Raw genomic sequence first — 143881 nt, 5'->3', positions numbered from 1 at the left:
CAGGCAGAGAGCACAGGCAATATGTCAGGAACATCATATAAACTTCTCAAAAAAATTAAAGGAACACTTTAAAAACACATCAGATCTCAATGTGAAAAAGAATCATTCTGGATATATATACTGATATGGATTGGGTAATGTGTTAGGAATGAACGGATGCTACATCGTTTGATGCAAATGAAAATTATCAGCCTACAAAGATGCCCTAAAAAATCAAAGTGATGTGGCAGTTCAGCAGTTTGTATGAACTTACATGTTTGTATGCATCCTTGACAATGATGCATGCTCCTAATGATACGACAGAGGGTGTCTTGGGAATCTCCTGCCAGATCTGGACCAGGGCATCACTGAGCTTCTTTACATGCTGAGGTGCAACCTGGTGGCATCAGATGGATTAAAACATAATGTCCCAGAGGTGTTCTGCTGGATTTAGATCAGGCAACCATGGAGGCCAGTCAACAGTATCAATGACTTCATTCTACAGGAACTACTTATATAGACTCATCACACAAGGCAGAGAATAGGGCCAAAGATTTCATCTCAACACCTAATGGCAGTCAGGGCATCATTGCCTAGCTTGTAGAAGTCTGTGTGTCCATCCAAGGATATGCCTCTCCAGACCATCACTGACCCACAACCAAACTGGTTGTGAAGAACAATGTTACAGGGAGCATAACGTTCTTCACAGCTTCTCCAGACCCTTTAACATTAGTTACATGTGCTCAGAGTGAACTTGTTTATGTGTGAAAAGCACATAAACAAGTCCTCAGGCCACCCTCATGAAATCTGTTTCTGATTGTTTGGTCAGAGACTTTCCCACCAGTGGGCTGCGGGAGGTCATTTTGTTGGCTGTTCCTCCTTATAGAGAGGAGCAGATACTGACTCTGCTGATGGGTAATAACCTTCAGCTCTCCTAGAGTAACTATCTCCTGGAATCTCCTCCATGCTCTTGAGACTGTGGTGGGAGACAGTAAATCTTGGGGGAGAGTGGAGACACCTAGGAAACTAGACACAGCTGAACTCAATCAGATAACGAGACATGGAAAACTAAAACTAAAACGTGGCATAAGAGACAAATAAAACAGGAAGTAACATGACACAGAAATGAAGCCTTAACAACCAGATACAATGAGTCATTAAGTGATTAACTAAAGCAATGAAGCTAAACCAAGTGATTCTAACTCTAACAAGAACTGAAGACTAAACGCAGTGACAATAAACCCGATACAACATGAAGGTACAGATACCAAGGAATGAAAAAACCCTGTAATACTAATCAACAGGAAATAACTAGAAATTAACACAAGAAATAATAAGCAGAAGTCAAAACAAAGGAAAACTAAAACCTGATTGAGACTATGAGGCTGACACTTACAGAAGTAAAGAAAACCTGAAGTATAAGAGCTCCAAGCAACAAAAACAAGAAAACCATAATCAAACAGAATTTTTAATACTTAACCAGAAAGTCTCAACAAACCCAAACCGTGGGTTCAAAACCACAGGACAATGAAACAGCCATCATAAGGGAAAAGGTGGCATAGAGCCTGGACAGGCTTGTCAGTTGCAAGGCTGAACGACAGAGACAAACACTCACAGCCAATTAAACCAACATGCAAACTGAAGCTTTTGTGCTTGCAATTGTGCAATGAATGGATATCGCTGGTTATAGCATACATTGTTTACACTATGTGGTGTTCCCTGTTTACTAATGCTGTCTGCAGTGTAGATCCAATATTGCTTAGTGAAACAATGGGGCTCCTTGACACATTGTAGGTTAATATTATTTTCAGATTACTTCCTTACTTCAGATTTAATAACCTGAAAAAATATTAAAGTTTTTTTTTACTTGTAAACTTGTGTGCACAAGATAAGGAAAAAATGATAAAGAGCTATTTAATTCTAGTGTAGAGTAACCCTATACATTTACTATTGCTTATAATGAAACAGTCCCCCACTAAAAGGGGAGAGCTTCTATCACTATTCATATGCTAATGTTTGTAGCTTATATAAGAGTACACGCACACATACACACACTGGCTTCTACTCTTGTGTGTTTAAAATGGCAGAAAATGACACAGTTCTCCAAACTCTTTATAATGAAGGTATCACTCCTAAATCACTTTCAGATTATCCTCAGAACAAAACTTCGCTCACCAGCTGTATCTGGCTAATCTGATTGTTTCTGTGCAGGTGGAGGGTTTCAGTGAACTCTGAAAGTGCAGTATCACTGAGCTGCAGCATAGCTGGTTGTTATTCTGTAGGTGCGACAGTTATATGTGGAGGTGTGTGCTGGTTTAACTCTCCCTGTGGGGACGTTTACACAGTCACATGGTGTGGTTGTGTCTTGCCTATGGGCACAGAAAGCAACATAAATCATTGATTTTTTTTCAGGTGAGATTTTAGGGTTATGGTTAAACACCATAACCAACACCATAACCAACATTTAACTCTTTAAGAACGACAATATGAAAATATTTTTGCTGTATCTTGAATGGGTTCAGCCTCATTTATACTTCTTTTCTAAAAACAGCGTAAGCCATTATAAGAAACTAACACAACATCAGTAACAGCAGTAGCAGCAGTCTCGCTGAAATCGGTGTGAGTCAATGTAGTGTCCATCAAAGTCACACAAACACAACTGTGTATATGGTGGTCTTGGTCTATTTATAGTCTGCACACCCTCTATATCGTCTTCTGTAGATGTGCTTCGAATGCACGTCAATGGTCTCAGTACAGACTGTATATACAGTCCTGTGAAAAAGTAATTGTCCCCTTCCTGATTACTTTTTTTTCCATGTTTGCCACACTCAAATTTTTCAGATCATCAAATAATTTTTGATATAAAGCAAAAATAAGCTTAGCAAATTTAAAGAAATGCAGTTTTACATGAAGAAAGCTAACACAAAAATCTTGGAGATCATCTTGATGTTTTTTGGCAAATGTGAGTTGAGCCTTTGTGGGATTTTTTTCATCAGGAGTGGTTCATCCATGGATGTCATTTTTGCCAAGTCTCTTTTTTATTGTTGAACTCTGACCTTAACTGAAGCAAGTGATGCCTGCAGTTCTTTAGATCTTCTGGGCTCTTGTGAGACGTCCTGGATGAGTCGCTGATGCGCTCTAATTTTGGTCACACCTGGGATGATTCACCACTGTTACAGATTTTCTCGCTTTGAGGATAATGGTTCTCACTGGAGTTCACTGGAGTCCCAAAGCCTCAGAAATGGCTTTGTAACTCTTTCTAGACTGATAAATGTCAGTGACTTTGTTTCTCAACTGTTTTTTAGATCATGGCATGATGTGCTGTTTTTGTGATCTTTTAACCCACTTCACTGTATCACACAGGTTTTGTTTAAGAGGTTTCTTGATCTAGCAGATCTGGCAGTAATCAGGTCTGAGTGTGACTAGTGAAACTGAGCTTAGCTTTCCCAATAAATTGGGTTCAGGATTTAAAAAGGGGTGCAAGAAACCTTACCTTTTCACACAGGGGGAGGTAGACTTGGATAGCTTTTTATTTCCTTGATAAATTGAATTTTTATAAACTGGATATAATATTCTGAAACATTTACATTTGACAAATATGCAAAAAACAAAAAAACAAAAAACATTGTCAGGTCTCATTGTGATGTTTTAGCTGTGTTTTAGGTGTGCCCAAGCCCAAGCTAGTTCAACCCAACGCACACCCTGCTTTCTCATCTGTTTGCCTCTAAGTGGGACTTTAATTTGTAAAACGAACATCATGCTGTATTCAGTAAGACTTAAAAGTACATTTTCTCTGTAAGCCTCTTTACAATCTGACTTCATTTTGCAACCAGGGGAGTTATCCCCTTTTGGCCATTAGAAAAAACAGCATGTTTAAATTCATGCTGACCTTGAAGAAGCGGCAGAGGAGCACAGATGAACTCTGCTGGCTAAGTTTGAGTCACACTGACACAAAGAGTCAGAGAGAAAGTGAGAGAAAGTGAATCTGCTGTGGCCTCGTTAATCACTCATAAATTATTAATGGAAACTCCCATCCGCTGTTATAACATTGCAAGGATACACCGCTCTCTCTTTCTTAGACCTCTTTCCATCACTTTTACTTTCATTTTTTTTTTCATATTGCTGTGTTTTCACAGAGTCATGAGCTTCTTTAAGCCATTCTCCCAGAATGACTTCACTCTCAAATGTCCTTCTCAGGTATTCTAACATAATTTATAACACGACTGCCCAACATTTAACTCCTTAAGACTTTCTGCATGAAAATACTTCTGCTGTATCTTGAATGGCATCGGCCCCACTTATACATCTTTTCTACACATAGTGTAAGCCATTTTCAGAAACCAATAAAACACAAATAATGTCAGCAACAGTGCCTTAAATCACAGTGAGAGTGTGCATGTTTTCTCACCTTTTCTGTTGTCTGTAGAGGCTCGTAATTGTTGAATCATTATGTGTTGTGCACTATTTTCACACTAAGAATCCAAGAATAAAACGCTTTTAGGCTTTTAGGCTTTTTAACAAAAATAGGGAAGAAATGATTTGGTTAAAATGTGTGAAAAGAGAAGGGAAAGTGGTTTGGAAATATCTACTACAAATAAATTAAAGCTGCTCTCACTTACTGTGACAATCACACAGGGATTCATTACTAAAGCCTGCAGCTCTTTTAGCATCACTGAACTGATTTCTTCTACCCATAATTTTCCTTTGTGATTCAGTTTTGCTCTGCTTGCCATAAGCAATTTTTAATTTTTTTTACTTAATCTGTCATATTCGTTGTGAAGATGAAGACCCAAATGCAGACACTCAGGCACTGTCAGGCAAGCTGACTGTGCAGCAGGCATGAGTAGGATGCAAATGCAAGACTTGAAAACAGTAAAGAAAAAGCACTTTTATTTAACCTAAACTGGATACAAAAATAATACAAGGTGAAGAACAAACAAATCTAAACATACTTCAAGGTAGGACACAACCACTAGGGACAACACAACAGGAACAAAGGGCAATATATATACACATACCAGGCATTACCTGAAAAAGGGAATACACTGAAGGAAATCTGACTATTGAGACAAGGGGAAGTAACACTAAGCACAGTACACGAGACAAGGGCCTATCAAAATAAAACAGGAAGTAACAATCACTGAGACCGGGACTAAGACATGTGAACCTGACACTTAGGAATTTAAATAAATTGGGAATCAAAAGATATTTCAAATAAACAAAAATATCCAACAGATAGAGGACTGTGACATAACCTTTATTTAATAATATGACTGATAAAATTAAAAATTCACATCCACATTGTTCTTGCCAAGACACACACCAATAGTATTAATGGTAGTTGTATAAAAAAACCCACAGATACACAGTGAAAAACAGTGAATATAAAAAGTAAAATACAACACAAATAACCAACCTTTTTGACTTTCAGTGCCAATTATGACTAAAAGAACAGTAAAGGTCATTGTGTTGGCCTACAGGGGGTAACGGTATTCAGGAAAAACATTTCCAGCCCAGAGTAACTGGCTCTAGGTTATTTAAAATCCCCATAAATTAATTTAGTGAGCTGATTTTGTTGCAGATTCTGAAAGCAAGCTACTAATTTAAAGGCTCTTTTGTTAAAGTTCAGTGCAAACTTTCAGGACAGACAGCAGGAATGAATCTTAGGCAGTGACGGCCCACAATTTTTTCATTAATCTAATGGATTAAGAAAGGAGCAAGGCAAGAAATCCCTTCTAAATAATAATGTAGCAGTGGTTTAGTCTATGACATGAATATACCAGACCAACCGACCCCAGCATACAACGTTCGGTGGAGTTTGGAATAAGCCCCAGTGGAGACGGTATTAAGCATATCTATGCATTGTGAAGATACGTGCATATAAATCATGTCACTATAAATGAGCACTGACGTAGGAGTAGAGGCTGAAAGTCTATTACTTTCCTAACGGGACAGAAAGGACAGTTTCAGTTTAAGTTTTTGACAGCAGTTACTAAATGTTAGTTGTAAAAGGCAGCGAGCCATCAATTATTATTCCTAAGTACTTATACTGCAACACTAACTCTTGGAGTGGACTGTAGCGAAACATGAGATGTTTCGTGGTTTCACATTTCAAATTTGTCACCATTTAAACAAATGTGCTGTACGTCATTAAAAGCTACAGTACCATGCAGCCATAACCATTTAAAGCAATAGCAGATGTTTTTGACTAGTATACATTTTTAAAAAGCCAAATTCATGTTACATTTTCACTCTAAAATAGCGTAGCAACTACCTGTCGAGGAAAGCAAAGCACTTATAAGCCTAACAGCCTGATAATTCCCTCATTAGTTTGTCAGTTAAGATAAATAAACAAAGAAAATAGAGGAAATGAAGCTGTGCTAAAATAAGGTAAATATATTGGACTTAGATTCGACAGGTGGCCAGAAATAAAACACCAAATTAATGCTAATGCTGATCCGTGTTTGCTGACAGTGTAAACATTGCTTGCTGACACAGCTCCCTGATTCGTTCTCCATAACAGTTACACAGTGTTGTGTTTACAGCCTGCATGGCTGTTCCAAGTGACCAAAACTCTACTAATACTGCTCAAGAAGTAGAAAATAAAAAATGTATCTGATGAGAGGGGTTCAAGTTAATTATAATCATAAGACAAGAGGGAAAAGGATGGAGATGAATTAAAGAGAGAAGCTCAGTTGTGTTAGTTTTCTGTCAGGTCCTGGCACTGTTTTCCTACAGTAAATATTGAATTTTGTTCTGGTCTGAGAAAGTGTTGAACTCCTGGTATTTGAGTTTCATTTCAGTTTGGAATGAGATATTTCTGTCGTTGTACCAGAAGGAAGTGCAGCTCCATCTGTTCTTCTTGTTTGTGAAAGTCTGTTGTCTTTGGGTTGCCATGTTTGTCTTTGTCCACCAATCTCTGTGACCAAGCTGAAGTTTTCTAGCGACTGTCTTTCTAAATGTGCAGAGGTTTATAGGAATTGATTCTTATGCTAATTATCTATCATGTAGTGGTGCATTACATGATTTGAATTTAAGTTTAATCATTAACTGACTCACACTGGGCCTCATTGTGGCCCCTGAGTCCATCCTCTGTCTCAGATGTCTACGCGCCATCATTTTAGCCTTCTCTGCATTTTGCGACTCACAGCTTTAACCCAACTTTGTTCTGAAAAGCTCGCCCTTTTAAACAAGGTTTGAACAGCAGGTGGGTCAGTTACTGTCTCACAGCCAGAACTGTGTGCCTGAAAGGACCAAGGGTAGAAATAAACTGCCTGAAACCGAGTGGTTAAAGCTGCCTGAATTGTGAATTGGCTCACACATAATAACTTAATCTGATGTTATTTGAAACATTGGCTATGTATAGAAATATAAGCATGCAGAAATTATAACAGTCAAAAGTTAAACACATAATTTGTTGGGCAAAAAGAGAATTATTGTAGTTTTGGTTCTGTACACCACCTCAGTGGATTTCAAATTAAACAATGTGTGAGTAAAATGCAGACTTCCAGCTTTACAAAACTGCGTTACATGAACTGTTTTAGAATTACAGCCAGTTTCATGGCCAAGTGAGGTTTGTTCTCTCATTATTTAATGACAAATGGAGCCTAATATCTCAATATAATTCAAAGTGCTGTGCCCCAAAGCCCAAGAGATGTCAGTGCAAGTGAGGGAAGCCATCATTAGGATGACAAACCAATTAAACCAATGAGTGATAAAGCAGAAACTTCAACAGTAGCCACATCAACATCTGGTACATAATTAAAGACGAGGAATGCGCTGACCAGCTCAGCAACCCCTAAAGGCCTAAAAGAAGACAGAAGACAAGTAAAGTACATGATCAGAGAATTATTTTTATAGTTAAAAACAACAACTTCACAATATGTAACCAAGTCAAGAGCATGCTTAAGGAGGCAGATGTATCATTGTCAAAGTCCCGATTAAGAAACGGCTTCATGAATGGAAAGACTGGGGGTCTACAAGAAGGTGCAAACCACTGATTACGCGCAAGAACAAGAAGGTCAGATTAGACATTGTCAGAAAACATCTTAAAGATGCTTATTGTTTCATTTAAAGCATAGGTGTTAAACTCTGGCCCGCGGGCCACATTTGGCCCGCAGCCTAATTACATTTGGCCCACGAAGCCACACCAAATTACTATCAGAGCTGGCCTACTGGTATTATACAGCTAATATATATATTGTTTAGTATTAAGCTTTGCTTGTTCCAGATTCAGTTTTTCAGCAAAACGTGTTTGAGTCCATAAGAAAAGATTCATTCTTATATCTGGATGAATAAATATATTTCAATAAATATATTTCAATAAATATTAACGTTAGCCCGCGACTTTGTTCCAGTTTTGAATTTTGGCCCACTGTGTATTTGAGTTTGACACTCCTGATTTAAAGTCTACTGTGGTGGTGACAGAGGCAAAACTACAAAAAGTGTGCAATTCTCCAACAAATTGTGGACTTAACTGTACACTTTTGAGTACATAAACACCATCAGTCCTCTTTAACTTCGTTTCTCTTTGACTGTGTTTCATTTTAGAGTGATCCAGATTCGCTCTGTAACGTAATAAGGCCAGAGTTTATGCTTCACATTAGCCAACCTCCGCTGAAGTAACAACCCAGCAACTTATATTTAATAATTGATGGCAGAACATAGCGATGCGTACGGCTTGGCTCCTCTGTTTGCTCTGAGCGTTATGGGTCCCTTATAGGATGTGCATGAGTGTTATAGTGGATGTTGTACAGACATTACGAATGGGAAGTGCCGCCCCGGGACAAAGCCAGCTGAAGCGTTAAGAAACAGAAGATACTAGCTGCAAACGTGTGTGTGTGAGTGAGTGACTGTGAGTATGCCTACATGTCCAGCAGCCCATGAATAAACAAATAATGTAGGGCTGCATTTTCTGTTGTTTGCACTGTGCCTGTCTGCATCTGTTTGCCTTACGGCCCTCACTTTGGAGTTTGGGACTTTCTCTTAAAAGCCACGCTGAAAACAACACTTTCCAATAATCTACTTCTCCAAAGAAGCGAGTCACTGCTGAGCACATTTGCAGCATATATGTCACTGTTGACATGCGATTAAACAGATATTGTATGTTGTCATTACGATACAAGCCATCTTCATCCATCTCTTTCCTCGCAGTTGTCCCTCTCAGCCACTTTTTCCACTCATCTTTCGCTGTTTTTACCAATCTGTTCATGTGGAAGATGCACAGAAATAACCTTGAAAATGTATTCCCCAGCAAAGTGCTTTCATATCTTCACCTCCTATCTTCCCATCCTCCATCCCTCTGTCCTCTGGCCGTCCTCAGATGGGCCACGATTCATTATGGTAATTGACTTCGGTTCTTCCAGGAACATGAGCAGACCTTGTTCTCCTCACATCTTTTTCTTTTTTTTCTCTCGCTCTCTCTGTTTCCCTTTCTGCCTTAAAGTAAAGGATTTGCATGGTCAGACTCCCACAGAATCAAATAGCTGTTAAAAATCCTCCGTGTGTTTGTTTGTGCACCCTGCATCTTCATTTTCCCCCCTCCTCTCCCTCTGTCATCCCTTTTTTCCCTCTCTTGCCAATAGCATAACGGGGTGTCTGTTTGTTCACTGTTCACCTCTTTCATCTTCCTTCCTGCACATGTGTGTGTATGTGACTATTTTGCATGCACCCAGCAGGAGCAGCTTAATAGAGCTTATTGAGAATCTAAGAAAAGACATTCTCAGTAAATCAGAGATCGCATCGGATCAAATCAATGTTTGCTGGATAAAAAAAACTGAAAGGATGCCAAGATGTGAAGGAAAGAAATTGAAAAATATATTAGAGCCAAAAACGTTATCTCCTCTGATGAAAGCGAATAAATGCTAAATATGAATGAGATGGTAGGGATGGGGCTTGCATGGTAAGCATTACAGGGAGCTGAAATATGAAAATGAACAGAATGAGGCTTTTAACTAATCTGAAATTAAAGTTATTTCAGCTATTTAAAGATGTGAGAGCATGATATTTGTAGATGAAGTGGAAATAATCTCTTTAAGCATGGCTTGCTCTTATTCTTTCTTTTGGATCTAATAGGTATCAGAGATACGTTGTGTGCTTTTATTTGTAGCCAGAAATATGAAACCGTCCTTACTTAAATTTCAAGACTGTTTTGTGACTGATACACTGTTGGTGTCTCACCAGTTGTGTTATTGTTGTCTGGCTCTTAGTAAGAAGGTTTATCTGCCACTGGAAAAAAAAAGTAAAAGAAAAAGTATCAGGCAGACTTGTCAAGGAAAAAAAAAGGCAAAATTTCAGATTAGTACGTCAGAATTTCGACGTACAAACTCACAACGTCAAAGTTTTGACTTATGTACCATACAGAAGCTTGTGTAAAATAAATGTAGTATAGTCAATATAGTATTGAGTACAGATATCTCAATCTCTTAAATCAGTGCTGGATGATTCCATGTGTTTATTGGCCTTTAATTGCATCTTATACTGTCTGTTGTCCTCCACTGATCGTTTGTGCTGCTGTAACTGTTATTTTGATCTATCTCTTAAACTTTAAACTTCCTGTTTGAATAAATGCGCCGTTGTCTTCGCCACAAAATGTATATAAATGATGAGCTATTAGCATCTTTTAGTTTCTCTATATTATCACTGGCCACTTCCATGTTGTTGTTTTTTGTGCGTGAGGGTGCATTAATAATGCTAGCTAGCTTAGTTTGAAAGCTAGCTAGCATTAGCAAACAGTAGCAAACTGGCAAACAGTACTGGTACAACACACAGGCACACATATGTGTAAGCTCTAGAGGTTTTATATGGAGAAAAATAACCTACCCCATACTGTTTTATTCATCATAATTATTTCAGGTTATTAATATGTTTAATTTTCTGTTTTTGTCACATGATAATCTTTGCTAAACTCTTGTTCTTCTATTGTACCATAAGATGAAGCATCTATTGAAATGAAGTAGGACTAAATTCATATAGGACTAATTAGATAAAGACTTTTACTCTGGAAAACTGAAGCCTAACATCCTTGGATACCTCACTGATAATCCATTACAAAGGCTCCAACTACACAGACACGGTGAAGCGGTCCAAGTCAGAACGTTGAATTGGCAGAGGTGAGGCCCAACGGTCAGCTCTGTCCAAATGGATGACTTATAAAATATTCAGTGGTTATGATTTTTTTGTTGTAGGCAGTAAACGTACTCTTTAATGCTGTAAAGCAGGATTTGGCCATCACTTTCAGATGGGCTGGGACACCGTACCCGTGGAACCTAGAAAACGAAGCTTTCCAACATGCATTAAATATTCTGAAAGGGTCTTTTTAAACCCCAAATCCCATCTTTTTCCAAATCTACTATAACAAAGAACTTGTAATGCCTAAATCAATTGGTGGGTGCAAAAGAAATTTAAAAATAGCCCCCAGTGAGAGCTAAACTCCAGTCTCCTTAATGAAAGGATGGACCTTTCCACTCCTGGGACAGTGGAAACACTCTTAAATGTCATTTGAGAGATGTTTATGTGACTAATTTCAGTAGGTGGGAATAGTCTAGCAGCTCTAATCAATATTTCTCATTAACAGCGGCTGCAAACAATGTTAAAGAAAGGGAACAGCAACAGAGGGAAACAGCAACTGGTATTAACATCATCAGCATCGTTCAGCTCCCTGTTTTACTGTCATGGTTCACTGTTACGTCATGTCAGCAGACAGTTGGTGGCAATGGAAAAGCTCTCATGTGCTTATAAAACCTCATAAAACACTAAAGAGATCCAGAACTGAACTCTTTCTGAACCTCTTTAAAGAGTTCCTGAAACACTTGCAGTTCAGAGATTAATCAGATTCTCTAGGCTTGCACACACACACACACACACACACACACACACACACACACACACACACACACACACACACACACACACACACACACACACACTTACTCATAATCTCTGGCTCCATTTGAACATTTCAGTCAGATTTGTTTAATTTTAATTTTGTGCTGAATTCTCTCCCGCTTCCTCCTCTTCCTCCCTCATCCCCTCCCTTCCCCTCTCTCCAGGCGGATGGCAAGGTGGTCGATGGCAGCCTGCTGGGAGATGCCAACGGCGTCGAGCCTGCACCGGGCAGAGTGAAGGATTCTGGGAAGTGGCAGAAGCCGCGGTTCTCTCGGAGAGCTCTGATGAAGTGCTGCCTGGTGAAATGGATCATCGCCAGCACGCAGCCACAGGACAAAGGTGAGAGGAGTGACATGAGCATCTCAGGCTGAGTGTGACATGTGGGGTGAAAGCACAAAGAGTTTGAACTGATCAATGGCTTTGACACATGAATCCCAAAGTTCCTGCAGACTGAGCTGGTCAGTTGACCTCAGGGTCAAGTACCAAGAGATAATTTAAAGTCATACGCTCATTTATCAAAAACCTCTACACCCTCGGTCACCATTAATATTGTCCACAAACCTGAATGCCCTCTCCAACGCCTCCTGTGCACTGCTTTTTATCTGTCTATTGACTTTGTCTTTGAAAGGAAAACAGATGCACAGAGGTCGCAACCACAAAACTGTATAGATAACAATAACAATAAAAAGCACAGGTAAGTGAATTAAAACCGATTAACAAAATACAATAATTAGAAGTTTAAAAAATGCTGATTTTTTTTTTTAACAAAAAGGGGGTAAATAAGTAAAATGAGACCCTAAAAATATAATCGATAAAATAAGCAACATATTGACAAGCTAAACTACTGAAACAGGCAGTCAAAATTAAACCTTAGAGCACCTTCACTAGTATTGTTCCAGATGTTTGAACGATACTTGTCCTCACTGTTTTGTTTTTTTTTAAATATGAAAACAGTCTTCTTCTTTGTGTTTCGGTGTAGTGTAGCCACTCCAGAGTTTTCATGTCTCTGCCTCCTGTTTGCTACTTCCTGTTTTATTTTGATACTCTGTTGTCTCCTGTGTCCTGTTTTATGTTTTCTTGTCTCCCTGCCTTGATTGTATGCACTGCTGTGTTTTCTCCAACTGTTTCCACTTTCCCTTGTAGCCCTTGTAATACTTGAAATACTGGAAATTTTTAGCTTTGCAGTGTAGCAGAGAAAATGGTTACTTAAGCCTTTCAAAGCTACATTTGAGAATTATGTTTGACTTCTGAGCATATTACCCTGCATTATAAATAGTTGTTCCTTCCTCTGGCTTTACAGGCCTCCAGTCTTGGTTTGTTCAAAGGGGTTATTGCTCCACCCAGTGGTCCAGCTGTTATTGTACACAGTTAGTCTTTTCCCCGCAGGGAGGAAAAGAGACTCTTTTAATTTTAATCTTTATACACATATACATGTGTTTTACTGAAGCCTGCTTGTGAATGGCAGAAAATATTATCTGATGTTTGTTGGTTTTAAAATAGCTCTAATGTAAGAAAACATTTCTACAGTGCAAATAAAATCCATAGTTTAGTTCTGGATATTTATTATAAAACAAGAAGAAACCCAAATCATCTCAGTGTGCTCTCATCAGGGCTTTGCCTCCTCTGGGTCTTCCTTTCTTTGCCAATTCTTCAGCACTTCATGACCTCCTTTCCTCTTCTTGTCCTTCCTTGTCACTTCTTAATCACCATCATCTTTCTTCCTTACAGACTTTATTCTTTCCTTGCTGCCTCTTCTACTTCCTTCTTGACTTACTTGCCTTCTATCTTTCTCTTATTTGTTTACTCCTGTTTTCATCCCTCCTTTTTTTCATTTCTTCACTTTTCCTTCATCATCTGTCTGTCCTACCCCTGGCTTCTTCCTGTCCATCCTTCTCCTTACTTCACTTCTGTCTCTATTCCTTCTCCTTCCTCATCCCTGCCTCATAACACCATATTTGTCCCCAACTGTATTCTGCTCCTAAACTTTATTTTCATTTGTTTTTTGTTTGTTTGTTTGTTTGTTTGCTTGTTTTTATCATTGGAGGCATGCATTTCTGTGTCCAATCAGTTTAAAGTTTAAATTTAAATAACACAATGAGGCAGAGTCTGTGGCTGTGACCTGTCTGAGCTCAGTTCACGCTGTAATGTAAGGGCTCTGGTAGAAGTTCTTCACTTTTTTAAAAACGTAATCAAAGTTTTTGACAAAACGATTTCTAATATTTGAAAACACTTTTCATCACTGAGTGGATAAAACTTATATTGCCTGGATGTGGAGATGCTGGAAAATATGTTTGGATATGTTTTTTTTGCATCATTGTTCCAGGATTGTTTTTGTTTTTTCGGGCTTATAGAGACAAGTTCGGGTCATAGTCATTAATTATGCCCACTCCTCTGGCCAGCCCATGCAATCAATAAAGCCCATTAGGAGAGCTACACACACAGTCATAGACCTGTTTTGTACATTTTCTCTAAAACCTGTTGCAGAACAATTTTATCCACATGGACACATTTGAAGAACTCGTACTTCTCGTATTTCTGCTTTTAAATCATGCTTGCTTAAATGAAAATAGAAAGTTAACTATAAATCTAATATCGGGCTGTTTCCAGCAGAGAATAAAAATAATGTCCACCACTGTGCGCAGAGGGACTTCCAGTGATTTAGCACAGATATTTATACCTTGAAGGTTTCCACCCAAGCACCTGTGCAACCAAATTACATCTATTAGTTTTGAGGTTGTTTGTTTGTTTTACATGCCTTGATGTGCACTAATGCACTTCATCAATCTTTAACAGATTCAAGTAATCCTTCAGGTCTTTTCCTCTTTGCCTCTGGCTGTGAGATCAGTGAATAAGCTCTTTGTTTGCAGGAAACAGGAGCGCAGTGAGTAAAAAAGAACAGGACTAACAATCACAGAGAGAGAAAGAAAAGTGGGGCTGTGATGGGATCTATTTCATCTTAGCGGTGTCGAGGGAAAAGCGAGAGGGATTCAGCAGTGGAAGTGGGCAAACCCTCACCTCGATAATGGCCAGCAGCTAAAAATAGCAGCGCAGAGACGGAGATGTGAATCAGTGGTGTGGGTGTAGTTTAGGTGTGGAGAGTTAGAGACAGTGTGCAGGGTTTGAGCAGGATAACTGCAGTTTATACACTGCTGGAAACGAAGGACTACAGACAGTGGGTTTAATAATTTCTATTTTCAGGTACCTTGTGTTTTTAAGGATAACACTGATCATTTCAGTGTACATAAATGTGTTTCTTTCAGATTTTGGATGCTCGTTCTTACCTTTGTTTGAAGCCTTTATTGAATTGAATTTCACAACCATTAGGCCTTCAAACCCTTTATTATTAGGCTGTGGGCTTGGTTTTAGAAATCAACCTATAATAATAGAAAATTGTTGTCTGCATGATGCAGTACATTTGCTGTCCAGCAGATTTGTTCTCCCGGGAACCCTCATAAAACGGATTTGGCACTAGATGTTATCTAAATGGTCTCCACTTCATATAAGTTGGTAATGTAGTCAAGTTTCAATCACTTATGTTTAGTCTTGATGTATTTATTCAGTATTAGTTTTAAATTGGTAAAGCTGAAACTTCAAAAAGAAACTTTTTACTGATTGGCTTTGAATTTCCTGCTCGTTGTTCTTGGTTGTAGCATGTTTTATGCAGATATTAACTGAGGTGAGCTTTGCAGGACATATGTTTATGTGTGTGAAAAGTGAAGAGAATTGCTTGTCTTAAAACGTGCATTCTTGCAAATGACCAGCAGGTGGCGACTCCTGGTTGTAAAAAGATATCTGATTGCATAGCACTCTATAGGAAAATGGCCCTACTTTTCACTCAATTTGTGATCTCAGTAATTATTTTCCTACTGCGTTTATGGCCTCAAGAGCTAGTTAAAAGTCTTATTCATTACAGTACATAACACATTATGTGAATCTTGTTCCCATTAAGAGTAAAATAATCAATAAAACACTATAGGTTTTGGTTTGTAAGTCTCTCAGGAATAATTGTACAGTGTTCCTTGGTTTCTCAGTAACATCCTCCCCTCTCCTTGAGGTTTAATTTAAAAATAGACCAGTTATGATGAATGTTCTCAACTCAAGGTTTAAAAATGGGACTTTACGCACAACTGGCTGACATCACAGTGACCATGTACAACTTTTATGTGTAGCTGGCATGGTTTATGTCACATTAAATATATTTAAGATCATTCTGCTACTTGCGTGTATAAAGATGTAAACTACATTTAAAATTTTAATTAGTAGTGTTACCTCAGAATTTGAAGAGGTAGTTCTTAGTACACATCATCCACATAATGTGATGGCTCTGAGAGCTTAGTGCACTGCAGCTTGATAAAAACGCAAATTACAAAAAAATATCTTCACAAAACCGACTGCAAAACATTTAAAAAATAATAATAATCAAGTAAATACAGAGACATTACAAAGCACTCAGACAACAGCACACAATATGGACAAAATTACTGAGCGACACCTCTTAATCTTTAAATTCAGGTGTGTAAAATCAAGCACCTAGCCATGCAGTCTGCCTAGATATTCACCTGTAAGTGGTTTTATGTAAAGTGGAAGAATTTAGGAACCACAGCAAATCGGTCACAAAGGTAGGTATGTAAAAGTCGCCAATGCTCTGGCTACAGTCCAAACCTCCTCTGGCATTAACATCAGCACAAAAACTGTACCAGGAGCTTCATGGAATACGTGTCCATGGCCACACAGCTCCTCTAAGTGTAATGTGTAGGCTGCACAGTATTCTTATCCATCCACTGTATTCCAAGGGGATACTGAAATGTTTGAACATATGTTTCTGTTGCAATAGTGAGTCATGAAGTTAGGTATTAATCACTCCAGATATCTCCTGTTAGCTCAGGATTACTTATCACTCAATGGGTGAAGTTGTGAATAAATCAAGTGAAGTGTGTCTAGTTTTATGAACCATGTATTCAAGCTTGATTAAGTTTGACTGGACTTTTTAAGGTTAAGAAAGGATTAAAGCCAGATAACAAAGGCTTTTTCACAAATGTGTTCTACGATTATTCCTGAGATTAATCAAACTAATAATAAACTAAGTGCTTACACTTGGTGGGAGGCAGATATCTGCAATGAATGAATGAATCATCTATGTTAAGATGAGACTTTTTCATAGGCACAGATTTATTTATTTAGCTTCCATAACATGTCTTCTTCATCAAAACCTGCACACTAGACATTTAATGCTTATTTTACACATTTAAACATCCAAACAGCAAATTTCAGAAAACTTTGAATACAAAAATAATTATAATAAACTGTAAGTTCCATTGTGTCAACGTTGCTTGCATTTTTTTCAATGTAAAATAGCAGTTTCTAATTAAAATGTATAGAAATCTATGGAAATCTGCACTCCACTCACAAATGCACAAACCAAGCGTTCCAGTTTTAATCCCGTTTGTATTCTGAGCACCGAGGTTTGTTCATATATTATTCAGAGGCTGATTTGTAGAACATTTTCATCTGGGAATACTCCTGTCTCTCGTGATTTATGAAGTCATAAACTCATAATATCTTCTCCGTAAAAAAAGAAAATTAACATTTTAGCCGCTAAACAAACTTAAAGTATGCCGTGATGTTTTTATGCTTCTTGTTTTGGTTAAAGTAGTCTAAAGATATTGAATTTAAAGTGATATAAAACAGGAAAAACACGAATAAACAGTTCCTATAAATAAAGTCAGCTATACTGCACAGCTCCACTCTGTTTTGGCATGCATGACTTCTTTCATTTCAGTCAGCATAAAGTTTAATCTCTACTTTAAGTTACTCTCACACCAGGGAAGAAGAGTGAGATAAGAAGGCTGTATCAGTGAAACTGAAAGACGAAGAGATATCAGTGACTGTAACACGAAAAGTGTAATATGAGTCGGATTAGATATGGAAGGAAAATGAGGGAGGGAGCTAAGCAGAATATTGGGATTTCTTTCTTCGTGACTGTACACGTTGACACGGTGGTCCCAGTGACCACGATGGCTGATGATGGCTGAAACAGGAAAAGCGGCGATGGGGGGGGTTCTTTTGTGGTTTGTCAGACTGGGTCGTGTTTAAGGAAAGCAATGGTGATTCGAGTCACCTCGTCTGAGACACCAAGGGTAGTGGAGAGAGGAGGAGGAGGAAGTGAAGATCACCTGTAAGCAAAGTGGGACAAATGAAACAACCTTTATATCAGAAGACTTTTCTGTGTCTTATCACATTCCTGATTTTTCCTGCAAGATCAGCATTTCTTTTTTACACTGTGTGGTCTATTTGGCCAAAGTTTGGATGATGAATGCATGCAGGGCACACTGTGAAAAGGAAATCACCAAGCTGCTGCGCTGCTTCTTTGGCTTCATCACCGGGACACTAGTTCAAGGTATTTTCTTTTTTGTTCGGTCGTGCATTTTTCATTCCGCTTATTAAAACAGCAGATTATAGGCAAGGCAAGGCAAGGCAAATTTATTTGTATAGCACAATTCAACAACAAGGTGATTCAAAGTGCTTTACAGAGACATTAGAAACAAAAACAAATAAAAAGCATGATTTAAAATGATTTATAAACAAAAGCTGATTTGTTTTCTGTCCTGTTTATTTATTTTCCAGTTCAAAAATATCTACATGCATGCTTTTCATTATTGTCATATAAGTAACAAAGTCCACTTTTCAGCTTTAACTTAAGTAGTTTTATTATATGTTTGTCTATACTTGTAGTCCTTCACATTTATCTGATGGAAATTGACAATTTTTTAAACTTAGGTCAATTGAGCAAAAACCTTTTTTCAGAAATTCTTCAGAAACTCTAAAATCTCTCAGATGGCTTGATGATAGTTCAGGCTCCAAAGATACCAAATAAGAGACTATTTGTATAGAATTGGTGCATCAGGGCTTTCTTTTTCCTCCTCTTCTTCTTCTCTCTTAATAATGATCTCACTGACTTATCCTGAGACCTGATCCCTAGTTTGGGACCACTGAGTTAAACTGCCTAACTTTAATGTAAAGTTACAAATGCTGCTGGTTAAATGTAGATAAAAAGAGCAGGCTATGATTGTAACCACAGAGGCTGAATTCTTTCATTTATGCAACAAAAGTTGAAAGTTCATTTTTAAAGGAAGCTGGCATGGTGGTGTAGTGATTAACACTGTTACCTCGCAGAAAGTAGACCCTGGGTTTAAATCCCCCAGCTGGGGACTATGTGAAGTTTACATTCTTGTGTCTCTGTGGGTTCTCTCCAGGTATTCTAGCTTCTTTCCACAGTCCAAAAACAGGCACAAGGGTCAGGTCATTTGGGCTTTAAAGTTGGCTGTAGGCTTGACCCTGACCCAGCTTCAGCATGACCCTGAAGTGGATAAGCAGAAATAAATGGATAGACATTTGAAGTATTACAGTACATCATCAATGGTACGATTGTGTTGGTTGTTTGACTTTATGAACAGGCTGAATATGTGCCTGTGTCTGCCTTGTTTTACAAATGTTGCCACAAGTACTTTAAGGATGAAAATATGTTGTGGAAATAAGAATCAAGAAGTGCTCTTTTTTATTGTGTTAAGCATACACTGGGACCTCCAAAATTAGATTTTTATTACTCTTCTATTCTCCTTTTTATTGATCGGTCCTTTATGAATGTATCTCTATGTCCTTCCATCAGCATTGATTAGATGTAAGTCTATCTGCTGTCCTCCTCTTCTGTCCTTTCGTCCAGCAAACATCATCAAGCCACCACCAGCTGAATCAGCACCTGATACTTCTTGCTTTTCCAGCCCGCTGTTTCCTCTTTATCAGCCCTCCTTGTATCACCTTCTTTGTTAAATTGTTCAGACTCATTATGTTTGCTGTTTCCCTTTCTGCTCCTAAACTCTGTGCAGACAGGTGAGGACACCTCAGGATATCAGGGCAGTGACAAGACACAACTCTGGATGATGGATGAAAAACTTATTTTGCCTCCTCCTCAGTTTAAACTCTCTGCTGTTCAGCTGTTTCCTGTTTGAATATTTCTAACCAAATTCTGCTCAGGTCTCCAGTGATCAGCTAGCTAGAGGTAGATAAGGGAATATGAGAGGATATTTCAGTGCTGGATAAAGAGAAATTTAAAAATAAAACAACCGTAGCAGCGCGAGGGGAGCGGAAAAGTAAGACTCTGTTTTAATCACACATCCAGGCCTGGCTTTGAACCTGCCAGGCTGAGGTGGGTTTATGAAAAGGAGATTATCTCATATGGATATAAGACTGGATTTAGTTTTAATTGGAAAATTAAAAAAGTTGACGGAGTGAGGCAAAGACAGCAGGAGTGTAAAAAGTGTGAAAAAGATGCCATCTTTTCCCCCAATGGCCACTAAATGGTTTTTGCAGCTCTTGGAGTTGGAGAGGACGTAGAGCAAGTTTACATGTCTGGGGTGCTGTTTACTGACAGTGTAGAGGGCAGTTCCTGTCAACACTTGGTGCAAAGTTTTCATCTTATGTCCCTGGGGTAGGTTGTTTGGGAAGAAACGGGCATTAAAGAGACTTGGATGATTTAGTCATCTCTCTTCTGACTGAGCAGCAGGGTGTTTAAAATCTGTGCACAGCCTTTAAAGATTTCCTTGCATTCGCAGATTTCCACTCATGTTCGTGAACATACTGCGAATAACAGGGTGGATTCAGGGAGGCAGGCTTTACAAATTAAATTTCTTGCTTTGTTTTATTCCTGATGTTCTCCTGTCAAACATGGATACAGATGTCGTGAGAAACCACACATTGTCTTCCTTTTCATTTATGGCTTAGTAAGCTTGTCTATGATCTGGCAGTAATCAGATCATATACAAACTTGATCTAATCAAAATTTGATCTAATATCTCCAGTTTCTTCTTGTGTCAGTGAAATAACACGAGCGGCTCTTCTCTGCTGTTTGGTGTCTGACGCCCTCTGGTGGACAGAGTGGATATAACATGGCAAATACATTCCTCAGTTCAAACTTAGTTTTATGACAACAGTCAAAAAAACAGCTTTTTATGGGCTAAAAATTATAATTTTATAATTTTGATTTTTAAATTTACTGCAAATATCCAAAATGATAGAGACCTTGTCTTTGGTGGGAAAACTGTGAAATGACAAATTTTAATAAATTAGATTATTTATTTTTCCATTTTCTAATAATTCAATAATTTCTATTTAGGATAGATAAACCAAGCAGAGACTCGCCTATCAAAGCCAGAGTATTTCATTATAATGCAGTGAAGACGAAAATGAGATTACATTTTGGAATCGGCTCTGGTCTGAAGAGTCAACTAAAAAATAAGGTGATAAACAGCTTGACTAGCTCTGTCTAAAGAAAATCAGCTATAAGCCTGTTTTATTCTCCATATTTGTACAAGTTTAAAAAAAACAACAAAAGTTGCATTTTGTATGTCAACGTGATGTCCAAAGAGATGATCTAATTGAGGGAGGGAGGCTAAAAACACAAACCTATCTCAAAATCTCATCAATCTGGTATTTTCTTAAAGAGATTATACGTGCTCAGCTCAAAGACTTCAGAAGAAAACTGCAGTGCCCAATGACAGAACTGGTTAAAGAAAAACAGCTTCTCAACATCTAACTTAATAATAAGAGGAGGTTGGCATGTCATTGTCAAAGTCTCTGTTCAAAAAACACCTTCATGAATGTCTTGATGCATGCTCAATCATCCAGGTAAGTAAATCTCCAAAAGTTGATTCTGTTCATCTGGACGTAGCGTTTTGTGGGAGAAACGTTTCGTCACTCATCCATTCAGTCTCAGCTGACTGCAGGTTTCCCCAAATCTTATAAACAGTAAATTTGCATAATGACTGAAACCAGCCCACGAAGGAACAGTGGGCTGGGAGGTCAGTTCCTTAATCATAATTATGCAAATTCTCATGACCATTGATCAACAACCACTGACCAAAACACCGGGTCTCTGTGGCTTTTAAACCCCAAAACACACTGCGCCAAAAATTGGTCCACCCCAACACAGAAGAGCTACCTCATCAGGCCAGGACTCTGCAGTCTATTTACACCTACAGGCCAGTGGACACTCTTTCAATGATGAGGATGTACACATCCTGGACAGGCAGGAACGCTGGTTTGAGCGCGGAGTCAAGGAGGTCATTTACGTGAAAAGGGAAAGACCATCTCTGAATCGAGGAGGGGTCCTAAAGGTACATCTTTCGCCATCTTACAATTCTATGACTGCAGCCATTCCCCAACTCTCTGTGAATGGTAGTCATTGATCAGTGGTTGTTGATCAATGGTCATGAGAATTTGCATAATTATGATTAAGGAACTGACCTCCCAGTCCATTGTTCCTTCAGTGGGCTGGTTTCAGTCATTATGCAAATTTACTGTTTATAAGTTTATAATTGGGGAAACCTGCAGTCAGGTGAGTCTGAATGGATGAGTGACGAAACGTTTCTCCCACAAAACGCTACGTCCAGATGTACAGAATCAACTTTTGGAGACCTTCATGAATGTAAATACAGACTTACATGGAGGTGCAGACCGCTGGCTACATTCAAGAACAAGAAGGTCAGATTAGACTCAGTCTGTGTAGTTTGGATAAAAAAAGATTCGAGCAGATGAAACCAAGATTAACTTGTACCAGAATGATGGGGAGAGAAAGTATAGAGGAGGAAAGAAGCAGCTCATGAAACAAAGCATGGCTCAGGCAATGTTAAGGCATGGACATGTGTGGCCCATGCCATAACATCTGCCAGTGGAAATGTGCCAGCAGTTTTTATTAATGATGGGATGGAAATGGATAATAACTCAAAGCATACTGTAAGAGTAAACTAAAAGCAAAGAGTTAGTGGACCTGTAAAATGTACACGTGTCATATTTTTTACATGCAGTGGGACTGTGTGTTTGCTTTAATTGTTCCCTTGGAGCTCAGATTCTTACTCCCTCCTTGCTTCATTTGTTCCTAGGCTGAACAGCTGCACCTGTCTTTATATTCCTTTATGATTACATTTTTAGATATACATGAGCAGTTTTACGGCATTCCTGGATAACTACATAATCTTTGGGTTATTTTATCCATTAACCCTTGTGTGGAGGAAATCTGCAGGTATGTTTAAAACAGAGTTTCTATCGCTGGAGAAAATGGAGAAGAATTGCTGTTTTACTTGGAAAAACTCTACAGCAACCAGATTTGTTTGCAGTCTGTTAAATTCACAGCTGCTGTCTGAGCGTCTGTGTGCATGAGTCTGATCGTACATCCAAATGCAGTATTGCTGAACAGCACTACATTAAGGTTTCTTTACACAAAAGAGACAAGCATAAAACTTTCCCTTATGCTCTTGGAGGTACTACAGATATTGGGGAGTTGTTTGACTTTCCAGAGCCACAGAAATTTGTGAGACAGTAGGAGTCGAAGTCATGTTTATGTGAGGTGAACGATCTGAAGACAGGAAGGGAGTGAGACAGGCAGAAAAAAAGAAATGTCGGGGCGTCTGCTACATGTGTGATGTGAAAGGTCAGAAGCTCTGCTGTGCTGTTTGATCCTTTTCTCTTTTTTATCTCCCTCTCGCGCTGTGACGTGGTGTCGCAAACTCAAACAGATTTTCAAATGTGGCCTCACACACACACGCGCGCACACACACAAACGTCTCTCTCACCTGTCGCTTTTTCCATTTGCCTTTGTTAGTAGGTGAGATTTGCTCGTTTGCCTCCTCTCAGGCTGAGCTGAGACTTTCAGTGTTCGGAGTCAAACTTGGCGGGCGGCTCAGACATTTGTAAGCATTTTGTTAGCATTGATCTCCACGACCAAGCATTTACATTCAGTCATTTAAAATCTGGATCTTCTCCTGTTAGACGTCTTGCTATTGTGACAGTTCAGCTGATTATGGGAGCTGTGATGGCTGCGCTCTCTGTGGAGGCCAGGAGGCGCCTCTCTCGGCCCAGTTGCCTCTCTCACTGTGGCCACAGTGCAGCCAGGTACCACCGCTCAGGTAGGAACAGACAATGTCACATTATTACTTACTTACAGTATTAATATTACAGCAGTTGAAATGACAAATATTAATGATAATATGATAATTTGTCAGTCAGATATTGTGTATTTTTAGGAATTGAATCAGTCTGTTAGTGAAGTTGCTTCTAGTTTTCTTACTCTTAACTAAAAGGAGTGACACCTGGTGTGGTCTCTCTCTGCTGTAGCCCATCATCTACAAGGTTCGACGTGTTCTGCACTCAGAAATGATCTTCTGTATACCAGGTTGTAACGAGCAGTTATTCTGTCACCAACAAAGCACTTTCATCCATTTTCACACTTTTTTTCCGGACCGTCTCTTTTTTTCTGAACAGAGACGGTACAAGATTATGAAACATTCGAAAAGTATAGAACAAACATCTTTATAAAAAGTCCCCTAAATCACTTTTCTTTCCCATTCTGATGCTCAGTTTGAACTACAGCAGGTCATTTTAATCATTTCTACATAGCTAAATGCATGGGTTGTGATTGGAACAGGTGTAACAAATGAAATAGCCAGTAATTTCTACATGTAAATTATGTTTTTGTCTCTTTATACTCTATGAAAAGGTATTGCTTCCATATTTGAGGGCAGCACGGTGGTGCACTGGTAAGCAACGTCAGCGCACAGGCAATAACATCTGTGTTCTAATCTGTAGCTTGAAGTTCTAATTTTAGTCGCTGGTCAAACTTCTTATGTAAATATTAAAACTTGTGAAGCAAGGAGTCATTTCTTGTGAATTGGTGCTATTGTACTGAAGAGGCTTAAGTGTTATTTAAGTGTGTCTTCCAATCTCAGTAGATCTTTGCTGATATGTCTGACTCAGAGGAAACAGTCTGGGTCCTCTCTTCCTATTTACCGACTGCTGTGTCAGCATCAGCAACAAGCCTACCTTTTAAACCCTGTTAGTGTCCTAATGGTCTCTCTCACACACACACACACACACACACACACACACACACACACACACACACGGAAATCCGCCAGCATTGATATTTTCTCAGAATAGACCCATACACAATTATTCATAATTATACACACATGCCCAGATACATGCATGCAGTGTGTGTGTGTGTGTGTATTTAATGTTGGCTCATTATTGCTTGTCTCCTGTCAAATCCTCCTTCAAAGCTGTGTGAAAAATGTAAGTTTGACACTCATTATAAATCCCACCACAGAGTAACCAGTGACGTGATTCTGTCAGTGATAGGTGACCTCGGTTTTTCTGGTTAAATTCACAAAAAGCAGGAAAAACAGAGGGGATCTCCACCACCTCACCACAGAGATATTGATCTCTCCCACTCCAGCGTCCCATCTGCATCTCCTTTCTCCATCCAAGTCAATACAATAACGCGCACAAACACACATACACACACATCTTATCTTGATGCATTAGCAAATGCAGAGTCATCAGTTATCCTCTTTTGACCTGCTAAACACACACTCACACAACCATACTTATGCACGCTGATACTCACTCAATTATATTTTTCCATGTTATCCTTGGCAAACTGTGGACCATGTTCCAGTAATTCTGTGTAATCATTAAAATGGTTTAGCGATGCATAATTAGGACTCATTATACGTCTGATTCAGAGTAAAACAGATAAGTGGAAAGATCAAGAAGTTACACGTGTAGGGAGGCTGATGTTCCTATTTGATCTCTGCGTTTGCTCAACCTCGAATTCTTGACTCCAGCCCTCATATGCAAACAGGATCAGCTGAGGATGGTGACAGTAATGGAGCTGGCAGAGCCACAGTGGTGTAATGTGTATCATATGTGGATTAATGAAATAATATAACAATATAATAATATCACAAAAGCTATAAGATGCAAAATGAAGGTACAAAATAACTAAAAACATGTACCAGAATAAAAAAAATAAAATAAAACATCTTACAAAGTTGCCACAAAGACACAACAAACTATTATAAAAAGAGATGTGCACAAAAATTTCAAAATGACAAGAAGATACTGAAATCATTTTGCAAAAAAGATGCAAAACAAACACAAATACAGTCTGACCAAAAAAGAAAAATTACAAAAATACACAATATAACCACAAAAAGATGTAGAATTACTGCAAAGAGGTACAGAAACATCACAAAGAAAAGTAAAACACTCACAAAATGAATACAAAGAAAAATAAAACACCTACAGCAGATGCAAAATAGACCAAAATGGGAACACAGAAAAGGGAAAACAGCTTAAAAACCGCAAGAAATTACGACATAGTGACTCAAGTAGCCACAAAAAATGCAAAACAATTAAAGAATACAGAAAGCTGATACAAAGATGGCACATGTTCAAAAGGAATACTGCATATCTGCAAAAACAAGGTGCAAAATTGTCACAAAGAAACACAAAGTAGCCAGAAAAGGAAGAAAAAACAACCACGGAAGAGATGCAAAACGGCCGCAAAGTGACATGCGGATAGCAGCTATTTATTGACAGTATAAAGCTCTTTATCAGAGGCCATTTATCGAGGGCTCTTCAAGATGAGCATTACTGCAATTTGCTCCCCAAAATGTTTTAAGCCTTAAAAGGTGGATGCAGAATGAATAGTTTGCATAAAAGAGCTCAACAGAGTGGGGAGAAAGTCTGCTATTGGCCATAGTTATGGAACAACGGATGAGATAGAGAGGGAAGGAGGAGGAGGCTGAAAGCTCCAGAGCACATATAGACAGAGGGAAGAAAAGGAGGAACCCAGAGGTTCAAAAAAAAAAAAAAAGTAGAAGGACGGGATGTGCACAAGGTTTAAGGTGGAGCAACTGAGCTGAGGGGTGAAAAGTTGTAGCAAGAAACAGCAACAGATTAATTCAGGAAGCTGCAGAGAAAGAGGAGAGGGGTGGGAAAGTGCATGCGAGTGAGGCAGACACTGAGGGGGGAGGATTCATTCCCCACAGCGACTCTCAGTTTCTCAGGATTTCCCTTCCCGGACACTGCTGCTGCTGCTGCTCTGAGTATGTTCTCTCAGGGGTCATACTCTTCCATATCTGGACTTGGATTTGGCCAAACAATGAAGAGTGGACTGCGATGCCAAGTTTAAACTTAACTGTGGACGCTCAATTTACGCTTGAATGGTGGACGTGGGGATTACTTCCTATTGTAAGAGTACGAGAGCAGAAAAAAGTGATTGTTTAAATGATTTTAAACATCAAGTAAGTCCCATCAGTTTCGGGGTAGATTGTTGTTTCATCCGAATTTTTTTATTTTGAGCAAAGTTCAGTTTTTTCCGTCTTGACTGGACGGTCCGTTTAAAGTGGATACCGCTGAGGTTAGAGAGTCAGATAGTTCTCAGCTTGCAGATAAAACAAGAAGTGTTTTTTGTTTCCAGAGCTGAGGTTTTAGAGATTGCTCATGCGGTTTCGAAATTGTAATGGAGTGATTTATTTATGATCTCTAATGCTGTTTTGCCATTTTATGGCATGGAAGATGAGAAGACCTGGGTTTTTCACGTTCTCTTCTTGGATGTTCTGTTCAATAAGCCTGTCCTATTCAGTCTGACTTTCTCCTAGTAAATGAGTGCAAACTCATGAAAATGGACACCGACGCTGCACCGCATTGTTTTGCTTTTTCTAAATGACATTTTAATCTAAAACCAAGATGTGATTTATTAGTCCACGCTATGCAGCGAAGACTGATAATAGCCGGATTAAGAGGCTGAGTAGTAACGTGTGTCTTTTCCACTGTGAGCTCTAAAAGTCTCCTTTAACTTGATCTAATAAATGGCCTGTGACACAGCTCCCAGTTTTTCTCATGGGTCCAGAGAGGAAGATTTTCCATATATGTCAGCCTCCACATATTTTCCACTTCAGCATCAGTGTTGACATTAGAGGAGCCTTCATCCAGCTGGTTCTCATGCTGCTTCCTGGGCCTGGAGACAGCTTCATGCAGTCACCCACTAACCAGGCCGGTTCCTGTTGCCTCTTGGCTCATCCCTGTTGACACCGCTTGTTGTTGAGTAGAGCGCTAACTCGCATCAACCCGAGCTTTCTTTCATCTATCCCCGGGGGCTTGGTTGGCCCTGAGTGGGCTCCTGCCTGTTCTGAAGTCATGGGGATCCAGGGCATGGAGCTTTTCGCCATCGGCGTGGTCATCATCCTTTTCATGGCAGTTCTCAAGCAGTTTGGGATCCTGGAGCCGATGTCCTCGTTTGAAGGTAACAGCCCACCTGCAGCCTTTGCTGGGTAAACTTTTATACACCTTTAAGCACTGCCTGAGTGCACTGCACTGTAGGTTAGTTATATGATAATATCAAAAGTGTTTAATAATAATCAATCAACAATTATAACGTTACATTAAGACCGCTGAGTTGTATCATGTTGCCTTTTGAACTTATAAGACCTCAGCCTCCACTCAATGAGTTATTACTGTTTACATGTGCATGTATAAACACTTGTACCTGCTTACATTATAGTGTGCTATAAATCATTTATTAAATGTTTGTATACTGCGTATAAATTCTAAGTTATGAGGCTTTAATGCGGTTTATGGTTTATGTAATAAACTGTGGTGTTGCATGCCATTATGGAAACACTTCTACAAAAATCTTTACATAACATTGCTTGTTTCCAAATTTGGTTATGAAAATAAAGATAGTCTGCTCCCTTGAGAGTTTAGCAAAACAAACTGTGTAAAGGGTTGCCCAAAAAAAGAAAAAGTTGTCAGGATGAGCTCGTGAAAAATTGACATTTAAGAACTTTTGGACTTTTAAAGGCCGCCACCGCATGATCAGATTTCTCTGTGATTAAACTCTGTCTCCTAGTAAACACAGCTGGACTTATCCAAGACTTCTGATTACTTAGTTTTAACACAGGAAATAATACTCCAGTATTAATCACTGTATCTTTAATAAACTGTACGCTTCAGCCAATCAACGGTTTTCTGCATTTGAATTTTATCACCAATGAAATTTGGAACAGTTACAACTTGTTGCTTACATGTTAATTGATTAATAATATTTATTAAGTATTAATACGTTTATAGACAATATATGAAAATAATATGTGGACAAATATAACCAACAGGACCCATTGTGCTGGTTTTTAAGCATATCTAAAGGGTTTAAATTTAACTCTAGTATTTGTAGTCTTTCTTAGTGGATGTCAATCATTTGGAGAGTGATCAAATAGTGATGTCCACACTGCCTCCTATAACAAACTAAGATAAGTTCATTTTGGTTTATTTTATACTGTCTAGATTACATCACAGAAAAGTACAAACGCAAGTCATGAAACATAGACGTGAAGACGAAGAAACTGTGGTGTTTAGCAGCTGATGAGCCCTTCAGATCAGAGATGTCAAATTTATTTTACATAGTGGGCCACATACAGTCCAGTATGAGCTTAATGGACCAATGAAAGTCCTCTTTCTATCAGTGCAAAGATGTTTTAACTACTTGTTAATATATTAATATAAGGAGTGCAATTTCAACAATAAGCTTACTTTTTCTATAAGCATGACTCTGTGAGCTTAAATCATAAGAAATAAATGTTTGAAATTACAACACTCATTGTAAAAAATAAATAAATAAAATAAAAATAAAGAAAGAAATATACATATATAAGTAGAGCAGACACACAGGTAAAAGCATGTGTTCACAAATTATGAAACACATGTACAGGAGTAATTTAAGATACTGAAATTTAACTTTTCAAAATGTTTAATTCATATTTATTGGAGTCCAGTTTATTTCAAGTTCTTTATGAACAGGTGGCACAGCTAATGTGCTCTTAACCAAAAAACGCATTTACCCCAGGGTAGCATTTGTAGGAGAGCTATGTAAATAACAACCATACAATATTAAGCTTTATACGTTATTCTTATTAGTTATTACTTTCAAGTGACAAAAGCATAGGAACCTTTGCTTTAAGGTTTAATAGACTCAATACTTGAAATGTGCAATTCACTTGTATTTTTATTTTTTATTCCTATTTATTCTATTTATCCCCTTTGTATATTTTATTTATATTTGTCTCTGTATTTATATATGTGTGTGTGTGTGTGTGTGTGTGTGTGTGTGTGTGTGTGTGTGTGTATATATATATATATATATATATATATATATATATATATATATATATATATATATATATATATATATAACAATTCTGTAACTGTAACTTCGGTCGTTGCTGTGCTTTTTGGAAGTCGAATTTCCCAGAGGAACCCACCCGAGGGATTAATAAAGTTCTATCTTATCTTATCTTATCTTATCTTATCTTATCTTATCTTATCTTAATATGACTCGGAATGAGTGACTGAGCAGGAAACAGGGGAGGTAGGTGACAGAGGACAAGACAGAAATAAACTTCTATACTGCCAAATATCTTTTTGAAACCACAGCTATCTCCATCTGGTAATTTTCATGTTGAATACAGCTTTTAGACACTTTGCATTGGCTTTATTTTTCTGATCTGGAAGCTACATCGAAGTTTTATATTGTGTATGAGTCAGACACATCGGCTAGGAGGAACTTGAGCCCATTCGACAGAACATATTGAACTCTTAGATGTTGTGTGCTTTTTTCAAATAAGATAACAGTGCATGACCTTTTTCACTTCAATGTTCAAAAGCATTAATGTCCTAGTTTTTATGTTTCAATCAGAAATTGACATCATGTTGACAAACCTCAGCAGCCTTATTTATAGCACAAGGGTCTTTGAAAAAAGCCTGAGTGAAGAGTGGAAAAAAGGTCACGACTACATCGTCTCTGTTGAGTCTTTGTTCACATTTTGTCTGTGAAGTACAAAAATCCAAATAAAGTACTTCTAATGTTTTTTTCCCTTTTTTCTTTTTCGAAATTCTGTAGATGTTGTAATATTTGGGGGCTTTTAACATTTCTTTCTAATGTTATATTCAGAGTTGAAAAGTTTAATGGGCTTTTATTATGCCTGATACTTCGTGAAGCCTTGAAGGGCTAACAGGCAGCGTACCTTTAGGACAGCAAAAGAAACATCAGACACTGCTCTTTGAATGATGCATTTTTTCCCTTTGACTAGAGTTTTGGGCTGAAGGCCAGCGAGTCAGAGTGCCCTACAGTCACTGTGCCAAGACAATTACAGCCGGAAGGCTCCAGTCGGCACATTAGTGCCTCTCATATGGCTCGGCATCATAAGTAATAAATTCAACAAAAACGCTAGTAATGTCCTTACATAATTTATCACTCCTCTCAATCTCTACTGTCTTCAGTTCCTCCAACACCACCTCTGCCTCTTCCTCCTCTTCTCCTCCAATACTAGAGCCTACACCCAGGTTTAGCATTACTTCACATCAATTATACATAAAGTATCGAACAAGCTTTCTCTGAGACCGCCTAAATATGGAGCCCCGAGTACTCCTCCAGGACCCTGAAGGACACTGGCCATCCCTGAGTAGCCTCCAAAATTCCCATCATGTGCCTTCATCTATTTAACTACCTACTTCAGCATCTCCCACTAAGACTTTCCCAACTGCAGTGTCATTATCCCACTCCTGGATCATCTTCTAATTGCCTTAATCATCTTTAAGTACTTGTCACCAGAATGTTTGCGTCATCACCGATACAGGAAGTGGAATATATATCTGCTATTGTAGTTGGATGGATTTTAAGTTTTTTCTACATTAGGTCGTTAGGTCCATATATATTTGGACACTGACACAAGTTGTTGTTTGTTTGGGGGGGGGTTTTGTTGTTGTTTTTTACCCGTTTACTGAAACATACTCCATTTTAAATTATATGATGGACATAATGTGTAGACTTTCAGCTTTTACTTGAAGGTATCCATGTTCAATCTGGATGAAGGGTTTAGGAGTTTCAGCTCAACATGTGCCACCATTTTTTTAAAGTATTTGGACGATTGATTTAAAGGCTAGTTCATAGGCAGGTGGGGCAATTGCTTCATTATGTCATTATCAATTAAGCAGATAAAAGGCCTGGAGTTGATTTAAAGTGCGGTGCTTACATGTGGAAGATTTTGCTGTGAAAAGACGTGGTACAGTCAAATAAGTGTTCCATGCAGGTGAAACTAGCCGACCTTAACCTGCAAAAACAGAAGAAAAAAAAAACAATTAGACAAATTTCTGCAATAGTAGGAGTGGCAAAATCTACACTTTGGTACATCTTGAGAAAGAAAAAAAAAAGCACTGGTGATTTGAACAACACAAAACAACCTGGACGTCCATGGAAAACAACAGTGGTGGATGATCGCAGAATCATTTCCATGGTGAAGACAAACCCCTTAAAGACAGCCAACCAAATGAGCAATGCTCTCCAGGGGTTAGGCATTGCAATATCCAAGTCTACCATGAAAAGTAAATATAGAGGGCTCACTGCAAGATGCAAACCACTGATAAAACTCAAGAATAGAGAGGCTCGATTGCACTTTCTTAAAAAAAAAAAAAAAAACATCTAAAAATGTCAGCACAGTTCTAGGAAAAATATTCTTTGGACAGATGAAACTATAATCAGTCTCTACCAGAATGATGGCAAAGTGTGGAACAGATCATGATCCAAAGCATACCACATTATCTGTAAAACACGGTGGAGGCAGTCTGATTTCCTGGGCGTGCATGGCTGCCAGTGGTACTGGGACACTAGTGTTTATTGATGATGTAACACAGGACAGAAGCAACCTAATGAATTCTGAGGTGTTCCGAGACGTACTGTCCTCTCATATCCAGTTAATGCAGTCAAATTGATTGGCCAGTGTTTCATTATACAGACAATAATGACCCAAAACATACAGGCAAAGCAACCCAGGAGTTTATTAAAGCAAAGAAGTGGAATATTCTTGAATGGCCAAGTCAGTCACCTGATCTTAAACCACTTGATTACAACAGTTACTACAGTTTAATACAATGAACTGGAACTGGTATAACACCACATACAAAATTTTAATCAGCTTTTGCTTTAATACTGTAAAGTTAACATTAATATTAATATAAAAATACTACTGTTTAATGCTGAAATGAGAAATGTATGTATCTGAAGAAGCATGCAGTGAAGCAACTTGAAGGGTTTGTGGTTGTGCCCTTTAAATCATGCACCCTCACACTCAGTTAAGGTTCTTTGTTTGTTTGTTTGTTTTTAATCTTGAATATGTGCATCGGGATCTTATGGCAGGAAAGCTTAATCCACATTTTTAAGCTAAACTATATATGCAATAAAAATGAAAGTTTGTATTTTGTTTATGTTATTTAATTCATGTCAGTAGGACACCAACCCAAAATGCAAAATGTTAAATTCAATTCAATCCAGTCCAGTTTTATCTATAAAGCATCAAAGCACAACAGTTGCCTCTCGTTATTATTATTGATAACGAGGGGCTGCGGTTTAGGGAATGCCTCATTGGGATAGACGGGTGGAAACTAGACAAAGAGCAGAGAGAGGGTGAAACAAGAATAAATGTGTGTGTGGTGCAAGTAGGTATTTATAGACATATGACCGGAAGAGGAGTGTTTTGGGTGGAGTCTAGCTCCTGAAATTCAGAAAAATTAGCTCCAATTATGTGCACTAATTTAATTTCCCTGGCAGTGTGACTTCTTCCAGGTGTATGAGTGATGAGTGAGTTTTTTTTTCTGTCATTTACATTCATGCTACTGTGTGTGTGTGTGTGTGTGTGTGTGTGTGTGTGTGTGTGTGTGTGTGTGTGTGTGTGTGTGTGTGTGTGTGTGTGTGTGTGTGTGTGTGTGTGTGTGTGTGGTAAATGGAAAGTCAAGAGCTCAATAAATCAAAATCTAAGTGTGATGCTAAAGGAAGTTAAATCTAAAGTGAATACAGGTATTGTGGTATGAGGTGGTAAAGATCTTCTAGCTCCAAGAGTGTGTTGATTCCATCAGCAGCAACAAAGACGGGTACTATGGATGTTTTGATAAGACCACAGTTTAATATTAATTGAGAGTTAATTTGTCTGGGATTGCACCACTTTTCAGTCACAACTGGTGCAATCCCTATACATCTGGATGACAAGCAGGACTGGTCCTTGAACTGGTCTTCCTTAGATGTAACCCAAGAGGTTTTGTTGAAATTAATTGATCTCTATGTCGCCTCATTTTTTTTTCTGTCTTTGTGTTTGCAGTTTAAGATATTAATTTTCTTTTCACATTTTCCTGCCTCAACGTTTTGAGTTTAAGTTGTGTTTATAAAAGATTCGTTGTTTCATCATTGAGAATACAATACAACAGGCATTTTAAATATTCATTAATTCAGTGTTTTCACAACAGAGTTGATTATAATCTCGTGGGGGAACCAGACAGGCAAATATCTATTAAAGTATGTTTTAAACCACATCAGGAGGCTATCTCAGAATCCATTTTGGTACTGTGTATGTGCTAAAACATTCCACATTTAGCATCAGCAATACATTAGTGGTCGCTTATTAATCAGAAGATGCCGTGGCCTATTTGATGAATTATTTATATCATCAGCACTCAACAAAAGCTCCTTTGATTTCACCCTACGAAAAATATTCACTCATTGGCACTTGTTGTGTGTGTTTGTGTAAATGTGTGTGTGCTTATAGTTCAGTTAAGTGATGTGATCTAAAACCAAACCACTGACCTTTCAGGCCGGTGCTCTCTGATGTCGATTTTTGGGATCAGTCCAGGACCTATTTTGGGATGAAATCGATGGCAGAGGTAGCCTTGGCTTTAGAGATGTATGAGCCCTATTTCGGGGCTTTCTGATACCAGTATCTGGTGTTTTACTGGCGGTTTGTGTTGGATATTTTAAGTGGCAAGTGGCGTCAGTGTACGGTAAGAAAAGATAAGGAGGAAGTGAGTATTTCACTCTGTTCATCTCTGGTTTCTTTGCTCATTTTCATGTTTCTTAGAAGCCCTTTAGATCAATTTAATAAATTACTCAGAATTTATGATTCGTATCATCAATTTCCCAAAGCTGGTACATTTAGAAAATGCTTTCAGTTAAACAGGACCTACTGTGCTTCTTCTTGTTTTATCTAATATGGCCAAAGTTTCAAATAAGTTCAGCATATGTGCAATTAATTCCTCTGAAAGGAAAGCTCAGGGTTTAGACTTTAGCTTTGACACTTTTTTCTACTCTTGGACTTCTATAATATCAGCCCACCTTCTGTTTGCAAGGGGCAGCCAATCAGAAGGCAATCAACTAAAAGTGAGAGGAGCTTTAATGCTGTTTGTTTCAGATCACTGATGAGCTGAGGGGCTAAGGCACAGTAAAAGATAAAAAGATTTATTTGAACTGTGAATCAATAAAATCAAAATAGCAGGCAGTAGTGGACTGGCAAGTGGAAGCACCAAAACATTTCCCGGTGGCCTAAAGGTCATTTTAGCCTGCCGTGAATTTGAGCAGCAATATTATAAAAGTGCGAATGAGTTGAGGGAACTATCAGACCACAGCAGATCTGTCTCTAGCGTCCTCCTCTGCCATATCTTCCCTTTGCGGATCCTCCATCATTACATCCATGAGATTTCTCTGTGGTCTTCAACTTCTTCTCCCTGGCAGCTCCATCTTTAACATCCTGCCTCCTCTGCACATGTCCAAACTGCTCAACCTGAGCTGTTCCTCTGATGTACTTATTTCTAATCTTGTCCATCCTGGTCACCTCCAGCATCATCAATCAGCCCCGTATGTGCTTAATGTAAGAGCTGTCATTTTTAATTATTATTTTCTTATTTTAATGGCTCCATCCTCCAGGATCTGAAAAACAAATGATGTGAGATGAATGTCACTTTCAGTTAATGCTGTTTATTTAGAGCAATATGCTTAAGAAGCTGCATCTTATGATCTTAGGAGTTAATACAATCCACTAATGGTAGACTCTGTTATCTATGATTTATCGCTGGATTTTATTGCTAAAGTTTCAAATTGAATGAGTAGGAAATTATAGAAGGTCTGCATGGACATAACTGTGAATGGAGAGAAAAACAATTTCTTAGTCTATGGAATTACATCCTCATATTACATCATGCACTTTGTGCATGTTGTCTCTTTAGTCTCCACTAGAGGGAGGCACACAGTAAAATGAGCTTTGAACAAGTGTCACAGGGCCTGAGGGAGCCTTGTCTCACTGTTTTTCTTTATTACATGAGAATGAGTGTGTGACAGGACTCCACCGAGGCATTAAATCTGTGCTGCAGATCCCAAGAGAGACGGGGGAACAATTAGAAAGTGGATCACGGAGATGACTGGGAAAATGAGATTCAGGACACCTGTTGACCTTTGTCACCACCCTCTCTGTGTCCTTAAAGGCAAATTATTTTTCCGCTTGTCACATTTAGCAGAAATCATTCTAATCTTTGTCAGCCATGCCTATTTAAAGCCGTCCTGCACTGATTTGATGTATTTTCCGGTCTCGTGTTGAGGTTGTTTTGATGGAAATGGGAGAAATGCAACTTTCTCTGCTTCCTCAGGAGTTCAGAGGTTAATTAGCAGAGAATAAGGTGTGATATGGAGGGAGGCTATAGAGGAGGAAGCTGCACAGCATCAGTCATTTGTTCTGTGGTGGATTTTCCTGATGCACCTCCTTGTGAATTTTGGATAATTTTTTTTATTGTTATCACTGACGGCAGGAATAATATTTACTGGAGAAATCCCAAGCCAGCTTCAGCTTTTTGCCAAAAACCTAATCTATGTGGTGTGAGAATATTTGAGCTTCCTCTTTGTGTGATTGGATTTCCTGTGGATTAACGTGGTGATCCAGATTTTTTGGGGGGATTTTTTACTCTCATCTGAAGCATTTGACGTTCATGAGGGAGTTGGACCATCACACCCTGCTTTTAATTGTGGAAAAAATCCTGTAACATTCATTGGAGCACAACAGATCACCGGGGTAAAAAAACAACAAAAAAAAACAGGCAGTCAATTAAAAAGGCAGAGGGGGAGAGCTAAATAAAGAATCATCAAGAAAAAAATGTGACATAAAAAGAGTGATGAGTGACTGACACTGTTTCAGAGACAGGAAAAGGCAGTGGAGAAGAGTGAGACTGTGAGAGGCAGATGGATTAAGACAGGTGTCTATAGAGAGTCCAGTGATGTCGAAATAGAGGCAAGGAAAATAACAAGAGAAGACGAGATAGAAGAAGAGGGGAAGATGAGTGTAAGATGGGAGACGGAGGGACTCCAGACAGTTGGCATCGTCTGCCTGGTGATCATGTTCCTCAAACTGATGCACCTGCTGGGCCTGATCGACATCACTGAGACCGGTGAGATGCCACAGGAGGGGGGAAGTGAGGAGGAGGAAAGACACGGAGCAATTTGTGAATGTTGTGAATGTGTCTGACCCAATTTGGATACGTGTAGATTATCAAGAGAGAAGAAGACATAGCTGTAAGAGACATGAGACAGCCACAGATGGTGTAAACAATAAAGACTTTTTTTGGCTTGGTTTTACACAGGCATCATTTTAAAGCTTGTTAGCTGAATAATTGATGTGAGTTGACAGTCAGTCCCTATCAACCTCTGGTAATAATTGCTCACATGTATATTCTTTTAACCCAAAGCTTTAAATATGTAAATCTTTTAAAAATGGCAATTATAGAAATACACAGTGTATTACTGATTCCTGAAATACTAATTTCAAACAGGAGTAAATAGTTTGATTTCAGTTTGGCATGAATACATATTTGATGGTCTGGTGAGTATTTGCAGCACTGGGGCATTAAAGGGGGAATTAACTATCATGGTAATACCAGTGCAGCAGTTTGGCTCGTGTTTTAGTGACAGTTAGTGACATTAAAATTGACACATGTTTAAAAAAACAACCATACTTTCCCAGTACCTCAGAGTGTGTATAGTACAGTAGCTACAGAAATCACTTCTGTTAGAGCAATGATTCCCCAGTACCAGTACAAGTACCCCCAGGGTACTTCTCCAGCCAGGGGAGTACGTGAAAGATCAGCTATTACTTAGGCCAGTTAAAGACTTTAGTGGACATTAACATGTTTAAGCACCCTCGAAAACATGATTCTTCACCCTCAATGAAGCAATAATTTTCAGTTAAATACAGGTGATATATATAATTAAAAGGTTTATTTATTCAGATAATAAATCATTAAGGAAAATGTGCTTATAAATTGAATCTTTGCCAATCAAGTCAATTTTATTTCACCAGATTCCATTAAATTTGACATTTTATCTTTTATTTATGTTACAAACTATACATGGAACATTCACATGTAATTAAATTAGAGGTAGAAGTAAAGCATTTTGGGCACAGGCTATTTGACTGCATAAAACCTCTCTAAAAGAAATAAATGAGGAGTAAAACAAAGAAGAAAAACTGATTTACTTTTATCCAAAGAGAAATCAACGATTAAGATAGTTTTCTAAAATTATGCCTAACACTTTACATTATTACATAATGCATTGCAAATCCCAGCAAAGTGAAGTCTGCCATTTTCATTCTTAATGTATTATAATAGTTTTCAGTGTATTTTGTAGATTGTGTTCTGTGTGTCTGAATTTTCTGAAGTTTTGAGCCCTGGGTTCAACATTTCCATGGTAACAGATGCCTCCGCCAATCAGACGCCACTGTTTCAATTTAGGATTGTGGGTAGAGTAAAAAAAGCCTTTTCGTTACAACGAAAAGGTTGATATACAGACCTGTGCTTTCTGTAGGAATACTTACCATCATCCCATGTTTTAGATTGTAGTAAGGCGTAACTCTGAATGTTTATGGCTCATAATGAATCAGGTTTTTATTTCCACAAACTAAATGCTGACCTGCAGAACTCTCGTCACCAATAGTTTTTCTTGGTTATTCTGTATTATTTTGTATCATGCAGGAGATACAGAATAATCATGCTCTGATGGGATCATATGAGCGTTATTTTCTTTAATAGAATTTGAAATTATTAAAAATGTGCAGGTTAGATTCATTTTAGATTAGAATCTTTAGCAGGCAAATTAAACTTTTTTGCAGAAATGTTGCAAAAATGCATTGAACAGTCTGAAAATTTAGAGGGGAAAAAGGAAAATGTGTGGACTTTTGAGAAAGTATTTCATCCTACCGGGTGCCTTTTCTGATATAACTGGGTTACAAGAGCATGACCGTCTTTGACAGCTGCACCCATACAGACAAGGTCAGAAGCCATCTTCTTCTCACATTGTGCAAGAATAAATGAACTGTAAAGAAATGTTGAAGAGCGGATCACATTCCAGTTTTAATCCCCTTCTCTGTGGTTTGGGTTTATGTTTCACAGCGTATCATATTTCCCCGCTCTGCTGGGTGTTTTATCCGAATATGACATGAGTCCTCTCCTTTGGACCCAGCGTGTAAACCACACAGCGTCCGATCTGACTTGACATGTTTTCTTTTTGTTTTTTGTTTTTTTCTTCCTCTTACTGTCACTCTCCCACTGTTCTCCATTTACGCTCTTTCACTCCATCTCGGTGTCGACACCCGTCCACCTCCTCCACCTCTGTTCTTTCTGTCTAAAGATGGTGAGTATGTAACAGCACGAGTCCAACCAAACGGAGAAAACTTCCCTACTTTTTTAAAAGTGTTTTCTTTTTGCCCGGCTGTGCAGTGCTTTCTCTTAGTGTGCAATGGTAACCAATGTCACGACACTTCATTTGAGTGAGAAAGTGTCTTTGATCTAAATGATCAAACTTAGGTTTTCTGTGGTGGCTTTTGTTTTGAAAGTCGCTCCATATAAAGTCAGCCAGATTTGAAACATTTCCCACACGTCTACCTTCAGGATAGGCTGATTTTTGTTCTATAATAACTTTTTTATGTTTAATGAAGGCATGCAAACTTTTACTTTTATACTATAAATATACTTTCCAAGTTACAGGCCCTTGAAGTACATAGAGATTGGCTGGAATTCAGTGCTTTTTAATGGCCTTTCATTTTTAAATGCTTGAACCTGATTAAAACTGATTTGGTTGTAGTTTTTAACTATGTTTAAACAAGGCAATAAAAAAAAGTGATAAATTTCAACCTTCCTTTTATATATTTCAATGGCCTGTAGCTCAGAAACTACTCATACATTATTGACCAACAATATCAGCTGATTCTGATGGGGCCATGTGGGATGCATTGATTGAATTCTCATAAAATGACCCTCCAAGTTTGGTGACATGTCCACCATAAAGAAAGTACCTCCTCCTCTTATTTTACTCCCTTGTTCGCCTGCCTTTTCCTCCTCCACAGTTTTTTGATAATTCTCTCTTTTGAACTTCGAACATTTTCCTCTTATGCCTCCTCCTGTTGAATGTGTGAACCCACCCACACCCCATCTCCGAATGTTGACCTGCATCCTCTCACTCAATGTCTGCCCCATCCTCCCTCTTTTTTCTTTCCATCCTTCCCTCCCTTCATCACTTCTCTCTCCTTCTCCCCTTCTTTACTTTTCCTCCTTTCTGTCTGTCTATCCATCCCTTTCTCTCTGTCTCTCTTCCTCCCACAGACAGCAGCGACAGTGATTTGGAGCTGTCGACTGTGCGTCACCAGCCAGAGGGGCTGGACCAGCTGCAGGCTCAGACCAAGTTCACCAGGAAGGAGCTTCAGTCTCTGTATCGAGGCTTCAAGAACGTGCGTCTAGCTGCTCCTTCTGCTGAGACCAGCCTAATTGCTTTGCTATTATTACTATGCTTTATATAGAGCTGAATTATTATTCTAACATGTATATCTCCTTTTTCCTCCTCTCTTGAGCAGGAGTGTCCCAGCGGACTGGTTGATGAGGAGACATTCAAGTCCATCTATTCTCAGTTCTTTCCCCAAGGAGGTTAGACATTAAAACAATCTCCTCTTTTTCTGTCCTTTTTAGTGAGGGACTGAGGGTCATATTTTTCCACACCTGATTTATATTTCATAACTTTGACCTCCTAAGACCCAAACTCTTTCATGGCATGCATTTTTAATTTCTCTTTGCTATTTGGGCTGATTGGGACCTGATGAATGTAAAAACAAAATTATCTGATTTCTTTTTTTTTTTTTTGAGAAAAATGAGACCCACATATGAGGACATTCGTTTTAAATTTTGATGGAGCAGTGGCAGTATAATGTCCTCCTAAGTGGATATCAGGCCCTTGTAGAGAAAAATTTAGTATTTTGGTCTAGACCAGCGGTCCCCAACCCCCAGGCTTCAGACCGGTACCGGTCCGTGAGTCGTTTGGTACCGGGCCACGAGAGTTGAGGCTCAGGTCTGAAATGTATGTGTTTCAGGGTTTTTATCGGTTTTCAGCGTTATTTTGTTATGGTTTTTATCGTTAACTCAGTTTTCCTCGGTCTTTTCACGTGTGTTATGAATAAATCTTCTTTTTTTGGTACCGGTACTAGTTTTATTTTGTTGTATTTATCTGCGACACCTTAAAGGCCGGTCTGTGAAAATATTGTCGGGCATAAACCGGTCCATGGCGCAAAAAAGGTTGGAGACCGCTGGTCTAGACGACCCAAAATGTGATGTCCACATGTGTGGACGCCAGGTCCTAGGAGGTTAAACAAGATTTAAACAAGATGCACACCCAATTATTTTGTTCCTGAAGCAGGCTTGAAATATGCCTCCATTCAGGAAAGAGAAACAAGGGTTACCCCAGTAGGTGTCAAAGGGGGAATGAGTTAAAAGCATTTAGTATGAGAAGTAAAAGTATGTGGCTACAAGAGCCACATGCTGCAATATTCAGTTAAAATTCAGTTTATCATGCTTTAATGCTGCCCTATTAAAATAATTTAATAGCATTAAAAAATACACAGTGTGTCAGAATTAATCTGAAACTGAAAAGTCCAGTATGACAAAGTCTGAAAGAATACCCAGACTGCCACCTTCAGATGAGAGGAAGCTGCTTTGGATGCTCAGGAGCAACCCAGGAGCCATCAGTGCTCAAGCCTGCTATGAACTGGAAACCAGTGAAACACCAGCTTTATTGGCTGAATATGTTTTACATCGCCATGGACTAAAAGGGTGTTGACTACACGGACAAGTCAAAGCCTTCTGGAGAAAAGTGACACAAAAATTGATCTATTTGGGTACAATGACATGAGGCATTTTTGGAAGAGTGTCATGTCTCCCTCCCCTTACCCCTGTTGGAGGGTTCTTTCTGTTAAAAAGGAGGTTTTCCTTCCCACTGTCGCCAAAATATTTGGTCATGGGGGGGTCGTCTGGTTGTTGTTGGTTTCTCTGTATTGTAGGTTCTTCATCTTACAATACTAAGTGCCTTGAGGTGATTATTGTTGTGATTTGGTGTTATATAAATAAAACTGAACTGAATTGAAGGCGAAGCGAAGCTTTACAACCCAAGAACAATGCACTGCAACAGTGTTGCAACAGGACGCATCAAAACACACACAAAAACTAGTTCTAGAATTGAAACCGCAGGCTAACCTCTGGAACAGCCTTTCCAAAGTCCCAACTTCAATCATGAAAACTTGTTAACAATGTTTGAAAACTGGGTCTCCCTCTCCTTTGCTTTTTTGGGTGCTTTGTTAAAAGCACTACATTAAATCCGCATCTTCTTTCATCTACAGATGCAACCACCTACGCTCACTTCCTGTTCAACGCGTTTGACATGGACAGAAACGGTTCAATCCGTTTTGAGGACTTCGTCATCGGCCTATCAGTGTTGCTCAGAGGTTCGGTCACCGAGAAGCTCAACTGGGCTTTCAACCTTTACGACATTAATAAGGATGGTTACATCACCAAAGAGGTGTGTGTGTGTGTGTGTGTGTGTGTGTGTGTGTGCGTGCGTGTAAGATATGTCATTTTTTTGACAACAAGACAAAGACAAATTTCATATTCTGTCACCTTTGTTACATCCAAAACTGTTTAAACTGACATGAAGTAGAAGCAACTAATAACTGATTTCATATGTGTACACTTAAGTGCTTTACAAGAAGATAAATGTTTTTTGTTTTTTTTAAAAACCACACTCACTAGCTCACCTTCTCAATCTAGATTCTGGGTCTAGATACTGATCAGGGGCCTTAAACCAGGCAGAATTATATATTTTTGTTAGTAATAACTATTATGTCCTATTTAAGCAGTTAATAAGCATTTTAATAATGCTTATTAACTGCTTATTAAGGTGTTAATAAGCATATTAAGCCCATTTCTTGGGGCAGATATGCCTGTTTGTATTTGTAGAGAATAGCATGTTGATTGGCTTCACTTTGAGAAACTACACCAGTCGCAGACATTTAAAGGAGAGCTCTTATACTCGTTTTCCATGGTATAGGTGACCTGAATGATGATTGTGCTCTTGGCAGTTTCAAGCTAAATAAACATATGTAGACATTTAGCCTCAAGGGCTGTCTGTCTCTATCTATCTGCCCTGATACAATCTCATCTTTCTCAGAGACTGGCTTTTTTTTTGTTTTTATTAAAAACAGCCAAGATGGGACAACTAAATTAAATTTCCGTTTTAATCATATAATATAGAGTTTGTACATTTTAAAATTCATAGTAGGTAAACAAAACACTGAAACAGTTGGCTGTTTTAGGTAAAAAGTGAATTATATTCACTCCCTTTCCTTCTCTGCTTCTCTTCAGGAAATGCTGGCAATTATGAAGTCGATCTATGACATGATGGGGAGGTATACCTACCCTTGCGTGCGGGATGAAGCACCCTCTGAACATGTCGACAAGTTCTTTCAGGTTCTGATTCCACACAATTAAATATAATTTCTAGATTATAGTTTTTCATTGAGTCATGGATAACAGACTTAGGGGTAGTAAGATTTAGCCTTGAGGCAGATGACTAATGCCCAAAGTTATGATGAAAAGACTGGTGATGGCTCAGATTGACTCCCTTTTCCATAAAAGCTATTGTAAGCCATACATAACTACATCAGAGCATCTTAGAATATCTGTCATAGATAAAGACAAACGTCTAGGTATAAACGCAAACAGAGCCATTTATGAAAAGTTTTCCTTTGTAAAATATAATTTGGTTGGAAATGACCCTACTCATTCATTTTGGTCTCTTAAGAGTTAAATATCGTAAATATTGTCTCACTAATGTCTGCTTTCTCGTCTTATTTTTTCTGTTTTTTCAGAAAATGGACAGGAACAGAGATGGCGTAGTGACTATTGAAGAGTTCATTGAGACCTGTCAGAAGGTGATGCACACTTTTTTGTCCCACACACCAGTCAGTGTAAATCACAATTACAGTATTGCAGTAGATCAAGGTTCTTGGTTCAATGTCAGCTACAGCATGACGGCACTCACACTGACTAGTGTTATCTCCCTTCACACATATTGTAAACCCTGACATGTTATTTTTGGAGGAATATTACACTTTCTAGTTTGTAATGATCATATTCTGTATTTATTAATTATAGCGTGTTTATTTTTGAATCACCTTTAATCCTGTGTTCTTCTATATGTGTCTCCACTTCTTTCTCACAGTCAGTACTGTAAGGAAAAGAGACCTGATTACACCTAATTTCCTTTTTTAATACCCAATTCATGAACTTAAAAACGTCAGTGATAAAAACTCAGCTTCACATCCTCAAAGATATCTCTGCAGTTAATAACCAGAACCAGATGTTCCTCATATCAATACACTATTTTGGTTGAAAAATGTTTATAAACTAATATCCTTAATCATGAACATTCTCTGAAGGAAAGCACTTCCTCTGTATTTTGCTATATTAAGCTCCTGGTGTTTAATTTGTCACAGTCAGTATCTACACAATGTTAACAAACACTAAAACAGTGTTTACTCATCATCTAGTTATTTGGGCAGGCTACTTTTTCAGATTTTTTATGTCTGCTAGACAACCTTGACATAAACACAGTTTTTTTTTCTTAGATTTTTTACAGTAAAGTCAGTAGGCCTTACCAGGAAGACATCTCTGTACTGGAAAAGAAAGAAATTTTAAAACACACCTCCAAAAGCTGTAAATTGTTAACTGGGCAACAGTAAAAGTCATTATCTCCTGATAAAGGGTAGTTTTGAGTGTTGGCACTCACTACCAGCAAGTAAAAACTTGTAATGAGGCAATTAATTGACTTTTGACCCCGTTTCTTAACTGTTTTACCACAAAATTTTCTTTAGATTGTATGCGCAGTTTCGTGGATGTCAGTTTTCTTACCGACTTCACAAGTAGTTGAGGTCAAAGTATGTACACTAACTTATCTTGTGTTTTGGTTGGTGTAAAACACTGGGTTTTTAGATTATTAGTCATTATTTATTTTGAGACCATCTGTGTGTGCTGTTTACCCCAAACTCAAATATTGGTCAGTGCCTCTGATGCAGCTCTGCAGCTGTTTTAACATGCTTCAATCAACAGAGATAAAAATGGAAAATTCAAGCCAGTGCATTTACGTAACGAGCAGAGAGTGTTCCAGTTATTTTACTCAAACTGTAGACGTACTGTAGCATGCTTTATTTACACACAATTTTTTTTTAAAATACCGATAACACTAAGGCGCAAAAGAATTACAATCTGAGAACTTTGAATTAACACAAACAATAGACTGAATGCTGCTGCTTTTCCCCAACAGGCTGTGTGTAATAGATGGATTACCACCAGGGGATGACTTGATCGATGACCTCAGTAAATCTTTTTCCTTAGTTAGTGGTCTCAAACACCAGTTCAAGTGTCATTGAATATAAAGTTTGGTGAAAAAGAATGTTTTTCTAGGGCTCTAAGTACACCCTAGATTTCATTTTCTGTATTTTCTGCATGACTTTCTCAGTGTCTCACATCACTCTTCTATACAGCATTGCCTCAGTTGACTGCATTCAGTCTTCTTCTCTATCAAGCACATCAAAAAACTGAAATTAGTTGTCTATTAGATATTTGTAAAAACAAGCTCAGTCTCTAATCTGTGCCCCTATAAAGAAACATGACATGGTGGAAGATTTATATTCGCAGTTGCTGATAATGACTCAGTTCTTTTGGCTATAAACAGTGCCACCATGGCCATTTGTTATATCTGAAACTTTGACCTAATCAGCGTGAACATTTGTTTCCTTCTGAATTTGCTGACAGATGTTTTTTCTTTATCGTTTTATTTGCAGGACGAGAACATCATGAACTCCATGCAGCTGTTTGAAAATGTGATATAAGAATCTGGACGTCCTCAGCTGTTTTCCTTCATTAGCACAACTCGCATACAAACAGAGCAAAGTCATGCACTCCACCCAATGCCGCAGACTCCACAATAACGTAAGACACCCTGATACATAATGTAGCTCCAGTGAAGATGCAGGGACTAGAGGTTTTTCTATTTCTCGCCACACTCTTTTAATGGTATCTTGTGACTGTTTCTGGATTACAAAAACTGCCTCATGTCAAAGGAGACATTCTTGGATGACTTTTTTGTCCTCGGTGGCTCAACAGACATGCTGATTGTGCTTTGATCAGCGGACAAAAGCCACAAGGAACGAAGAGGCTCACAGAAATTGACAAACTACATGGATACTAACTTTAACAATAACATACAGTATATACACTCACATATGGAAAAGCCTGCTGTTTCCTCAGATTTTTTTATAGCACTGGATGGAGAAAAAAATCACAGTGAAAAAAAAAGACATGAACTAAAGCATGTTTGTCATCAGATATGTCATGTGGAATTAGCTTGCACTACAGTTTTATGACTATGTATTATATGTGCCTGAAATAAAGGCACTGTAGATACCTGCACCTGATATACCACTGAAGAAAACCAGTGTATATGTATATACATGTAAAGTTAATAATTATATCTAATGCATTGTGTTGGTCTAATCTGTGCTCCACCAAGTGATGGAATAGGACCAGTGCTCAATATTTGTTTAAGAAATTTCAATGTTAATCGCTTTTAAAAAAAATGGTTAGTAAGCGTCGTTGGAATTTGGGATATTTAAATGTTTCTCTTCTTTTTTTATTTTTGTTTTGGAAGATTATGTTTGCTGATCAGATTACAAAAATGAGTCTTTGCACAACCGTGAAGAAAGACACATCAAACTAAGACCTTTTCTTTAGTATCTGTGAGCATGCTGACTCCACAGTGCCACAGTGTCATGTACAGTACAGTAGGACCTTTGTGATGTCAGGTAATTAAAGATGCTGTCTACAGGTGCGACTTCTTCTCTTTATTGTGGTTAACCACTGGTTAACCAGTGCATTCAAATGATGATTCAGAAAATCTTTCATTATAAAAAGTCAATTTCTATTCCTCTGTATTTAGTGTTACATGCTGGCTTTGGAGCATTGCCCTGTTGTGTGACCCGGCTTATGCAATTACGGCTATTCTTCCAGTCTTTCTTGATCATACTGTCTATTACTGCATGCATAATGCGTTCCTCAGCCTGACAGGGGTCACACTGATACTTTGATACGATCCCTCAGAGTGACCACTAACCTGATGATGTCAAGCCCACCCACTTAAACAATAGAATTGAATACAGTAAAATTATTATTTTAAGTGGTGCTTATTAATGTGCAGAGTAGATCAAGTTAACACAAAAGGGAAGACAATGACATGAACATATTTAATTTAGCAGCATATTTATTGATTGAACATTCAGGCTTTGGGTGAACAGGTTGCACAACATCACTGTAATGTGTGACATGAAAGGCTAAAAAGCACGCATTGATTTTCTCAGGAATTGGTTAAGGGCCAAAGCTGGGATTGAAGTCAGTAATTAGACATATTTATCAGTTGTAAAACATAAAGTTTTACAACACAGTGGCAAAAGCAGGGATCTCATGATGAGTCCAAGATAGTTCAAGATTCAAGATTCTTTATTCGTCACATGCATAGTTATACAAGTACAACACGCAGTGAAATGTAACCTGACACACTCCTCGACTTGTGCAAAAAGGGGGAGAGAAGAAGAACATTATATATTATATACATTAGGTGAATGTGCAGTAGTAGCATTGTATGCAGCAAGCAGGTGAATTCTGTACATTAAGCGAATTAAATAAGAACAGACAATCTGAATGTGAAGTATGCGATACACACAATGTTTCAAACAGAAACAAACAGAAAGAAGACACTGTCATCACATAATCGCCACCACCTGTGGCTCACCTGCCTCCCAGTACCGCCCCCTTGAGCTCACTGCACCACTCCTACTCAGACAATATGAACATATTTAAAAATAAAAAAGAATTTGAAATGTACATTGTGCCGGTGGGTGTCTAGAAGAGAGTCCTGTCTCAGTCACTTATGGATGCTGTGTGAGAGGGCGGGTGTATGTGTGTGTTTGTGGGGGGGGGGGTGTTATGGTTTAGGGCCCGGAAGGCTTGGGGATACAAGCTCCTCTTGAGTCTCTCTGTCCTAGCCCGGATGATTTCAGAAGTTGGAACAGTTTGTTGCCAGGATGGGACGGGTCCTTCAGTATCTGCGCTGCTCTAGTCCGGCATCTCCTGGTGTAGGTGTCCTGAAGTGGAGGGAGAGCAATCCTGTAGCAGTGCTCTGCTGTACGGATCACTCTCTGAAGAGCGTTTTGGTCCTTAACACAGCTGTTCCCAAGGATGTGATGTTCTGTGTGAGGATGTTCTCCACAGAACCCTAAATACACAATACAAGCCCAGAGCCCCGAAAGCTCGTTTTAATTGTTTAGGAGGCTGCAGAAAACCTACAGCCAGGTTATACAAGCGGGGTTATAATTACAGAACCTGTCCTTGAAGGGGGGGAGTCTGGGCTGCGTCACGTTCTAAGTCGCTTCTGATTGGTTAAGGTGGGGCGAAAGCTTACATAGGCACCCGACGTCACGGGCGATGTGGGCATGCGTCCTGATGAGCGTCATTCCCGTGGCTTTATGAAAGGCGAAATCCGTCCACGCGCAGCTGTTTCGAAACCGAGGGGAAGCAGGTCGTCTAGGAAGAACTGGGTTTAAGGACAGTCTCCCAATCTCTTCGCCGCCGTCCGCTGCGCGCGTGTGAGCCACTTTCCGCCTTCAACTGTCGTCTGCGCGTGACTCCCGCCTCGCACAGCTTCAACAACACAAGCCACGGGGACAAGCCAGCGTTAGCCGAGAAGGGAAGTGGACTCTGTCTACTCTTTTATCAGGTAGGTGAGTGCAAAACGTGCCACGTTATTTTTAATTCCAGTGCCTTGTGAGTGTTAGGCACCCCTGCGTTGGTTTCCCACTCTGTACGCCGTCTCAGTTTAGGGGCTGGAGTTGGCAGAAGATAACCGCTAGCGGTTAGAGGTGTGTGAGCTCCCCTCTCTCTCTCTCTCTCTCTCTCTCCTCAGAGGACTTCGTGGGCCGCCTCGACCGTGGCGATGCTGATGCTGAAAGTGTGACCGTGAAAATAAAGGCCCAGATAGCCAGGGTTCTGTTAGGGTTCCAGTACTAGTCACCTTTCTCCTCTTTAGCTCATATTTTTTTTTACTTATCAGTATGAGGTTTAGGGCAGATGTATCAAGGTTTCTAGATAATGAGGGCTTTATTGTGACTCTTACAACACACAAAACATAATACAGATAGGCTAAGTATGCATGAATAAAAACCCTTAATGAATCAAGCAGCACTAACTGCTACACTAATGCACATTTGGCTTTTAGGATTTACTGGCAATTGATAATGGCAGTGTCCTAGAAACGTGGCTAGGCAGGTGGGTGTATGCTCACAGTACATGTGCATCTATCACATGACCAATAAGTGGCCCAAAAAACCCAACCCAAAAGCCAAATGGGCAGTGCCTGGAGGTGACATGGCTATTTACGATTGCATGAGAATTGCATTATAAAATTTACTTTGTATCAACACCCAGATTCCAGGTAGCAGCTCGACTGCTTTATTTTCCTCTCTGAGTAGTTTAAATTTCAAATGAAACTGCCATTCTCAGAGCAGGGACCTTTGATACAACTGCACCTGCTTACACGGGGCTTTGTTGTGAAAGTAATGCTTTCAGCTTGTGGTTGTCATCATCAGGGTCCTCAGATCAGTCACAATTGTCATGAGAAGTGTCACAGTAATGCAATCCATGAGATATTTTAATCTGTAATATGACTGAGATTTGGCCGTTTTATTCTTTCAAACTGCTGACATTAGTTATAATGCCAGCATTGATGGGGTTGTGGACTGATTTGATATAAATTTCTTCCACAAAACACACAACGCAACTGCTGTTTAAGCAGGGGATTTAGTGCATTTTTTCCATTTACCAAATAAATACCGTGGTGTAACATAGCTGGTTTTCTGTAAGCTTTAAATAAATACTTTTGCCAGACCAAATGGCCAGTAGCACATTTGTGTCCCGTCCACAAATAAACAATTCCTCTAGCCTCATTTCCCCCTCTAAAATTGTGTTTTTGAAAATTCTTACTGCAGTCTGTTAGTGCTTGTAGTACATCCCTGCACCACCCTTACATGCAAGGTATTATCCTATGTCATTTAACCTGTAGTTTCCACAGCACTTGAGTGGACAAGATTTGTGACATTTTTTTCTTCAGCTGTGTTTAGTTTAGTTTTTAGATTTTCTTTTATTTAATTTTGTGTAGCTGTTTTTCTTGGTGATGAATATTCACAGGTAGTATGCATCGACATGGCGGTGACCTGCTTTTGAGCTCAAGATTTTTCTGACCTACTACATGCAAAAGAAAAGGATGCATACGCAAGGAGTGATGTCCTGGGTTAATAGACATGTATGTAATCCCAAATATAAACCCATACAAGTATAATTAAGTAGTTGTTGAACTTAAATTATGAAAAACTGAGAAGTGCAAATACAGCTAAAGAATATTTAAAGGATTTTTCTTAGGAATGTTATCCGGATAGTAGATTAAAATCAGCCATTTTCTTCATAGATAATGGGGGTTTTAAGGAAATTTACTAAAATGATATTTATGACAATATAGAAAAAAATACTAAGTTTTATTGGTGTTTGCAACACAGAATGATGGGCGTTTTCCATCCTTTCCCAGTAATCTACAGTCATCGATGACAGACTACCTAAACTGAAGTCTGGCTTTATCAGAGTGCCAATACCAGCATTATTACAGTGCAATTGTAGTGACACAGCATTATATACGATGATGCAGCTTAAGTCTGGGATGTTTTAACTCGCTGTTTAAAGCCCTGCTTTTCCACCATTTAACTACATCCTTAATTTCCATGCAATGTTTGTTCCTGTCATATTGAGTGCACCTAGCGAGTGCTCCAGTGATGTGCCATTGGTTCGTTTACTTTTGGGTCACACATCACCAGTTGCTAATATCTCCTTGCATGCTGTCATACTTGATTGTACTTGTTGTCTGTGGTGTTTTTGGTTTTCTATATGATTTGTTTTATTTTTCTCCCCCTCAAGAGGTGAAACAGCCAAAGAATTGTGCTTTGTTGGCGGTCTGACCTCTTGTAAACAGGCAAACTACTTCAATACTATTGACAAAGCTCTTGCTCTAAGTGTTTGGGCTTGTCTTGTTTATTTGCGTGGTAGGTAATTTTAACTCATGCATTGGTATAGTATGATATGGCCCAGCCCTAATAATGTTTTCAGTCTTTCAGATGTAACAGATGGCAGTTAATAAACCTTGGGGCAGATGTATGAGCTATTGATCCATAGGTGCTGTGATGTAGAGGGGGGGAGCTCAGTGAGTGCAGCAGTGACTGTCTGAAAGAAAGGGGAAGATACAGATGAAAAGCCATTTGTAACCACAGATTGTTCTGTAAGCTGTTTAGCCAGTCACACTTATTCATATTGGGGACCAAATGAAAGTGGAGCACTTGAAATAGAAAGAAATGTGACAGGCTGTTGGGACCAGGTGTTCCCTTTGAAGCTCTGTCATCCGTTATCCTCAAAAAACCTTAAAGATGGAATGCCTGACTGATAGGCCAAACTGAGGAAAGTGGTAATTCTGGTTGTTTGGCAAGAGCAAAGGTCAGTGGTTGAGATTTAATTGTGGTGGGTCACGATCACGTCAAGGAAACAAAGGAAAGTAAAGATGCTACATAGTGCTGAGGAGGAGGAAAATGGCTAAGAACCAGTCCTGTCAACAGCAAAAGGAAAACAAAGAAAGATGGAAATTGATGGAAAAGATTATTTTAGAGCAGTGGATGAAGTGATGAAATTTTCCTGCCAGTGTTCCCACAAAGCGGCACCCCTCTCTCATCTGTCAGTTATGTTTAAAAAAAATAATAACTAGCTGTCCATGAACAGGTTGTTCATGGACAGCAGTGGTATTACCATTAGTTTATATATCAACTGTGAGTCATGCTAAAAACATTCTGTGTATTTATTCGATGCTACTGTAAAATAAGGTACTTCTCTGACTTCAGTGTGGTTTATTTCCAGTTCGGTTAAGGTTGTACACTAAACTGCAGTCATCCTGGACATTGTTTCCTTTTAATCCGTTAAACCATTTCATCTTGGTCACACTGAAAAGAGCAGTGGCTCACCTAACAGAATGTCGGGGCCAGGACAAGACCCATAGAGGCAAACTGGGTCGCAGATTCTGGCCCTTTTTGGTGTAGGCAGCATGTGACTAAGATTACACTGTAGTGCTGGGTCATGCTGTGCCTTCCTACTGTACTGTGTAAATGTGTCTGCTTGTGTGGTGTTGACTTCTGTTTTATTTATAGCTTTATAACATTGATTTTCTGCTAGAAAAAGAAATAAAAGGAATCTGTTTTATAAAGTTGACAGCTACACATGCAGCCGTCTAAATTTCTGTTTGTTCGTTTGATATAATTGATTAAGGTGTGGTTTAAATGGGTAAAACCAGCATGGCAGCCCATATGACTCTTGCGTAACAAATACTGAAAAACATACCCTGCTGTATTAACCTCTTATGTGAATAATTTATTATGTTTAGCATTAGTGGAGCATTGTTTCTGAGCTGTTGTTTTGTCCTAGGATTGTTTTGAAATTGCAACGTCCATACATTTCCCTCACAGAGGAATTTGTTTGTGTATGTCTGCCTACCCTTACAGCTGTTGATTATGATTATTTGCACTGTTTTACCCTTTTCTTCTGGGTCACATCTGGCTTGATGTAATGAGTTGTAAAATTAAAATGAGGATTCTATGGATTCCCCCCCCCCCCCCAAGAAAAAAGATTTTTCTCTAAGGGGGAGGAGGGATGTGTGGATGGAAGTGCCCACTGAAGCCATTTATTGATTTATTGGTGATTGTGTATAAGTGGTTTTTCCTTAGATGCTAGTGTTTGTGTAGTGAAGACCAATTCCTTTAAAATATATCCTAAATATTAAAATGATTGATCTGAGTGAATTTATGTAAAATTGTTTACATAAACATTTTAGAACTTGAAACCTGATCCACAGCCTCAGATTATGTTTGTAGAGGTCCTCTCAGATCCATACTGATCCCTTAAAACCAACCTTATTGTGTCTACATTGTACTTCAAATGATGCTAATACTGGAAATTTTTTATAATACTTGCACCCCACCTGAGGACACCCATATGTGTTAAATTACCTTCACAAATGAGATTATGCAATTAGTTGGTTTTGTCTGTTTTTTAGCAGGATGACTCAATGTTATATACCACTTTGCGTGAAGATTTTACTAGAATTGGGGCTTGGTCAGACTGGGAAGTGATTTAAAATAAACATCACTAACCCTTGAAGTCAATCTGGTTCTAAGATTTTTAGTTTTTCCTTCATGTAGGATTCTGTATAGGGATTGATATTTGTCTCTGTCCTTACCTAGACAGTATAAAACACTATTTGAGGTCTGAGAAGTGCCTATAACCTGCATTCTTTTTAATGGCCACCACTGTGTGATACCTATATTCATCTTTTGCACGGTCTTTGTTCCTGACTCAAAAAGCTGGATCAAATGTCAGTGACAATGGGTAGTACTTGCTTGTACTTGTTAGCCATTGCCTGAGAGTAAGGTATCAAATCAGAACAGGAAAAAATTAGTAAGTACTTCTTGTTTAGTGTGGAGAACCTGGGCAATTTGCTTCATATCTTCACAAATGTACGTAAAATTGGAATAAGAAATATTGTGAGACATTTTCCTGGTAATCTCAGGAGAATATCTGTGGATCCGCATATACTTATGAATTGAGGCACCCAGTTCCTACATGATATGGAGGAAGTTTGGCCTTGGTAGAGATATGTAGTTTGAGTGCTTACCTTGATGAGGGATTTTTTTTTTTTTAAATAAATTTTTCAGAATTCATTGTTCCCCATTATCCATCCTTTTTTTGTATTGCATATCTGGGGCCAGGTTTCAGCATATAAGTGGAGGAGGAGTAGCGGCAATACTGAGCCTCGCCAGAATGACTAAACTCCTCACCCTATCTTTGAGAGAGAGGCCAATCACCCTTTGGAGAAAGGGTGCTGCTTGTACCTGTGATCTCATTCTTTACCCAAAGCTCGTAAAAATGGATGAACTTAGGGACATAGAATGACTGGTAACTCGACAGCTTCGCTTTTATGGGCAACTCTCTTTATCACAACACACCGGTGTGGCATCACTGCAGATGCAACCTCAATCCATCTGTCAGCATTTATCATGAACAAGACCGTGAGATTCTCTAAGTCTTCCATTTGGAAAACAACTGGTCTTTGACACAAGGTGAAGGTTGGCACTTCATCCATTTCCCTGAAGCATGGCATCAGACTCAGAGGTGGGTAGGAATTCTTATTCCTGCTACTTCACAATCGTCTGCAGGTCACTCTAGTGTGAGCTGGAGGTCTCCACCTGATAAAGCCAATTTAGCCATATCATCTGAACCAATAAGAGATGAGTCTGAGGACACCAAAGTGGTAGCCTTCTGCAGTCGCTCTGTCAGCCTTTCGGTTCACAATTTTTATGGACAGAATCTTTATGATTATCTGTTAGTACAGCTGAAGCAACATTCAACTAGTTTATCTACAAAATGGCTGTTTTCTCTTAGTATAATGGATTTTGTGCAGGCCCAGCAAAGCAAATTACTTTTATATTCATAACAAACTGTTTTCTGACATTTTATGGAGCATAAGGGTTTTTTTTGTTTTTTTTATGCTGCAGACAGTAATGCTAATTCTACTTTTAGCCTCAGCTCCAAAACAAAATGCTATTAGAAATATAATTGAATAAATTTCAAGATAAAAAATGGATTTATCCACAGTTCATCCAGTTTTTGTCACACTTGTGTTAATCATGTGACATTTCCTCAGGCTGACCAGTTTTGTAACTATTGGAACAGAGCAATAACCCACGTCTTGTGTAAGTTTCATAAAAATTTAATGAGCAGCATGACAAATGATGAATGGACTGCTACCGCCATACTAAAGAGGACCTCTATTTACTGTCTGCTTGCTTAATGGGAGTGGTCCATCTGAGTTCAAGCTTTCCACCAGGTCACGTCATGACCCAATATTATATTTAATTTGATGTCATAGAACCCATATGTTGTTAAATACCCAATGTTCTGCCTTAAATTGGCTAAAATAATTTAATGAATCCTATTGACTTGGTTTTTAGAGGAGTCTGTTCGATGAAAGCTGGTTAAGCATTTTTCTGGTTACCTTAATTGTTCATTGTAAGGCTCTTTTATCGACAGGGACACTCTGCTAGCATCCCTGTCTGCAAGGAGACTTATGGTCTTCATAGCTCCTTTTCAAAAAAGCATCTCTTTATCTCTCTGAGCGCATGTGTTACGTGTCCTCCCGTATTACACCACCACGCATCACGTGGCATGCAAAACTTCCTCTGCAAAATGTGTCTGTGTGCTGGGTGTGTTTTTAAATTTCTGTTAATATTAAAAGGTTAAACTTACCAAAGTGATTAGTAATTCCTAAGAAGTGATTAGGTGTGCAACAGAAAGTGCATCACCGTTTGTAAGTCTGTCATTTTTAGGAGGAACTGATGATTATGAAACTGTACTACTTATGTATTTAGCACTTTTCACAGACATATGTCACAAAGTGCTTCACAAGAAAGGTAATAAAACACAATACAGTCATAAATGCATAATAAAAACCCTGGCCTAATTAAAAGCTTTTTGAAGGTCTCCACCGAGTCCAGACACTGTAGAAATTGAGGAAGTGCATTCCACAGACTGGGTGCAACAGCTTGGAAAGATTGGCCCCCTCGAGTTCTGAAACGAGTGTGGGGGACCACTAAAAGGTTTAGTGACAAGTTACAGCTCTGATGGTTTTAGTCTTAATGGTGAAATTGTAGACAAATTATGTTTAAACTCTAATGAAATAGGTTGTTGAAGACCTGAGATTAGGTTGATTAGATGATCATCATTCTTGTAAATGCTATAACAAATAGAAATTTTAACTCAAACTCAAGCAGCATGAATTTTGACAACATTTCACACAAATGTCTAATAGAGTAAAAGTAATGTAGTGATAACGCTTCATGTGTGGAAGCTGCCAAAATGCTCAGAACAGCAGCGTTGCATCGGTGCAGATTTCAACACACAGTTTGAGTTTTGCCTTTCTCATGATTGTATTTCAGTTGCTTCATTTGCTTATGGCAATAAGACTAGAGAAAATCAGAGGGTTAGTTAATTGCTCTCAGTCAAAATTTCAACACCACAACTTTTAATAAGTTGATGCTTGTTTGTGGATATATTTTTCCTTATTTGTTTCCCTGAGCGTATACTTTTTTTTTTTTTTTTTTTTTTTTTTTTTTTTTTGTGCTTTCAATCACAAGACAGATTTTACATTTTATCCTTTTATCAGAAAAAAATGCTCAATTGAGTTTAAGTTTAAAAAACCCCAAACCAAAACAAAAAAAACCTTGGCCAAAAAATCAACTTGGTCAGGGTTGGAAAAAGTTGCTATTTTTATGGCTAATTTTTCTTTGCTGCCAGCGTGATGCATCCCTGCTGAAGAAACTAGATTACGCACGTTAAACATATTCATGTAGGTGCATATTCCTGAGTTGAATATTTTGAATTTGGGCTCAATAAAGCCTGGATTTTACTGTTGGTCCTTTTTTTTTATTTATTTATTTATTTATTTACTTCTATTTTTAGCTCCAACCGTTGCTTTCACAGCTGATGTTCACACGGAAATTTAAAAATATGCTGGCTGCTGATGTGTCAACAGTGTGCTTAGATGTAGACTGTACAGATGGCTGTGCACTTGCATCACTCAGAGGGTTCCCGTTTGCAGGAAGAGTACTACTCTCACATGGAGCATAAAAAAAATATATCTCAAAAGATTAAAAGCACTCTGTGCCCGTCAATTGAGTTGACATCCTCCACGAATTATACGAATTGTGAAAAAGTTCATGTTGTACAAAAGCAGCCCTGTGACAATTTGTGTTTATATTTGATTACAGAATGATTGTAAGCGTTCTTTGGGTTTGGTGCTGTGTCTTTACATACAGCTGAATTTTTTTTCTCCAATATTTATACATTTTGCAGACAATGAAAATGAGTTTGACCTCATTATCCAACCTATGCAGACTGCACCCACCTGCTAATTCATAACCCAGATTTGCACATTTTTAAATGTGTCAGGCCACAGCCAGTTTTTTTTTCATCTTTTTTTTTGTTGTTGTTGTAAAGTGTTGTAATGAACTTCAGTTACATTTTCTTTGCGATGACCCACTTTTATTGAAATTGTATAACTTTCTGTAAAAACCCAGGTCATGCATTTTTATTTATTTTTTCAAAGCTGATTATGAAACTGTACAGTTGGCCAAACTAAGGTAATTGGTCCCTACTGTTATGAGCAGGTGAAACTGGTTGTCCTACTGTGAGGTCCAGCAAGACTCTGGCTCAAGTAGACTTAAAGGATTGCATCACCTTTTAAGCAACAAGGGATGCATTTAGTTTTTAATCGCTGCAGGGCTTGGTGGGAAAAATGCCTGAGGCTGTAGGAGGTGGAATGACCTATAAGCAAAGTGTACTGTTACAGTAACAAATCTGTTCATATGCTGCTGGTGGCATGCTGTGTGGGTGTAGGTGATGCTTTGAGAACAGGATGAAAATGCAATTAAATGGGGAACATCTCCTGATCTAAATGTTATTGTCTGTCCTGCTTGTTGGTTTGTTTTTAACTTGTGAATCCAAATTAACCCACTTCCCTTACAATTCTCATGAACAGGGAAATTAGAAACACTTTTTTCCTTTTTTTTTCTCACTTCCTCATCAGCTGAAAGTTTACAGCAACTTGAAATAGTGGTGTTCTCCGTGAGGTTACTATCTGCTTGAATAGAGGAAAAAAGAAGAGGTAATCATATTTTAGACCAGAAAAAACCCACAAAACTACATACAACACACAAAAAGAGCGAGTCATCTATATGACAGGAAGTATCCCAGCAGCCTCTGGGTAACTTGAGGTCTGATGAGGCGAGTGTTAACAGCTGAAGAGCCATGCTGGTGTAGCATGAAATGCCCTGCTCCCCTGTCGCACCAAGAGATAAAAGTAAAAAGGTAAGCTCACTGCGCTTCCTGAACCAGCAAACAGGTCCAGGTTTCAAACGAAACCTGAAATGCTTTTGTTTGAAACACTTACCTTTGTAACACTTACCTTTCATCATGTGTTAATTTTTGTGGTTGTCAGTTGAGGGTTTTTTTTCCAATTTTGTGACTCATCAAACTCTGATCATCAGTCAAACCTGCTTATTAAACGCACTGTTTATGTTGATCAGTTTTGGAGTATTTACAGCCATGTTGTCCTTGTTACTCTACTGTTGAGGGATCTCTGTGTCTACTAAACTCTGGTTAACTTGCTGCCAGTGGAGCAATGTAAACATGTCCTTGCAGTCTCTTTGCAGTCCTCACCCCCTCCCTCATAGTGAAATCAGAACTGTTCACGTGTACCCTGTCATGTAAGGTTTTGCCTGGCACCTCATTGCCTCATGACCACATGCGTGCATATTTTGTAAGTAGTGAATGCTCTAGAACATGTGGTGAACAAAACCAGTAATCAAACCTTTGCTGGAGCATTTTTGCTTTAGAAATGCACTGTAGCAATTAGGGTTAGGCATTTCAAGCAAAAGAATTTGTGCTATACATGGAATTTTAAATGGGACCTATTTGGGTGTTCAGGCATTGGTCTCCAATGCTTGGAAGCTAAATCCATCTTTTTATAAAATTTCAGGTTAAAATAAGAAATTATGATTCACTCAAATTCATAATGTAAAGAAAGAATGGCAGTAGCCTCTGTTCAGCCTCTGTTTATCTATCTTACACACTCGACCAGTCAACAAAAAAGTTAAAAATAAAAAAATGTCTCTTCCAGCGAACATTAAAAAAAAACCTCAGGCATAAAGTTAAGTCTTTTGTGGGATTTGGTGCATCTCGAATGAATGAATGAATGAATGAATGAATGAATTATTCAGAAAGTAGCTATATTAATACTGAAACAAACAAAAGAAGGTAAAATATTCCCTCCAAACAAAGTTTTATAAATTCTTTGACAGGAAAATCCGCATGTTTATCAGGTTTTAGCAGTGTGTGGAGGTGGTTAACAATATTACCAGCGGTGTTGAAGACGCGTTCTGAAGGTGTGCTTGTGGCTGGTATACACAGATATTTCCGTGCCATGTGTGACATCAGTGGGAAACGTTCTTCATGCATTTTCCACAAAGCCAGTGTATCATCTTCTCCATCTACGACCTCCTCGCTGAGGTATCAGTCCATTTCTGTCTGCACCTTCTCCTCCAGTGTGCAATTTGGCAATTAGTTCATCCTTGTTTGGACTTCTTCTGTGTTCTAAATGCTCAAATCAGTCCATGCATGATTATATTGCTCCGGCCATCAAAAAGTCTGCACATTTTCGAATATATCGACTATCGTCGGTTATTGGACTGACGATTGTCGGTTGGAATATTTTTACATATTGCCCAACTTTAATTGTTATTTCCTCCTGCACACTTTTGCCTACTACTACCATCTGCCATGATCTTTTCAACATTGCAGGGCAACTTAGGCAAACAGCACAAATGTAGCTAAGATGGTTCTACATCATAGCCTCTTCAATATAAAACCTGTTGTTGTTTAACAAAATAATAAAGCTACAATGGAGCCTCTACAATCATACAGTTAAGCTCTGCTTGTCAGACCTGTTGATAAGGAAACTAGATTTGTAGCAACACATGACATCTAAAGACTCACGGTCCCCGTGTACTCACTCTTGTACACTCTGCTCCATGCGTCTCATACATATGCAAAGCATGGACAAGACAGGTAAACTTAAGATGGCATTATTCAAGTTGACACGCACTTCCTTTACTGTGTTATAAAAAGATACAAATGCATGTTCATTATAAATTTTATCCGCTGGACAAGTGAGGCACAGTTGTATATACAAATGAAAGTAGTCCCCTGTTCTTTATCTTCATATACATAACTAACTTTAAATAATAAAGCATGAAAATATATATATATATATTTTTTTTTTAATGGAAGGAACTTGTAAGTATCCAGTTCTGATGAGTAGAGGTGAGTTTTTAAGTGTGTAAAAGACCTAAAAACTAAAGCGCTCTGGGTGCTTGAGTAGCAAAGGGCTATACAAGAACCAGTCCATTTACCAAGTCAGAAAGACTTTGAACTTTAACTTCATTTTCTTCACTTTAAAATTTTTTGCAGCTTTATTTTTCCTGGTACCAGATACTTTCACAGCAGCTTAAGTTTGACATGATAATGACATTTTTTTTTTCTTTATTAAGCTTGAGAAACGGTGGAGCTTTGCAGCGTTGTACATGACTGTACATTTTGCATTGTGAAACTTTGGATTCATGATAACATGACAACTACAAAAGACGTTCTTGCGCTTCACATTGCAGGAAGATTACAAAACCAGACAAACAGCATTTACATTTAATAGATCATATTTTTATAGATTAAAGCAAAAAAGAGTTTCTTAAATTTAACTTCCACATTCTCAAATACAGGACTTTTAATTCTATTAATTCCATTTATTCACATTTGTTTTTTCCCAATCCCATTGGGCAATGAATAGTAGTTTCCAGTTACAGTCCTTATTATGTCTGCTGGCTGTCTTACAGTTGTGGAAATTTTTTCTACTGTGCACCTCCTGTGGTTTTGTTTTCTCTGATTCTGATAGCTTCCTCCAGTATGTAATGCATTTTAAAAACAAAACCTACTGAAGTAGTTACAAGATGTTAAGTAACAAGACTCTGACAACAAAATGCAGATGGGAATATGCGATCATTGCTTGTTTTTCTTTTCTTTTTTTTAATAGTTTTTCAGAGAAGGCTTCTTTAGCTTCATTGTTTCATTAGGAGAAAATACGATCAGCTTTGAGGAGATATAAGTCTTGTTTTCATTAGCACCTCCCCAGACATGGATTAGAATACACAAAAAAATAACAGAAGTACAGTGCTACTGTTGTCCTTCAACCCACCAGTGCTCACGGAAGGAAATGACAATAAAAAGTAAAAGACTGGCCGATATTGCGTAATAGGATCACAGGAAAAAAATAAAAGGTGTCTCCTTTAATGAGCTAGAGAGTTTACATTGGTACATTTTTTTTTTTTTTTAAATTGTATTTAATTTTTTATTTTTTTTTTTATGCTGGGGGAAAGTGGATTGCGGTGAACTTGAAATCTTGTTTCCTTCTAAATGGTTGTTTCAAAGACAGGAACAAGTCTGCAACCACTTGCAGGAGAATTCACATTAGGCAAGTTCATATAAACTACTTTCAGAGTCAGATTTAAAAAAAAAAAAAAATCCCTAAATAGTAATTGTTGCAGGACTGCAATTTAAGTGCCAAATAACACAGGTAAGCAATCGGCTCGTTGCAAATGAGCTGCACTCAACAGCACAGACTGACTCAGATTGACTGGACCGTGTTGGAAATCTGTATACATTTTTTTTTTTTTTTAAATTGGATGAATATTATTTGAAAACCTTTGCCAGTCTGTAATAGTTCAATTAAAGTCTTATGTTTGTTTTTTTGTGTTTCAAACATCTGAAGTCATGCTTTTCTATGAAGTTTATTCAGTTGGTATTTTTAGGAAAAGGGGTTGCTACTTTAAACTGTAATTGTAAAAGCAGCAGTTTTAAGCATTAGTTTAGTGCTTGCTGCTGAACTAAAGACTGAACTGAACTATGCAGTCCTGCAGCAGGCATAATGTCGTCTAGACTTTGAGCCCCAGATTAACATCTGGAGGGGATGGTCCTCATACACATGTGCATGCTGTCACATAAATTGGAGATGAAAGCGCCAACACAAACATCTGGTGTGGAAACGAACAACATGGCACAGGCCTGCAGTGGATCTGCAGATCGAGTTACCATGGTTATAGATCCTTCAAATGTCCAGCAGCTTGTGTATTTTGGGATGATTTAAAATAACCACAACAGTTGTCTTTGTTCCCTCTTGTCTCACTCTTTCTTCGCTGCTTTCCCATCTCTCTAATATCGTCTCTCTTACAAACATGAATACTTTCCCTGTTTTTGTCCTGTTATGTTTGCTTTTACATAATGTGACATTTCATGATTATAAAACTGCAGATTTTGATTTTGTTGTGTAATGGCATATACTCAGTTTCAGTTCTCTCCTCTCTCGCTCCAGTTCCCCATGTTTTTGTGGTGGGGGTGGGATGAGGGAACGACACAGATTTCCGATCATCACCGGCAGACAGGCTACTGGGATACTTTCTATTCTATTCCACATCTCAGAGATGAGTCACAGCACTGAGAGAGTCATAGGCTAGGCAGCACTGAGCTTAATTAAGTGCCATCATTTCTTGTGTTGTATGTAGTATTCATTGCTTAGATTAATAACTCATCATGTGACAATATTAAGGGACAGTGGTTTAGTATGATGTTCTTATTTTTGTAGTTATGGCAGGGATTTCTGTGATAACACTGAGCTAATATTTTGCATAGAGGAAATTTGTCTTGCCCACAGATTTTAAACAGAGCCAAACAAAATCACTAGTAGCTTTTAGTAAAATGATTTAATGGAACACTTTGCTTATCACATGGCAGGAAAATGCACAGATATGAGAATCACTGCCTTATTGATTATGCTTACTTGAGTAGTCTCCCCTTGGAAGGCTGATGCTGATACAGGAAAAACACTCTTCATTAGACATATGTTCTGTTTTGAGCCAATGAGTATTCTAGCCCATTTTTCAAAAAATCTCTGTAAACTTTAGGTATGATTATGTGGGGAAAATCCCGTTAGCTTGTCAGTTTCTGAAATATTAAGATCAGCCTGTCTGGCACGAACAAGCGTGCAACGTCCAAAACCACTTATGCAACTCACCATTGTGATGTTCATTCTAAACTTCAGCAAGTCGTCTTGACGACGTGTACATGCCTAAATGCAATGAGTTGCTGTAATGTGATTGGTGGATTAGATATTTGATAACAAACAGTTGAACAGGTTTACCTAACAAAATGTTGATAAATAATTGAGTGTAAGTGTCTAGTGAAGATTTAAACTTGGTAATAATTAGCAAGAGAAAAAATAAAGGCAGAGCTGCAGGGTAAAGAGTGTTAAAGGAGCTGAATGAATTGCTTTTGCGAAGTTTATTGTTGAGCCTTCCTGTCATGTTAAGTCACAGCCTAAAGTAGAGGTAAAAATTAAGAAGCAAATGATCGAATCCATCATCATATGCCTCAAAGATTGGCAGTGATAAAAGGAACTGATAATGGTGACAAATGGTTGTATGATGCAAAACAATTACTTCAAGCTCCTGATGGGAACACTTGACTCACATGTAAGATTTATTTATTTTTATTTCTCTCCTGTAGTGTTTCTATTCTGTGCTCACTCGTATAAAACTGTTTTATTCACAATGGAAACCTTTCTTTGTTTTCACAGGAATAAGGTAATTAATAGATAATTAGACTTATAAGCGGAGTTAAAAATGGCCTCAGTATCAGAAACAAATTGATATCCATCCATAATTTCAAGTGCGATTCAAGTGTTTAAGTAGAAGGCCTCCACAATAATAAATGCCCACCATTAATGAAATCTAAGCCCCTGGTTAAAAATTGATGACTCTGAAATGAAAATCAACATGCCAAGAAGAATGAGGAGTGCTGCCACATTTGGTGATATTGTCTTTCAGTTATTACCTATAAGAATAACAGAATTACTTGCCTTATTGTCTCTGTACGACTTAGATCTTTTTGAGTCATTTAGCAGAGGCGATAGAGATTTTTGTTCTACAATTTAAATTACAATCTGGTCCTAACTCTTTAAAACTTGTCTGACTAGTTTGAGATGGCTTTTACATGCAATTATGAGTGTGCTTAAAGTGTCTTTAAAGTTCAGCTGGGCCCTCACTTTTCTCATAAGACCAATTTAAGGTGCTTAAGACATGCACTTGTTGAAGAGCCAGAAGGCTTGCAATACTCTACAGCTCTTGCCGCCTTCCTGAAACCATGTTTCAGCTGAGAGTCTGAATTACAATCGGCACATCAGTCACACGGTAATAACTCTTGCTTGTGATTAAATGCTATCTGTCAAATTAACTTATGTCTCACCTCCCTCCTCCTCCTTATCCTTGACCCTTTTGTGTCTCTCTGTGCTTCCTCCCCCTCTTCTCCCCCCCCCCCCCCCCTCCCCTCACGTCCTCTCTTATACTGCCTCCTCCTTTCCCCTTCTCTTGCTCCTTCCACACAGATGCTCCCAACCGCCCAGCTTGGCAGGAGTGATGGGATGTGTCATCTAGGTATTACAACTATCCCAACATCTTACACTGCAAGCAGGAATATGACTGGGTGGGAGAGGATATTTTGGGAGGGCTTTAGGTTGAAAATGTCAAAAACTGAAAAATGCAACAAAATCCAACACAGACGATGAGCCGCAACAAAAATGGGATTCGCAAGCAACGTGGACAGCTGCTGACATTTGATAACAGTTTAAAGATTAAAAATGTAAGCATGTAGTTTTTCGTAGAGCAAATGGTTGGAAAACTATATCTGGCTTCAGTAAACTGAGACCAGTATCACAATATGAGTGTCTGCATCTTTCCGTACCATGATACTCCTGCAGAGCTGTTAAAACGTATTAGAATTCCAGATCATTCAGTAACGAGCAAACGGGAAATGCATCAAAATAATTGTTTTAGTTCATACTCCAGTCAAGATCTAGTGATCAGAAATGATTTAACTTTAAAAAAATAATGTGGTACTTGATATTAAAATGTCTTTGAAAATCTTAACATATGCAAAATACAAATTTGAGGTTTTCTTTTCCGAGTGTAGCCATTTAGAAATATACAAAAGGCAGTCACCAGGATGCTCATGCCAGTAGTACTGTCTTCTAGATAGCGATGAGATGGAAAAGTACAAGTTCAATGAAAATTTGCTTTCCAGCCATCATTTTTGAGACCAAAGTGGTACTGAAGAGTCTATTAAACATATTTTGTGTAGAAAGTGGGGATAAAGGCCGTGGAAAAGGATGAAAGGTCTAGTCAAACATTCTTGATTATTAAGCGACACGTATACCTTAGCTTGTGACAGATGTCAGCGAGGACTGGTTTCTTTAAAAGTGCAGTTAGAGGGATCAACCAAGCCATAAAAAAAAACCTTTGGTTTCTAGTAATTATAGCATGTCTCTCCTCCTTAACAGTGACAAATACAGCTGCAGTCATGCAATATCACTTCACTGAAGTTTAAAAAGCTGTAACAAACTACAAAAATAACAACTGGTGACATAAACCACACTTACAAAAAGTGCTGGTGGTTATATTTTCTTTCCTGTGTGGAGATCTTCACTTCCTGCATTGGCAATCATTTATCAGAGTATTTATCAGATGTATACAGCAGTTTTCACTCAGTGAGAATTTGTCCGTGTGCTCATTAATACAGCTGTCCTAATGAACGTCACTATTATTATTTTTGTTCAGTTATTTAGACGTGTAAATATGCATCTGGAGTTTGTTTCTAGTTTATCACATTGGAAACCTATGCTTACATCTGTGTACATCTGGGACATTTATGTAATTTCTATATGTTTGCGTGCGTTATTGTCACAACAAGACAGTTCATGCATATTAATTAAAATTCTACACAGGCAGGAGCACCACACCAGGGACATGTGAATACATGAACACCTGGCTTTTGGATGATAGGTCACATGTAAAATACTCGCAGCATTTTATCCTCTAGGGATGTGTCAGTTGACCACAAAAGGCACAGTTTAAATTTGTAAACCAGTTTAGGCATAAATAAAAAGAGATCAAAACAGAAATGACATTGATTTAAAAAAAATAGTACGTCTTATGCACCATGCCTGCTAAAACTCCTTCTCTTTCTGCCTCCTGCATCATCGCACAGTGATCTTTGTTCCTGTTGTTATCAAATACTATTTTTCTTTTAATGGGCTCTCCTCTTTGTGCCTTTTTTTGTTTGTCAAAGACCTGTTTGCAGCATGGATTACTGATTGACATGTATCCCTTGTTAGTTCACAAGTTATCTGGTTATTGATAATTTGTACAGGCTGTTTTTGATTAAGGCAGATTAAGATGACCGTTTTCTTAATATAGTGAAAAATGATCTGTATAATGACCAGAGCGGTGTTTCTTGGGTTGTTTTTGTTTGACTAACAAAACATTAAGGTATTATATAATCAAGACTTGGTTAACTTTTCACATATGAATGTAAAAGCAAGCAAAAAAAACAAAACAAAGTGAATTGTAGGAAAAAAATATTCTGTCAACTAGACAGAAAACCAATCACACTGATAAACTTTCTGTTAGATCCACAAAGTTCAAAAGGAGTAATATTTGTGTCTTCTGGATTTTTAAAAAGTAGCTTTGGACCTGGAATTACTTTCAAAATCCATAAATGTAGTAGTGGCATAAAGTTGCATGTGAACAGTTACATGCTGATTTCTAGACCTGTGAGTAGTTTTCACCTCCCAAATCTTCTGTGAACTCTCTATCAGGATGTAAACAGATTATATAGCTCCAATAAGCGGATCTTACTTAATTAGAACTATGTCATAATTATTTCTTGTGCTTTTACAAAACTTCTTAACTTTGTCTTGGTTCTTCAAAAGACACCAGGTATCAATAATGCAGATCTTGAAGTGAAAAAGCAATATCTTAGCTAGTTAAATATGTATTGAACAATGGCTCATGATCCCTTAATGAACAGTTCAATTTAATTGTGTTTATGCTGTTGCTTTATTATTGTGAATCACACTAAGAATAAAAAAAAACAGTCTGAGAATTTAATATATTCCACCAGAAATTTTGACCCATCATCCCCTGCAGTGCCCTGATTTTATCACAGGAATGTTGCCCTTGTAAATAAATCAAATATTAATCCCTCCTTATCTGTCTCATTTTCTAAGCAGAAGAGGCACTCCTAGACGATGTAATCACCCTGAAGGATTCATCTGAAACCACACCACAACAAGACCAAGGAGTAACAGAGAACGAGAAAGAAGACGAAGACACAAGCATGGGCGTGGGGAAGAACACCACCTCCAAATCGATGGACAGCAGCAGTGAAGCAGGAAAATATGAAGAGGAGTGCAAACATGGGGCAAATTTCTACCCAATTCCGGTACATACAACCATAAATAAAATGTTCCCACAGAGACCACAGCCACACCTAAAGCATGCTTGTATAATGAAGACAAAGACAGGGGTTTGCACATAGTTGGGATTGTCCTACATCTCCTCACATTACTCTTTTCTGACTCACGCAATCATATTTGGCATTGCTTTTTGCCTGGAATGTGTTGGAGCAGACAGTCGCACACGAACCTCTTACTTCATGGTCACTTAATGCATGCTGCAGCCAATACTTTTTCCATCCGTTTCCTCTGTTTGTCCTCTTGGCACCAGGCCGCTGCCTTATGTAGGTCAGTGGGCAAAATCACAACAGAGACATTTATCAAATCTGATTTCCTCCACACAAATATGCTTGTTAATTCTTATAGCTCCATTAAATTAAAACATAGCATGTTTTAAGAGATTCTTTTTCATACGTGTTTTACTTCTTGCAGGAGATTTGCCCATGTTCTGTGCTGACAAGAGAAGCTATTATGCTCCTTTTAAGTTTATATTTTTGGTCTACTAGAATTGCGTTGCATGATTCAAAGATTAAAATAATTCTTATTTATCTTACACTCTATCTTACTGAAGCCCTTAATAAAAGCCATTTGGGATTCTTTAACACTAAGCCAACTGATAGACTGCCCCTTACAATTAGGAGAGTGTGGACTGTTGTGCTCAGTCAGGTCTGTGCAGCAGAGATAACCATCTTCCAGATATCTGCAGTTGCTAATCCTGCACAGCCAAGAGAACGAAACGGTCGAAATCAGAGCGTTTAGAATAGTATGAAGTATGAACTTTTGCCTTGAGATGAATACTTGCACATACACTGTCTTTTAGACCCTGTTTCTTCTAGACTACTTAAAGAACACCTACCGTTAATTAATGCTTCATCTTAAATATGACCAACTTTTATTAGTGAAAATTACAAATGATTTTCTTATGGCCACTTCTCACAGTAAGGTTTATTATAGAGTTACCACCTGTATCTGGTTTTGGACCAGGGTAGATCCTCGACATGCGCAGGGATCAGGTCATGAGGTCTGGGGACTGGCCAAGATCCCCTTGAGGCGTCTTAAGACTGGAGAGGAGAGAGACATTTGGACTACCTATATGTTAGCATGTTGGTCCCATAACAAGGCCCCAGGTAACAGAAGGACTGACTATTTATAATTATCATCATCTTTATTTATAAAGCACTTTAAAACAACCACAGCTGATGTAAAGTGCTGTACATTGGAACTAAATCATAAAATTACATAAGATATAAATATAAGTAAAATAATTTGTAACTTGTAAGAAACCCCATGTGCTCTCCATTATTTGCACAGCTTTGCAGATTAAGTTTCACATACAGCACGAGTTAAAAATGAACCCAGCCTGTCCTACATGCAATATAAAATGACTGTTTACAGTTAACAATATCCATATTGTTTCCATACAGTCTAAAAGTGTTCACATTGAATAAGGTACTTTTCATTTTAGAAAAAGTCTTAGTTGTATTAGCAGAATCTTTTTTCCCCTAAAGCAACTCTAATTTGGCACTTCTCCAGAATATTTCCATATAATGAAAAAATTAAAAACAAAAACAAAACAAAAAACACACAAAAAAGAACCTGAAATTTCCTTCAGGAACTGGTGAAGATTTAAATAGTGCTAGCAAACATCCTTTCATGTCCTAAAAGAGGGGGGAAAACATGAAATTAATTTTCATGTGGCTTCTTAATACCCTTAAATGTTTAAATAATCAGGTGACACAGGTTAAGCAAGGTATAAACTACGATAAATCCTCCCATAGAGCTTTGAGGGTGACCATGGAGCCAGCTGGTTTCCTGTTAGAAACTTAGATAAGCTTTGTTCCCTCTTTAAAAGAATTTTCTCTGGAGGCATTTACTGAAGCTGTTCAGTGGAACACAAAGGGAAATAAAACATGAGCCTGACATTTTGTGTGCATTTAATTGTCCTGGTGATCTGACATGTTTCCCTGATAACCTTCAATATCCACTCCACCGCTCAGAGTTTAATCTGGAGGCCTATGCATGCCATATGTTTGCATGTGAGGACTGTAGAGTAAAAACTCTGGGTTTGGTGGGCACATTTGCATACACTCCTGACTATGCAAACTACTGCTTTCTCTCCTCCTCGTTGCTGATTGTTCTTAACCTAAATGCTGTGACAAATGCAGCAAAGCCGCACTCTCGTACATAAACCTCAAATGCATATTCAATTATTGAAATTTGTTTGAATGGTTACAAGTTTGCATACTGTAGGAAGCACATGTCCATGTCCAGGGGACATAAGTGCATCCGGCCTTCTACACTGCGTAACATATAGACTGGCGCACACACACAAATATTGACATTGCTTCAGCTTGCATGTTGGCACGCTGACAAAACCTACATTGAAAGCGAAAGGTATGAGCATTGCGCCAAACCTGCTTTTGAGAAACTGTGATTTTTGTTTTTTCCTGCATGCTCTGGCAAATTGGGATAGTAAAATGTTGACGTGAAACTCTTTGTATTTGTTTAGGTGGTGGTAAATGGAGTCAGCGGCGCCAGTGGTGACCAGGACACTGAGAACACAGAGCTGATGGCCATCTACACTAAAGATAATCAAGGAGGCGAAAAGGTAACTTAGGAGTAAAAACCGTCAAAGTGAATTCCTCATGAGTTTTTGTAGTCATCTTAAAGGATGTTTTTGAAAGAGCCAATTCACTATTTTGGCACAATGACTCATAAAGTGCTTTTGTTGACTCTGTGGGGGTTTTTTTTTTGTTTGTTTTTTGTTAGCAGCGCTCAGCAAAACAATTTCAGTGATTTCCTTTTTTTCCCCCCAACTCATCTTTCACCTACATACTTGAGATTGTTATCAAAGACTGATTTATTAATAATAAAGCAAACAGCCCTCAATGCTCCACTGGTCTAAAGACCTAGTGATGTCTCTGTGATGTGTAGCAAAGTTTGCTTTGTTTCTTTAAAAATCACATCCAGTAAGTTTTAATAGATGCTTTTCACCTTTTGTTTTGAGACAACAAAAATAAGTAAGCAAAGTTTTTATCTATTCTAAAAATGCTGACCTTAAATGTTATTGAAAAGGGGTATGCAAATCTTAAAGAAGTTTTTATTTCTCTAAAATGTTCTTCCCATAAAAGGCTGAATTTGCACTGATGCCGTAGCTACAGGATGTAGATCAGGGAATGTATACCCATGTCTTACATTGTTTATAAAAACAAGCCAAAGTGAGCTATGACCTCCATTTTTTTTAACAGTAAGTGGCAATCATGAAGCTTAAAACCTGTAATTATGATAAGTATCCATTCATGGGTTTTCCCTGAAAACAAAAGCCATATCATTATAAGTAAAACCCTTTCATGTGATTCACTATTTATAGTATAAACTTCTGCTGTAAACATGCTGTTGTTTTCAATTCTAATCTCCAAAGTAGAAGTTAGAAAAATTATGTTTTGTTGTTCTGTTTTCCTGGTTTATTTTTGTTTACATAAAAACTTTAACCTCATTGTAGTACAGAAAGATGCTGATGAGATATTTAGTAGAAAAGACCAACTCATCAGAATGACTCCTTATCTTCCTCTGTGGTTCTCTGCTCTCAATGTCACCATGACACTGCACTTTTCTGTAAGACAGAAATTTACCTCTGGTATTTTTCCATTCATAAAATTCCACAGATCGGCTCAGACATGTTCCACTGACGTAACATTATTTTCCAGTACATGTCATATAGCATGCATGTAAAGAGAAGTGTAGATTAACAGGATACAGTTTCTTTGTGTTTCATTGTCTGTGTAGAGCTCTGTCTGAGACATTTAACAGAGCTCTCCTCAGATCTGCTCTGACACGTTTCTCTTGCACTAACACAACATGTGGCAGCTATTTTCCTGTACATCCTATGTAAAGTACATGCACTGATGCAAAGGGAAGTGGATTAAAATGATAATAATACTGTTTGTGTTTCATTATGTGTGTAGAGCTCAATGTCTGAGACATTGGACAGTACAGACAGTATTGATGCAAGGAGGTCGGATATGATCTACACCATTGAAGACACCCCACCCTGGTATCTCTGTGTGCTCTTGGGATTACAGGTAAACCTACACATTAAATTGTTTTAACCTCCTAGGACCCTGCGTCCACATATGTGGACATCACATTTTGGGTTATTTAGACCAAAGTACTCAATTTTGCTGTACAGGGGCCAGATATCCACTTACGAGGACATTATACTGCTACTGTTCTATCAAAATTCTAAATGAATATCCTCATATGTGGCTCTCATTTTTCTTAGAAACAAAAATTAAGTAAAAAAAAAAAAATCTGGTAATTCTTTGTTTTTACATTCATGAGGACCCAATCAGCCCAACTATCAAAGAGAAATTAAAAATGCATGCTGTGGAAGAGTTTGGGTCTTAGGAGGTTAATATGGACTGAGAATGTCAAATACACACTCTATGATAAGGGTGTGGCAGATGCTTTTTAAGCTATGTTTTATGTCAGTGACGTCTATTTTTTTTCCCTTCTGTCCTCTTAATCCAACTGTGCTCAGAATATAAATCAGTTTAATAATCTGCCTGTTAAGAATGGTTAGCTGATGCATAAATGCAAATATTAAATTAACTGTTCAGTTCACCTGAGACTTCTTTGTGGTTTGCACAGGTAAACAGGCTAAACAGGCTTTTCTTTAGATTTGGGAATTTCCAGGTGGAGCAAGGTGGGAGCGGAACTGGATTGTCCACTCCCGTAGTAGAGAACTGGATGACTGGTACCCTGATTATAAATGGGGAAATAGACTAATCTGTTCTGGGAATATGGTAACCATATAAACAATGCAGATAGTTTCATTTGAGGGTCAAAGACTTCCCATTATATTTTCCACTTATGAGCCTAAAGGAATGATGGTGAGGATCCAAATTATAAAACTAAACATTTGTGCTTTGTTATCGGGGGCTTTTGGGAAGGGGGTGGACTAAATTTCTATAGTAGATGGTGGAAAAAAAACAGGAACGACCTTCTGCCATCTTGTCTTTCCAGCACTACTTGACATGTTTCAGTGGAACCATTGCGGTGCCGTTCCTCCTCTCTGAGGCGATGTGCGTCGGCTTTGATCAGTGGGCAACCAGTCAGCTCATAGGGACCATCTTCTTCTGTGTGGGGATCACTACCCTGCTACAGACCACACTGGGCTGCAGGTATGCACACACACCTCTCCTCCCCCGCTGTCTCTCATCCCTGAGTAACTGTGAGTGTGTTTAGGCGTTACATGAACTGAGTAAATGAATTACATCTTTTTAATTTAGAGCTGCAGATTAGTCCAATTTGCATCCACAAAGATACGCACTACTACATACAAGCTTTATTTATCTTTTACGTGTAGTTTCTATCAAAATATGGATGAGTAGCATTTTAATTTCTCTGCTGTGTTTCTGTAATATTTTATGAAATTGAGACAACATGTGGTTCTTCTATTGCATCACTTCTGGCCAAGCAATGTGAAAAACACGGAAGCAATAACTGATTAACCACGGGCATGTCTTGGTCAGTAGTGACTTTTCCAGGAGGGATGGCCTGTTTACCAGTTTAGATGTGTGGAATGATTCGCTTTGACCCCCTTTCTCAAGAATGTATTGCGTTTTGTCTTCATACTTGTTTTTCTGGAAATACAAAGAATTAAACTCTTCATTTGGTAACGGTCCCTCTGCACTATTTCTACACTTTCTACTTTTGTTTGTTATTTACGACGAACATAAAATCAGACATGCTTAATGTGAGGTATGTTTTGTAATCGGTGATTCACCCTTATTCAGCTCTTAAGGTTATATCACTCCTATCACTTGCCAGAAAATAATGACTGGTATAAAATGTTATCTGTTGTCATGGATATTATCACATCTCTGGGGTCTGTTTTAATGAAAGTTGAGTTATGATGGCAAGAGGTGCTGTTTTTCTTTCATAAAGAAGGAGCAGTTGCGTGAGAGAACCCTGGCTCGTTTTCTTTCTTTCCTTTTTTTTTTTTTTATTATTAAACCTAATCTTTCAATCCTGTTGTGGAAGAGTCTTGGTCTCGTTATCATGCTGCACAGCAGCAGCAACACCGGCCAAATCACCTCACTCATATAAACCCAGACAGTCGCACACACAGGCTGTTCATTTTAACACTGACTCTATGACTTTTACTGATACTTTGATGGAAAGGAAAAAAGTGTGTGAAAGTTATCCTGCCTCCTCCTTTTATTTTATTAACAGACAAATAGTGGCTTAAAAATCAGCACCTTGTAGAAAAAGATATACACTCATCACATTACATGTGGTCACCTGTAAATCTCTAATCAGACAATCACATTAAGGATGCAGTTAGTCATCCAAACACAATGAGGAACTGATAAAATTCAACCCAGCTGCGTGACTTTGGTGGCAGTTTGGGTATTTCAGAGACTGCCCCTTTACTGGGGTTTTATATACACACACACACACACACACACACACACACACACACACACACACACACACACACACACACACAAATTTCCAGAAAGGTTTGAGCTGAGAGAAAGTCTCAGGTTACTTGTTAGAACTAAGGTAGGCATGTGAGCATCAACACATCAATCCTTGATGTGCTGTAGCAGTAGAAGGCTACTCTAGAAGCGATACACAAAGGACGATTAGGAAAAATTATGCCTGCTCAGATGGTCGATTTCTGCTGCAACACTTGCATAAGCTCACACACGCGTAAACATGGATCTAACCTATGAGCTGTCAACAAATTAGGCTGCTGCTGGTGATGCGATGGTGTGTGGACCCTTTTTATAGCTTACTTTGAGCCTCTCAAGTCCAGCTGAAGATCATTTAGCACCACAGCTTACCTCAGTGTTGTTGTTGACCCTGTTGTTATCCTATTCACAATAACCATCTTCTAGTGGCTGTTTTTGTCCGGCTAATGCACCTTGTCACGAAGTTCGTATGATCTCAGGCTGTTTGTTTTGAAAGCAACAGTGAGTTTACTTGACTGAAATAGCCTCCCGAGTCACCGGAGTAATCTCAGTGCACTTCTATGAGCTCAAATTGTGGTCATAAATATTGTGCGTGCGTGCGTGCGTGCGTGTGTGAGAGAAAAGGTTTTGTGTGTGGACTTGGCCAAAAAAATATGTGTGCAACTCTGCGCTCAAGTTCCAAGTGTGGATTTTGACCCTATTTTTCTTCTTTCAGCTGATTGGTCAATGTCATGTCAATCACAAATGTAACTGTTTAACTGTTGTCCTCCTCTTCTGGGTCTGTACTTTCATTAAAAAAAAAGTTTTTAGGGATGAGTCACTGGACAACAGCACAACCCCAAGTAGATTAAACCCTCTGAAACCCTTTTGACAACTAATAAATTAATAGCAACTACAGCTGATACATTTGGCCAGTTCCTCCACTATTAACTGTAATACATGAAACATTAATTGGGGCTGTCATACCTTCAGAAAGTGATTTAGTCCTGAATCATCACTGATTTGTGCAAGCTGAGCAAACAGCCTTACGTTTATTGGTAATTTTATTAGCCCATTGTCTTGTCCTTTTTTTCCCACAACTTATTTTACAGACAGTTCATGTGGACATATAATGGGTCAATCTGAAAGTGAAGAAGCTGCCCCCTGTTGGACAATGTGGCAAACTATTTCAGACACTCTATACAACTTGCATTTTAACATTTGAGTTTAGTCCTCATTTCCATTTAGATGTTGATATGTTTCTGTGACAGAACAGATCTGGAGACTACAAAACTGACAGCTCTGCAAGGGTTAGTGGTCTCCAACGTCTGAAGACATAGTCTAACAATGTAGTGAAAATATTCTGTGTTTTAGGACCACAACAGTGCTGCATCCCACTTTTCCCATAATGCGTCCCACTAAAATCTGATTGCCTGGTAAATATCTACATCTTTCAGTGTCTGTGCCAATTATCAGCCACAAATGTAATGTCTCAGCATCAGGCTGAGGTTAATATCAGCTTTTGATATCAGCAGAAAAGGACAGATTTTTGTTTTGTTGTTTTTGTTTTTTCGGTTGCTGATTAGTTGTTATAGTTTAAAAAGTAAATTCTGTACTTGCAAAATATTTTTTTCCCCCTGTGAACTGATGAGTTTCTATCAAAATATAAACTTTATCTCCAGTCTTACATGATGCTATAAATGCCAGAAAAAGGATCATTAAATATGTAGATTGTATATGTTTACTGATTGTGTAGTAGAGTGCTCAAAAACATCTAAAACATAAATCACATGCTCAGTTTTTGCTTTTTCATAGAAAAGATGGGGAGGGGGGAGACTGAAACACAGTCTGGTCTTTTTTTTCTTTTTTTTGTTAAGCCCGTCATTGTTGCCATACCAGCAGCTTCCCCTCTCTCAGGCAGTGCTGCCCTGATGTCACAGACGGTGCTTATCTGTCCATCTCTCAGTGGATTCGTTTCTCCAGAGAAATGTCACTGAATGGAAACCACTAAGGGAGGGAGAGGATAAAAGCAGGGGGGAAAGGGAGACAGCAACAGTGTATCTGTAATAGTCATACTCCATCACATCTGGATTGTTTATAATGTACCAGATAACTCCCTAACAATGAAGGAAAAAAAAAAAAGAAAAAATGAAGAAAAAGGCAGATCAGCATGGACAAAAACTGTTATTCTAGGCTGATTATTTATGCATATCCCAGCCCATCAGTCCTCTGGGCCTCTCTCTGTTCATTAGAATGTCATGTTGGTGCTCAACATTTAAATATTTCTTCACCTGACTATTTCTCTAACTGCATGTTCAAACCTGTTAACAAGCCTGGTTACAGACATATTCATCCCTGCTCAGATTTCTTCAGCTATCAAGTGACTGACTCGATCGTATCCACAGTGATAGACTGAATGCAGGACGAGGGGGGGGGAAGGTTTGGAGATGTGTACTGAGGAATGACGCAGAAGAACACGTGCAGAGCTGTAAAGAGGTGGAAAGTGGGTGGGGGTGATATGCAGTGAAGATTTCTGAGTCATCGTGCCAAGTGAGGTCAATCAAAAAGGGCAAAATGCTTTTCCAGGAAAGGTGAAAGTGTCTCTCTTTTTACCCAAAGTGTCCTGCTTGTGTGTACAGCTGCTACCTGCAAACATGAGACTTGTATACACAGAAATGTTTAGTGATTTGTTTTACAGTTACACATTGAAGCACACATGAAGCCTACATGACGAAACAGATTTTAAAAATGAAAAGCAAAGAAAACATTACAGCAATAATGATAAACATGAAAAGGGTAAAAACACGGGGATAAAGTTGAGTTAAAAATATTTTGTTTTATGGAGCCAACCATCAATCTTGAGGCCCACATAAAATTTTCTGGAGTTTTTTCATTGATTTGTATATTTGCACTGACAAGAAGCAGCTGTACATAAAACACTGACTTTTAGTCGAAACAAACAGATGTGCTGCCAATTCATAATTAGCGCTCATGAAATCTCACTTCCTCTTAAGAAACATTTCCTTTTTCCTTCCCACTACCTCTCCTCTTTTTAACTGTCCTTAGATTAGTCAGCAGCAGTCCAGGTGTATTCTCATGCAATACTGTCAGTGATGTTTTTAAAAAATGGAAATCAAGGTCAGGTGGAGCAGCATGTGGGGGAGTACTTGTGAACACTCATCTAATTTTGGCTCACTGAAACTAAAAATGATACTTGGTCTAGTCTAGTTTTTAATGATTGTACTGCTAGGGTTACAAATCAGAAGTTCTTAATTGAAACCAGATATGACTAAAACCCCCTGAAGTTTGGCAAAAATGTCCCAAATGTGACTAATTTTTAAACAGCCACACTTCCTAAACTATTTCTACAACTTTGATGAAATTTAGCTTATGTGAAGTCTGTTTTTAACTCTTGTCAAAACATTTTATGCAGCTAGTGAAAGTGTTTCACAGCACCTCAGCTAGATGGGGTATCTCACCCTAGACAAGCAGATTTGGCTCCAATTAAATTATGAATTGAGGCTGAATAACCCTGTTTTTAAATTGTGAACTGTCAATAAATACATTTTGAAAAAGGTCATCTTTTTGTTCAGTACATCACAACTAACCTGAAATGGTTCTCTTATTTCTTAAAGAGATGGCTTAGTTGGCTTAAGTGTTTAATATCTAAAGTGAGCTTTTCATGTTTTTCAGGCTTCCTTTGTTTCAGGCCAGTGCTTTCGCCTTTCTCGCACCAGCCAGAGCCATCCTGTCACTGGAGAAATGGAAGTGCAACAACACAGGTGAAGAGAGGACTGTCATCTATCTTTACTTTACAATATATTATATCTCAATGGTCTGGCTGGCTTTCAGTGGGAAAGCCTTGCAAAGATCTGTGATTCGTTGGTTTCTGATCGCTCATCTCCTCGTCTTTTTCCACAAGCAGATATTCCAGCATTAAACGGTACAGAGCTCCTCAACACAGAGCACATTTGGCAGCCCAGGATACGAGAGGTAAGGCAAAGAAACATGCACACGCTCACACATGCACTCACTCACACTGTTCCAAACCACATCTTTGTGGGAAGGGGTGACTGACTTTACTGCAGGTTTTCTCTAAATGTTGTTGAACTGCACTTAAATAACACATTTTTGAACAACTAAATTTGAAAAGTATGTCTGTTAAGCTGATGTTTAAAAAGTTGAACATTGTATATATGCTGCTAAAATAGAGACATTACTGTTTTCTATATGTCTGCAGGGTTTGGGTTTGTGTGACACATGCTCTTAATTTGCGTTAACCTTTTGCATTTGCGTAAGCCGGTTGAGTAATTGTTTGTTATGTGACACGTGAATGAGGCGAAACTCGATCAGACTGAATCAGATTGTTGAATGAAGGAACAGACGTTTGATAAAATGTGACAGAGGAGAACAGAAAGACCAGGCAAACAGGATTATCGCTGTCAGTGCTGCCGACTCTGTTACCTTGTGCTATACAATCACAGTGTTTGCTTTTAATTCATAAATTTGAGGGTTTTTATTTAATGCTTAAGTACTGATATGTGCAAGTACAGTGTAAACAGACCTAGTTAATACTAAGCAAACTGACAGTGAGCAGTCTCACAATAGCCTCACGTACAAAACCTTACTTTGTGTTTTGATTTATGAAAATGTTCATTTTGCATGAATCTTGGTAGGTAGGTAGGTAGGTATGTATATATACACACATCTACGTGTGTGTGTGTGTGTGTGTACATATATGTCAGCTCACGTGTTTCTGCAGAACAGAAATGTATTTATTTATTATTTATTTTTGTTTTGACAGATCCAAGGTGCCATCATTGTGTCATCCATGGTTGAGGTGTGCATTGGCATGCTGGGTCTCCCCGGGATGCTCCTGAAATACATCGGACCTCTGACCATCACTCCCACCGTGGCCCTCATCGGCTTGTCTGGTTTCCAGGCTGCAGGGGAGAGGGCTGGAAAACACTGGGGTATTGCTATGCTGTAAGTATGGACACGCCAATGTGTCCTCAATAACACTGTCTTTAAAAAGACACTATCTAGAGTTTGTTTGTCTATGGGGAAAACATGCCATTGGTAAGTCAAAATTTCGGGTTAGTATCTCAAAAGTTCAAGGTATGTCTGAGTTGAGATGATTCAAAATTTTGACTTACTTGGCAAGTTGGGTTTTTTTTTTTGTTTTTTTTTTTATTTAAATTCTTTGTTTTCAGTTATGGAAACAACATAGTTTTCCTTTTAAATGTTTTCGTCATGATACATTTAGAGGTACATTTAACTTTTTTTTTTTTTTTTTTTTTTTTTTTTTTTGACAGCTGGGGTGTAACATTGTGGTGCTTTCCAGTTCCATATAAATTATATTCCTATACTCTACTATAGAAGCGTTGCATGATTTACAGTTTAAATAAAATATCCCTATTTATTTCATACTCAACTTTGGTTCAGTCCATCTGTCCTAGCGTCTCTCCCTTTAAGACAGCTTTCTTCTGATTGGCTGCCCCTCACAGACAGAGGGTTGAAACAACAGGTGGGTGGGTCTTCTCTAGTTAAAGCCAGACCTGAGTGGCTAAGATGACCACACTAAAACTTAATCTAGGAAGCACTTAACCCTGGATCATGTGGGCTGTGAAGCTACAGAGGGCTGATTCATGAAGGATGATGCACTTCATAATGTGACGTTCAGGTGGTGTGACATCAGCTTCTGCTGTGTCATAGCTGTTTACACTGTAGCTCGAGGGCCTCTTCTCTCGCCCACAGGAATTGAGGTATTGTGGCTGTAATTGCAACTAATTTCTTGGGCCGTTAGGATAATTGATTGGCTCTTAAGCCTCTGGAGTCCTTGTCAGACATAGGCAGGACTTAAAGGAATATGTTTGCAGAATTGGTTGTCATGCAGAGAATATGCGGTATAACATGTCACCACTAAACTTAGGAGGATTGGTTCTCTCTGCAGGACTATCTTCTTGGTGCTGCTCTTCTCTCAGTATGCCAGAAATGTTCACTTTCCTCTGCCCATCTACAAAGCCAAGAAGGGCTGGACATCCTATAGGCTCCAGGTCTTCAAAATGTTTCCTGTAAGTACACAACATGCTGTAAGTGCCTGCATACAAACAGTGTCTAGACTTTTTGCTTTCATTCCAATTATTAATATTTTTCTCTCTTGTAAGTCACAAATTATTCAGCAGAGCAAACGTCCGTCTCCCCAGGTTGTCTGAGCACTGTGTAAATCAGTCACTTTCTTCCCCCTGCTGGTGAAGTGATTAAAAACACCATTAAATTATTTATTTGCTGCTCTTATTTTAATTTATACCTTTTTCATGAAACGATCTCAAATTACTTTTATGTCTTTTTATTGGCCTCAGGTCTTATGCTGCAATGCTTTTAAACTAATCATTAAATGATTTTTTTTTTCCTAGTCCAAATGTGTAGAATGGTTAGTCCACATGTGAAGTCAGACAGCATGATGTGAACAAAGCTGTATCCAAAGAAGATCCAAACACTCACCTCCTGATGTATTAGTTTATTAGCTTCTAGGATAAACAGGTCTAAGTATAACCAAGGCAAATTTAATTTAATAAACTGATGCATACACCCCAAAAGGTCATGATTTCTTTCACATACTCTGCATATAAACAGATAGCTGGAGAGAAGTAATAAAAACATATACAAAAAGGGTAAAGGGTGTTGTTGTTTTTTTTTTTCTTCATGTTTTTGATGTTATGTAAAAGTCTGATAAGCTTTTTCTTTTCTCTTTCATGCAGATCATAATGGCCATTCTCATGTCGTGGCTGTTATGTTTCATTTTCACTGTGACCGACGTTTTCCCACCAGATAAGGACAAATACGGTTTCTACGCCCGCACAGACGCACGTCAAGGGATCCTCTTAGTAGCACCATGGTTCAAAATCCCCTACCCCTGTGAGTGTGTTAATGAAGAGGAAGGTCTACAAATTGTATATATGCTGTAGACTGACTATAGAAATATAATATGAAAGTTTAAAGTTGGCATTAAGCATGATGATGGATAAAAATACCAGCATGTTTTACCTCTACAGTCCAGTGGGGCGTTCCCACGGTGACGGCTGCAGGTGTGATCGGTATGATGAGCGCTGTGGTGGCCAGCATCATCGAGTCAATTGGAGATTACTACGCCTGCGCTCGGCTGTCGTGTGCTCCTCCGCCTCCCATCCACGCCATCAACCGGTAACCTTTGTTTTTCCACCTCCTTATTTGCTCTCATACTTCAGTAGTTCGTCATAAACAGCCCAGGCAGTTTACTGTCTGGTCCAAACTATAATTATGATGTTTTTTTGTCTCTGCAGGGGAATATTTATAGAAGGCATTTCCTGTGTGCTGGATGGTCTTTTCGGGACAGGAAATGGCTCTACTTCCTCCAGTCCAAATATAGGTGTCCTGGGAATCACAAAGGTAACACACTATATGTTTTGGGGGTTTTTTTTATTCTTTATTTACTTTTTCTGTATTCATGTTACCTGCTCTTTATTTAAAAAGGTGTTTTAAAAGTCTTAATTGGTTCTCCAGGTGGGCAGCAGGCGTGTAATCCAGTATGGAGCTGCCATGATGCTGCTGCTGGGGCTCGTGGGTAAATTCAGTGCCCTCTTTGCCTCTCTGCCTGACCCAGTCCTGGGAGCGTTGTTCTGCACCCTGTTTGGTATGATTACAGCAGTGGGACTGTCCAACCTGCAGTTTGTCGACCTCAACTCCTCCAGGAACCTCTTTGTCTTGGGCTTCTCGATCTTCTTTGGCCTGATGCTGCCGAACTACCTCAAACAGAACCCACTGGTCACCGGTGAGTGCACGGAAGGGAAATCAAACTTTCAGTCACTCATTTTCACTTTTACAAGGAGCACCAGTAACAGTAGGAGAGTGCTGTGGGTCAGGAAGTAGTTGTTTGTCAATCAGAAGTTCAGTGACTTCTCCAGTCCAGAGATTAGATCAGTTTAACTTTGTGTCAGTGCTGTAACTTCAAAAACAAATTGTACTACATTCACGACTTCTGTCTTTCTCAGGCATTGTTGAAATTGACCAAGTGCTAAATGTGCTCCTCACCACTGCAATGTTCGTCGGAGGGTCTGTCGCCTTCATTTTGGACAATACCATCCCTGGTAAGGTTTTTAATTTCATTAGTTTGAACAAGAATGAATGTTTTCACATTTAATAGTGTTTTAAGTTATTGCTGCTTGAGAAAGTGATGGTAGTTTGTTGGAGCGTGCAAAAAAGTTTTTAAGGAACACGATCATAACATGTGGCTGTGACTGCCAAGCAGGTACAGGTATCGTACAAGGCACTACATGTGGGGGGTGGTCGTATGTCTGATCCTCGAGGTCATGCTGGGAAAGGTGGAAGAAAACATGGCTGAGAGAGTCGTCTGAGCGTAACCTGCTGCCACCTGGAAAATCAACTGAAGATGAATGGGCGGAGGCGCATCTTACGAATTTCTTTCCATCTTCACAAACATCAGAAAGTCACAGCAGCAGCAGAAGACTTGTGGAGCTTGTTCCTTGTTAGCCTGGACTTTTAATTGTGAACTTTAAGGCACTCATTATTAATCTCTCTCTATCCTCAGGTTCTCCTGAAGAACGAGGTATTAGGAAGCTGAAACGCGGTTCTGGTCTTAGTGCAGCAGAACTGGAAGGGATGAGATCCTACGACCTGCCGTTTGGAATGGACTTCATCCGCAGACACCGAATCTTCAAGAACTTCCCCATCAGCCCAACGTTCACAGGCTACCATTGGGGGCGGCTACAGGGAGCCTGCAGGAACAGAATGGGACACGGGGATGGGGCAAAGGGAGGGGAGGGCGGCGCAGCACTGGGAGAGAGTCGGGTATAACCAGCAGGCTGGAGAAACCTTGAAATGGTTGAATTTTGGGGAGCAAGGGATGGTACACTAAGTCAACATAATGGGGGAGTGGAGGACGGAAGCGGCACTGGATTGTGTGGAAGAAAATGTGATGCACCAACCCCCCCCCCCCTTCCCACCCTGTCACTATATGCGTTTATTTTCTATAGCTTGTATCAGTCTCTTCCCACTTCCCACTATGCTATTTTAAGCATGCTATAGCAAGCCACAGCATGCTATAAAAGATGTCACCATGTGGAGATCAGTCTGTTTGTGTGCATGTGTGCATGGAGTAATCCAGGAGGAGACAGATGGATGTCAGGCAGTCGGAGCTGAATGTCTAATGGCTCACTCACTCGTGATCGCTGCTAACTGAGACAGCCCAAATTATGTTGCATACATTCTTCTCAAAGCACAGTAGATTGAAATATGGGACTTGAGCATCATGTTAGGAATCGTTCCCCTCTGGATTTGTTATGCAACCACACATGCACACACCAGCAGCCACTGTAGATCAAGCACGAGCACTGCATTGCACAACAGGGGGTCATGCAGAATGATGGAAGTAGTTTGTAGGGTCCCCTTAGCCATGTGAAGTGATTGTGAGATTTATTTTTGTAGTACCTCCTTCCTGAGTTCAAAGTAGAATGTCACTTCACAGATTCTTCAGTAAAACACGCTCACGCTAAAGAGGCTCGCATCCCATATTATTTCATAATGAAGTGCTAATATTCAGAAGACTTCTCCCATATTACTGGGCAGAAAAGAAAATCACTAACATACCGGTTTACATTTATTTAGATTATGTCAGTATTATTCATCAGTTGTTAACAGGACCAAAACTCTGCCTTTCCTGAACATGCTCGTTAAAGTTTTAATTTAAATCTGCTACCCTTTATTTACTTTACATGCTGGCTCTTAACTAATGAGACAAGCTTTTAATAATGCCTCTATCATCATGGTGACGGCAGAGGATTTATAAGAGCTGCATTAATGCGCACAGTAACACAGACATGTGGCCTTGTCAGGGAGACCTTGTGTGAGTATATATGAAACTGATGAATGATGACATGAGAATAAGTGTTCTCGCACAGCTCCATGTGGGACTTGTCTCACAGTTTTGGTCACTGTGGATGTATATTAAGGTAGGATTTACCTAAAGGCTATATAATTGTACTGGGAGGTAAGGACAGTGTATTTTGCTGACTATAGAGTATATAAATCTAACAGTTTCTTTCTTTTGTGCCCTTCATCAGCTCACATGTGCAGTGTGGCAGTTTGGGGGGGGTTCTTTTTTTCCCAGACAGTCATGACGTATCAATGTTTACTTGTTTAACTCTGGTCATGACTTTTTCTTCACATTCCTGCTCTCCCTCAGTCATCAATACGCGCTCTCTTTCATCTCCTACTAAGTTTCAAAGCATTTGCAGTCTGTACGGTATTAACCCAGGCGTGCCCCTCACCCCAAAAACAGAGCCACTCTTTTCTGACCACACTGTGTGCCTCTGCTGCTTCTATGTATAAAGAGCAGCTTTTGAAAAAAATACCACAGAGTTGGCAACAATATAAAAAAATGATGCATAGAAATAAAGAGTAGCCCACTTGAGATTTTTATAAAACCAAAACGCTCAAAGCTCTTTATTTGTATTTCTGCTGTTCTGTTACCATATACCAAAACTTTTCATTGACATTTCTTGCTACTGAGAGACGTGATTAGTTTAGTCTCATTCCAGATTCCCCCATTTTTATCTCTTATTAAAGCTATTTATTTATTTATGGGGGGTTTTAAAAAAGAAAAAGTCTAACGGGTTTATGCGTCCCTTTCAGAATAGAATAGTGTGTTTTAGTTTACTTGTTGAAGCCCTGTAAAGACCGGTAATGATTGACAGCTACTCCTGCCCTCCGACCCAGCTCCAATCGGTACTTTTAGAAGGTCACCCGGCGAGAGAGGCTTTGAAAGGGTTGTTTCTGACGTAATATAAAAGCTGCTTCTATTTCATTCCATTTCTATCATGTTGCATTTGAAAGCAAAAGATGAACACTTTTAAATGTCGAACTGGATAGTTCAGAATTTACAGATCAGGGCCTTTTTACTACGAAGTACTGTTTGCACATGTAATGGTGCCAAGAAGACTGGGGTCCAGATGACTTCATACGCACTAACCTGGAAACCTGAAATATTACTACAGTGCTTTTGAAGACTTTAAAGGAGGTGTGAACATTAATGACCTAATTAAAACAGGTCCAGCTGTAGTTCCATTTATGACGTACTGCTCTGATTTGGTGACGTCTCATACTTTGTTACGCCAAAATAAACCATAGTTATTAATTATGTGACCCTTAATATCTACAGGGGCGTCACTCTTTAGGTAGGGTTAAAGGTGTTGGGACATTTTTATAGATTTCCATTTGTTTGTCAAATAAAATATGCAATTACAGTAATATAATTTGCGTTGACTATACCGCTGAAACTCCTTACGAGGTCGCAGACTGATTTTTCCAAAATACTGAATGACCATCCAGAGTAGATGGTAAAAAAACAGAGTAATGATGTCACAAAAGAGCCCAGGGTTAGAGATAACTCACGTGCGAAAACTGTAAATCTAAAACCTCATCTCCCTCGTTTAAATTATTGGCTGACTTGCAAAGGGACTTTACCAGGTGGTTGGTAAAATAAGCAGTGTGTTGTTGGCACTCCAGCTGATGTGTCGTGACTATGTAACCTAGCTCTAAGAGCTGGCAGTGATCAAAGTCAGACTTTTAAGCAGCTTCCACGGAGATAGAGGGTAGTTTTGGGGGGGTTGGCCCCTGCTGTAGTAAATTTCTGGCATGCACACGACTCGTGACCTTGTTTTCTGTGTCATATCATGTTCATGCAACCAGCACTTCTCCCATCACATCAGTCTCTCCTTGCACACTCTTGGCCCTGCAGTGAAGATGCATCTGTGTCCTCGTGATTGGTGTACCTTGTTTTTCTCCTCTGGAATTTTTATTGTCACCATTTCTGAATGCAGGAGGAGGACACACCCGTTGGTCACCTTATTAAGAGCCTGTTGTTTATCAAGCAGCTGAGTGAAACCTGCCTTATCGCTTAATGTGAAGATGAACATGGGATGTCTTTGTGCCTCATGGCAGCTTCCTCCAGTTTTTTATTATTGTACTCCTGTCTTATTGTAGGATTTAGTACACATGCACCTCTCGCACAGCTGTGAAAGAAGCAGCCAGTTACAGTAAAAAACAAAATAAAAACATTGTTTCTGGTTTGAATTACATTCACATGGCTCTTAAAAAGGTGACCATAAGGTGCGTAACACAAAGACATCAATCCCTTTCAGTTATTTTGAAGGGGTCATTACCTGGAGACTATACTTCTGTGTATTAAGTGTTCTATCTTTTTAAATGTTTTTTTTTTTTTTTATATACATAGTTTTTATGTTTTTGCAAGCAAATATTTGTAAGAAACGAATCATAACTTTGAATCTTAAATCATGCTGGAAAGCGCACCATTTTCTTGTACTTTTTATTTAAAAAGTAAATACATTTTAACCCTATTTCAAATCTGTGGTTTGGTGGAATCCTGTTTATCTTTTCATATTGTATTTTTTTACTCTAACATTGTTTTCTGTCCATGTTAACACATTACCAATATAAATCCAAGAACAAGCTGAGAAACTTTAAATAGATGTAAAAACACAAATGTATATTTAATGGAGTAAAGTTTGCTAAACATTCTGGAATATAAATTGTGTAAACTAATTGTAGCAACAAAATGTTTTATTCTTTGTCCCTAAAACTATTTAATAAGATGTTACTGAATGAATTTAGTCTTCTGTCTTTTTTTTTTTTTTTTTAAATTGTCACCATTCCTCCTTTTCGCTCACACAGCAGCAACTAAATACATTTAAGCATGTAGACATCGTCAAGACCACCTGCTGAAGTTCAAACTAAGCACCAGAGCGTGATTTTAAGTGACTTTTGATGTTACATGGTTGTTGATACCCAATAGGCTGATCTAATTATTTCTCAAACTGCTGGATTTTCCCGCACAGTCATCTCTAGGGTTTACAGAGACTGGAATACAAACCAGGCAGCGCTAAAAGTGCTGCAGAGTCTCTCTCCCCCCCCCCCCCCCCCCCCCCCCCCCAAAAAAAACAAAACAACAACAACAACAGAGGGCACCGCCTGTCAAAATCTAGTTTTAAGTAATCTGATCCTGGACACAATGCACATGGTCACTGACAGACCCTTGTCTCATTTGTCAGTAATGTAGCTACAGAGTATCTCTAGACTGAGATGTCCCATGGGCTACAAAGCTTTCAGTCTTTAACGTCGAAAAGCATAAAATATCAAAATGTACTGAGATTTGAAACATTTTCTTTAAATTGTGTTTCCCACAAAGATGACTGAAACTAAAATGAAAATATTTAATTCACTTTATTGAAGAGGTAACATGTTTGAATATTTGAGTAGCTCTAACCAGAGCTTTGGTCAGCACTATTTTATTTTATTTTAATTTTTTTTTTTTTTTTTTTTTTTTTTTAAAAGGTCTTTTCAGTGTAAAGAGTTGAATTGTTTTAAACAACTAGAATCAGTTTTTCCTGTGTCGGTCACAGTTTAATTTGCAGAAGGTGGGAAAGTCGGTTAAGAAAGACTGCAATTATGAATTGAAACAACAAAGGAAAATTACCTTCAATTTTCATTGCTGTAAATTCAAAGGAACAATTTCCAGATTAAATGAGGACAAAAAAAAACAAACAACTCTAGTTCCAATTCATGAATCGTGACAAGTAATGGGAACAATGGCTTTAGCCAAAATGTACCAATTTTGTAACCAAAAGGAAACAATACTTAACTGACATGTTTTTTTGTAGTTTTATCAGTTGCATTAAAACTAAAATCGGGCTGAAACCAGCCATATGGTGTAGAGTGTGTGGAGAGAGGCCAAAGACTGAGTGAACCAGCTATTAAAGATTGGCCACATCCACAGTAAAACACACAGAACAGTCAAGTAAAGGAAGCAACAACGAAAGCAAAACAATATACAAGTCAATAGATGCAAATATGTGAGTGCAGGCAGCTTCCTATAGTTCAGCAGGTGGTTATGTCTATGTTTTATACGTGTACAAAAACAGGACTGTCTTTTATTGAAGAATGGTTGTAATTAGTTTATTCAGTGTTTTAAAGTTTCAGTAATAAGATTTTAAAAATTGCTCATTTTTATCACCAGAGTGAAGGCATGAAGAAAGATTTTTCCCTTTGGCTGTTTTCTCTGACAAAGAGAATCAGTGAAAACATGAAACAGGAAGTATTTCCTCTTAGGTTTGTATGATGATTGGAGTTCTGATTAAATGTTTCAGTGGACCACAAGATTTTCAGATCCTCAAGATGGCTAGAAGTTGAAATGGGTTATGTCCATGTTGTGATGATCGAGGACGCCAGAGGTTACACCATGTCTACAACAGTACTTTTTTAAGGAAAAAGGGAAAAGAAAACAAAATGTTTAGTCTTCTTATAAAAGGGAGCTAATATATGGAAGTTTGTTTCTGACACCAAAATTATTTATTTAAAAAATAAATTTGAAGGTATTTTTTTCAAAATGTAAGTTTCTCATTTAAACTTGTAAGTTGAAATTTTGAGATGCATAACTCGAAATTTTGACTTGGACAGTAATAAATAATGAAATTTTTTTTTTTAAAGTTTATTGTATTTTGGCAGATCTGATCTTCCATAAGAGCCATAAACTAGCATGAAGTTGCACATGCGTGGACAGAGTTTGACGTGGGACATTGTACTTTTGTGTCGTGCTTCCATTAAATTGGGGTTTCTGTTGAATAATGTCCTTGCCTTCTGCTCTGCTATTGTTGTCCACTTCTCATTCATCTCCTCACGCAGCGCGAACAAAGACACGTCAGCCTCGCCCTCTGATTGGCTCCCTGCCGGGGCCCCGCGACGCTGCTGTGCCGCGAGCTCCGCCACAACAGATGGACCTCTCGCGCTCTCCTCCTACCAGCTTCTGGATGCACTGCTGCACGCGCCCCGCTGATTGTGTCCAACGGCAGGAGAACGAGCGACTTGTCCCAGGAGTTTTAACGGCTAACGCTCAGTTCAGGAGAAACGACTGGAAGACGAAAGAAAAGGACCGAGGAGACCTATGTTAGGTGAGCCGTGAGAAGACTTCCAAAAGTCGGCACGAAGCAGACAGAGGGGTCGGTGTGGCTGAGTAGGCTGATCATGATGATGTGTCTGAGCGGTAGATGTGGCGATACGGGCTGGCTGCAGATGGATTCTTTGGTTGCCTGTATAAAAATGAAGTTTTAGTGTTTCGACAGCATCAAATGCAGGACGATTTGCAGATTTATTTATTTATTAAAAGCGCAGGGGACAGACAGACTAAAAACCTCGAATATGAGGCATTTGTGAGGAAACATCAGGGCACCAAACATGATGCCCTAGCCTAAATCTTGAACAGCAAATGATAGGACTACCCCACTGGGTCTCTACCAGAGTGTGCATAAAGATGTGTCCTTAAAACGCGTTACATAACAAGAAAATAGGGCCGGATAGACGGAGGCAGTGCCAAAAAAAAAGTGAATATTAATGTGCACTCACTTGCCAGTATATTGTAAACTGCAGTTTAATATATACCAGCAATAAATCCATCCACCATGGTCGTTTCTGGTGTTTTTAAAGTGTTTTGTTGACGTTTGATTTCAACTTTTGAGTGATTAGGTAGGTAAGCGGTAAGCGTAAACCACAATGTAAACATTAAAATTAAATGTTTTCACAAATACTGGACAATATTTAGTTTTGGTAGCTAGTACCAGTCAACTTAAGGTTTCCCTTACTGATTTGTGTTGAGTTATTCTCTAAAATTTTGACCATTACAAATATCAAAATAGTCTTTTCAAGTTCCCATAGCCCTTTCTGACATCTCAAATGCTTTGACTGCCAGTTCATCTGGACGCTTTTATTTTATTTTTTTTGACACCATCTTAGGAAAGTTTTAGCCTGGTGTTTACGGCCCTTGCAATAGTCAATGTTTATGTGATCAGTGACAATCAATGACAACACAGCCCCAGTCTTCACCCGAACAATAACTAGATAAATACCCACACACATACACAATAGGCCATTGTTTGACATTTAAAGTTATTTTCTCAGAAATTTGAGATAATAAGTCAAATTTTAAAATAGTAATCCAAAATTATGACATGTGGGCGGTTAAAAAACCAAACTTCTATAACAGATTAGGCTGAAACAGAAAACTAATTTGTTTTCCTTTTAACATCCCATCTTTCCTGCCGCAGTCTCCCTCTGTGCTCCTGCTTTGATATATAATTAAAATCTAGTGCCGCACACACATTTGTTCAGGAATCAGGAGGTGCAGTGATAATTGTGGTGTCACTTTTGAAGACACTTGGAACAGCAATGGCAAACCTTAACTTTCTGAACCTCAAGGGGAGCAATTAAATGGACTATTAGTGACAGAGAACAAGAGAAGTGAAGGGGCATCCACGCAGGAACGTGGTGATCAGAGTCCATAGAAAATCAGTAAGAAAACCATAAACCTAAAAAAAAAAATTCAGGTAAAACTCTAACATTTCTGCCTTCCCTCTTTGCAATTTTTTCCATAGCCCTCCTCTCTGCCAAAGCAGATCACTTGGGTTGCTGGTTTGGGCCCACAAGTTATATTTTTGATACCCCTGCACTGCATAATATACATTAAATTGAGGCTGTCGAAGCTCTGATATATCCGATGATATTGATGTGCAGAGCTGGTGAGACTGATGTTTAAAGTGGACGTAAAACCAATTTGGTTTAAGTTTTGAACAAAGTGTCAGTGTGTGTTTCAGCTCTGAAAATGTAATTTCATTGTCTCTACTTTTGAAGTTACAAAAGACCAGAGTGCTGGAAAATTACACCAAATTAAAGAGCACCAAATTTATACCGAGCTCTATGTACTTTGAAGAACTGTAACTAGGAAAATATTTGTAGCATGGTTAAACTTTGCATGGCGTCATTATTTCACAAAAAAGTGGGTGTGCTTTGATTGACGGAGATGGGAATTTCTTCCAGATTTAATTGACTTTATGTGAAACAAACCAGCAGCTGATAATCTTTAGCTCTACCATCTGCCGAAAAGGAAGAAAAGCTCCGTCTTTATCTGGAATCTGGGAGCCATATTCGGATTCGAGTCATGCTTCACTGTGTTGTTTTTTTTGTTTTGTTTTTTTGACAAGCCCAGTAAGCCTAACAAGGAGCAGGAGAGACGAACAGACACACACACATACACATACGCACACTATTTTTGGCTCAGTGTTGTGAACTAGTTTCGGGAGCTCAGATGTTTTTGGTGTTGCTATGACAATAATGACAATAGCAAGGCAGAGCAGTGGTAACGTGGAGGCTGAAGGCAGGGGAAGAGGACAGGAGCTATTCATCGAGCATTTCAGCCAAAGACATTGACGGAGGAGGTTCAGAGGGAGCAGGGCAAGAGGGCAGAAAACAAGCCGGGGGGAGGATGGAGGAAGTTGTGATCCTGGTTTGTAATAGTGTGTTAGATAGCCTCTAGTCTTTCACAAGGAAACATGAAGCAGCAAACTGTGAACAGAAAGCAGCGGAGAGCAGAGTTACTGTGGTACAAAAATGATGAGACATAAATATATATAGAAAGAGGTGGTAGATGGCGGCTGCGGGTTGACTGAGGTTGTAATGAGGCACGGGGGGATTTCAGACGGTCGATTAGCTCTACATTTGGACACAGAAGAGCACTCCGATCTGAAACAGGACTAGGTCAGCCGTGGGTCAGTCTGGCTAGATTTATATGCTGCTGGTTCTGCTATTGCAGCCACACCATCCTGCAGAGCATTTCTACAGGGAGTGCAGAATTATTAGGCAAGTTGTATTTTTGAGGAATAATTTTATTATTGAACAACAACAATGTTCTCAATGAACCCAAAAAACTCATTAATATCAAAGCTGAATGTTTTTGGAAGTAGTTTTTAGTTTTAGCTATTTTAGGGGGATATCTGTGTGTGCAGGTGACTATTACTGTGCATAATTATTAGGCAACTTAACAAAAAACAAATATATACCCATTTCAATTATTTATTTTTACCAGTGAAACCAATATAACATCTCCACATTCACAAATATACATTTCTGACATTCAGAAACAAAACAAAAACAAATCAGCGACCAATATAGCCACCTTTCTTTGCAAGGACACTCAAAAGCCTGCCATCCATGGATCCTGTCAGTGTTTTGATCTGTTCACCATCAACATTGCGTGCAGCAGCAACCACAGCCTCCCAGACACTGTTCAGAGAGGTGTACTGTTTTCCCTCCTTGTAAATCTCACATTTGATGATGGACCACAGGTTCTCAATGGGGTTCATATCATGTGAACAAGGAGGCCATGTCATTAGTTTTTCTTCTTTTATACCCTTTCTTGCCAGCCACGCTGTGGAGTACTTGGACGCGTGTGATGGAGCATTGTCCTGCATGAAAATCATGTTTTTCTTGAAGGATGCAGACTTCTTCCTGTACCACTGCTTGAAGAAGGTGTCTTCCAGAAACTGGCAGTAGGACTGGGAGTTGAGCTTGACTCCATCCTCAACCCGAAAAGGCCCCACAAGCTCATCTTTGATGAGCCCAAACCAGTACTCCACCTCCACCTTGCTGGCGTCTGAGTTGGACTGGAGCTCTCTGCCCTTTACCAATCCAGCCACGGGCCCATCCATCTGGCCCATCAAGACTCACTCTCATTTCATCAGTCCATAAAACCTTAGAAAAACCAGTCTTGAGATATTTCTTGGCCCAGTCTTGACGTTTCAGCTTGTGTGTCTTGCTCAGTGGTGGTCGTCTTTCAGCCTTTCTTACCTTGGCCATGTCTCTGAGTATTGCACACCTTGTGCTTTTGGGCACTCCAGTGATGTTGCAGCTCTGAAATATGGCCAAACTGGTGGCAAGTGGCATCTTGGGAGCTGCACGCTTGACTTTTCTCAGTTCATGGGCAGTTATTTTGCGCCTTGGTTTTTCCACACGCTTCTTGTGACCCTGTTGACTATTTTGAATGAAACGCTTGATTGTTCGATGATCACGCTTGAGAAGCTTTGCAATTTTGAGACTGCTGCATCCCTCTGCAAGATATCTCACTATTTTTGACTTTTCTGAGCCCGTCAAGTCCTTCTTTTGACCCATTTTGCCAAAGGAAAGGAAGTTGCCTAATAATTATGCACACCTGATATAGGGTGTTGATGTCATTAGACCACACCCCTTCTCATTACAGAGATGCACATCACCTAATATGCTTAATTGGTAGTAGGCTGTCGAGCCTATACAGCTTGGAGTAAGACAACATGCATGAAGAGGATGATGTGGACAAAATACTCATTTGCCTAATAATTCTGCACTCCCTGTACTAACACAAGAATCTCTTGTTATAACAGACAAAAGTGATCAATGGTTTGGAGATGTTTCAATTAAACAGGGTAACTGCATCGAAATCTGGTCTCTGAGCATGTTATGGCCTGCTATTGTAGAGCTGCCTTATTTTGATAAAAAAAAAAAAAAATACGTGAGTACTCTGCAGTGGGCTGCTTATGATTATTTAGAGCTTTAGCTTTGCATTTCCATTACAGTCATATGTTTTGATACATTTATGGAGTTCTAAAACTAAAACAATATAAATTGTTCACTTTTTTTTTTTTGATAACTTGAAATGGAGCGAAAAAGGAAAAAAAAACCTGTTAAACACTTTTAGGCCTCTTTTGAAACTTTGAATCACATTTTTTGTTTGTGCAAATGAAACACATTAAAAGTAGACTAAAGTAATAATAAAGTTTATAAAATATAACAGTCTAATAGTTTTACAATAGTAAAAGTGAATTTGAAGCCCAGCTGCAGATTAGTTTTTGCATCAGTTTAGCCATCGCTATCATAATTCAGCAAAATGAAAAGAGTAAGGTGCCAGGTAAACTAAAAATAAAATGTCTAAAGAATAAGTGTTGTTCATAGTAGAAGTGGGGTCAATTATCTAAAGCGACAGACAGTACCAAGGTGAAGAAGAGAGTGTAGCCAGGGTACAGTGGGTAGAGATGAGTGATTAGAGTGAAAGGGAGGGTTTATAAGATGGTAGTGAGATGTACTATGATTAGTTTGTAGAGAGTGACCCTGAAAAGAGTTGAAGATGCTCTCACTCCCAATGACTGACCAATGCTGTATTAATTTCTAATAATGTATTCATTATAAATGGATACTTCAGAAGGACAGCTTAGGTCGAGACAAAGTTGGAGAGGTAAGGCTGAGATGGATTGGACATGCAGAGGAGGGACAGCGAATACACTGAACAAAGGAAGGTGAATATGGAGCCTGCCAGGCAGAAGGAAAAGACCACAGAGAAAATGGATGCAGTGAAAGAGGACATGTAGAGGGGCAGGTGTGATACAGGAGGATGCTAGAGGCAAGGTGAGATGGAAGCATCTGATCCACTTTGGCAACCACTAAAGAGAGCAGCCAAAAGAAGATCATTTGTATTCATCTAGTTTTTCATTTACAACCCCTGAATTAAATAATATGTTAACTCGTATTAGATGATTGACACTGCTCTAAAATAACAGTGAAAAGAACAAAATGGGTGTCTCACCATGAATGAGCAGTGAGTATGGCTCACATTTTTAATGTTGCCCTCTCAGCAGCGTTAAAAGTGACATGTCTGAGTCAATCTTTTTCTCTGGAGCTTGAAGTCTCATGAAAGAAGGATCAATTTTGTTATCAGATTCCAGTTTAGTTGGCATAAAGTTCACGTTGATCTCAGACAATTATGGCATTGTTTTTGTGTTGTCAACTGTCCACATGTCCGTCGCAGACCGCTGCCTTTGACCGTGATAATAAAGGCTAATGTCTTCCATTGTGTAGGTCAGTGCTTAGCTTTTGAGCTCTTGACAGGGCTAATATAGGTGATGAAATATTGATAGCCCCTGGCGTTGGGCTGAGCTGATTGGCGTTAAATATTTAATTTGCCCACATTAACTGAGGCTTTTTATTTCAGAGATTGACAGCCCCATCTTATTTTATCAGCACTGCGTGTTCAAGCTGCTTCTGTTTACACTAAACTGTGGAAGTATGTGCCTGATCCAAGAGTTTAAAGATTGATAACAGGGTGAGGCTCGTCCACGTGTGTGTAAGCGGATTATTCATTTGTGCTGCTTGAATTGAGGAAGTTTTAAGCTGTGTCAGGCCCTGTGTCGGCTTCCTGTGTGGCTGATTGAGTAAAGGAGGAAGTGATTTAACGGAAGGGGAGCACTTCCTTTTAACGTCCCCACTCTTCCCTGTCTGTTCACAGTCACGTTCAGAAGAAAAGACCCTCTTGGATCACTGACACCTGAGGATACAAACAGAATCTACCTGCCTATAACTTTGGCTGCCTCTCCTCATAGGCAGTTTCTTCTCTGGTGACTCAACAACAACTCATAGTCTTTACGACGGTAAGATCCATTGTTGTCTTATAATACATTTATATATATATATATATATATGGCTATGTAACAGGAAGGTAGTTTAAACCGAGGCCTTTCAACTAATGTCCAAAATGGTTTTGGGTGTTTCGGCCTGTTTACAGTAAATCAAGTGTATTTAACACTACTGTGGGGAGTATGCTGTAAACAGGGGTTAACTGTAACTAATTAGCAGTAATACTACTTCAATGTTAACACAAAACAAAAAAGTCTACGGCAGGTATGGGTAAAGTACACACCTGGGGCTGGAATCAGCCTGCAGACTACCTCAGGTCACTCACAGTTGCTCTAAAAGGAATATGAAAGGAGGCTAGACACACGTTTTTTTTAAATATACATGAATCATACAAATTTAGAGTTTGTTGCAAATAACAGTGGAGCAGTAATAAGCTGTGTCCAGTGAATTGCTTACCCAGTGGAAGGATTCGAACTCCACCGTCTTGTATTGTAGCTGGTAGTCCTTGTCTTCGTAGTCTGTTAGCTCACCCACTTGAACCATCTCTCTGCCTCCAGCTCGCCAAGGCACTCCGCAGTAGAACAAGGCCTACTGTCAAGGAGTCTCTGGGGACTGCCACAAAAGTGACCTGATCATCTTACGGGTAGAAAAACAAGAGACAGCAAGGGATGCAAAACAAACAGCAGAGGAATAGCAGCTGTAGGTATAGCTGTAATTTCGTAGGTCATCACTGTTGCATAGTGTGGACTTAAATGTTACTTAAATCTAACACAGTGTAGGTGTCTTGAAGAGTGAAGAATAAATTGTGACCTGATGACAGATCTAAGTGTAAAGTCACACAGATATTGAAGCTGTATTGTCAGGTCATCATGAATGTCTAACCATTTTTTTTTTTTTTTTTTTTTGCAATCTGCCTTAAACAGGCGATCATTTAAACCAATAGGATTCATTTTCTTCAGAGGCTAAGCTGAGACCTGCAGTAAATGTTGTTTCAGTTCAGTTGTGACTTATTGAAATATGTCAGTGTAGAAAAAAATCACGCGCATTGCATGACAAAGCAGAGGTCTTTCTACATATAGAGGAAAATCCCCAGAAGAAAATGTGTTTTTAAGGTCTATGTCAGCATCATTGATGACCCTGTGCAATCATATTATGTATTTTTTGTTATTATTATTAAGGTCAAGGGTTAAAAAAAACTATCATTCTTCATTGAAAGTTGTTCCAAAATATCCTTTCTGCTTGTCTCAAAAACACAGGGTTTGGTTAGAGAACCAAGAATTCTTATTTTAATTACTTAAAAAAAGATGTTTCTTATAGCATGGGCTTGTTAAGTAACTATCATGAACTTTCATTTTGGGGAATAACTTTTGTGGGCTAGGCCAGAGGTCATCACTGATTTTAGACCTCAAAGAGTTAGGTGGGGTTACATTTACTCAACCATAAAATGTATTTTTGCTCATGAAATTGCTAAAACGGTAGCAAAATGCTCAATTTCGTGTTAAGTAAGGCGATTCATTGCTTCATCTACATGCAAACTAATCTTGGTAAGTGCCTCTGACTCCAAAGGCCTATTTTGAGGAAAAACCCTGCAACAGTTGCATCTTTAACTTTTGGTCTTCATGTTCTGAGGAAAAACAAAAAGAAAAGAAAAGCGTGCTATATGGCAGATGAAGGCACATAATGTGTTTTGCCAGTAGCATGCTCAGAGATGAATGTTTAGGCAGCTGAAATAATTTGCAGCAGCAGGTGGTCCATGTGTCCTGCACCTGTCCTTCATCCGGAGGTTTCTATCCTGCCAAACTCACACAGAAACACTCTGTCACTCAGCGAAGAGGGAAGGAAAACTCTGCAGGGTGGTGGCAGAGTGCCATTTAAAACAGCTGCATGTGCAAATGTGCAGCGTTTGTTTATGTGAAAGAGCTCACAGGAAAGAGAAAATACATTGTAAGACGAAGAAGAGAATGAGGAGAGCAGCTGCTCCCCTCATTCGCATAGTATATGTTTTGATTTAGTACAGGGACACAGTGGTGGAGGTTTAACTATCTTAAGGGAAGTAGTTGCCAGGAAAGCAGATATCATCTTCTTGTTATTGTTTACGGTCTGCAGCTCTGCCTCCTCCTCTTCCTGCAGTCACTCTGTCACTTCTGTTCTGTGCTCGCTGCTGGTCATGAGGAGTCATGAGACATTAACTCTGTGTGCCTTCTTTGTGTCTCAGCTCCTCTCATGCTCACTGAGAATGGATGATACACAGTACGGGGTTCAGATCGGAGAGAACAAGTTCGTCAGCAAGTAAGTCTTCCATCCCGCACTGTTTCTCATATAAACATAAGTATGTTTATACAGATTATAAATTCACAGTAAGTGACAACAGGGAAACAAATGAGTAGCCTTTATTCATCTTTGGTATGTTTAAAAAAAACCCATTAATTTAAAAAAGATGATGTGAAATAGGGATGTTTGTGGTTTTAAAGGTTTCAGCCTGTTAACTGTTTGCAGTGTTCATTATCTGAAATCTAGGTCTTTATTTATGACAACAAGTATCCCTAATACCTAACAAACTGTGTGATCTTTGGCTTTTGAAGTCTGACCAATCAGTTAATAAAAATGATAAATAATGCACACTGAAAATTATTAACAATTATTTTTCTCCACAACATAAAGTTACAGTTACTCCGCCTACCTGCATATACATTCACTTGTATTGTGAGACTCCTATTTAGGGTTTCAGTATAGAGACATTGAAATATTAAGGGAACAGGACTTCACCTGGTCCTGAAACTGCTTGTCAGTTAATTGTCAAATTACATTTGACTTCTATAAGCATACAAGACACGATATCCTGCCAAGATGACTGAATAATAAACAGCAGTACACAGATCATGTTACCAGTCACTCACAGGGTTAACACAGAGACAGGAAATCACACACTTGCATCTACTGAAACCCCAAACCTCTCAACAGAAAGCCAAATCAACATTTTATTCACACAGCCAAAGATAAATGTCTTTTCCAAAGTTTTTAATGGTGGCTTTATTAAGCTGATGAGAAAACATCAATTGAAACTGAATCTCAGCCTTACCAAGAACAGACATTAAATGCTTCTCTTTAGACATGCTTCTTATCTTACTACACCAAGAAACTGCTACACCCACTTTTCTTCTTCCTTTGTCTGTACATTAAAAAAGAAATGAGAGCTAATGAAAGAAAGGACGGGATCTGAAAATTACACATTAATCTCAATTCTGTGACTTATTTTTAATCTTTTAATCCTGATCTCATCTGGTTCTTATCTGGTGGGAAAGAACTTAAATGTAGTAGTGGCTATCATGTAATGCTAATGGAGAATAAACCTCTAGGAGAAAACTGTGAGAAGATGAAAAATCAGTGAAAACGGCAACATTGTAATTTAAGGTTTGGGTGGGTCAGAGAATTTTGTCAGATTTGAGATTGGGCAGTTTGTTAATCTCAGGGTTAAACAGGGTTGGAATTAACATTTCAATCTGCCCCTGCATAAAGTACACAATAACACTAATCCAGCAGCAGAGACTGCCCTATCTTTCTCTAAACATATATGAAGTTTTTTTTTTTTAATTAGTTCTTTTTATTTTTGGTCTTACTGACATTAACATTAACAGCATAGTAAGGAATACTTTATTTTATCAGGAATGTTGTGGAGGGCCGCACCAGCATTACACAGGAGGTGATCTATTACTACATGGCTATATTACAACCTGCCCCTGCACAGTGGCATAGAATGAGACTTTGTAGAATAGTTTTCTTTTTGTTTGCTCATCTCTCAGCTGCCTTCAACTCACCACCACAGAAACTAAGTGAAATCCAAAATTACCAAAGTGGTGATTAAGTGCCAGAAATATTGTCAGTGCAGTGACCTGTATCCACTGATGTTAGCACCAACTGGTTTTCAGATATATTTGCATCACTCCATTAGTGATGATGTTATGCATTTTTGGGATGAATAAAGATCCCCAAAATTTGATCTAGTGTTGTTAAAAGTGCACGGTGCATGCAGAATTACAGCTGCAGGCACTACGAGGTGGTAAATCAGTGGGAATCTCCTTAAAACTTTGTTTCCTTCCAGTGATTTAACTACTTCTGTCTTCAGGTCAACAGTCCTGTCACATCTTAAAACTTACAACCTCTATTATGAAGGGCAGAATCTGCAGCTGCGGCACAGAGAGGTGAGTAATTGCATCTCTCGGTTTGTGTGTGTATGTACTCACATACAGTGTGAGTGCAGAGTGAGTGAGTGAATGTGTTTAATCTTATTTTATTGTTTTAAATTTCAACAGAAGAACCTGAATGTGTCGAGGCTTCATCCCCACTTTCACTTTTGCTCTTAATATATTTAATATAATATACCCCACCCATTTCACCCTATATCCCTAAGGAGTAGCAACTGTCCAGTCTGTGTGTATTTACTGTATATGTGTGTTTGTGTGTATTCATCAGTATTCGTGTCTTCCAACAGGAAGAAGAGGAACTGATTGTTGAGGGCTTGCTGAATATCTTTTGGGGCCTCCGGCGACCAATCAGGCTACAGATGCAGGATGACCACGAGCGAATCCGGCCGCCCCCCTCCTCCACGTCTTGGCACTCGGGTTGCAATCTGGACAGTCAAGGGTAAGAGCTCCAGACAGATCCAGTTACACCCCAGTGACCGGAAATGGTGATACAGAGAGGTCAGTGAGGGCAGATATAGATTTTATCTAGTTTGTCCAATGAAAGACAAGCAGGTATTTAATGTTTAAAAGTGTGTAATTAGGGTTTGAGATTTAAATCCATGTAAATGGAGTTTAATTCCTAAATAAGATACAAATTGGCAGCTTTCCATAAGCAAAAGTGAATCTTTTAAGCCACACTTCTGGTTTAATTGAGGATCGTACTCCAAGCTATTGCAAATCAGTCCATGTCAATAGGCTCTTAGTGCCATTTTCAGCGCTCCCATTTATCAAAAGAAGCTATTCTTGCTCCGAGGATAGCAGGCCTCACAGGCATAGAGCTGCCATTTGGATGTTAACATGAAAACAACAACAAAAACTCTCATAAGTAGCCAAATTGCTGTGAGATTCTTCAGAAATTTGCTTGATTATGACAGGAAACATTGTCACAACTCCTAACTAAAAGAACAGCTGCACTGGCAAAGAGGAACAGCAGTCACAAGTTGAAACTAACCAACCCAGATATGACAGCAGGTTAAAAATGGCAGCTACTACAGGAAACCTAATAATAAGACTCACCACTACAGTCAGGACAGACCAGCATGTTGATGGCATCACAAACACATATCAAAGTGAAAAAAGAAAAACTGGTGTTCTCAAGAAAATCTCACAAACTGATCGAGATCTCCCTCTAGATTCATACATGGTGTGGAGGGAGTTTTAGTTCAGCTGTGCAGACCTGGACTGCTCTTAAACTTAATGGCTTTACAAGATTCTAGTGGCTGTTAGTCCACACTAAAATCAATATCAGGATAATAGTTTTTTGAGAAACTACAGCTTATGGTCATAAATACATGATGGGAGTTATCATTTGAAGGTGCAGTTTTTTATCTGAAAAAATATTTTTAGCTGTATGTTTACAGTTTTGACAGTTTGCAGTTCTTCTCCTTCACCCCATAAATGTACTCTCTCCTGTTCCCTGTTTGAAGTTCTCCCACCACCACAGATGGTCAACAGGCTCAGCAGAGCTCACCCACAGTGGAAGTGACGCCACCTGACAGCCAACCAGAGGACAACGGTGTGACTGAAGAGGAGGCAGAAGGTAAATTTTGGACTTTCGTTTTATACATTTATATTTTAAGACTTCAGTCATTTAGATTTTAAATATTTCAAGCTGTATCTACATGGTTATAAATAACCAATAAAGTAAGAGTAAAATATTAACCCAAACATAGCTGGACTGGCCATCGGGCATACCGGGCATTTGCCCGGTGGGCCGCTGGCGATTTTTTATTTTTATGGGCCGATGGATTTTTTTTTATTATTATTTTTTTAGGAAGGGTATATATAATGAAAGGTGTTGGATTGGCCAATTGGTCATGATCGACTCTGGGCTGGACCAGTTACAGCCGAGGAGGCCGAATGCACCCGCCCCCTTGTTTAGCAATCACGTGAGTTTTCGCGCATTGCATGCCGGGAACTCGTGGCGAAACAATCCAAGTACCGCATCAAATGCAAGCATTTGCAGCACCGCAAAACGTTCATTCTCCGGTTCCAATGCCTTCTTGTTTTTTCTTTGCCACACAAAAAAGGAATGTACAAAACAAAAGTAGAACAATGCCGGTCCGTACAAAGACAGACTCGACGAAAAGACAAAGAAAAGATACGAGGAAAAAATCAAAGGTGTGAAAGGGTCAGACCCTTAGGAGCACACAGAGTGGACAAAGGACGTTAGCGTGCTGCCCAACTTTCACCACGCTCATATTTATAATTATACGGTTCTTGGAGTGAGTGCATACACTCATGAAGTTTAGTAACTTCAGGTCACTGCAACAAGCCCAAATACAGTTTACCGACGGATGGGTGCAGGACCTTGAAATGCACCGTGTAGAACGAAAGACCATCGTACGAACAAAGGTAAGTTTACCAGTCTCACAAATCGTCTTCATAAATACACATTCGTTAACCGTTTATTAATAGGACCTTTGAGCTCAACGGTAATTAATTAGTAGTGGAAATAATTTCTGGTTCATTACAGAAATGTAGCAGTGACAATAATACTGTATGCTGTAATCGTACTGGGAAATTAGTGATACAAAACAACTGTTTTATCCTGTGAATAAAAGTATATGTTTTTGTCAATGTACCATGGTAATAACAGAAGCGAAACACAATATTGTGTCAGGACAATTTACTATTTATGCACAATAAACAAAGGAGCATAGCGCGACAATTTCTGTTCAGCGCCAGACTTGCTTGTAACCTATATCACCAATTATGTTAAGAAAAATGACGTATTAACTACTACAAAACTCTGACCTTTGTGGGAATGCTTGGAGCAGACTAACCTGTGAGCTGGAGTGTTCTGAGACGTTATATTTGGTATATCCAGACCATCCGTTGGCTCTTACTTCGGAAACATGGTTTAAAAAATTTCTCTTCAACGACGTAATCTGATAAAAAAAACAAAAACGATCGGCTTCCCGTGGCTGTCATGCGACCGGCTATTGCAGTTAATAATACAACAGCTTCTTGCCATTTTTTGTGTTTCTTTTTATCGCTGTGTAACTGAGTTCAATTGAAAGCCTGCGTGCGCTAGTACCTCTTGCCACAAGTTCCCAGAATCCTTTGCGGTTTTACCCCTGAATGACGTCACATTTTCAATCTTTATCCTGGTGGGCCGGTCTCTAGTCAAAATGCCCGGGCCGATTTTTTGTCCCAGTCCAGCCTTGAACCCAAAGGTGTAAATTAGTCTAAATTGCCCATAGGTGTGAATGCGGGAGTGAATGTAAGCGCGAATGGTTGTCTGTCTCTGTGTATTAGCTCTGCGACAGACTGGCGACCTGTCCAGGGCGTACCCCGCCTCTTGCCCTATGACAGCTGGGATATGCTCCTGCACCCCCTGTGACTCTGAAAAGGATAAGCGGATGGATGGATAGATAGATTTATCTTATTTTGAACGTGTTTGCTCACACTTCTTTCAGTATTTATAGATTTTTTTGAGCTGTTTCTCAGTTTTTTGCTACCTGTTCTTTTGGTTTTACTCATTTGAACTGTACATTACTCTGATGGCTATAATGAGGATCGAATAAGCAGCCTCAAACATCAGTCATTTACTAAGAATATTTTGTTTTTAAACTGGCTGAATCTTGGCGAAAAAAAGTTGGATCGCATTAAGATGAAATGAAATTAGCTATAAACACATTTTTAATTAAAAATAAAATTTGCACATTAAAGCGAAAGATAAAATTTGTTTACAGTTCTGTGTAAGTGATGTTTATTTCTAAAACTATGGTTTTCTTTCACTATTTTGTGATCTTAGCTTAGGGCTACACTGAATAATAATCAGTAATTTAAGGTGGTTCAACATTTGATTTGACAGAGGACAGTGAGAGCTCCGCTCAGCTCCTCAGGACAAAGAGCGATGCCGGGGTCTTAAGGAGAGGCCAGCGAAGGTCGCCAAGTGACCAGAGGAAAATCCGACGCCATCGATTCTCCATCAACGGACACTTCTACAACCATAAAGTAAAACTTTTAAAAACTTACAGAATAATCAAATAAAATTCATTAGGTTAGTTCATTTATGTGACTTTATGTGATTTGGGAACAGGTTTTAGTTACATTTTTCTTGAGAAAATGTGTTTAAAAGTGAAAAGAGTAAAAGTTTTAGCTTCAACAATTTTAACTGAACCTAAATTAATATTTAAAATATTAATATTTAAAATGTTTTTCCATTTCATCCTCAGACAGCAGTGTTTACGCCTGCTTACGGGTCGGTGACTAACGTTCGCATCAACAGCTGTATGACCACGCCGCAGGTGCTACGAGTTCTCCTTAACAAGTTCAAAATCGAAAACAGCCCAGATGATTTTGCACTCTATCTGGTCCATGCTAGTGGAGGTGAGTTAAGACTTTAGCCGCAGTCCACTAATTTTATTTTATCTGATTTTATCATCTACTTTTAGACTTTTAGTTTTATTACTTTTAAAGTTGGAAGTTTTTGCATTATTGCTGGTGGTGCAATCAAATCTGAACTAAAGCTACAACACAGAGCTTCTCTATAAAGCTTCGTAGCTGAAAATGCTACGTCAAGATGAACAGGATCAACCTTTTGAATCTCTATAAAGCTTATAATTTATTTTTATTTTTTTTTAGAGGCTATGATATTTGGAAACTCAACACAGAATCGGTGTTGTCATTATTCCATTTCTGTTCACTCACTGGGTTTTCTGAGCTGAAAGAAACACATTGCAGTCAGTAATCAAACAGCAATTAGCAGAAGTGTAACTGAAAAGTAATGATGCTTTCAAAATGATGATGAAGATGTTTGATGAGATTGTAGATTATGTTGCGGTAACAAATGGCAAACTACCCCACATACAACTGAGTGCTCTTGCTGTTTGTTTTTGATTAAGTCCTTGCATCAGACCCAGCTGTAAAGTCTGAATGTCAGTGCTAAATTATTCATGAACTATTGGCTATGTGGATTACAAATATGGATATGTGTCATGTAGCTCAAAGGCGGACATTGAGGACATTGTGTATAAAATGTGTTATTGTTATTAATCCATCACTCCGTGTATGTTCTGGTGTTTCAGAGCGAGTGAAACTGAAGCGGACTGACTATCCTATGTTGCTGAGAATCATGCAGGGACCGTGTGAGCAAGTCTGCAAAATATTCCTCATGGAAGAAGATCTCGGAGAAGAAGTCACATATGATGTAAATCACCATTTTCTTTTTTCATAGCTATAAATGAACATGTGTTAATTATTTTACAGTTACTTTTTCCTTGTAAAACGAATAAAGTATACGCACAAGTATTTGCACTTGTGTTTCCAATATTCAATTATCTTTTGGGATTTGGCCTTAAAATTCTCTTTGCTTCCACAAGGTGGCGCAGTATATCAAGTTTGAGATGCCTGTCCTCCAGAGTTTCATCACCAAGCTAAAGGAAGAGGAGGACAGAGAGGTGCAGAAACTCAGGAGAAGGTATAAGAAATACATTTTTAATCTGTCCTGGCATTCAGTAAACATAATCTTAACATCTTTAACTTTTATGAGCTGCAATAAATATGAAAAGTGGAGGCCTACAAGCTATTTTTAAACTATTTTTTAGCCCACCACCTGCCCCCAGTCTAATGTGGATGTGCACGTGTTTTTATTGGCTCTTTAAAAAATCCTCAGATTTGGTCTTCCTCTGCCTTCATATTTGCAGGTATAACTATATTCGGAATATAATCGAGAAGCAGCTCCAGTGTCTTCCAGAGGGGGCAAAGTGTATGTGATCTGCTTATGGTAGGGCCCCCCACACCAAACTGTCACCACAGCTGCCAAGCCGTGACCAAGAGAATGACCAAGAATCAGCTGACAAGAGCAACAAGTACATGTTTCACCAACTGTCCTCCCTCAGCACATCCCACAATCAGTCAGCCCACAGTTTGCTCTTTCGTGCACGTGTTGAGTGTGACCATCTCTGTGATACTGAGAGTCATGGCAACACACACACTTTTTTTTTTCTTTGCTTTTCTTTACCATGAACAGAGCACTCGGACAAACGTCTCCTGTTTGTGTTTTTTAACCTTTTTTTAGTCTGTTAGCCTGCAAGATGAGGCTAAAATGTAACCTGTCTTCTGCCTTCGCTGCAGGAAATATTCAAAATCGTTTTAAAGCACAAATGTCATCTTATAGTGACTATATAGGTTTCTCCAAGCACAAAACACACAAAGTTGGTGGGATACTTTGAAGCTGATGTAAACATTTAGGACCTTTTTCATTTCATTGATGTGAAATCTTTTTATTGCCACTGCAGGCTGTGACTGTGATAATGCAGTTACACACAGTATTTGGCAATTTTACATGTAGGCAGCATGTAAGACTGAGAATCACAGGGAACAACCATCCTGTAAATGTGGAGTGGTCTGACGGTGACAAAAATTAACCTTACATATTTCATTAAATTTAATGCATAAAAAGCCCAAGTGAAAGAGTATGGAGAAGTGATTCCTGCATATCAAACCCCCAAAACTTCAACTGTTTATGTTTGGTGGCACCGGTCTTTGTCCTGCTTACTGAGTTTTAAATGAGATCTGGTGACATTGAAGCCAAACTCTCAGCATGAAGTTAGATCCAGAAGTTCCCCAAAATAACAGACTATTCCTTGGAATAATGCAACTTTTTGAGCTACTTGTTTTGTTCCTACACACACTCTTACGCTAAAGGTTTGCCTGACGTTAACCAGATTGCACAAAATCTTCATGTTTTGTTTTCATTTTGATTTAGTTTTTTTTTGTTTTTGTTTTTTTGACATCTACATCCAGCAGAGACAAGAAGCACAAAACGATAATCCCACAAGACTGTGAATTTTACGGAGAATGTTTTTAAACGTACGAACGAGCATTTCTAAGCAGTGCGGTTTGCCTCCACATGTACAGCACTTTGTCTCCTTCCGCCTGACAGTTCAGTATTTCTGACACGCAGTGGACGACGCCCCGAAGATTGTGTGAGAGCATGCATGTTGTGTTTTTAGTGACTAAGACTTGCCTGCTTTTGTATTGTGTCTTTTACAAAGTAAAGAAGAAATTTTAGCCTTTAAAGTGTTAACTCTTGCCACTACTTTGTGGAAGTTTTCGTACAATGTTTGTTATTTAATAAAAAATTTGTCTGGGGAAAATGAACTTGTAGTTCTCATCTGTTTTTGTTGCAGTCACTGTTACCTAACGATGCTGAATTCGTTTGCAGTGGCAGAAGCTTCGGGAGAGCTCGCTGAATGTTCTGGTTTGTTTACTCGGAGAGTTAAATAATTCAGATAAAATTAGAAACGCAAATGTTAAGCCCGCGCTCTCAGGTATTTATGCGTGATGTCGGCAGCACCAGCAGCTTACTGCACAGTCAGCCAATGAGGTGATTGAGATTGTCTGACGGATAACAGGCTGGCCCTGAAACATACTTTCCCACAGACAAGAAAAGGAGTCTGAGCTGCGAACATCACTTTTGGCTTCAGCTTCCCAAAGAGGAATACCATCCAAATCTCCGCCACACAAAAAAATATTAATTTCGCAGGTAAGACTTTTTTTATTTCTATTTTTTTCTCTTTTTTCTTCATGTTACTAATTTATATTAAAATGTGGGATGTTTATTGTATGAGGCTCAGTGAGTTACAGCCTTTTGTTCTTATTTCTGGGATATTTAAAAAAAATATTTGCACAGATCAGAGCTTATATCTAGAAAGTGTAGCTGTAATCTGAGAGTCACTGGATTATTCTCAAACTAACTGACCCAGTGTAATTATAGCTCGAGTTACCTTGTAAGAGGACACAGATTAGACAGTGTACACCGTCTGTTGACAGAGCCAATGATGTCATGGTCATATAATCAGTGGTGGGACATGTATTTCATTTCTTTGTAAAAGAATTAGTAGTACTATACAAAGTAATGTAATATAAAAGTTGCATACAGCGTACAAAGACTGTGGTATTTGTCAAATCCTAATTCTCAAGCAACACATGGTAGTACTAATTACAATTAATATGAATGCATCTCAAGGTACAAACAAGGATTATAATAAATAAAAAGTCAACTCTAAGTTCTCTTTTAATCATGGATACTTAATAATAATATATAAAACCAACCTGGATTTATAGACTGAATGGTTGATAAAAGAGAATTTAAGTGGAGCGGATTAAACTTTGCTTTAAATTGGATTTAAAGTTTGAAAAACAGACGTAGTTATGATTCAGTGATAGCGATCCTTATTAGTGGATTGGTGTTATCGATGCTCTAATATGTGAGCTATCCTTCAGTGACGCAGTTGGTCAAGGTGAAACTGCTGTAGGCGTTTTAAATACTGGAGAGTATTTCTTAAAACTCTATAACATACTTATTAAAATTATCTATTTAAATCCTCATCCAGAGAAGACTCAATTAAAATAAAGCTGGTGAATAAAAGTAAAAAGTGCAATATTTCTTTTTAAAATGTGTCAGAGTGCATGTGCAAAGTAGCATTAAAAAACCCACTCAATGTAGTCATGCATACATCAAAAGTGTACAGATTTGAGTAAATGTTTTGATGCAAGCGTATTTCTGCCACAGAAAAACAGAAATTGCCACCCAATTTTATCTCAATATTTCAACATGATTCAATATTTCAAGTTGAGTTATTAAAATTTTGAGATACTTTTTAGTGGCACAAACAAGTCACTAACTCTAATGTTAGTCCTCATGTTCACCTCATTACTGAAATTATTACTAGATACAGGACCTGCTTAGACTTCACAGTACTTAAAAATACACTTGTCCTACCACACTGTATATAAAGTACAATCTTCACTAATATTTTGTTAGTACAGATTATAGCAGTGACATACTTAATGCAATATGTTTTTACTAGGTTTTTGTTTTTTTGGAGTTTACATAATTTAATGTTGGATATTTTATAATAATACATCAATAATATTGTATTTATGGTGCATAGCCTACACCTAAACCTCATATATAAATGTAGCCTGGATGTTTGTTAATACATTATTTTTATGGCCTGTGTCATCTTTCTCTAATTCTTTTTACATGGTTATCTTATGTCTTAGCCTGTCCATAATTTAGGATTAGGTCAAAAATAGTCAGATTTCAGAATTAAGAAAATATGAATTTCATCCCAACAAAAACGAGCTAATCCATAGATTTAGAAACAGACCCCATCTACAGGATCCTAACTGAGGTGCATTAGAAAATATGAGTCTGATCTGATCCCTTGGCTGCTTCAGCACTCATGCCACAGTGCTTGTGTAAGATTTGTTTCTCAAAGCTGGATTAAGAGCAGTGATCTGTGCTGTTCCTAATTCATCAGCAGTGTAACAATACCACACAGCAGGACTAAAGCTGCACTGAGAACATCTCATCAGTGTGTTTGTGTGAGTTCAAGAACCTTTCCATTTTATATAATGTATAAAGTATAGTTTAAAAAAAAAATAAATTTAAGTACTCACCATTCAAGTAGTAATAATGCAAATAAATATTTTCTCTTTAAATGATTTAAACGAAATCCTTGGTTGGTACTTGTTGGGTAATTATTTTACTATGCATAGTCTAAAACAGCAACAGCAGAAACAAAAATTTGATTTTCCTGTTTATAATAGCAAAATGAATACATAATTTTTTAAATCCCAATGACAGAACAAAGCTGAGCAAAAAAATTAACAACACAACTGAAAGATGATGTAACATGTAATAGAAGTAAAAGCAAGTCTATAAAAATGTAAAAGTGATTACTAATGAAGTTCATTAACCTCATTAACCAATTCAGTCCTAATAAAGTTTCTATAATCTTATTTTGACAGGATGAAAATCACGTTGGAAATGCACAAACTTTCCACAGTGGCCCTCTGTGTGCTGCTCCTGGCCACACTGTTACCCGGCTCCAAGGCCCGCCGTGGACGTGGAGGTGGTGGGTTCAGCCGAGGAGGAGGAGGCTACAGCCGGGGGTGGGGAGGTCAGCCCTACAGACCACCGCCTGTCCAGAGCAGTGGCCCCAGTGCCGGGAAAGTAGCTGGGGCAGCTGCTGCAGGAGCAATAGGAGGATCCATGCTCGGCTCTGCCTTGAGCCGTCCTGGGTATGGGTATGGGTATGGCGGAGGATTCGGAGGATATGGTGGATATGGAGGGTATGGAGGAGGTTATGGATACCCACGATACGGAGGTGGTTACGGCTATGGCCCCCGCCCTGGCTATGAGCCAGAGGGCTCTGGTGATGTAGAGTACTACACCGGAGCATCCAGTGGCCCAATCTACAACAGCATCATTGTTGTCATTGGCTCCCTAATGTCCCTGCTCATGGGCCACTGGGTGGCATTCATGTAGCGCTGGAGACGAAGCTGAGATTTACAAACACACCAGAAAAAACCCTCCTTTCAAAAATAACCCATCCTACTGTAAAGGGGACATTTTTAAAGTCATAGTTCACCTGAAATTTGAGTTTTCAGAAATAAAAACCTGTTGCCAATTTGTTTTATGGACACTTCAGTGACCCTGTGTGAGGACAATAAGAGGAGTTTGACTTATCAATGTGACACCATTACGCTGAATATGAAAACACGCGGTCAAAAATCATTATTAAAGTCACGAAATGTAATCTGATTTGATGTGATGTTGCTATCCTGTCCCATTTTTCACTTCTTTTAATGTGACCACTGTTTTTATACATATGGTGATGACTACAGTCTGTAAAGATAGAGCAGGAATTAATTAGATCTGTTTTAAGTTAAGTCTACCTCAAGGAACAATGTCAGGATTAGATGTTAATGTAATTTTCTAATTACCAAATTTAAATATTTTTTTCATTGTGTTGCGAAATCAGTTTCACCCCGGTTCTTTTTTTTGTTCCTCGGCCATCCAGAGACGGCACCGGACTCAGTAGTCATTTTCACAAAAACCTTTATTCCTCTTGTTAAGCATGCATCTTCTAGAAGGGGAGACGTGCAAGGCCAGTGTCCCTCTGCAGATCTTCCACTCCTTTGTTTGTTACAGTCAGCTTTATAGAAGTGACCCCATCATAAAACCCCCATGGTGTGCTGCAAACTCTGTGTCTGTGTGTGTATGCACGAGCACGTGAGTGCCTGTGTGTGCGCGTACCCGTGTGTCTATGTGAGTGCACGTACCCGTGTGTATGTGTGAGTGCATGTGAGTGAGTGTGCATGTAGGTGTGGGTGCGTCGTAACAGTCAAAGCACTGTGTGTGTCTCTGTGTAAATTCCTCTACACAACATAAAAAACAGAGTTAACATATTACAAACACTGAGACCCCCACTCTGCATCCACTGGGCCATTGGCCTCTTGTTGTCTTACATTTACATTTAAGGTGGAGAGTCTCCTGCAAGCCTACTTCTAAGTTTATAACAATTATGAGATTTTATTAAAGGTACAAGCATCAGCAACCCCCAACTGTAGCTTCCTGTCTCCTTTTATGACAGCAGACCCCCAGTGTCAATAAATTCCTTTCCCTCTAAACAATTGCACACACTCTCAGGCTACAGCTAAGCCAAACTGAAACACAGACAAATCCTTCCTTATTCCTCTGATCTAAACAAATTTAACACATATTATAATAATTATTTTCTTGTACTCACAATTGTTACATAATTTTGCCTATGCTGTATATTGTGTATAGGTTATATTTTTTAGTATTGCTTTCGTTGACATATTTGCATAATTAAATGTTTTATGATCATTTGTAGATTTTTATTAAAGAATGTTCTTTAATATTTAAAACTGTTATGAATGTAAAATAAATGTGTGATATAGCTTCGTGTTGACATTCATTCTCCATGCTAACCACATCATTTTAGATTATTTTAGATTATTATTAAGCCTTAGGAACCTTTGTAATCCTTTTCAGACTGACGTCACTGACTTTGTTTCTCATTTGTTCTTGGGTTTCTTTAGATTGTGATATGAAGCATTGTGTTATGAGGGCAATAATCGGGGCTAAGTGTGGCTAGTGAAACTGAACTGAGCTTTCCAAAAAAAAAGTGGTTAATCAAAGTTAATTTATAATCTAACAAGGAGAGGCAATTACTTTTTCACACGGTTTCAGGTCGTTTGAACAGCTTTTTTCTTCCTAATAAAAGAAATCATCTTTTACAAACTGCATTTTGCATTTACTCAGGTTTCTTTGTCTAATATAAAAATTGATTTGATTATCTGAAACATTTAAGTGTAAAAATCAAAATAGTGCACTTATTTAAGTTATGTCTGGTATTTTGTGTACCAACACACTGGACCTACAGTTATAAAATGAATAAAAGGTCAACGTGCAGACGGCCAGCTTTAATTTGAAATGCTTAACAAGAATATTGCATTAACCTTTATGGAGCCGCAGCCATTTTTATACACGATGCCCTATTTTCAGGGGTTCATATTTAATTTGAGCTGATAAGTGTTTGCTAGTTCTTAATTATTTCTATAATGAAGCAGGTTAAAGGTCTGACAAGAGAGTTAAATGTGGCATTTAAATCTGAGGTACAAGTAAAATAGACCATTCTTTACAAAGCAAGTCTATCAGAGAGACCGGGACCATTAGGGGGGGCCAAATCACACAGTTTGATACATTTGTTAGGGATCGTTGAATGTCTGGAAATCTACAGACTAATACGGAGCTGAATGATCACATGATCCTTTAAATGGGAAAGAGAAACCCATCACAACATCTAGCTTAGTGTAGCATATTCCCCAAGAGAAAATTATGTCATTACCCAACACAATAATGGTGTGGAGGAGGCCTGGACGGGCTCATGATCCCAGATTTGGAGGTGCTGGATGGATACAATAACATAAAAAATACATAATCCAATGCTGACTCTACCGTTTTCATAACACTAATGCTATGAGACATTGTCATTTGCCAGCTCCGAAGCAATGAAATATCCACAAGTACAAGTTAGTAAAGCTATTTCATTTATTTAACATGACGAGGAAAAAGTGCAAGCCTTTAGGATTAATGAAAACATTCACATTCTCCCATAAGAAACAACCCTTTAGCTCGTTTTGTTTTACAGTTACAGGAAAAGGCTTTGTAACTATTTATTTTAATTTCTCCTGTAATCACAAGTCAGCCATCTGTGCCGTCAATGTTTGCTTTATATGAAGCATAAAGTATAAAATAAAGTATAAAATCTCACAGCAGAAGTCAGCACAAAATAAAGAAAGGATTACAGGTTCCTTTCCACCAAGTTATTTTTCATCTTGTCATCTTTCATCTTATTCATGAACACATTCTCTATAATGTCAAATGAACATCTCAGTGCAGCAGCACAGGTACATTGCTGTTAAGTAGCATCAGCATAGCACTTGTAACTACTGCTAAAAGTCTTTGAAAGCCCATCTCCAATCCTTCTACCCCTCCTGTACTCCCGTCTTTCGGCCCTTCTTGTCTCATGTACTTCATGGAGTAAGCCATGTACAACTCCAAGCATCTCCTGGTTTTCACCTGCTCGATCAGTGCCGGGTAGCCGATCTCCACAATGCTGACTGTGTCATCTTCTTCGGGCTGATTTGGAGGGCCTGGACTTGCAGGGGTGGGGGTCGAGGGGTTTTCTGTGGCAGTGTCGTTGCTCTGTGATGTCACGAGAGTAGACGTGTTGGTTTTGGTTGTAGCTGTGGCAGTTGTACCTGGTTTGATTTGGGGCTTTTGAGTTTTCACCGGCAAAATGTCAGACCTCTTCATACAGGCATCCATGTAGTCTTCATAACTCTGAACGGGTTGAGTAATTACGGCATCTCTTGCTTTGTCGCTGCTGTATTCAGTAGTATTGGTATTGGTATTAGTATTTTTGTTAGTATTTCTATTAGTGTGGATTTTAGACCCATGGTTCCTGTGCATGTAGTGTTTGTAATAATACTCCTCTTGAGGGCTGCGGACAGTAAAGTGAGGATTGTGGAACTGTCCTAACCCATAGCCCAGGGCCGTTCCTGCCACTGCACCTCCAGCTGCAGCTACTACTGCACTGCGAGCAAACCCTCTGGAATTCTCAGAAGGACGATTACCTCCATAACCTCCTCCATACCGTCCATAACCACCTCCATAGCCTCCATAACCTCCTCCATACCCTCCATACGGAGAACTTTGTCCCGGATACTGGTTAGGGTTGCCTGCTGCACCTGGTTGCCTGGGATAATTGCCTTGCTGCCCGGGACTGCCCTGATTGTTTTGTTTTGGATGGCCACCCTGAGGGGTGGAGTCTTTTTTGGGTTTGTATCCTGTATTGGTGCCCGAAGAGACTTTTTTGCTGCCCGAACTTTTTCCTCTCCCTCCCTTTCCCCTGGTCAGCGAGAAAGGGGTATTAAGCAAGATAAGTGACAAACTAAGCATGGACAATGAATAGAGCTTCATCTTCACTCTGTGGAGACAAATATGAGATAATATTTAGAGCATATCACTTTTAATTTTGTACTTATGTAGTGTTAATGTCACTTTATTATTTTAGTTTTAGTGCTAGAGAGCTGTTAGCAGCAGAAACCTAAAATCATACATGTGTTCTTCTTTTGGCTGCTCTCTTTAGGGGAAGATCGTCTCCCTCCATCTTACCCTATAGCATCGTCCTGTGTCACACCACCCCCTGCATGTCTTCCTTCCCTAAATTCACCAAATTCAATCTTCTCTGTGGTCTTATTCTATTCCTCCTTTTTGAAATCTCCATATTCAGCACCTTTGCTCATGTGTACTATGCCTCCTCTGCACATGTGCAAACCATCTCAGCATTTTTTTTTTAAATTTGTAATTGTGTTGGAGGAAACTAGGAAGGCTAGAGCAGAGACGCTGACAGCTGCAATCAGTCATGTATGCACTGGATTTTGTTTTGCACGGTAGAAAATTCACTTTCTTAGGTGCATTTTTGTCTGATTGTTTCATCAATCTCTGTGTTTCCAGATTGTATTTTTGGTGCTTAATTGCCACTTTTGAGATATTAGATTTGCAAGAAGGCAAATGAGCAGTTTAGACATGTGGAAACACAACAGGGTTTCATTTTTTAGGCTTTCAGTAACAAAAGGAAAACTGGAAATTCTCCTGAGAGTCTGCCAATGTCAGTGCTGATAGCTTTATGATGCAGAACCTGAACCTTGGAGGCTGTAATTAGTGACATCTCCACAGTGCTGTGTAATGTCAGTGTTGAGTACTCCTCAAGCTCTTTATTGAGTTGCAAATCCCATCACAGAAATATGATACTAGAAGTGATGCTGAGGCAGTGTGATCATGTAACAATGCAGGGTGTAGTTCAAACTGTTGTTATTTTCTCATCTGTTTTGCTTGTTTTAATTGAAAGAACTGTAATGAAAGCTGGTTTTTAAAACAAGTTGATACGAGCACATATTTATCACCTTGATCTTCGAAATTAAATACAAGTATGAAAATGAGACAGGTAGGTGGATAATCAAACAGATATTATATTGGAGGGTAAGTAATGTTTATTAAAATGATGAGGAACTGTAGATGATGAAGGTAGTTTATATCCCTTATCTTAATTTTGTTTTCAACTATCAGAATTTTAAAATATCTTGCTTCCAGGACATAAATATGTACAATGCACTGAAAAAGTATTTACCCCCTCCTGGTTTTTAGGTTTTCACATATTTGTCACACGTACATGTTTCAAATCATCCAAAAAAGTTTGACATTAGACAAAAATAACCTAAGTAGTTATTAAGGGGGTAAAACATCTTTGGCTCACTGTCCTGCTGCATCACCCAAATGAACTTGAGCTTCAGGGCATGAACTAATGGGTGGACACTCTCCTTCAGGATTTTCTGGTAGAGAGCAGAATTCAAAGTTTCATCAACTACAGCAAGTCATCCAAGTCAAGAAGCAAAACACCCCCAGACCATCACTACCACCACCATGCTAGACTGTTGGCACGATGGTCTTTTTGTGAAATGTTAGTTTATGCCTGCAGTTCTTTAGATGTGGTTATCCAGTCTTGTGAGCTCCTGGATGAGTCGTTGATGTGCTCTTGGAGTCATTTTGATACACTGGTTCATTGTGACCCTTTCCAGACTCATAGATGTCAATGACTTTGTTTCTCAGTCGCTTCTTTAGATCATGGTGTGATGCTTTTTGAGATCTTTTAACCTGCTTCATTTTGTCAGATACCATCGATTTAAGTATCACATTAATTTTAAAATCTTATTGCTTACTTTTAAAATCATAAATAATATTGCGCCTAGTTATCTTATTGATCTTCTCAGCCTGTATATTCCTAGGAGAGCACTGAGATCATCAGGACAATTGCTCTTGGTGCAACCTAGGTCACTGCAAAGAGCAGAGGTGACCGTGCTTTCGCTCTGTTTGCACCTAACCTCTGGAACAATCTCCCACAAGCTATTCGTGCATCTGACTCGATCCAGAATCTCGACTGAAAACTTATCTATTTGGTTTAGCCTTCCTGGCTATCTAGAGTACGATTCTTGTAAGTACCCTTTTCTTCTGTTTTGTTGAACAAGGTTTTGTATTGATTTTGCTTTTGAAGTTTTATTTCGATATCTGCTTATCTTGTATGCTTGGTTAATCAATGCTTTCCACCTGCTATTTGCATTTGTATTTTGCTACTGCTTTTAGTGGATTTTGTGAAGCACTTTGGTGTACCTCTGGTTTTAAATGTGCAATACAAATAAAGTCGTATTGTATTGTAAGTTATTTCTGGATTCAGCAGGTGGGCAGTAATCAGGCCTGGGTGTGGCTAATGAAATTGAACTCAGCTTCCAAAAAATTTGATTGACCAAAGTCGAATCATGATTAAACAAGGGGGTTTGATAAGCTTTTTAAATGAAATCATCATTTAAAAACAATACTTTATATTTACGCCGGTAATCTTTGCCTACTATAAAAATGTGTTTGTTAATCTGAAACATTAAAGTGTGACAAATATACAAACAAACAAGAAAATTAAGAAATAACTCTCATAGGAGTTATATACAATTATATATGAGCTAACGGGTTTATATTAGCATGTTCACATTTTAAATGACAATAAAATATATTACTACTAAAAATTATTTTAACTGTCTGTCCAGTTGTTTGTAATGTGTTACTACAAAATTGAATACTATTCAGTCTGTTGTCAGACATGACGTGGAAAAACCACAAATCCTTGTCTGAGAAGGTGTGGCTTTAGAAAATATATAAAGAAAAATAAAGAAAATTCCATTAGACAGGCGCCTTAGTGGCGCTCCAAAATGGATTTCCGCTGTGTATCAGCCTGGGACGCATGATGCTAATTGATCAGTATCTGAAATAATGGAATGAGCCATCGTTTTTGCAAAACCACACAGGGAAGGCAAAAAAAAAAAAAAAAAAAAATAGAAAGTAAGAAAGAAGAAGGAAAAAAAGGGCTGTGGACAAACTGGAGAAGGAGGGTTTATTTAACTATTTATCTGAGCATTTTTGGATACCGAAAATCTTCCCCGCCTCACACACAAATAGCTGCTTTTGTGTACTTTAAAAAAAACCCAACAACTGTTGTTTAAATTATCTTGTCAGATCTTGTTATAGGTCGTGTTTAACAGTTCGGCTGCTGTGACACAGCAATTAAAATTAAGCCTGATTTAATTAACTTTTATTTATTCTGGTGTTGTGCCAAAAAGCGATTGTATTTAAATAGTTTTAAATGACTTGTTTGCCTTTAATCTGTGAAATGTACGTCAAGCATATCTGTCGTGAATGATCTCAAGCTATTTTATGCCATTTCTACCATGAGTTAAAAGATTAAATTGGTTTTTGGCAAAGCGACCTTTATATGTTCTTTATTTATGAATGTCAAACACTCACTGTTCTTCAAGAGGCCAGCTGGCTTTGTAACAAATATAACATAATAGCTATATAAAAATATTTTAAGTGGCTAAAAAGGAGTGGATTGATTATAAATTATATATTAAAGACTTGCAATAAAGGTATTTTCTTTATTTTACACATAACCTCCTCGGTATGGTAAGCATTTTATTTGTCTCAGGCTAATACAGCGACTAGTGATAACTAATCGATGATTTTTGCTTTAAATACTTGTAAAAACTTTTTTAACTGTATGCGATGCCTTTCCCTGTAACTTGTTGTTAGAGCTGCCGCGATATGGGAGGCAATAACAAGTTGCCCGGTGGATGGTTTGTTCCTTGAAACAATTAAAACATATGTTACATGTTGTTAGAATTTATTTATAACTGCATATTAATGCAGGGAATTCATATTAAAAGGGGAAAACTTCACTGGAATACGCCCTGCAATAACCACTGCCTGATACTCGGTTAGATAAAGACTGTTTACTCCAGGTGACGTGAACTGCGCACAGATCACAGGTAGAAACATTAATTGCTCTACTTTACCTACAGCCTCACCTGTGTGGTGACCGTGAGTCAGATGAGTTCCTTCCTCCCTGTTTGTCTTCGATAATGTCCCCGCGGCGCTCGTACCTCTCCGGTTATGGTTTCAACTGTTTCATTTCTGTCTGACATATGGCCGCACGAGAGATGTGGGTCGCTTAGAAACAGATGATGGGGGCAGGGCTGGGGTGGAGTCGATTCTCGGCATCCACCGGGGAAAAGGAAATGGAAAAATAATCAAATAAGGGCCCACAGCCAATCAGCAGCGAGAGTTCAGTGCGTGTACTTACTAATGGTTCAACTTTTAAGTGTCTGCTTTACTGAACGTTTTACCATATATCGTACATTTGGCTCATACTGAAAGAATAAATGATTCCATTTTCAATTCAACTTTATTCATATAGCACCAAATCACAACAACAGTGACCTTAATACTGTATGGTAGAGGCCCTGCAATAATACAGAGAAAATCCCAACAATCAGATGACCCAAGGGTAAGCACTTGGGACGGAAAAACTCCCTTCTGCTTGTCCAGTTTCCTATTTTTATTTTATGTTTTTTTTAAGAAAATTGAGTTGAAAGCCTGCTCGCTTATCGACAGACTGCAGAGGGATCAGTGGCTAGCCAGAGGAAACTGGGAGAAACCCATGGAGAGTACTCCTTTGGTAGCAGGAAGCCAGGTTGTAGTAACGGGTTTGAGTGGCGGTGCACTTGAACTCAGGAAAGTCTACAACAACGTCAGCCATCCTTTCACCAGAGCAGACACTGGAAACAGACAAGAGAGGAAACAGGGTTTAAACAGGCCACAAAGCATGAAGAACATTGTTCAGTTTCTTTTCTGTTTACTCTAATTAAAAAACTGTCTTTATGGGATTTATAAAAAAGTTCCACTTTCCAATTTCCACTTGACCTAAAGAAATGTTTGATATGTAAATTATTTTGTATATGAACAGTTATCTTTGCTTATCTCTGTCCTGACCATCTCTTGTGTTTATTTGTAATGTAGACTGTAAAAAGAGGCGTACTGATATGATGGAGTAAAGTGTTTGCTTTCACCACTCGCGGTTAAAAAGCTCTCAGCTGGTCACTGGAGGATGTTTGTGTGGCAAAAACAGGGAGTGTCTCCTTTAGGGGGGGGAGGTCTTGGTCTTTGTTTGAGTAATAGGCTGTAATTGGTGCCACGCCGCCCCTTCAGCTGTGCTTCAGGTTTCTGATAGTTAGAATGACTCAGGACTGTTGTTTTATTTAAGCTAACATTATCATCCTGCTGCAACCAGGTTTCTGTAAGGCAGACTAAATCGATCTGTTGATCAATTATTAAGTCATGTACTAACAGAGACTTGGAAGAAAGAGAAAGTTGTTGTTTTTTTGTCTGTTTGGGAGCTGACACAGTCAGGGGATGGGGTTTGGGTGGATAACAGGAGGAGAGAAGCTGCAGAGAGGCGTGTAAGACTGCAACTCTGCTTCCTGGTCACATTTTGTGGGGTTAATACGTTGGCCTGATTTCTAGAAATGAGAGCTGCTCCATTCAAAGTGGGATGGATGCCGTCTCTCCTAACAAGACCAGGTTTCCTCCAGAAAGTTTCACAATTATCTATGAAGCCCACGTCGTTTTTTGGACACCACTCAGACAGACAGCAATTTAAAGATATCATCTGGCTAAACTTGACACCCCTGGTCTGATTGGGCAGGGGAATTCAATATGGTTAGTGACCTCCGATTGACATAATCGGGTGTCATTATTGCCGGCATGAATTATAATTTTAATGAATTTACGTTTACCCTTAGCCAGCAGTTTTAAATTCCCCTCAATTCGCCAAATATCCCTTCATTACGAAAGCTGGCTTTTTTAAGAAGAAGGAACATTTGAGGTCAGACTAACATCTGTAGGAGCTGAAAGCATCTTCTGATGTTAAAAATCTCCTGGATTTACGAGCGGAGATGTTATCAAAACGAGTGCGTAATCTGCACTTTACGTGGATGACTCAAAGCTGATATCGCGGTGCTAAAACTTAGCACTGCAACACTGTTTTCATGAAACAGAGCAGAAATTAACTGAAATGAACTTCCTTTTCTCAGCAGTGCGTACACAGAGAGCAACTTCTCTCTGCTCAGTCTGTAAAAAAGAAAATCTTTAGTGCGTTAGATTAATCCCTCAATGTTGCAGTGTGCTATTCAAACTAAGAAGCGGTGCACTCTACATCCACATGACACAGTAACATGGTAACTGGAAAGCTGTTTTCAAAGAGAAGCACTTGTGGGAAACCTGAGCTCACATTGGATTTTTGAGCCATTATATCACATTTCTTTTACTGAAGTGTGTCTTTGTATAGAAATTACAGTGCATTTTTAGTAGCTCATTCTGGAATTGTGGATAATTTCCTTCAGTAAATCTGTCCTATAACGTGTCAGATAAAATACAAATTATTTTCTTATGTTTTGCTCTTGTGGTCCAGTGCAGCCTGTTTCCTCCTGTGTTGCATTTCTGTGACTGCAGTCAAAATTCTCTCCATCGATCACTTATCCCAGCTGACCTGAAGTAAAAATTCATGATAAAGGCTGTGGATTCATTTGAATCAAACAGAAGAGGAGAGGAAAAGGGTGCAACTTCAATCACACGAGGTTACTGTTTATTGCAGGGGTGTCAAACATAAGGCCAGAATTAGCCCAGTAAAGACTCCAATCTGGCCATTGCATGGCTTTGGAATTTTTTTACTTTAAACATATTTGACTCCATCATATATGTAATAGATCAGAATGGATCATCTTTAGGGCTGATACCAATCAGGTTTCTTCAGTAAATACAATGAGAGTCCATCTGCAGCTCACACTAGTGTTTTCAGATTCATCCTGCTTGCTTCATCATTCATGCTGACATGCTTACAAACTTTAACTTATTTACAATCTTAGTTAAAGCATACTCTACTCAGCTAGTTCAGCTCAGGCTGATGTCATTCATGCACAACGTATGACCCAAAATGAATCATAAGATGAAAACTTTTACATTTGTTTATTATAATTTACTCCAGACTCACTGAGATTTTTCTCAAAACCAAACATCTAGACTTTGATTACAATTCTTCTGGTGTCTGCAAATATCTACAAAAACCAGTGATTATAAAGGTCTGCTATGTTGCCCCCTGGTGGGCTGTGAAAGTGTTGCATATGGGTTGTGAGTGTTTCATCGCACACTCATTTGGTCAGATATAAAAACCAAATGAGCAACACATCACACAAGTTTCTCTGTGTAAAGAAGGCTTTAGTGCAGCTGTGTTTGCAGTATCACTATAATGCTGGTGATGACAGAGAAAAGCCCTCGCAGGTCTGTCTGCAGTCTTTGCGCTCCACTGCTGCTTTCAAGTTTGGTCTTTTTCTTCAAGTTTCTTTCAGCATTGACGATGTAAAGTTCGATGCACCTCTTGAGCTTAACCTGTGTCATCAGTGCTGGGTAACCAATCTCCACAATGCTCACTGTGTCGTCATCATCAGTTTGGAGGAGCTGTGAAGCTGCAGGTGCAGGATTGTCTTCATACTTATTCGGAGGGTGAGGAGTTGAAGGGGAATCGGTTGAGGAGTTTTTCGTTGCGGTGCTGTTACTTGTGGCGCTGCTGGCAGTGCCAAGAGCAGCAGTAATTGATGCAATGGTGGAGTTCACAGTAGCAGCTGTGGGGGGTTTAGATGTAGTCACAGCTGGTTTGAGGTTTGGTTTTCGATTCTTTACAGGGACAAGATCTGCTCTATTCATGCAGGACTTTATGAAACTATCAAATGTTACGTCAACTTGTATGTATTCGTAATCTCTGCTGAAGTCATTTGTATCAGTAGATCTAATACCATACTTCCTGTACATGTAGTAGTTGTAGTAATACTCCTCCTGGGGGCTGTGGAAGTGAAAGTGAGGACGGGGGAACCTTCCTAACCCGTAGCCCAGGGCCATTCCTGTCAGAGCTCCTCCAGCTGCCGCCAATGCTGCTCTGCGACCAAAACCTTTGGATTTATCAGAGGGAACAAAGCCCTGTGCCTTTGCATAGTTTGAGAAGGGAGAGCCGCCACCAGCACCATAACCCCCATACCCAAAGCTGCTGGCATAGTGAGGACTCAGGATTTTGTTGTTTGGGTTGTGGTTTATGTATCCGCCTGGATAACCCCCGTAACTGCCATAACTGCCCCAGTATGGGTAGCCCGGTCCTGGGTAAGCACCAGCTTGATGTCCTGGGTACCCTGGGTAGAATCCTTGATTAGGATACCCACTTTGGTAAGGGTATCCTCCTGGTCTGCCTGGTTGTTGAGGGTAGCCTCCTTGGTTGGGGTTACCTCCTTGGTAAGGGTAACCTCCTGGTCTGCTTGGTTGTTGAGGGTAGCCTCCTGTGTTGGGGTAACCTCCTGGTCTGCCTGGTTGTTGGGGGTAGCCTCCTTGGTTGAACTGTGTGGACTGTTGGGTCTTAGACTTAGTGTCCTGATTAGGTTTTGTTTTTGAAGGCTTCTTAAAAGCATTCATTATCTGAGGAAACTTTCCTCTTTTGGAAGCCAGTGAAGGTTTAATGTGAATGACGAGAAGAGGTAGACACAAGATGGCTATAAGTGTTGGCTTCATCTTTGTACCACTGCAGAGAGAAGTCAGAGAAGAAAGCAAACAGGAAGACAATAGTAATATTATAATTTATCCTCTGTAGGCCACGAGGTTTCATTTTTCACACCTGGAGTCTTCCTCCTTTTCTTTGTGTGCAGTCTATTTTTGACTAAACCCCCCATAGAGTTGAGTGACATAATATTGTAAATCTATGTGCACAGCCCTGCCTTTAACAGCACTGATCCGTACTTGCGCAGTGCTGTCTTATGATTATTTAATATAAATGGAAAAACTCACTGAAACCTTAAAATGCATGACCCTAACTGTGAAGTTAGAAAAACCTCTGAATAATCTTTGAAATGCATGTAACTGTATCAGTGCATTGCATCAATTACAACCGTCATATGCGTTTGCACGACACATTCTTGCCCTACTGTTATCAACACGAAGCTGTAGGTCCGTTAAAGCTGGCGAGCTTAAAATAGAGCAGTCTTTCAGCAGCCAGCCATATTTATAGCTGTTTTTAAAACGCAAAACACTTGCTTGAATCGCTCCCCGCCACCAAAAGGAAAACAAAGAAGTGCACAAAACTTATCTATCACCTGATGTCCACGTAAAGTCTCTCACCAGGTCGAGCCTGTGATCACGAACACGTTGCCTCTGTTTGCTCTTAGGTTAAGACAAATTCACCACAAAGCACACAAACACATACTGACCTGTGCTTCCAGCGAGTCCACGGCAGCACTGCTTGTGTATGAGATAAACTTCAAATGTCAGCCCCTCCTGTCCCCATGGCGACAAAAAATTCAACCCCCTTCCCGTCACCATCTCCCAAAATACACCACAGACATTCACACACTCACTCTGTCATTCATTGTCAATCTCGACCCAGAGAAAACACATTCATTTAAACCTTCGACTCAAGCTCAAACTAGAGACAACAGCTTTTCTGACTCTTTTAAAAATGTCTTTGATATCCTTCACAGCGCAGGTGAGCAGCTCACACTGGTGTCATCCATCCACAGATGTTGGCATTAGATGAAAGGTTTAAGATTTTTTTTAAAAATTATAATTTACTGAAAATCGGGATGTTTCTCAAAACCATAAATCTAGATTTCCTTTGACTACGAGATCTTCAAATTTCTAAACCAGGGGTTAGACGTGTGGGGTGCTGCCCCCTGGTGGGCCGTGAGGGTGTTGCGGGGGGAGAAGAGTAGTGTCTCTTGGCTTGTGACATTCTTAAGTTTGGGAATGAGTGATCTAAACTCATTTTCACAGAAGTCCATATTAAAAAAATCCAAAAACAGTTTCAGATGAAGGGCCAAATGACTGATACACCATGCTGCTGTTGCACTCTCTTCTTTTTCCTTTTCTGTGTTTCTCCATATGATGAAGGCCTCAGAGCAGCTCTGTTTGGATGTTGCTGCCCAGCAGCATCAGTGTAATGCGGGTGACTATAGACAAAACCCTTGGACGACACCTCTATAGTCTCTACTTCTGATTTTAAGCTCCAGCTTTTTCTTTAAGAGCTTTTCGACATCAATTGCATTAAGCTCTCTGCACTTCCTGAGCTTCATCTGATCTGTTCTTGTCACCGTGTGTAGTTCACTTTAGCGTCAGGTCTAACAGGCACAAGATCTGTTCGATTATTCATGCAGAACTTCATGAAACTGTCAAATGTCTCAGCAGGTTCATTGTCTCTCACGACAGGCTTCAGGAAATTATATAAATATTGAAAGCCTCAACTTTACTCCTCCAAACATACCTCTTCTCATTGTGATTAAAAAACAAAACAAACCCTCAATACTCTGATCTTGTATGACCATAAAATTCTTCTTCAGGAGGTATTTGGCTCCTCCATGTGGGCAGCTGCTCCCATGATGAGTGTATGTCAACTTCTGACTACACCTGTACACATCTGTAAGTGGTTTTATGTTTGATCCTAATTTGCAACCAAGTCTATTTACAGGCCATTTATCAGCAAGAATATTAAATCAGTAGAACTTTACTTTGATCAGAAACACAAACTAAAGTGATTTAATGTCTCCTTGATTAGGTTACAGGACAAAATCCTGAATATGGAGTAACATTTAATGTTTGAACAAATCAAGTTTAAAGTTTTGAGTAACTAAAGTTTCGAATTAAGAGCTCGAGTAACTAGCTGGCACTCATCCACAACACACTGAAAGCATTAAAAGCTATGAACTAATGAGACTAATGACTGTAACGGCTCTGAAGTGGGCAGAGAAAAAGAAAGTTGACACCCTTTATCTCTAACTGGGTCTGAGTTTGTCAAACCTGCGAACACAAAGAAAGCCTGGATATGCTGAACTGGCATTGCAGTACACCCATCATGACCTCTGACCCCAGAGTCAGGTGTGACTACAGGATTCTTTAGAAAGCACTGATCCGTTACTGATGACACAATGTTGCAAAAACAGTTCACATCCATTAAAAACTGAAGCACAAAAGAGAGAAAGTTTTGAGTCTTTTTATTGATCTCCTTCAGCGCAGGATGTAGAGATGATTGAAAAGGTGTCTGCTTTTCCCATCAGTAACAACACTGGTGATTATAATTCGAGGAATCATTTGGATCAAACGGGAAAGGGGCCAAACAGGAGACATTAGTCTATAAAGAAAAAGGTGCAACTGGGCGCTTCAAACACAGAGGTGACTGAAAAACCAAAGTAATATATTCTGATGACAAATAATCACCCTCTAACCATAGGCACATGTGTAAAACCAGTGAAACAAGTCTTAACCAGCAATGATTGGAGTTAAAATGTCCTTTCAGTTATGTCATCCACTTCCAGGAGGTGCCTACGGATAAACAGCAACGAGTGGGGTAAAAAGAAAAAAGAAATAAAACACCACACAAGTTGCTTCTCCATTAAATGTTTACAGGGAGTTTGAAGCATCACACACACAAAGCTGGAGAAACCTTCCAACTTTGATGACAGTAAATATGGGGGCATAACGATGTTAGACATTTGGGCAAATCAGCCACGATACCAAAAAATAATCATCTCATGTGTGGCTTCAGGCTTACAGCTTCTCCACGCGAGCGGACATCAAGCATTTTCCGTTTAAAGACTCTTTAGCATCATAGTGTTAAAACATAATACACTTGAAATAGCTTGTCCTTTCAGTGGCTGTACCAGTGAGCTCGCACTTAATGACGAACCCCTCTTCACTTAACAGCAGCACGTCATCATCACCCCCCCACCCACCCCAATCTAAACCTGCTGTTTCACCATAAGATCAACTCAATCTCTGACATTTTAATACCTTTTATATTTTATGTAGGCAGCATCTTTCTGGTGCCTACAGCTGACTTTAACAAAGGTGGGGCAGCTACTGTGGGGAAAAAAAAGAAAAGAAAAAAGAAAAGGGTTGACTTCTCTCTCAGCTGGCACAGGAGTTAAAAACACCTGCAAATAAAACCTGGTATGCGCATAACAAACTGTACAAAGCTGCTGCTGCTTCAGTTACAGAACACAAAAACAAAAATGAGCATATTTACAAATGTACAAAGGGAGAAACCATCGTCATCACAAACAGTTCACCAGGAAATGACTTCAGGTCACAGAATCAGCAGCCATCAGCTGACTGCCAGGGCGGTAGCACGTTGGGAGAGTGTCAGAGATCGGGGTGCGCAAAGCTGAGGTGAAGCCGCCGAACCTGCAGTGAGGAAGATGAGGAGCGGGCAGGACTCCTGGGTGAGATGCTGGTTCAAAAACAGAATAAGGGGTTTTAGCCCCGTCCATTCCTCCCCTCGCTCCAGGCTCTCCTGCTCATCTTCACACGCCGTTCGCACTGATCTTGCTCTTCTGGGTTCCTTCTATTGCCGCTTTGGCCTGTGGAAAAGATTGGAAGAGTGTTTAAACATTATCATCTCCTACTGAACATGTATCAAGACAAAACAAATTTCTTCTTAACGCTGTTAATAAGTCTGCAGTGACCCAAGAAATACAATGGACACAGTGACGTTGTTGCCTGGGTCAAACGAGTTGCAGCATGGTGCCCAGACACTGAGAAAACACGGCAAACACATTGAAGAATATGCAATTCTGAAGAATTTACGGCCATGAGCTGTCGGTAGATAAAGAAGCCCATACACCTAGACCTGTGGCTTGACTTGGCCTTTTACACACTAGCCGTGAATGTATTAACAATCCATAAAGAGCGGAAGATGTTTGCAGGAAAGAGGTAAAAAGATGTCTGCTTCTTTGTGTATTTGGAGCCCATGATTTGTGTGATCTTCCAAATGTAGAAAAAAATATTTTTAAAACATCTGCACAAAAAAAAATCCCAATAATACACCCAAATAACAGTGCATTTCTTTAACTTCAGTGTCTAAAATGTCAAAACTTAAGGCACAAATCCAATCTCCCCTTAGGTATGTTCTTATGGTTTCCCACACTAATGCTATTTTTAGACTGCCTCAGGATGTTACAGTAAACCTTCCTGTTGGCCGTCTCACTCTGGGGGTCAGGGTGAGCAAACGGTGCTCTGCACAACTGAAAGTTGAGAGAAAAAGCTCATCACCTGACATCACTCACACCTTGCACAAACTGCAGCACAGTACAATCTCTCTGGAGCTTAAAGAACACCTCGAATCAGCAGCCAGGAGTGAATAGTTCACCACTAATCAGCTCTGAAAGCGCTCAGTTAGGCCCAGACTTTGCAAAGGCATCATTAACATATTTCACTGATTTATCATGACGGATAAAAATGATTTCACGTCTTTAAAACATAAATAAACAAAGGAGAAATCAAACGACCAGGACTCATGGCAGTCATTAACATTTGAAATTAGACTCGTTTGAAAGATGCTAAAAATAAGATGAAAAAAAATCCGTACAAGGAATCTTAAAATGTCTTTACACATCTTGGGAGGACTGACTTTAAAAGATAAATGTGACTGTGTGACAGTCACAGGTCGTTTTCAGATATTTTTAACCCTCACGGATTAATTTATTATTCTGTGTCTATGTTTTATTCTGCTTTCAGTGATTACCTAAAAGATTTATCATAAGAGCACGTCAATCGCATGTTCAGGTCAGTGTGACAGACGAATGAGACCAAAGTGGGAAGAAATTACTGGAAACCATTCAGGTTTCTGTGGACACTCACCTGAAGGACTTCAGCAGGAGTCAGAGGTTTGTCTGACACGGCTGGAGCTTTGTCTCTCACTTCCTCTGCCTAAAAGTCGATAGAGGAGAAGAAAAATATGATAAATATATCATTAGAGAATAATAATGGATACAACTGACTGGCTTTATGTCCTGTGTTGGGAGGTATAAATGACGATTAGTAATTTATTTTGTCCCTTATATCTCAGAAAATATCCATGCACTCAAGTATGCCTAAAAATGGGCAGCAGAGCTCCTCCAGCATGAAAATAAAGTTTTGGTCTTGAGGAGGAAATCTCTGCAGACCTGCAGCTTTGGCCCAATTTCCTGTGTCATAAATACAGTTCATCTGATCTCGTGCTCATGTGTGTTGTTGGGGTTCAGTGTTTGGTTTTGTTAGGCGTGCACTGACCGGTCTGTCTTTGATGATGAGTGCAGGGTCTGCCAACCTGTCGCTGCTGACTGGGACTGTATTTGCTACTGGGTTTTCCTCTGGAGTAACACCAACCTTCTGCAGACCAACCAACAAATATGAGGTGAGAAGAACACATCTAAAATCATAAACTGCTCTGGTTTAATTTGATTATCATTCTCTTTCTCAGATGTGCTCTATTTCACATTCAAAATCTGTTTTTATATTTCCAGCTTTTTACTTTCTACTCTGTTCTTTTGGTTGTATTTAAAACAGTTTTTATTTCCATCATGATTAGCAAAGACGATCCTGTTTTGTTTTTTTTTTTAAACAGCTGGAGTGTTAAGCGTTGTGCAGCTTTCTCTGGCCGACTGATAGGTCAGTGAATTAAGTTGTAGGATTTTAAATTGTCTGCAAAGGACGAACCTCGATCTTAGGAACAGGCGGGATGACGTGGGGTTTGGGTTTGAGGTCTGTCAGGTACATGGCTCTGGAGAGCAGCAGCAGCGATGGAGGAACGTTCTCATTCAGGTGCAGGTCCAGCCACTAGATGAGAGAAAAACATTTATGAAACGAGATTACTGGAAAGGTATAAAAGGTTTGCTTTTGATTAAAAGGTTTTTTCTAATTAGCTCTGATATTTGGATCAGACGTCGACCTGATCCTGACTTTAAGAACTGGATGGAAAAATCGGTGGTGGTGAGATTGTCTCATTAATTTAGATCTGTGTTGTTGTAAACACCAATAACTTTTTTATTTATTTTATTCTGTTATTTCCTCATTTTCCTTTATTATTTTTCCAATTAAAACCCATTCAGTGCATTTATATTCTTGGATGCCTGTATTTGTAAGGATTTATTTTGCAAAGTTGGCAAACCTGCTAATATTAGTCTCAACAGGCTGAAAAGCAGATCCAATAACTGGACCAATAGCTTGCCATCATGTCCTACAGTACTCCTCATTTTTCTCCAAGATGAACTTGTCTTCAAGAGCAAATCTGAACCATTTTGCTCCAGCTGACCTCAAACAGCGGTGTCTGTGGGCGACTCCCAACTGAACGCTTAAAGAAAACACGTTAAAAACCGGCTGCTCACCTGCTGCATCTGCTCACGAAGCTGATCTGTAGTAAGACCGAGAGACCTCATCCCACGAATGCGGCACGCTGCCTGCAACTCTGACACACTCATGGCCGCCACACCCTCGGCTGCAATCATCTGTGAAGGGATGAAAGAGGAAGTGAAAAACTGAAGCATGAGAAAAGTTACTCTTTAGCTTGATCAACGTATGTCTAGCAGCTGTGTACATATGCAGCACAGTAAAAAGAGGATATATTTGGTGTTTCAGAACTTTCTACCTTAAAAGGAAACATTGTAGTAAAACTGATCTGAAACAAGTCAAGTCAGAGACATTTATTACAGATTTACTTCTTGTTAAAGATGTACTATTTTTATGTGCAGTAACATCAGACACTAAGTAAAGCAGGAAGGAAGAGAAAGGGATAATCTGATCATAACTGGCAGATGATTAAACCCAGCCTGTGATGTCACCTGAGATGATTAATGGTTGTTTAGTTTTACAGCCTTTGTGTATCTCTCCTAGTCACAGCTGTAAACTTGTGGTAACGAGCTTTCAGTCTCACCTCATCGTCCGACTTGATGGCTCTGAGTTTCATCATCAGCTGAAAGCGCAGCAAGTTGTTGGTGCCAATAGGCTGCAGCTCCAACAGTTTGCACAGAGCCACCAGCTGGGGGCGCTCCAGGTGCTCCAGCGTCAGCTCGTCCTCAAACAGCTTGGAGAAGCGGACAATGTCCTTCGTTTGGGGTTGCTCTCCTGTGCCCCGAACCTGAAATGGAAAGTTACGGACGCATTACTATAGTAAAGCTTCTTCAGTCATCCCTCAAACACGTGACAGCGGATCAGTAACAACGTTAGAGCAACGAGTTTGCTGTCATTCACCTCCTGAACGTATTTGGAGAAGCGCTGCGCCTCATCGTCCGACTTTGCTTTATTCCTTCGAGCCATCTCAGCGATCGTCTCCTGCAGAAACTTAGCCAGCTCCAGCTTCGCAGCCAGACCTTTCTTCTGCTTCTCCTCCTGCAGGATGACAACAATTGTTTAAAAATGCAAGGCAACAAGCAAAGAGAGGCTAAAGAAACTATGTCCTTAAAGTTTAGAGAGGAAAACATTTTGGGGAAGAGATCAGAGTGATGCGACAAGATCATCTGAGAAGGGGGGGAAAACAAAACAAAACACAGTCTCTGATTGATTATGTTTAGCTGCATTTAACACCCATTATATATATTATACGGAAACCATAGAGCTTTTTATGGGAAACTAATTTATGCTTCAGTATAGGTATCAGGAAGAATGTTTAGGATAAGAAGCTTTTACAGCTCAATAAAAAGGAAGCCCACATTTTCCCTTTGACAGCATTTTGCTTACTGCAAATAATAAAATGTATATCACAGTAAGTTGAGTTTACATTTGGCTTGGACTTTCCCTGACATTGCTTTTAACGCTGTTTTACTCTTTTCTTTAATTGTTATTATTGTTAACTAAGTTTCAGAGAGCAGACACCTCCAAGCTGCCTAGCAGCATGACAACATATCTCTGAATCATTCAGCTGTGCTCCAGAACAACCACGCAGGATCAGAGATAACAGGGCGCACACAACAGAAACTTTCAGTGCGTGAGGGAAGACGGCGTTTAACACATCAGAAATGATGATGCAGTTTAAGAAAGACCGATATCAGAACAGGTCATAGGAATAGTTACAGTTGTTGACAGATGCACCTACTTAACACATAAAAAGTTAAAAGGTTGTCTGCTGACAACATGTTAAAAAACAAAACATTTAGAGTTTACATTGTGCTTATAAATGCCAGACACGTGTCTCAGAGTAAACTATCAAGATTAGATCAAGTAAGCAGCCTGCTGGAGTCACGTCTGAAAGGTTATATAATCCCAATGAACCCTATTATAAGTTCACTCAGGCAGCAGAGTGTGTGTATGGGTATGTGTGTGTGTGCATGCCTTTTTGGTCTCCGTCTCAAAGGTGGAGGGCAACATCTCTGGGAACAGTTTGAGGAAGACGGGAAGAAGGAACTCCATGAAGGGGACGATGATAAACACCATGAAGGGCACCAGACGGAAGAGGTCAGCACAGGTCCTCATCAGCTGCAACAAACAGAAACAGTGCAAGACAACAGTATTTATGCTGTGGTGCTGCTGACTGTGGGTCCTTCCACAGCAGAGGTAGAAGAGGGACAGCCATGGACGAGGGGTCCTATAAAAGCACAGATCAAAGTTTACAGTTTAACTGTCAGGGATGCACCAATATGATATTTGTCTGACAGAGACCGAGGGTACGTCCAGAGGTACACTTTAACCATAACAGTGAAGAAATGCTGGCCAATCAAAAGCCCACAAATGATAATACAGCACACAGTCTGAAATCAAAAGTAAAAGGAGATAAAGGTACACACCTTTGACATCGTTTCTGTGTAAACACAGAAAATGAATTTTAAAATGCATTTCAAGATGCACAGAGGTTTAACAAAATACCTGCATACGTGTGGACGTAGCCCATGCATCTGTGATAAGGTGCAAATTTATGGGTGCTATCTACTTTCTCTTCCATGCTCAACTGTGGCTGGTGATGCAGCAGAACTAGTTCACGAGTTGCTATGCCAGGAAGAATAAGGACCGCCAGCTGCAGTTCAAGATGGAGGACGTGTGACCATGGCTGTTTCCCCAGCTTCACCAACAATAACTGTACCTGAAGCGCTACACATGTCATCAGGAAAAGTAAACCAACTGACAGTTTCTGTCAAATATTGATGTAGACTTGCTGGCACTGTGAGGACATAAACGGCCCTCAGCTTGTCAGTCAAACTGGCTATTTCCATTATCATACATACATATACACACACACACACACACCGGTCAGCGATTCTCTGCGCGATCAACCTCTCATATGTTTAAGCTTGCTGCGGGAGATTTCACTTGTCATGTTTGCATAGTAAGCTAACGATTGATAAGACGATGTCAGAGGAATTGGTGCGCAAATTATCATCACTCACCAATCAGTGCTGTCGCTCTCTATACACAGTTCGCGCGATTGCAAAGTGAAAGCAAAAAACAAGCGCAAATTAAAACGTGATTTCAATATGTCACATATTGACAGTGGCTCATCGACGCCAATGACATAATTACCCAGCTACATTTCCGAAAGAATGCAAAAGCATTGACATATTGTAGCGGGTCAGGGCTGTTCGGGGTTCTGTTTGTAGTTATGGTTTGTGTACGTTGCCATGGTGACGGGTGACGCCCTCTCGCTGCGACAGTGTGTCCTTCCGGGGTCAGAGGGCGCCCTGTGTGTTGTTGTTGCTGTGCTGTTGCTGCGCTGAGCAGTTAGCTAGCGGCAGTGTTCTTCTGCAGATGTCAATAAACGGCTGTGCTCCCTGGCTAGCTCACGGGAAGCAAGACCAAACGATACCTCCGTCTCCTCCTTGTCTGAGCTCGCCACATTGGTGTCAGAAGTGGGATAGCTCACCCTCGCTGTAATGGAGAGAGACATTCAGAGGCTGGAGCAAGCTGTCGAGGAGAACAATCCCCGCTTGGGAAACTGGCGATTGAAGAGAGAGGGTGTGAGTGGCCATGCAAGTCCCCCGACGGGTCCCGATAGCGCGAGCGCACCGCGGCGGCGGCCCGTCGCGACACATGCTAGGGCAATGCTTCATGGGTTACCTCTGTCGACCCACACGCCGAGCCCCCAACCGTAGCAGTCATTCCTACCACGCCAGTTAAGGCACCTGGATATTTGCAGGACTTTGTGTGGGGTAATGGGGTCGTCGGGGACGACTGACCCCTTAGGTGGGGGCTATGTATCGGGTCAGGGCTGTTTGGGGTTCTGTTTGTACAGTTATGTTTTGTTTATGTTGCCATAGTGACGGGTGACGCCCTCTCGCTGCTGCGGTGTGTCCTTCCGGGGTCAGAGGGCGCCCTATGTGTTGTTGTTGTTGCTGTGCTGTTGCCGCGCTGAGCAGTTAGCTAGCAGCAGTGTTCTTCTGCAGATGTCAATAAACGGCTGTGCTCCCTGGCTAGCTCACGGGAAGCAAGACCAAACGATACCTCCGTCTCCTCCTTGTCTGAGCTCGCCACATTGGTGTCAGAAGTGGGATAGCTCACCCTCGCTGTAATGGAGAGAGACATTCAGAGGCTGGAGCAAGCTGTCGAGGAGAACAATCCCCGCTTGGGAAACTGGCGATTGAAGAGAGAGGGTGTGAGTGGCCATGCAAGTCCCCCGACGGGTCCCGATAGCGCGAGCGCACCGCGGCGGCGGCCCGTCGCGACACATGCTAGGGCAATGCTTCATGGGTTACCTCTGTCGACCCACACGCCGAGCCCCCAACCGTAGCAGTCATTCCTACCACGCCAGTTAAGGCACCTGGATATTTGCAGGACTTTGTGTGGGGTAATGGGGTCGTCGGGGACGACTGACCCCTTAGGTGGGGGCTATGTATCGGGTCAGGGCTGTTTGGGGTTCTGTTTGTACAGTTATGTTTTGTTTATGTTGCCATAGTGACGGGTGACGCCCTCTCGCTGCTGCGGTGTGTCCTTCCGGGGTCAGAGGGCGCCCTATGTGTTGTTGTTGTTGCTGTGCTGTTGCCGCGCTGAGCAGTTAGCTAGCAGCAGTGTTCTTCTGCAGATGTCAATAAACGGCTGTGCTCCCTGGCTAGCTCACGGGAAGCAAGACCAAACGATACCTCCGTCTCCTCCTTGTCTGAGCTCGCGAAAATATATTTTTCCTTCCTACAAAGCCCGACTGGAAAAATCGCTAGCCCCGGGACGTCGGGCTAGCGACTTTGCAAGCCCTGTATCTGATTGAGGAATCACTCATCTGTGGGAAAGAGTTTATTACAGAGAAATGGCTCTTTCCAAAATAAAAGCTATACTATACGCTTCTTCTGGGCTATATTCTCAGCAGCATATTGTAGCGGGTCAGGGCTGTGTTTGTACAGTTATGTTTTTTTTTATGTTGCCATAGTGACGGGTGACGCCCTCTCGCTGCGACAGTGTGTCCTTCCGGGGTCAGAGGGCGCCCTGTGTGTTGTTGTGCAGTTGCCGCGCTGAGCAGTTAGCTAGCGGCAGTGTTAATAAACGGCTGTGCTCCCTGGCTAGCTCACGGGAAGCAATACCAAACGACACCTCCGTCTCCTCCTTGTCTGAGCTCGCCACATTGGTGTCAGAAGTGTGATGATGGTGGCACCCCATGTTCTGACCCGAGTGACTTTTCCCCCGCCGGTCGTGACCGGCCAGTGCGCCAAAAGAAGGCACCTGGACATTTGCAGGACTTTGTGTGGGGTAATGGGGTCGTCGGGGACGACTGACCCCTTAGGTGGGGGCTATGTAGCGGGTCAGGGCTGTTTGGGCTTCTGTTTGTACAGTTATGTTTTGTTTATGTTGCCATAGTGACGGGTGACGCCCTCTCGCTGCGGCGGTGTGTCCTTCCGGGGTCAGAGGGCGCCCTGTGTGTTGTTGTTGCTGTGCGGTTGCCGCGCTGAGCAGTTAGCTAGCGGCAGTGTTCTTCTGCAGATGTCAATAAACGGCTGTGCTCCCTGGCTAGCTCACGGGAAGCAAGACCAAACGACACCTCTGTCTCCACCTTGTCTGAGCTCGCCACAATATTAAATATATCAGGTCCCCATAAGGAGAATCATGTGCTAACGGCTGTCTAAATGAGTCGGGTAAAGTTTGTAGCATGCATGCTTGTTGTTTTTGTCTGCTTCCACTTGTCTTTGCACTAGGATGACGTCGGTGTAAATGTGCAGTCATATTCGTTGTGTTCCCACTAGTGCTGTCAGCGTTAATCTCGTTGAAATGACGTTAACGCCACAACACGGCAAATCTCCGTTAACGAGCTACCCCTGATCGCCCCTTGCGTGGGGCGTTAGTGAGCTAACTGCGCTAACACACTAGTTCCCACCCATGTGATTGAGCATTGCGTGGCACATCCAACATACTGTTTTACTTTAGTCCATGATGCGCTTACCTTCAGGGTCATATGTCACATGAAAACCAAAATAATTCCAAACGCCAGATCTGAATGAGGGTGGGGGAGGTTCAATTTGCCATGTTGCAAGGAGAGCTTAACTTCTGTCTCGCTAGCTTGCCCTGCGCTCTTCCTTCTGACGATGCTGTCTGTGTTGAGCGCTGTGTGTGTGTGTGTGTGTATGTATGTATATGTATATATATATATATATATATATATATATATATGAGAGAGAGACAGAGATACATAGATTGATAGATTCCTGTATAATATATGTGATCACAACTGTACCTTCTTGGTTGCTAAAATAGTTTGGTCATTAGAGGTATAATAACATGACAAGCTGTGAAATCACACGAGTTGTGTATATATTTAGACATTCGGCAGGCGTATAAAACCTCTGTAGTGCTGCTGTTAGGTGAAAACAACCATTAAAAGAAAAAAAAAATATACACTTATTCAGCCTCATAGCTGTAGCACACTAAATGGCTTCAGCTTTAGGAGTAAATAGGCGTGTACAGGTTCTTGATAAAATACAGACCGTGATATTTCTCTGAATCCCAAAACACCAACTACACTGGGGATTAGTGTTTAAACAGTCAATCCTTAACGCACAGCAGGTCAGGCAGTCAGAGACAGGACATATTTAATGGCAGGATTTCATGCCACAGATTATATTTAACGTCATTCAGGATTTTCAGAGTCACTGAACAAAGACTGTAAAACCTCACATCCATCGTCCTCAGCTCCTTCTGACACAAAGCCAGTGAGCTGGGTGTGAAATGAATCTCAGTAAAAGGACAGAAAGGGTGGTGGTGGAAGGGGATTGGATGACTCAAGCTGAGTGTTTGAAAATGAGTAGAAACCAGACAAACTACTGCTGCACCCAGACTGCAGCCTATTACAGCACATCACAGCAGGATAAACACAACAGCCTGCAAATTATGCAGGACAGAGCTGTGGAAAGATGGCTTCAAAGCTGTGAGATGGAAACTAAACGTAAGCATTTTCAAAAAACAAAAACTAAACTCACGCTACAATCCTGAAAACCCTAAAGACTAAAATTAGTCAGACTAATCCAACATTTAAGCTCCCTTACCCTTCTCCTCTCCCTGCGTGTGAGCACTTGTCCATGCAGCAGCCTCCACACCATCCTGCCAGCAATCTTGGTGTCGATACCGAGTAACCGGAAGCCGTTGTAGTAATGCTTCAACTCATCCACGAACCTCTGATACAGAGACTTCTTCACGAGTGCCTTGTCCTTAACCGGAGCAACGGTGGCTGTTGGTGCTGGAGGGGCAGCAGATGGAGGTTGGGACTGAGGCGCAGCAGCTGGAGAGTCCTTTTTATCTCCTGAAGAAGCATCGTGAGCAGCAGCAGGTGGTGGTAGTGGTGAAGTCTTAGTGTCCTCCTGCTTTATGTCCTGGAGCCAAACACCTGAGCTGTGTAGGGAGCGAGTGAGGAGGACAGAGCTGTGGCTACGACCAAGGGGGTGGCCACGGAAACAGTGATGGTGACCATAGCGGGAGGACCTGAGTGGGAACGAAGGCGAGACGTGGCAAGGAGGGACTACGTGGAGATAGGCTTTGGAAGACAAGGAGGAGCAGCTGTGCCTCTTGGATAACAAATATGATCCCCTGTTGACAGAGAAAAAACAAAAACTGCTTAGACAATACTTTCCTTAAATGTATGTTTTAGTGACGGATGAGACCATCAATAACACAACGTTATGTTACTGAATACAAACACAGAATAGCTTCTGGTTCAGATTGCTGTAAATGAACTCCTCTGGATTTAAATCAGAGGGGGGGGGGGGGGGGGGGGAGTCAAATATACAGCTAGCAATCCAGAAGTGGACTCAAATTGTCCAACCGGGCCGACCGGATAGCTTTACAATATGTGAATGTTTCAAATTTCAATAAGAGGCTCATTTTATTTGAACTGTGGTGTGGGCACTGACTGCACTACCACACAGGAGATAAAGTTTAGGTCTAAAATCATCTGTCTGTGAAGCTTTAAAACCTCAAAAAGCTCCACTGTGACATTTAAACGATGTTTGTTAAGTTAGTGGGTGATGAATTAAACGTAGATGTTTTCTGAGTGGAACTTTTACTCATAAAAACCAGAAAAAAAATATTTCTGAAAAATAAGGAATTTGTGCAAACATCCCCCACAAAATGACCCATTTTTACTGCTCTTAGACTGGACTCTTATTTTGAAAGTGGGACTGTCGTTAACCAGTAAGGTCAAGCTAATTTTGTGGAAACCTCTGACGTCATTCAGCCATGTCAGACAGACTCTCTATTATTAATTATCCTAAATCTAGTATGTCTGGTTTGAACTAGCAGGATAGTGAAGTCACAACATACAACAAGGTACCCTGGTGAAAACTTGAAAAAAGCTAATGTTTAGAAGAAAAAAAAAAGTCTATTAACCAATTCTATATACTAAGGGGGACGAGGGGAAGTGATCTCAAACTTTACCTTTTATACGACATCGTTTATCAGCTATAAAGCTGTCATTAAACAGCAATTACACCCATAATAATAACAGCCGAACAGAAACTACTTCCAGCTCGCAGAATTGTACACATATCTGCGTTCACATTCACTCTAAAAATATTTGGATGAATCACCACATCACTCGTTCAGCTCCTTCTAGGAAACCTTCATCTGTTTCTGAAAATTTCTTATTGTTTTAGCAACGCTTTCAGAGGGATACTGAATCTTCCGGCAGTCCCTGGAATCCAATGAACCCCCGCAATGAAACACCACTTCCTCCTCCAAACACCATCATTGCTACTATACACACATGAATGCAGAGGCCTTTTCTCACTTCTGTAGGCTTTTGTGTAAGTGTCAAGCACTGTTTGAGGTCACAGTTTACCTCCATATACCTCCAGAAAGAGCCTCTGCTAGCAAATACATATTAATGCAGTTTAAGAATGGACTCTTCACAGTTTGGGGAGCAAACATAAGGTCACAGTTTGCCCCCAGGACACTCCCCCGACCTCAAACAGTGCCTGCTACTAAATGTACATTAGGCACTGCCTGAGGGTAACCACCCTCTGAGAAGCTGTCCTGATGACTACACACCTTCAAGTGCTTTTCAGTTAACAATGGGAACTGTAACCAACTGCATACTTATCTAAGGACCCTTAAAACTCTTGTCTAAGACCTAAACTTATTCAGAGTTCTTGCAGTCCAGACACGAAATCAGTTTATTCTTCCAACAGTTCTCAGAATTATGGAAAAAGTTCATCTGACGCTAATATTAGATGAGGATGTTATCCCCCCCCTCTGGTATGTACGCACATGAAACAGTGGCAACCCATCTTCTTATAGTTATTTATTTATTTATTTTTTAAATGCACACTGTTTACCTGCAGGATGCACAAAAAGTTTACAAACAAACTGACCTGCCCTTTCTGTTCTTGGATCAAGAATGGGTTATATAGTTAACTATATAACTGTATGACTACACTCTCCTGCAACACAGCAGAATGCAACAGAGAGCTGATACTGGCTATCAGTGACACGTGAAGTTATTTTGGTGACACTGACGTTTACACTGAAACAGCACATATGCATTTTTGTTGTTTTTCACAGTAGCTACACATTCAGACCAGAGGACAACTACTTTAGATTAGCCTGAGTTTAGAGTTTTCTGTCTACTTTAATGATGGTCCTGTTGGTGTCTCAAATTCAAATTTTTATTTGTCACGTACAGTCATACACAGTACGATATGTAGTGAAATGCTTGGACAACTGCTCGTGACCTAAAGAAAACAAAAAAGGAAAAGGCTATGAATAAGAAAGGAAATAAATATGAAAAATTAAAAAGGGTAAATTTAACTAGGAAGGAATAAAATATAAATTAAGGTTAAAAATGAAATAACTGTACAACACAAATTAGAATGAAGGGTAAATTTAACTGGGAAGAATAAGATAAAGATAAATATAAATTAAAGTTGAAAATAAAATAACTGTACAACAAAATACACAATATAGAACTATATAAGAATGTATGAAGAAATCTAAATATAAATAAATATATACACAATAACAGCAGCTGTACAAGTATTAACCGGAAATGAAGAATATAGTGACCAGTGTTGTGCAAAACCAAAGTCCAGAAAGTCCAGTGTGTGTGTAAGAACCATATGTGTGGGTCAGTACTGTGTGGTGGTGTGATTGAGAGACCGTATCGCCTGCGGGAAGAAGCTCCTCCTCAGTCTCTCTGTGTTGGTCTTCAGGGAGCGGAATCGCTTTCCTGACCTCAACAGAGAGAACAGTCTGTTGTTGGGATGGCTGAGGTCCTTCACGATCTTCCTGGCCTTGGTCCAGCACCGCCTGCTGTAGATTGAGTGCAGGTCAGGGAGCTCGGAGCGGATGGTGCGCTCAGCTGACCGCACAACCCTCTGTAGAGCTCGTCTGTCCTGCATGGTGCTGTTCCCGAACCAGGTTAAGATGTTTCCCGCCAGGATGCTCTCTATGGTGCACGAGTAAAAGTTCCTGAGCACCTTGGAGGGCAGTTGGAAGTCTCTCAAGCGTCTGAGGTGGTAGAGACGCTGTCGGGCCTTTTTCACCACGGTGTTGATGTGACAGGACCATGACAGGTCCTGCGTGATGTGAACTCCGAGGTATTTGAAGCTGTCCACTCTCTCCACTGGGCACTCGTTGATGACGGGGGTCTGGTAGTTCCTCTCCTGCTTAGTGCTGAAGTCCACTATCAGCTCCTTTGTCTTACTGACGTTTAGAAGGAGGTTGTTCCTCTGGCACCAGTTCTCCAGATTCCTAATCTCCTTCAGGTAGGCCGTCTCGTTGTTATCAGAGATCAGGCCCACCACGACGGTGTCGTCAGCAAACTTGATGATGGTGGTGGAGCTGGTAGTGGCCACACAGTCATATGTGTACAAAGAGTACAGCAGGGGGCTCAGAACACACCCCTGGGGGGCTCCAGTGCTGAGAGTGGTGGAGGCTGAGACAATGTGTGTGTTCTTTACTTTTCCACTAAACCTTAAAAAGTGAAGCATATATTTCCTTCACTATATAAAAAAATGTGTTTCCTTATAAACATGTGTGTCCTTGTGTATTTTTGGCCCTTAAGTAATTTTTTCTGTTGTGGGGTTTCTTTCCCTTACTTTTCGCTTTTGTTTTCCTCATACTTCTTTTTCCTCCTGTAGTTTTTAAAGATTGTCCTCAGGTTTCTGAGTTTGCTCCCTTGTAAGTTAATTTGATTAATTTGAGCGTTTTCTCAAGCAAGTGTAAATATTATCCAGGCTTAAATGTGTTGTTTTAACTCGGTATCAGCATCGATCCTTGTCCAGCACTGGCTCGTGCTCTTTTGTTTACCTGTAGCAGAGCCCAACAACACGCCCCGACTCAGTTTGCTCCAGCTTACACACAATAAGCGAAAGTATTCGAGCAAAAGTAAAAATAAAACTGTTAGGTACTAAAAGTAAAAGAAACCGTGTCCAACTGACTTACCTTGATCTTGTAACTGCGAGGAGCACCTGGTGACTAAAGACTGCCATTGTAGGGGCAGATTACAGTACTCTGTTAAACGGAGAAACAGCGAGGTTAGAGTTCACTCTTATGGGAACAGAAGTGAGACAGAAAACTACTGTAGTGCTAAAACTAACATTAAGACGACGAGACAGCAAATGAGCCCGATATTATGTAACAACAGTTTTAACGTGACTACTCATCTGAGAGGTACCACAGACTTAACTCTACCAGTTTCCCTAAAAAAATAATCTAACCTAACAGAAGACCTTAAGAACTGAACCCAAACCTTACTCCGCCTCTTTTTAAAGGCAGTAATAAAAGGACGTAACTTGATACCAAAACCAGGAGGGGTAAATTCCCAGGGTAAATTTCCGCCAGAGAAACACAGCCCTACGCTAGGCTAGCCGCTTAGCTAAAGTGAGCTAACCGGCTAACATAGTCGGTTAGCTGCGTTAGCTTAGCCGGCCGGTGCTAACTAAATGGCAGCCCACCAACCTCCAGCGTCGATGACCGAGCTATGGCTGCCGTAGCGGACAGGGCGATGTAAGGTTTCTCGGTAGGACGACAATAATATCCATCCACGGCACTCAATCCATGTAGAAGGGAACGATGAAAGTAACGGCCGGTGTAATGATAAACCCATTTACGGTGAGTTTCTCCGTCGAAAGTGCCCTCAGACGCGACAGGCTTGAGCTTCTTTACTGACAGTGTTTGTGCAGCCGTCACAGGCAGCTGCACTGAAATGTCACACCGGACATGCGTAAAGGCTGTGTGAGAAGTGTCAAAGATCGTCTATGCTAGCAAAGATGGCTCACTGTGTGGGCGAAAAAAAAAGCTTCTGCTCAGTGAAAGAGGGTGTTACCCTTCTTGTATTTATTCATTTTCAGATTTATGATTTATGGATGCTAGATGACATCTAAAAAAGCACATATAAATCAATGAAATGAAACAATCTTTACTTTCATATTGATGCTGTCAAACGATTTCATATTGAATGTGTTGTAATCAGTGTAACTAATCTGCAAGACAGTGGTGAGGTGCGCAGTAAGAGTAGCAGATGAATTCAAGGTGGGGCTGGGATTATATCAGGGATCTGCCCTGGGCCCCTTCTTGTGATGTCTCTGTAGACTATAATGTTTGCAGACAACAGTGTAACCTGTACTGAGAGTAGGTGCGAGAGAGCCCGGATAGGTGGAGGTCTTCTCTGGAGAGAAGATGAATGAAAGTCAGTAGAAGCAAGAAAGAATATATGCGTGTGAATGAGAAAGAGGCAGGTGTAGCAATGAAGCAGGAAGGAGAAGAAGGACCAAACGTGGAAAAGAGTCAAGCATCCAACATCTCCAGGATTAGTTGAACTGACATGTCTTCAGGATATAAGAGGATACATTTAAAATGTATCTTCATTAGACAAATACATCAATATATCCCGTCTTTTAGACATACAACGAAACTAAACTAGGAAAGCGAGCCAGTACTGCTCATTAAATTTGTTTTGTTTTTGTTGCAATTTTAAGGTCTTGTTAATTCAGAAAAACTCGACTTTTGTTTGTCAACTGATAGCAATTTGCCCTCTCACATCAAATCAACTCTGGATTGATTCTCCTTCATTGGTATGCTAGTGTTTAAACCTGCAGTAAGCCACCAAACGAGCTGTCCCTCAAGCTTTAAAGTTAACTAATGCATGATGGAGTCATGCACAGGCCTACTCACATGATTACTCTGAAACAACTTTTAGTTGCAGTGGTCATTTCTTTCGCTTACACTGGTCACTCAGACAGAGACACCTTGTTGCCACAGTGTCAAGTATTGATCAGTATTCCTTGATATTTACGTCAGACTGTTCGACTGTTTGCCTTTTATTGTGTGTTTTACTTGTTATCCATTGGGCTATTTATATTTCTTGCACAGTATGAAGCATCCACAATTCCAATGTATATGTACAACAAAATAATAAAAAGTAATTCTTTTGTATTCGATTCATGCTAAAATAAAGCCACTGCTAATCAGATGCCTTCTAGATGGAATTACATGGTGGACCAAAATGAGACCGTACCTTTCTGTTTTATAGAGCGCATGTGTTTTACACTCACTGTTGTACTGCTCTCCTGACCTCTTCGCTACATATTGATGATGTTTTAAATCACATATTTCAACTTTGGAATCATCTGATGAGGCTTCAGCGACCAAAAGATAGATCAGATGCATCCCATAGGTCCTGTGTGAAGTCGCTCAGATACTGCTTATCTGCTGTAGATAGTTTTGTTTGTTTGATTTGTTGTTATGCCTACTTATTTTGTCCTACACTTGTGCAGTTTCCTCTGGGTTTTTTTTTTTTTTTTTTTGGGGGGGGGGTTACATTTTTTTAATGTAATAGCTATTTTGAAATCATGTTGATTCAAAAATATCTGTTAAACTGTGTTATATTTTACATTTTTAATACATTCAGCTAAAGAAATGGGGGGTAAATGTGTTTTTGCATCAAGCTGCTACTAACAAAGGGCCTGAAGATATATTTTAAAATTAGTTCTTTGTTAAATTTTCTGTTATGTTTCGACACAACACTGGTTTATCATTTGTATTTGGTGCCTGTTTTATGCTTTAATGATTCACAGGTCAGTGTTAAATGGTTCAGTAAATAAAACAAAAAAAGCAGCAATTGATCAGTTTTCAGGCACCTTCAGTTCCCTCACAGTTTAACCTCTATTTCTTAAACTATTGTGTCGATTCTGGGAAATACGCATCAAAAGAGAAGGTCAGAAGCCAGACTGTTTTTCTAATTTACTGGTTCTATAACTTCTTCTGCCATGCTCTACTTCACACCTGACATACCATTATTTTATCTTTTATGTTTATTATTAATAAAAAATGACAAAGACCAGGTTGAAATTTTAGTTACACGGACATCGGTGGAAGTAGCACACTGGTTTTTAATTGAGCCACAGTCTGAAAATTGCTGCTCCAACTGACAGAGATTTCTCATACACAAAAGTTTGGCGTTTTCTAAGGAAGCATTTGCATGGTAGAAACCGGAGAGAGAGCACAATCTGGCAGACAAACAGTGACCAGATCAATACACAAGATAATGTTCAACGATAAGAAAGCTGCAATTCACACATATTGTCTTTGCAAAAGCCTTTAGAGATTTGACAGATTATTCACAAATCAATAAAAAAGGGGAAAAAACAGATATTTTAGTAGCAGCTGTTGTGTTAAACATTAAATCTTGTGTTTTTACATCTTTTTTTTTACATTATTATTTAATATTCATTATTATGCATGATGGATGTTATGCTTATACCGAACTTTAAATTACTTACAGTATAAAGCATGTAAAAGTCAAACTGCTCTATAATATAGAGCACTCCCTCCAAAAAGCACAGTGTACTTACAATGTAAGATGGGAAAATATTGTTTTTGCCTATATTTAAGTATTTGTGGGTAAATAATGACAATAATAAATTACATTGTAATTTCAAATAAAATACATTAAAATTCCATTTAATTACAGGACTGTATTATAAAGTATTATCCATGTGTTTGGACTCCCCTGTATTTGGGGAGAACATCCATCCATCCATCCACCCTCATAAGACTTTGTGTTACACTATCTCATACCGTACATTACCAAATCTCCATTTGCACTATTTGCCTATTTGCACTACTCTGCCTGGTTTGCACTCAATGTCATTTACCCTTATATTGTATATTGTATAGCTTTCTTGTTATATGTAAAATTGTATTA

The 143881-nt window shown here is 39.4% G+C and overlaps 7 protein-coding genes across 26 annotated transcripts in view; 4 read left to right on the top strand and 3 right to left on the bottom strand.

Annotated features, from left to right (window-relative positions):
• Positions 1 to 46815, top strand: part of kcnip3b (Kv channel interacting protein 3b, calsenilin) — a 55661-nt gene extending 8846 nt beyond the window's left edge. For 2 of the 7 annotated variants that reach the window (XM_026186866.1, XM_026186867.1), the window contains 7 exons: positions 12030 to 12204; positions 40216 to 40340; positions 40464 to 40533; positions 42273 to 42451; positions 43294 to 43398; positions 43800 to 43862; positions 45774 to 46815. In XM_026186866.1, the coding sequence (XP_026042651.1) occupies positions 12030 to 12204; positions 40216 to 40340; positions 40464 to 40533; positions 42273 to 42451; positions 43294 to 43398; positions 43800 to 43862; positions 45774 to 45821 (765 nt within the window). In that variant the 3' untranslated portion in view covers positions 45822 to 46815. Of the gene's footprint in view, positions 1 to 12029; positions 12205 to 23685; positions 23823 to 23899; positions 28007 to 35356; positions 37009 to 37156; positions 37160 to 40215; positions 40341 to 40463; positions 40534 to 42272; positions 42452 to 43293; positions 43399 to 43799; positions 43863 to 45773 lie in introns of those variants that run through there. The other 5 variants (XM_026186868.1, XM_026186869.1, XM_026186870.1 and 2 more) reach the window with 5 other exon arrangements.
• A 1633-nt stretch (positions 46816 to 48448) lies between these two features.
• Positions 48449 to 86272, top strand: slc23a2 (solute carrier family 23 member 2). 10 transcript variants are annotated; one of them, XM_026186064.1, is made up of 17 exons: positions 48449 to 48760; positions 48947 to 50341; positions 64223 to 64271; positions 66905 to 67116; positions 69639 to 69737; positions 71095 to 71211; positions 72155 to 72312; positions 77284 to 77372; positions 77516 to 77583; positions 78395 to 78576; positions 79544 to 79664; positions 80352 to 80508; positions 80646 to 80793; positions 80913 to 81018; positions 81133 to 81400; positions 81621 to 81716; positions 82178 to 86272. In XM_026186064.1, the coding sequence occupies exons 2-17, from the start codon at positions 50288 to 50290 to the stop codon at positions 82441 to 82443; spliced, it is 2190 nt and encodes a 729-aa protein (XP_026041849.1). In that variant the 5' UTR covers positions 48449 to 48760; positions 48947 to 50287; the 3' UTR covers positions 82444 to 86272. The 10 variants fall into 10 exon arrangements, with proteins under 10 accessions (XP_026041849.1, XP_026041846.1, XP_026041848.1 ...); XM_026186061.1 differs by having other exon boundaries at positions 66902 to 67116; XM_026186063.1 differs by having other exon boundaries at positions 48449 to 48764; positions 66902 to 67116.
• Positions 86273 to 88193: 1921 nt separating this feature from the next.
• On the top strand, positions 88194 to 106280 carry rassf2b (Ras association domain family member 2b). The gene is made up of 11 exons (XM_026187884.1): positions 88194 to 88610; positions 94799 to 94940; positions 97142 to 97215; positions 99050 to 99125; positions 99416 to 99567; positions 100595 to 100707; positions 102988 to 103130; positions 103352 to 103505; positions 104204 to 104325; positions 104498 to 104595; positions 104822 to 106280. Exons 3-11 carry the CDS (start codon positions 97163 to 97165, stop codon positions 104889 to 104891), a joined length of 981 nt encoding a protein of 326 aa, XP_026043669.1. The 5' UTR covers positions 88194 to 88610; positions 94799 to 94940; positions 97142 to 97162; the 3' UTR covers positions 104892 to 106280.
• Positions 106281 to 106413: 133 nt separating this feature from the next.
• sprn2 (shadow of prion protein 2) lies at positions 106414 to 109966 on the top strand. Its single transcript, XM_026187886.1, has 2 exons — positions 106414 to 106665; positions 108939 to 109966. Exon 2 carries the CDS (start codon positions 108940 to 108942, stop codon positions 109456 to 109458), a length of 519 nt encoding a protein of 172 aa, XP_026043671.1. The 5' UTR covers positions 106414 to 106665; position 108939; the 3' UTR covers positions 109459 to 109966.
• Positions 109967 to 111269: 1303 nt separating this feature from the next.
• On the bottom strand, positions 111270 to 118730 carry prnpb (prion protein b). Its single transcript, XM_026188827.1, has 2 exons — positions 117474 to 118730; positions 111270 to 113491 (listed from the first exon to the last, which is right to left on the bottom strand). Exon 2 carries the CDS (start codon positions 113482 to 113484, stop codon positions 112393 to 112395), a length of 1092 nt encoding a protein of 363 aa, XP_026044612.1. The 5' UTR covers positions 113485 to 113491; positions 117474 to 118730; the 3' UTR covers positions 111270 to 112392.
• Positions 118731 to 120062: 1332 nt separating this feature from the next.
• Positions 120063 to 122838, bottom strand: LOC113033505 (uncharacterized). Of its 2 annotated transcripts, none has more exons than XM_026187354.1 (2): positions 122745 to 122838; positions 120063 to 122062 (listed from the first exon to the last, which is right to left on the bottom strand). In XM_026187354.1, exon 2 carries the CDS (start codon positions 122050 to 122052, stop codon positions 120718 to 120720), a length of 1335 nt encoding a protein of 444 aa, XP_026043139.1. In that variant the 5' UTR covers positions 122053 to 122062; positions 122745 to 122838; the 3' UTR covers positions 120063 to 120717. The 2 variants fall into 2 exon arrangements, with proteins under 2 accessions (XP_026043139.1, XP_026043140.1); XM_026187355.1 differs by lacking the exon at positions 122745 to 122838 and adding an exon at positions 122656 to 122722.
• Positions 122839 to 124503: 1665 nt separating this feature from the next.
• letm2 (leucine zipper-EF-hand containing transmembrane protein 2) lies at positions 124504 to 140942 on the bottom strand. 4 transcript variants are annotated; one of them, XM_026187675.1, is made up of 11 exons: positions 140635 to 140942; positions 140119 to 140187; positions 135729 to 136266; positions 130609 to 130752; positions 129532 to 129669; positions 129215 to 129418; positions 128670 to 128789; positions 128002 to 128121; positions 127576 to 127674; positions 127165 to 127233; positions 124504 to 125885 (listed from the first exon to the last, which is right to left on the bottom strand). In XM_026187675.1, the coding sequence occupies exons 2-11, from the start codon at positions 140163 to 140165 to the stop codon at positions 125829 to 125831; spliced, it is 1536 nt and encodes a 511-aa protein (XP_026043460.1). In that variant the 5' UTR covers positions 140166 to 140187; positions 140635 to 140942; the 3' UTR covers positions 124504 to 125828. The 4 variants fall into 4 exon arrangements, with proteins under 4 accessions (XP_026043460.1, XP_026043463.1, XP_026043461.1 ...); XM_026187678.1 differs by lacking the exons at positions 135729 to 136266; positions 140119 to 140187; positions 140635 to 140942 and adding an exon at positions 132766 to 133080; XM_026187676.1 differs by lacking the exons at positions 135729 to 136266; positions 140119 to 140187; positions 140635 to 140942 and adding an exon at positions 132325 to 132445.
• Positions 140943 to 143881: the final 2939 nt, after the last annotated feature.

Source organism: Astatotilapia calliptera, chromosome 12 (assembly GCF_900246225.1).
Source record: "Astatotilapia calliptera chromosome 12, fAstCal1.2, whole genome shotgun sequence".
In the NCBI taxonomy this organism is placed as follows: domain Eukaryota; kingdom Metazoa; phylum Chordata; class Actinopteri; order Cichliformes; family Cichlidae; genus Astatotilapia; species Astatotilapia calliptera.
Note: the sequence above shows the minus strand (reverse complement) of the source record. Positions and strands in the feature narration are given on the sequence as shown.

Coding starts and splice junctions, on each gene's coding strand:
- sprn2 (XM_026187886.1), top strand. CDS start 108,940: ATGAAAATCACGTTGGAAATGCACAAACTTTCCACAGTGGCCCTCTGT.
- prnpb (XM_026188827.1), bottom strand. CDS start 113,484: ATGAAGCTCTATTCATTGTCCATGCTTAGTTTGTCACTTATCTTGCTT.
- rassf2b (XM_026187884.1), top strand. CDS start 97,163: ATGGATGATACACAGTACGGGGTTCAGATCGGAGAGAACAAGTTCGTC. Junction 104,326..104,497: donor GAGAAGAAGTCACATATGAT/GTAAATCACCAT, acceptor TGCTTCCACAAG/GTGGCGCAGTATATCAAGTT. Junction 104,596..104,821: donor GTGCAGAAACTCAGGAGAAG/GTATAAGAAATA, acceptor TCATATTTGCAG/GTATAACTATATTCGGAATA.
- LOC113033505 (XM_026187354.1), bottom strand. CDS start 122,052: ATGAAGCCAACACTTATAGCCATCTTGTGTCTACCTCTTCTCGTCATT.
- letm2 (XM_026187675.1), bottom strand. CDS start 140,165: ATGGCAGTCTTTAGTCACCAGGTGCTCCTCGCAGTTACAAGATCAAG. Junction 128,122..128,669: donor TTCGTGAGCAGATGCAGCAG/GTGAGCAGCCGG, acceptor TCTCTCATCTAG/TGGCTGGACCTGCACCTGAA. Junction 125,886..127,164: donor CTCCTGCTGAAGTCCTTCAG/GTGAGTGTCCAC, acceptor TCTTTTCCACAG/GCCAAAGCGGCAATAGAAGG.
- slc23a2 (XM_026186061.1), top strand. CDS start 50,288: ATGCAAAAGAAAAGGATGCATACGCAAGGAGTGATGTCCTGGGTTAAT. Junction 64,272..66,901: donor TGATGGGATGTGTCATCTAG/GTATTACAACTA, acceptor TCATTTTCTAAG/CAGAAGAGGCACTCCTAGAC. Junction 71,212..72,154: donor GTGTGCTCTTGGGATTACAG/GTAAACCTACAC, acceptor TTGTCTTTCCAG/CACTACTTGACATGTTTCAG.